General features: G+C 42.9%; 4 protein-coding genes, 2 long non-coding RNA genes and 9 other non-coding genes across 16 annotated transcripts; 9 read left to right on the top strand and 6 right to left on the bottom strand.

Moving 5' to 3' along the window:
- The first annotated feature begins 955 nt into the window (after positions 1-955).
- Positions 956-1,655, top strand: LOC138242390 (uncharacterized). The gene is made up of 2 exons (XR_011191544.1): positions 956-990; positions 1,436-1,655. It is a non-coding gene; the product is annotated as an uncharacterized lncRNA (long non-coding RNA).
- A 30,666-nt stretch (positions 1,656-32,321) lies between these two features.
- LOC138242389 (uncharacterized) lies at positions 32,322-33,108 on the top strand. The gene is made up of 3 exons (XR_011191543.1): positions 32,322-32,354; positions 32,484-32,522; positions 33,027-33,108. It is a non-coding gene; the product is annotated as an uncharacterized lncRNA (long non-coding RNA).
- A 16,411-nt stretch (positions 33,109-49,519) lies between these two features.
- Positions 49,520-60,426, top strand: LOC138242553 (uncharacterized). The gene is made up of 3 exons (XM_069198088.1): positions 49,520-50,165; positions 59,853-60,306; positions 60,420-60,426. The coding sequence occupies exons 1-3, from the start codon at positions 49,586-49,588 to the stop codon at positions 60,424-60,426; spliced, it is 1,041 nt and encodes a 346-aa protein (XP_069054189.1). The 5' UTR covers positions 49,520-49,585.
- On the top strand, positions 60,353-63,298 carry LOC138242344 (zinc finger protein 271-like). Its single transcript, XM_069197839.1, has one exon. It carries the CDS (start codon positions 60,497-60,499, stop codon positions 61,931-61,933), a length of 1,437 nt encoding a protein of 478 aa, XP_069053940.1. The 5' UTR covers positions 60,353-60,496; the 3' UTR covers positions 61,934-63,298.
- Positions 63,299-88,058: 24,760 nt separating this feature from the next.
- Positions 88,059-88,221, top strand: LOC138243519 (U1 spliceosomal RNA). Its single transcript, XR_011192174.1, has one exon. It is a non-coding gene; the product is annotated as a U1 spliceosomal RNA (small nuclear RNA).
- A 625-nt stretch (positions 88,222-88,846) lies between these two features.
- LOC138216680 (5S ribosomal RNA) lies at positions 88,847-88,965 on the bottom strand. The gene has a single exon (XR_011180392.1). It is a non-coding gene; the product is annotated as a 5S ribosomal RNA (ribosomal RNA).
- Positions 88,966-108,988: 20,023 nt separating this feature from the next.
- trnar-ucu (transfer RNA arginine (anticodon UCU)) lies at positions 108,989-109,081 on the top strand. The gene is made up of 2 exons: positions 108,989-109,025; positions 109,046-109,081. It is a non-coding gene; the product is annotated as a tRNA-Arg (tRNA).
- Positions 109,082-116,489: 7,408 nt separating this feature from the next.
- On the top strand, positions 116,490-117,556 carry LOC138242554 (uncharacterized). The gene is made up of 3 exons (XM_069198089.1): positions 116,490-117,098; positions 117,200-117,315; positions 117,391-117,556. The coding sequence occupies exons 1-3, from the start codon at positions 116,541-116,543 to the stop codon at positions 117,554-117,556; spliced, it is 840 nt and encodes a 279-aa protein (XP_069054190.1). The 5' UTR covers positions 116,490-116,540.
- On the top strand, positions 117,502-119,053 carry LOC138242352 (zona pellucida sperm-binding protein 3-like). 2 transcript variants are annotated; one of them, XM_069197848.1, is made up of 6 exons: positions 117,502-117,749; positions 117,827-117,944; positions 118,143-118,243; positions 118,324-118,397; positions 118,565-118,747; positions 118,823-119,053. In XM_069197848.1, exons 1-6 carry the CDS (start codon positions 117,556-117,558, stop codon positions 118,828-118,830), a joined length of 678 nt encoding a protein of 225 aa, XP_069053949.1. In that variant the 5' UTR covers positions 117,502-117,555; the 3' UTR covers positions 118,831-119,053. The 2 variants fall into 2 exon arrangements, with proteins under 2 accessions (XP_069053949.1, XP_069053948.1); XM_069197847.1 differs by having other exon boundaries at positions 118,565-119,053.
- Positions 119,054-121,477: 2,424 nt separating this feature from the next.
- trnav-aac (transfer RNA valine (anticodon AAC)) lies at positions 121,478-121,550 on the bottom strand. The gene has a single exon. It is a non-coding gene; the product is annotated as a tRNA-Val (tRNA).
- A 109-nt stretch (positions 121,551-121,659) lies between these two features.
- Positions 121,660-121,732, bottom strand: trnaf-gaa (transfer RNA phenylalanine (anticodon GAA)). The gene has a single exon. It is a non-coding gene; the product is annotated as a tRNA-Phe (tRNA).
- A 16,788-nt stretch (positions 121,733-138,520) lies between these two features.
- LOC138244677 (5S ribosomal RNA) lies at positions 138,521-138,639 on the bottom strand. The gene has a single exon (XR_011193292.1). It is a non-coding gene; the product is annotated as a 5S ribosomal RNA (ribosomal RNA).
- A 537-nt stretch (positions 138,640-139,176) lies between these two features.
- On the bottom strand, positions 139,177-139,295 carry LOC138217519 (5S ribosomal RNA). The gene has a single exon (XR_011181231.1). It is a non-coding gene; the product is annotated as a 5S ribosomal RNA (ribosomal RNA).
- A 3,415-nt stretch (positions 139,296-142,710) lies between these two features.
- Positions 142,711-142,875, top strand: LOC138243644 (U1 spliceosomal RNA). The gene has a single exon (XR_011192297.1). It is a non-coding gene; the product is annotated as a U1 spliceosomal RNA (small nuclear RNA).
- Positions 142,876-143,475: 600 nt separating this feature from the next.
- LOC138217704 (5S ribosomal RNA) lies at positions 143,476-143,594 on the bottom strand. Its single transcript, XR_011181416.1, has one exon. It is a non-coding gene; the product is annotated as a 5S ribosomal RNA (ribosomal RNA).
- Positions 143,595-144,179: the final 585 nt, after the last annotated feature.

Below are 144,179 nucleotides of genomic sequence, written 5' to 3' on the forward strand. Positions count from 1 at the left end.
CCCAGCACCGCCTGGAGAAACTCGCTCAAGTCGAGAGAGGAATGGCCGAGCAGAGAGAAGGGTGTCACACCGATACCTGGGGCAGATCCCACAGGAACATGAGTATTGGCTTCAACAACATGGCTAGACAGCTTGTTCCACACCCCCACCCTCCTCTATGTAAAGAAAGGTGTTGATGATGATGATTGTGGACATGATGATTGTCATGATGAAGAAGGATATGGTGATGAAGATGGTGGAGATCATTTATTAGAAATGTGATGAAGATGATGGTGACGAAGATAGTGGAGATTATAATGGTGGAGGTGTTGATGATGGTGACACAGTCATGCCTGTGTGTGAAAGGGAAGGTGGGGTTGGATCAGGTCTGCCGCTGTCATCTGATAGGACTGTCAGAGGAAGAGGGAGCAGACTCCCCCTGCGTCTCACCCCAGGCAGCCGAGAGCTGCAAGTCTGTGAGCCTGATATGTCTGTGACGTCTGTCAAAAGTTTGGTTTCAGCTGCAATGATGGTGACTGTGATTGCTGGGAGACCAGGGGCAGGGCTTGGTCCTCCTGGAGAAGACCCTCTCAGTTTTCTCTCTGTCCTCCTCATGCCCTCTCTGTGCCCCTGTCCCCTCAGGCCAGCCAGCCAATCACCAGGCAGGAGACCGAGACCCAGCTGTGAAACTGCCCTAAGGGCCCGGAGAGGGATCTGCAGAAGGACAGGGCATGGACCTCCTCCTTGGCAGCCCACATACCCCATTGCTCGCCCCCTCACACACCCCCTCACCCACCCCCTGGTACACCCGCTCACCCGGGCCTGACCCCAGCGGCCCTGTGGCGGCTCAGGGAGGGCCTGCAGGTCGAGCTGGAGGGGCTGCTCCAGGAGGAGGAGAGCCTGGTGCGGACCTGGGCTCAGAACATGATATCATCTATCCAGCTGGACTTCCTGGCGCTGTACAATGAAGTCCTGTCTGACTTTGAATCAGAGGGTGCATACGCGGGATTGGTAAATCCCTTAAACCCCTCCCCCTTGCTTGAATCACACTGAGGTATGCAGGGGCTGGGGCGACTCACCTCTCCAAGACACCTGCGTCATCCCACTCCCATTTCACCTCAACATGGTTCCGAGAAAATCTCCCGTCCCCAAGGGGAGAGAGACAGGAGCTGGACTGGGTCTCCAGCCCTCTGTTTATTCAAGATTATTGCCTCAGGAGGTGGGTGAGGTGGAAGACACACTGTCTACAGATCACCACTAGGGACAGCGTAAAGCAGGGGGTGAGACTCTTGATCATGGATAAGGATAACAGTGGGATGACTCCCCCTCTCTTTACTCACTGCCTACTGATGATGTTATGTCACTCCAGCTCCTCCTCATGGTGGTGTCTGCAGTCAGGCAATTTGGAGAATCGTTGAGGGATGATGATGAATATTCACCTTTCTTGTTCTCCCAGGGCACAGGAATCATGAAGCAGGACAGCTATGAGGAGGTGAAAGAGGCGCTGAAATCCTACTTCGAAAATACAATGGTCAGGTGTGACTTATCTGAGGTGGACAAGTGCTTCCGCCAGGCTGCAGCTGAGCTTGACCTTATCCTGCAGAAGTACCTGGGAGATGTTGTGGCCGAGGTCTGTGAATAGCAGGTTTATTTTGATAAAAGACATTTCTCATCCCCTTCTATTGTTGGTGTCTATTTTATGTAAAGGATTTGACTTGAAAATTAAATGTTTAATCGACTTACAGGGAGTCTTCTTTAAGATGTGTATCGGATAGCTCTCCACTGTCACTTTACTGGACTTTTGAAGTAACCAATCTACAATGAAAATATATACTGCACATCTTAAGGAAAATGAAGAGAAATCCGTGTGCTGATTGTCACCAAAAATGTCACAAATTAACCGCCAAACTGTTTAACATGTCCAACCACATCTTCCTATTTTGCAGTGATTATAATTCTTTCAGTTTCTTCTCTTGTATTTTCCTTACTGTTTCACTGTCCCCTTCCCCCATGTGGAGATGGATCCACAGACGAAACCCTGTTTCACCATTTGTTTGTTCAAAGTCTTTGGACTGACTTGCAACTTGCAAAGCCCCAGTGGCACAATCAGTCAGGGTGCACAGCAGAGTTATGGCGATGTTGTGTGTTCATGCTTCACCTGGAGCAATGGCACCTACAGATCCAACCATTCAAAATGTGTGGAATACATGGCGGAAAAACACGGTGGGCATGGCGAATCATACCACATTTGAATTGAAATATGATAATAGTATCTGGAAGCACCTTGTAAAATCACCAGGTGGAGCTAATAAAGCTTAAAATCTCATGTACAGCATTTGAGCTGTCACCAGAAAACGCCTGGTTTCGAATCCCAGTCACAGTTGAGGGACAGTCTTTTTACAATTAAGAATTTAAGTTGCATACTCTTTAGATTTTTAATAACTTTAAACTGTGTATTACAGAATGTCAATCATTAAACATTAAAAAGTAGGTATATTTTATAAAAGAAAGATTGCTCTTGTGGACAAAAGTACACAACCTTCCACCTTCATAATAAATATTTTAATTATGCATAAATATTTTATGCATCAAAGTCTTTAACTTGGTAACTAACATGGGTTCTGGTTTTAACATGCTTGTTCTAACATTATTAAGCTTATATTCTGTAATTCATAAAAAGTTATAAAGTTTTATCCTTTTCTAAGAATACGTAGTAAAAACACCACTTGCTGTTATTGTAAAAAAATACATGTTGTAGTGATTTAACATCACTTGATAGATTTATTAATATGGGATCGTGTAACTAAGCAGCTAAAGTATCACAAGTGGACGTTTTGGAAACATTTTGACATTTGTTTCTTTAAAAAAAAACTTCTATTGTCGCTGTAGTGGTAATGAGCACTGTAATTGTCACGAAAGCTTTCTTTCCGAACCCTATGCAGACGACACAATCCGGGGTTGAGTGAGGAAACACAGGGAAAAAGTCATGCAGGATACAGGAATAAAAACAGGGGGGCGTGTCCATGGAGTGCTGGTGGTCAGGGAAGGTGTAGCGAGGCAAACAATTCGGGGACGAGTCCAAAGAGAAGTCCAAAAACAAGGCAAAAGTCCATGGCCAGGAGATCCATCCAAGACAGGAGATTAAAAACCAGAACCGGTTCGGGACCAGCAAGGGGAACAGGAACAGAAACTTAAAACCATGACGGAGCCAGACACATCCAGGACCCGGGCTCGCATGATACAGGAACCAATGCAGAGCCCAGATTGACGTCTGCGTCTGGCTTATAAGGGGGAACTGAAAAGGGGCTGGAACAAGGGACAGGTGTGGGGAATAAGGCAAACAAGGAAGGGCTGGAGCGCCCTTAAGAGGAGGGGTTTGCGATCATGACAGTAATGTACCTAGGCGCACCTAGGCACGATCAGAGCCGAATACATAAAGATAGTCCACTATTATTATAGTCTACTACTACTATAGTCCACTATAGCTTATTGTGAACATGATGTGTCTTTTTCAGGTTTACACCTGAATTGAGAAAATAATGACCAGATACATTATTATAGTTTCAGTGGTATTTTTAATTTGTTATTCTCGATTCTAATTACAATACATACAACTTCGTTTTAAGGCTTGAGGCGTCTGTTAAACTGCCCAACTGAATAAAGTGTTTTGAATCAAATCGGTTGAACAGTTGACAGTATTCCCGTTTGATAATTCACGTTTTTATTTAATTATTAATATAAATTAACATTGAATATGTTATGATAAATACATATATAAAACATGTTAATATAGTGTCCATTATACTTATTTTTTTTAAGTATTTGTTAGAAGAAAAACTTGTGCCGTAAGCAGGTATTGAACTTGGATTGTCAAGGGCTGCTCAAAAACACAGCTGAGACGAACAGTTTTAAAATGTTTTGAAAGTAATCATGCGCGATTGAGTCAAATTAAAAATAAACCATGTTTGCAAAGAATGTGGAGTACAGTAAATTAATATCATTATTAATTTCTTTAGATAAGCGATTCCATCTTATATTTCCTATTTAGCGGATTCTAAAAAGTATGAGGTTTTTTACTGCGATAACGAGCACAAGTATTCATAGAAAAGGTTAATCAGTTAACTTTGAATGTGTTGTGATATTTAGAAATACCATCAAATTCAATATATTGTCAATAATATTTTACTATTTTAGTTTTTCAAAGAAATGTTTATCTGTTAAAAGAAAACTCATGGCAAGAGCTGGGTTCAATCCCCCAGTTTACAGCATACAAGTCAGATGCCTAAGCCATTATACCAAGACACTGCTTGACAGTTCAAGTTATAACTGAACAGGGCAGGCCAAAAGTTTCCAAGTAATCGCGGGTGAATGAGTCAAATTGATGCAGATGTTTACAAAGAATGTCTACTACTGTGATATTTTGAGCTATATGAATAAAATAATATCATTATTAATTTATTTAGATACACAGTTCCATATTATAATCCCTATTAATCAAATTATAAAAAGTATGCATTTTTTACTGTGATATCGAGCCCAATTAAATATGAATAAATATTAATGAAGTTAGTACTTTTACTTAGTATATACTTTTTATGAAGTTCTGTATATAAACTTAATACAGTCAGAAGTACATAAAACCTTTTCCAAAATAACCACAGTATGTAACCGAATGAAAGACTGATGCTTAAAATGTTTATGAAGAAAGTGGAATACTGGTGTGTATTTTTTATTTAAATTACCAAAACCAGACATATACATTTTACATAATATGTTTATGTTCCTAAATTAATATCATTTATGACCTTCAGACGCATTATACTCCTCTTCTTTTAATGCTCAGCTACTAAAATGTCCCTTTAGTTGTAAAATGTCCATATTAATATTCAATATTAAGCGGATTGAAACATGCACAGTAAAGAGATCAAATAAAGCAATCGTTTCACTAACAACCAATTCATCATGAGTGCTGCCTGTCAGTCATTTTGGCCAGCCAATCACTTACTGCGGTACAACTCGGTGAACTGTAGAAAATTTCCACAGTACGGGGTTGTACTGTGCATTTTCAATGGCTGTAGCTGTATATATAAAAATTATAAAAGCCAACCACTTTTATCATCATATTCTCGCTGAGAGGAAGGAATCAGTGTAAATATATAATTACAAGTGATAATAAGAGCAGCTTTATGATAACCCTAAGAAAATACTACTATATTGGTAGTTGGGGGAATGTATATTACATATATCTAGAATATAAAATTAAGGAAAAGGAAATGTATCACTCAAAAGGAAAAAACGAGAAAATCATTAGTTAATGAACCATTAGAATACTATATATTTAATATTTCTGAGTACATGATTATGTAAAGTTAAAAACTACTTATGTTGAAAGAACTGCAAAAACAAAATAATATGCAAACAATACATGGGATAGTGAAAAAATAAAACTTTTCTGACATTTGGAATAGAAATTATACAACAACTGAAAATTAGACAATTTTATATTGTAAAGTGAAGAGACAGGTGAGTTTATAAAGAGCAACATGAAAGTGAAGCTCCCAGAGTTAAAATTGCAGCAACTTAAACCCTGTGGTGTCTCCGGGGGAAAGTTTATGTAAATGAAAGTAGTACTCACACCACACTTTTCTTTCCGGAGTTTCGTGGCGTTTCTTCCTCCAACTATTTTCCAAACACAGTCCGTAATCCGTTCCCTAATCCTGATCCGAACCGAGTTCCAAAAGTCCGTAATAAAGCCAATCCGCGATGTATCCTTATCCAGTGTCCGTAATCCAAAAACCATAAACCTGTTCTCCTTTCAGTAGTCCATTATTCTTTAGCCCGATCTTTAACATACACCTCTTTCCTCTCTTTTCCTCCAAACCGCATCCACTTATCGGCTTCCGCCCTGTTCACTGCCTCCGGGGCACTTATATTTCGATTCCTGATGCAGCTCAGCTGTGTCTCATTGTTTCTCAGGGTAGACCCTTTCCATTTACCGGTCAGCTGATTCTTTTTGGCAGCCATTTTGCTAAGGTCCATATCTAGTATTTTAAGTAGGTCATTCCGAAATTACCTGTTATGAATGACCCTTCCCCTGGTCATGTTATAACCCTTAATCAAACTAGGAGAAGCCTAGACAAAGAAGAACCAAAACAATGAAATAAGACTTTTGCAATTGTCTAACACAACATAAGAATACATTTAGATGAAATCTTTACTATTTTACAGGAGAACCTAATAGGGAAAGTTATAAAAGCGTGTACAGTATGTGTCAGAAACCTAGAGAGAATTCACGTGCAGTATCATTTTGCTTAAAGTTGAACTGAGTACAAACAATACAGTTGCATTACAGTGTGCAATACACTATTTCAAGTTTAAACTATAGTACAACTCACTCTGCTGTGACTCCTTGCATCTCTAGGCTATAACTTCCATCGAAGAGAGATTTTATCAGCAGCATGCAATTGATTCTTCCGACATTTTGTTTAATACTGTAATGTGGATGTAAGAACTCATGAAGTATTACCAGGATCTACATTTAGCACTGCTGATATTGATGGAGTTGAAATGCATGATGTATTTATTGACAGCTATATCTGAGCCGATAATGATTAAAATACCTCCTGTAAAGTGTTAGGATTCATAGCAAGGCATATTTCTCCCCCCTAAACGTTGCTATTGCTTGTGTAAACGTTGCTATTGCTAATGTAAACGTTGTACATTATATGAGCCTCACCAGTTTCAGTAGCTCCTGGTGTGTGTGGTTTTTAAAAACCTAAAGTAATAAGAAAATTACTTGTACACAGCAGTGTGTCTGTGGAGATTACCTAGGAAACGCTGAAGCTCTCTGCACACAAGCAATCCACCTTAAATGAAAATTGCCTGCAGTCTGCCACTTATGCGTTTCCTTTACTACAGAGTAAATTCATAGGAATGAAGAGAAATGGAAAGAAAAAATATCACATTAAAGTTTCCAGTTACTTGGCACAAATGAATCAGCTATTTCTATATCCAGTCACACAGGAGACGGGTTGATTCGCCGATGGGGATGTGTTGTTTCTCTACCTTCTTACTAGACTGTCGTTCAATTCTGTCTTCTTTGAAAGCTTTTTACATCTTTTAAGCGCTCTCGCTTAAACCACACATAGAAAACCATCACTGCTGATGATTTTCATGGGCCGATGCACACTTGTTCTGTAGAACTCTAGTGATAAAGCCCTGCCTGTGAATATTGTACGAGAATTATAAAGGGCGAAACAACAGCACCAACCAGAGGAATGGTAACAGGAAGAATTGTGTTCTTATTTAATATGTCCTTTTGAGACATGCCTTGTAAATGCACACAGGTGTTAGAACATTGACAAATAATTTATAATGGAGCTGTGAAAACAAAGATTTTCCTATACCACCCAATAGTAAAAAGGTACTGTATATGTGAAATTGATTTTTATAATAAAAATGTAAAGTTAAATTGTTTCCTGATTACTTGTTGCTGAAATTTGCATTACATTAGGTATATATTATGTTATACTTTTTATGTTCATCCACCAAAATTTCCCTTAAGTTGTAAATTCCACATTAATATTCCATATGAAGTGGATTTAAACATGCACAGTAGAGATACAAATTAAATGATGAAATCGTTTCACTAACATCTAATGCAGCACAAGTGCCACTTATTGATCATCTTTGGCCAGCGAAATGCATACTGCAACACACCACACGACCTTTACTGTATTAGGAAGAAATACTGCACATTTTGAGTGCCTGCATCTGGAGTCAGGGGTCTTTTGTCTGTGATTTGAAAGTCTGTTTTTTGTGATGGCTTGTCTTGGACTCTTAAAAAGGACAAAGTGAGTCCTGCAGTTTGGTGTTTGTATTAAAGATCCCATTTTATTGTATTTTTCTTCTTAAAAGAGGGAGCTTGCCTGTGTTTTTGGATGCTTTTGTTGTAAAAGACTTAAGGACAAAATCTTGGCTTTTCTCCAGAAGTACAGCCTTGAGATTCCAGTTGGTTGTGACCAGACAACCTCTGAAAATGTCACACTGAACACCAGTGAATCTCAGCTGCAGGAGATTCAGGAGGGACTTACTGTATCCAGACTGATACAGATACAGACTTACTGTATCTCAGAGGTGTTGACAAGAAAGTGGGTTTCCATCACAGCACAGGATTACTACTTTACACAAACAGTGGTGGGAGTGTGAAACAGGTTCCACAACATTTTAGAGTAACATGAGATGAGATAGTTAGATTAATTAGTTTCTAATAATAATCAGACACACAGGGTGCTGTCAATGTCACACAGAGATCAGGGGTTTGTTAAAACAGCTGGATGGGCCAGCTGGCCTCCTCTTGTCTGTCCCCATCATGGTCTGATCTTCTCATGCTGTGTGAGTGAGTTAGTATTTTATTGTTTTAATTATTGGGAACACAAACCACTGGATTGACTTCACATTAATCTCTGTACATGAGCAGCTACTGACATCTTAAAAAATCATAAAAAAACTTCTCTCTGTCAGCATGAGTCCAAAATGACACCAAAAGTCACCTCCCCTACAACACCACCTCCTTCTTTTAAACAACAACCACCAAAGAAATCACAGCTGTTTCTAAACCACTCCCCCTAATAATCGTAATCACACCCCTAACAACGACACCCCCTAGCACTCACAGCCCCGCAGCTCTGTGCAGATCCAGGAAGTGAAACTCAGAGATCAGTTTAGTTTCTTTTGAAACAACCTCACTGCAGCTCTGTCTCTTACTGCTCCTCTCTGTGCAGTTTTTACTTGTCAGAAAAATGGCAGAAGGCAATATTTCAGTTTCTCAGGACCAGTTCAGTTGCTCAGTGTGTCTGGATTTGCTGAAGGATCCAGTGACTCTGCTCTGTGGACACAGTTACTGTATGGGCTGTATTAAGAACTGCTGGGATCAGGATGATCAAACTGGGATCTACAGCTGCCCCCAGTGCAGACAGACTTTCACCCCAAGACCTGATCTTCACAGAAACACCACCTGGCTGAGGTGGTGGAGAAACTGAAGGAGAAAGAACTCAGTGGTCCTCCTCCTGCTCACAGTCCTGCTGGCCCTGGAGATGTGCTGTGTGATGTCTGCATCTGAATCTTACTGAATCTCTAGGCTCTCTGTGTTGCCTGTTTTTACCTGGAGGAACTTCAGCTCGTTCATTGGCTGAAAGTTCCATGGGCATCAGAGTCCCACGTGGGTTACTCGGCCCTACCAGTCCCTGATTGGTTGATCAAGGTGAGATATGAGTCACTTACTCCTGACTCTTAGGAGCTACAGAAACTGGTAAGGCTCATATAAGTGCAATGCAATAGCAACGTTTAGGGGGGAGAAATATGCCTTGCTATGAATCCTAACACTCTACAGGAGGTATTTTAATCATCATCGGCTCAGATATAGCTGTCAATAAATACATCATGCATTTCAACTCCATCAATACCAGCAGTGCTAAATGTAGATCCTGGTAATACTTCATGAGTTCCACATTACAGTATTAAACAAAATGTCGGAAGAATCAATTGCACGCTGCCGATAAAATCTCTCTTTGATGGAAGTTATAGCGTAGAGATGCAAGTAGTCACAGCAGAGTGAGTTGTCCTATACTTTAGACTTGAAATAGTGTATTGCACATACAGTGCCTTGCGAAAGTATTCGGCCCCCTTGAACTTTTCAACCTTTTGCCACATTTCAGGCTTCAAAAGACCTAAAACTGGGACGGAGATTTATCTTCCAACAAGACAATGATCCCAAACATACAGCAAAATCTACAAAGGAATGGTTCACAAATAAACGTATCCAGGTGTTTGAATGGCCAAGTCAAAGTCCAGACCTGAATCCAATCGAGAATCTGTGGAAAGAGCTGAAAACTGCTGTTCACAAACGCTCTCCATCCAACCTCACTGAGCTCGAGCTGTTTTGCAAGGAAGAATGGGCAAGAATTTCAGTCTCTCGATGTGCAAAACTGATAGAGACATACCCCAAGCGACTTGCAGCTGTAATCGCAGCAAAAGGTGGCTCTACAAAGTATTAACGCAAGGGGGCCGAATAATTTTGCACGCCCCACTTTTCATTTTTTTATTAGTTAAAAAAGTTTCAAAAATCCAATAGATTTCGTTCCACTTCACAATTGTGTCCCACTTGTTGGTGATTCTTCACATAAAATAAAAAATTTATATCTTTATGTTTGAAGCCTGAAATATGGCAAAAGGTTGAAAAGTTCAAGGGGGCCGAATACTTTCGCAAGGCACTGTACAAGTATACAATGCAACTGTATTGTTTGTACTCAGTTCAACTTTAAGCAAAATGATACTGCATGTGAATTCTCTCTAGGTTTCTGACACATACACACTTTTATAACTTTCCCTATTAGGTTCTCCTGTAAAATAGTAAAGATTTCATCTAAATGTATTCTTATGTTGTGTTAGACCATTGCAAAAGTCTTATTTAATTGTTTTGGTTCTTCTTTGTTTAGGCTTCTCGTAGTTTGATTAAGGGTTTAAGTTGCTGCAATTTTAACTCTGGGAGCTTAACTTTCATGTTGCTCTTTATAAACTCACCTGTCTCTTCACTTTACAATATAAAATTGTTGTCTAATTTTCAGTTGTTGTATTCTAGATATATGTAATATACATTCCCCCAACTACCAATATAGTAGTATTTTCTTAGGGTTATCATAAAGCTGCTCTTATTATCACTTGTAATTATATATTTACACTGATTCCTTCCTCTCAGCGAGAATATGATGATAAAAGTGGTTGGCTTTTATAATTTTTATATATACAGCTACAGCCATTGAAAATGCACAGTACAACCCCGTACTGTGGAAATTTTCTACAGTTCACCGAGTTGTACCGCAGTAAGTGATTGGCTGGCCAAAATGACTGACAGGCAGCACTCATGATGAATTGGTTGTTAGTGAAACGATTGCTTTATTTGATCTCTTTACTGTGCATGTTTCAATCCGCTTAATATTGAATATTAATATGGACATTTTACAACTAAAGGGACATTTTAGTAGCTGAGCATTAAAAGAAGAGGAGTATAATGCGTCTGAAGGTCATAAATGATATTAATTTAGGAACATAAACATATTATGTAAAATGTATATGTCTGGTTTTGGTAATTTAAATAAAAAATACACACCAGTATTCCACTTTCTTCATAAACATTTTAAGCATCAGTCTTTCATTCGGTTACATACTGTGGTTATTTTGGAAAAGGTTTTATGTACTTCTGACTGTATTAAGTTTATATACAGAACTTCATAAAAAGTATATACTAAGTAAAAGTACTAACTTCATTAATATTTATTCATATTTAATTGGGCTCGATATCACAGTAAAAAATGCATACTTTTTATAATTTGATTAATAGGGATTATAATATGGAACTGTGTATCTAAATAAATTAATAATGATATTATTTTATTCATATAGCTCAAAATATCACAGTAGTAGACATTCTTTGTAAACATCTGCATCAATTTGACTCATTCACCCGCGATTACTTGGAAACTTTTGGCCTGCCCTGTTCAGTTATAACTTGAACTGTCAAGCAGTGTCTTGGTATAATGGCTTAGGCATCTGACTTGTATGCTGTAAACTGGGGGATTGAACCCAGCTCTTGCCATGAGTTTTCTTTTAACAGATAAACATTTCTTTGAAAAACTAAAATAGTAAAATATTATTGACAATATATTGAATTTGATGGTATTTCTAAATATCACAACACATTCAAAGTTAACTGATTAACCTTTTCTATGAATACTTGTGCTCGTTATCGCAGTAAAAAACCTCATACTTTTTAGAATCCGCTAAATAGGAAATATAAGATGGAATCGCTTATCTAAAGAAATTAATAATGATATTAATTTACTGTACTCCACATTCTTTGCAAACATGGTTTATTTTTAATTTGACTCAATCGCGCATGATTACTTTCAAAACATTTTAAAACTGTTCGTCTCAGCTGTGTTTTTGAGCAGCCCTTGACAATCCAAGTTCAATACCTGCTTACGGCACAAGTTTTTCTTCTAACAAATACTTAAAAAAAATAAGTATAATGGACACTATATTAACATGTTTTATATATGTATTTATCATAACATATTCAATGTTAATTTATATTAATAATTAAATAAAAACGTGAATTATCAAACGGGAATACTGTCAACTGTTCAACCGATTTGATTCAAAACACTTTATTCAGTTGGGCAGTTTAACAGACGCCTCAAGCCTTAAAACGAAGTTGTATGTATTGTAATTAGAATCGAGAATAACAAATTAAAAATACCACTGAAACTATAATAATGTATCTGGTCATTATTTTCTCAATTCAGGTGTAAACCTGAAAAAGACACATCATGTTCACAATAAGCTATAGTGGACTATAGTAGTAGTAGACTATAATAATAGTGGACTATCTTTATGTATTCGGCTCTGATCGTGCCTAGGTGCGCCTAGGTACATTACTGTCATGATCGCAAACCCCTCCTCTTAAGGGCGCTCCAGCCCTTCCTTGTTTGCCTTATTCCCCACACCTGTCCCTTGTTCCAGCCCCTTTTCAGTTCCCCCTTATAAGCCAGACGCAGACGTCAATCTGGGCTCTGCATTGGTTCCTGTATCATGCGAGCCCGGGTCCTGGATGTGTCTGGCTCCGTCATGGTTTTAAGTTTCTGTTCCTGTTCCCCTTGCTGGTCCCGAACCGGTTCTGGTTTTTAATCTCCTGTCTTGGATGGATCTCCTGGCCATGGACTTTTGCCTTGTTTTTGGACTTCTCTTTGGACTCGTCCCCGAATTGTTTGCCTCGCTACACCTTCCCTGACCACCAGCACTCCATGGACACGCCCCCCTGTTTTTATTCCTGTATCCTGCATGACTTTTTCCCTGTGTTTCCTCACTCAACCCCGGATTGTGTCGTCTGCATAGGGTTCGGAAAGAAAGCTTTCGTGACAATTACAGTGCTCATTACCACTACAGCGACAATAGAAGTTTTTTTTTAAAGAAACAAATGTCAAAATGTTTCCAAAACGTCCACTTGTGATACTTTAGCTGCTTAGTTACACGATCCCATATTAATAAATCTATCAAGTGATGTTAAATCACTACAACATGTATTTTTTTACAATAACAGCAAGTGGTGTTTTTACTACGTATTCTTAGAAAAGGATAAAACTTTATAACTTTTTATGAATTACAGAATATAAGCTTAATGTTAGAACAAGCATGTTAAAACCAGAACCCATGTTAGTTACCAAGTTAAAGACTTTGATGCATAAAATATTTATGCATAATTAAAATATTTATTATGAAGGTGGAAGGTTGTGTACTTTTGTCCACAAGAGCAATCTTTCTTTTATAAAATGTACCTATTTTTTAATGTTTAATGATTGACATTCTGTAATACAGTTTCAAATTATTAAAAGAGTATGCAATTTAAATTCTTAATTGTGAAAAGACTGTCCCTCAGCAGTGACTGGGATTCGAAACCAGGCGTTTTCTGGTGACAGCTCAAATGCTGTACATGAGATTTTAAGCTTTATTAGCTCCACCTGGTGATTTTACAAGGTGCTTCCAGATACTATTATCATATTTCAATTCAAATGTGGTATGATTCGCCATGCCCACCGCGTTTTTCCGCCATGTACTCCACACATTTTGAATGGCTGGATCTCTAGGTGCCATTGCTCCAGGTGAAGCATGAACACACAACATCGCCATAACTCTGCTGTGCACCCTGACTGATTGTGCCACTGGGGCTTCGCAAGTTGCAAGTCAGTCCAAAGACTTTGAACAAACAAATGGTGAAACAGGGTTTCGTCTGTGGATCCATCTCCACATGGGGGAAGGGGACAGTGAAACAGTAAGGAAAATACAAGAGAAGAAACTGAAAGAATTATAATCACTGCAAAATAGGAAGAGGTGGCTGGACATGTTAAACAATTTGGCGGTTAATTTGTGACATTTTTGGTGACAATCAGCACACGGATTTCTCTTCATTTTCCTTAAGATGTGCAGTATATATTTTCATTGTAGATTGGTTACTTCAAAAGTCCAGTAAAGTGACAGTGGAGAGCTATCCGATACACATCTTAAAGAAGACTCCCTGTAAGTCGATTAAACATTTAATTTTCAAGTCAAATCCTTTACATAAAATAGACACCAACAATAGAAGGGGATGAGAAATGTCTTTTATCAAAATAAACCTGCTATTCACAGACCTCGGCCACAACATCTCCCAGGTACTTCTGCAGGATAAGGTCAAGCTCGGCTGCAGCCTGGCGGAAGCACTTGTCCACCTCGGATAAGTCACACCTGACCATTGTATTTTCGAAGTAGGATTTCAGCGCCTCTTTCACCTCCTCATAGTTGTCCTGCTTCATGATTCCTGTGCCCTGGGAGAACAAGAAAGGTGAATATTCATCATCATCCCTCAACGATTCTCCAAATTGCCTGACTGCAGACACCACCATGAGGAGGAGCTGGAGTGACATAACATCATCAGTAGGCAGTGATTCAAGAGAGGGGGAGTCATCCCACTGTTATCCTTATCCATGATCAAGAGTCTCACCTCCTGCTTTACGCTGTCCCTAGTGGTGATCTGTAGACAGTGTGTCTTCCACCTCACCCACCTCCTGAGGCAATAATCTTGAATAAACAGAGGGCTGGAGGCCCAGCCTGGCTCCTGTCTCTCTCCCCTTGGGGACGGGAGATTTTCTCAGAACCATCTTGAGGTGAAATGGGAGTGGGATGACGCAGGTGTCTTGGAGAGGTGAGTCGCCCCAGCCCCTGCATACCTCAGTGTGATTCAAGCAAGGGGGAGGGGTTTAAGGGACTTACCAATCCCTCTGATTCAAAGTCAGGCAGGACTTCATTGTACAGCGCCAGGCAGTCCAGCTGGATCGATGATATCATGTTCTGAGCCCAGGTCCGCACCCGTATCTCCTCCTCCTGGAGCAGCCCCTCCAGCTCGACCTGCAGACCCTCCCTGAGCCGCCACAGGGCCGCTGGGGTCAGGCCCGGGTGAGCGGGTGTACCAGGGGGTGTGTGAGGGGGCGAGCAATGGGGTATGTGGGCTGCCAAGGAGGAGGTCCATGCCCTGTCCTTCTGCAGATCCCTCTCCGGGCCCTTAGGGTAGTTCCACAGCTGGGTCTCGGTCTCCTGCCTGGTGATTGGCTGGCTGGCCTGAGGGGACAGGGGCACAGAGAGGGCATGAGGAGGACAGAGAGAAAACTGAGACGGTCTCCAGGAGGACCAAGCCCTGCCCCTGGACTCCCAGCAATCACAGTCACCATCATTGCAGCTGAAACCAAACTTTCGACAGACGTCACAGACATATCGGGCTCACAGACTTGCAGCTCTCGGCTGCCCGGGGTGAGACGCAGGGGGAGTCTGCTCCCTCTTCCTCTGACAGTCTTATCAGATGACAGCGGCAGACCTGATCCAACCCCACCTTCCCTTTCACACACAGCCACACATAGGCATGACTGTGTCACCTTCATCAACACCTCCACCATTATAATCTCCACTATCTTCGTCACCATCATCTTCATCACATTTCTAATAAATGATCTCCACCAACTTCATCACCGTATCCTTCTTCATCATGACAATCATCATGTCCACCATCATCATCATCAACACCTTTCCATCAACATCATGATAATAACCACCTTCATTATCTACACTACCATCTGCATCACCATCATCATCCTGAGCAGAACACATTGGTTGTCTTACACTGGATGAATCTTTGCTCAGAGCCTCAGTATCGGTTGCCCCTCTCCGGCCTTTCAGGGTCACGTCCACCTCTGTCAAGACCTGTCAGCAAGTTGACTGCTTTAGTCTCACCAGCAGAAGCTAACCAAGTTTGTGTCTCAGTACAGGTTTATTCTTAGTCTAACAGTATTAATACAGTATTCTTTACAGAGAAGGGTGGGGGTGTGGAACAAGCTATCCAACCATGTTGTTGAAGCCACTACTCACATTCTTGTGGGATCTGCCCCAGGTCTCGGTGTGACACCCTTGTCTCTGCTCGGCCATTCCTCTCTCGACTTGAGCGAGTTTCTCCAGGCAGTGCTGGGGAGGAGAAAATAGAGTTACCAGCCAGTCACACAAACACACATCATCATCATGGGCCAAGATGACCCCACATGACAGTGGCCTGTCGTCCTCGATCCAGAAGCAGTGTCCAGCCCTCAGCTATCCAGCTTCATGATCCCCAACATCCCTATCGAGACCTGTTGAGGGGCCAGTTCTGCTAGACCAGGGGTCTCAAGCCCAATCACAATCCCTGGAGAGCCAGGTGCATCTCCAGGTTTTCTTTCCAAACGGGGCTAGCCAATTAAACAATTAATCTAATTATTTTCATAAGAAGATGTGGAAATAATGTGATTAATAATATATTTTGATGTCTCTCACTGTTGAAGACTCAAAATATTCAAGGCACAGTTGGATATTTAAGGTCTGGATAAAGGTACAGTATTAGAATATTTTTTGTTTAATTAAAAAATTAGATCAACTTTGTAACCAAGACCTCTGGGCAGGAAACCAGATGATGCACCAGACCCTCTAGGAATGGAGTTTGAGACATGCTCACCCTCTCTCACACACAACGTCACACACATTCACTACAAATACTACTACTACTACTACTAATAATTATAATGCAGACTCGCTGTTCTTGGAGTCTTGGGTCTGGCTCCACAACCTGTGTTGGCTGAGTCTCCTGTTACCTCCTTCCTGATCTGGGGATGTCAGACACAGTTGTGTTACAGACATAGGCTGGACTAGACTCACAAGCACACACACCCACAGACACATACTCCCACACACTAACACACACGCAGATGCACACACTGTCAGGTAGAGTCTTTCTCTTCTTCAAGAGAGGACAATAGAGCACAGCTACTGTGATGAGCTTTAATTTCAGGAGGAGGAAGAAGAGGAAGAATTACAATATGAAGAAGATCAGCAGTGGACTCACAGCTCTCTGGTGGGTTTGGACATCTTCTCTGTTCACCTCTGTTGACATCTGTGGACAGGACAGTTCAGTTAGACAAACAAGTTCGACCAGACTTCACTCTCACAGTCAATCAATCAATCAATCAATTTTTTCTTATATTTTGCCTTTTAATCCAGAACATCAAAGCACTTTACAAAACATACCTGAAAAATAGAGTATAAATGTGTAATACTGTAGTTCCTGGAGTAACTGCTTGGATAATCCAACTACCACTGTTGTTACTTCTGCTGCTACTACTATGACCATGACTACAAATTCTAATACTAATTCTGATATTAATACTACTACTGCTGTCATTACTAGTTATAGTGATAAAAACAGAGCACTCACAGCTCTCTGGACGTTGGTCTGGAATCTAGAAAGTGGTTCCATTCTCAGGCGACTCTGGACCTCAACACCTGTTGATGGGTCACTTCTGTCAGACATACGAGTGGAGCCCAAGCCCACCTACACACACACTCACACACACTGACAGATATACACCCACACAATCACACACATTATCACACACTGACAGACACCCACCCACACATATTCACACACTCACAGACACACATTCACACACTGACAGACACACACACATACACTACACACACTCACAGACACACATTCACAGACACACACATAGACTACAAATACTTATAGACACACACCAACACACACACACAGACAAAAAAACACACACTCAGAACTACAAATACAGTATAACTAACACTAACACAAATGCCACTAACATTAAAACAGTAACTCTATCGCTAAGAATTACACTATCATTATCACTGACACAAACTACTACTGAACTACTAATACTAATAATAACAGTAATGCTATCACTAAAACATGACTACTAGTGTAAATACTCTAACAGTAACTCTATAATTATAACTAATATTAACATGAATACTGGCATCAAAACTATCAGAAGCGCAATCACCATTAATACTGACATGAACACTAGCATTATTAAAGCTACCGATTGTACTCTCATTAATATTAAATGTGAATACACTCGCATTAGTATTAGTCCGTGACGTCAAACCACTCTTTGTGACGAAGGCGAGACACCTAGCTGGGCACAGTGATGTGGCACGTGTCGCCGTGGTTACCATACTTATAATTTGTAAACAGTGGAAAAATGCATTTAAACTGTTACCTACACAAATTTATCAACTTGGAATATAATTTTCAAGCTCTAGAATACAATTTCTAAACAATAATTTGAATAATCATTCTTTAATTTGGGATTGAACATTATGAACACTGAACACACTATGGTAAGTGATCAATATCTCTTCTCAGTGCGCTCCGCGCTCCTCCTGCGGTCTCGCTCTCTGATCCCTGCGCTCTGGCTGGTGTCTGTGACGTCACAGCGCTCTTTCTGACAGAGCAGAGCGCGTCTCCGCTGGAGGAGACTCCTGTCCAGAGACCGGGGGGCTTTTCTTACAGATATACTGTAACATCTCCAAAAGGAAAAACACCAGGCTGTGAAGAGAGGCGATTCATAACAGCTGGAGAAGGAGACCGACAAACCGAGGAATACAATTTATTAAACAAAAAAAAAGTTTACTTCACAGACTAATGCGTTGTAAAGCATACTCCGTTAGAGAAGAAGAGAAAGGGCACAAGTCCCTGTAATGAGCGCTTTTAAGGTTGAAGAGCATCTCCTGGTTTTATTTCCACTCGAGCTCTCAGTTCCTCAACCAGTTTGGTGATTTAATTAACTGTATAACTGTTATCAGACTCTGTTTAACTGTATATAAGACTCCGTGAGAGAGTGGCAATACTGCTGTTCATTAAATCAGTAAAAATAATAATAAGAGATAAACACATATTGCTCAATTTTCAGTAAACCACTTCTGACAGAGGGATGGAGGGTGACTTACAGTACAGACAATGAATCAGGGCAGTAATACTGAAGGGCTGGAGATCCTGGAAAGGGTTAATAGAAGCTTCTTGCTTCTGACCTGGAACAGAGCCCACAGCTGCCAGATGAGTGACCCCTGAGCCCTGTTCATGGAGAGGAGAACCAGGAGCTCTGCTCTGTCTCTAAGAGGCTGTGAGGAAGGAGAAAAGGGGGAGATGTGACTTGAGTCCAGGCTGTTCTGTCTGATATTGTTCATGTAGCAGCACTGATTGTCTCAATGTGCTCTGGTTCTGGATTGTCAGGATAAAGAGAAGGATGGAGATGAGCTTCTGTGTGTTCAGTACGGAGGAGTTTGGTTAAAGTACTGAAGGACCCAGAGCTCTGTGTTTGAGTCTGAGCTGTGAATCTGACTGAGAGGAGATAAAGATTTTTTTATTATTCTGCCTCTGAGAAGTCTTTTCCTTTGCCGATCAATGTTACATCCCCTTCAGATACTCTGCACAGACTGTCAGAGTGAGAGAAGAGGAGAGAGAGATGGACAGATAAGAGCACACACAGCGAGAGAGACAGGAAGGGAGAGAGAGAGGAGAAGGAGCAGGAAGACAGTGCAGGTGTTCAACCACACTGTGAGCACAGGACACAGGAGGCTTTTCTCAGCTGCTGAGGAGCTCAGTGCTCATGGCCACTCAGGGTGAGAGGCTCTGGCAGCAGTCAGGTCTGGGAGCTTCTCCTCATACTGACACTGGAGCTCTGAGAGTCAGCCTCCATTCTGACAGGAACAGCCCCTCCTGTTCAGCCCTGAGAGACACACTGAGAGAGCTGTGTGGGGAGAGGACCTGTCACCCTGTAGAGCTCTGAACACTGGACTCTCCTGTGTCTCCCTGTGCAGCACTAGAGCTCTGAACACTGGGCTCCCCTGTGTCTCCCTGTGCAGCACTGGAGCTCTGAACACTGGACTCCCTGTGTGTCTCTCTGTACAGCTCAGCTCTCAGCTGCCTCATCACACTGACACCCACAGCCTCACAGTACAGCCTGGCTTCCTGTGCTGGAAGAGCTCGGAGGAGCACAAACCACAGTCTCACTGCAGAGCCTTACCTGTAGCTCCAGTACAGCTCTGCCTTAAATCACCACTGTATTAACAAGGACTGAACTTTTTTTATTTCATAATTTTGTTGCTTTTTCAAATTTGAAACTGACTCTGTGGCTCCTGCTGCTGCAGCTATTATGGTGAAGCTGTAACACAAGAACTCTGCTATATTGAACAGGAGAGTTTAAATACAGCATAACTGCTAATACTACTACTGCTACCACAACTGCTGCTGCCACTGATACTACTGCTGCTACTAATATTTTACTGCTGCTCCTACTGCTGCTCCTACTACCTATAATAATAAGGAAGAGGATGTGAGCTGTGCCCTCACACTGTTCAGCCTGGTGGTGCATCAGTCTATCAGTATCAGTTCAGCTCCACTGTGCTGTTAGAGAGTCTCAGTCACACAGTCGGCTCCACACAGAGAGACACTGGGGCCACAGCTGGAGGGGTTGGAACATCTGTGTGGACTGGAGCTGCGCAGAGATAGACTGAGGGTCTGAGGGAGTCAACTGGAAGAGCTGCTGTCCAACAGGCTCAGTACATAAGGGACAATCACTGCTGGGCTTTCTTTCTTTTTCATTTAAATTATTGATCACAGTCACAGGACAGCCAGTTCTTATTCAGTCCACCTTGTCTCCGTATTCCTGTGCTGACCTGAGTGACCTCACTGCCACCTTGAGCACAGGCTCTCCTCACACTGCCCTTGACCATGACCAGAAGACATTACTGTCTGGAGACACAACAACTCTGTGAGTCACTGCAGGACACCAGTCATTGGACACTGCCTGACACAGACAGCAAGACAGGACCATATTCAGGACACCAGTCACTGGACACTGCCTTACACAGACAGAAAGACAGGAACAAGTTCTAGACACTTCCTGATACAGACAACAAGAATTACAGGACCATATATACATAATTGATTATCTTGATACTGATTTTCAATTATAATACTTGTCTAGAACTGCAAAGATTTTTTTTGTTTAATATCTGATCTCTTCCTGCCCCTGTAGCACCTGCAGCCCTGCTGTCTGTATCTGTATCTGTGTTTCCTCCAGTGAGACACAGAGCTGCTCCTGTCTCTCCTCTCCTCCGCGCTGCTGGGAGTGTCTTCAGGGAGAGGAAACAGTGATGTGTCTCTGATATATATGGAGAAGACTGAAAGGTCCCTGTCTGATTGGCCATTCCGCCTGTGTGAGAGGTTCCTGCTGTCAGTCTGAAAAGGCAGTGCTGTGTGTGATTGGCGGGGCGGGGGGCTGTGTTGTTACTGGGGGTCTGGGGTGCGGAGCAGCAGCTCAGTTGCCCTGTGGGCTCAGGGGTGAAGACAGGGGTCTCAGCTGCGCTCTGTCCTGATGACAATGGAGAGCTGCCTGTCCATCTTATCTCTCGCTGTCCTGGTGCTGCACAGCTCAGCCAGTAAGTGACCAGTCTTCTCCTGTCCAGACAGACAGACAACAACTGGAATTAAATTAAGTAAAGCTTTGATGGAAATGGAGCAATAAGTGGGTTGAACAATTTTTAAATGTTTAATTTACATTCAGCTTTGTGGGTATTCATCAAAAATATTTTAACTGTATTTTATCTTGGTCTGTAAGTAAGGAAATATAATTAGCTGTGTCTAAATATAATTAGTTGCTTTTAATTTTTATTGGATTTTTTAAAAATATTCTTAAGATTTCTAAACATTATATAATAAAAATGTTATAGATGGATACAGCAGAAGCTGGCCATTATCACCCTCTATTGATAATTTGTGAAAACATGGAGTGTATACAATCTTTAAAAAGTTATTTAACTTACTTGTTACTGTAATAATCAACTTTATATATAAGTGATAATTTGAGTGATATGCTGTGACATGTGAAAAAGTCTTCATTTACTCAAAAACAAAAAAAGTGTGAGCAATAAAAAATGTTTCTAGAATAATATCATATTATACAGGATGATTCAGAAATACCCTGGGTTGTTTATTGTTTTATTGTGTTCAATTCTGACTCCTCTGTATTGTCTTATTACAGACTGGTGCATTAATAGAGATTCACGTGTTTTTAAATAGTGAATTATTATTGAGACTGATATTAAATTATTACAGACTGATGTATTAATAGATATACAGTAAATGTGTTATTACCACCTAAAGTGTTTATGCTAGAGAATTAAGACAGGAGTTTTAATGCTGTCATTATACTGTATCTTTGGTGTATTCAGACAGTCCAGGTTTCTATCGTTAGGCTATGCGATATTCAGTTGCTGTGAAAACAAGTAGTACCTCTAGGTGTTATAAGAATATGTGTTCCAATATGATAGGAAGTTATGAATGTGAATTCTTCATTTTAAAGACATACAATTACATTTTCAAAATGTAAAACCTTTTCAGTCATAGGACAATTAGCTCTTGTATTTTTATATTTATGTGAAAATAAAATTTGTATACTGTATGTATAACCTCGTTCATAAAGACCAGGTCTGCTTGTTTTCACATTGAAAAGTACAGGCTGATAAAAGTTACATTCATTATTGGTTTATAAGCTATAAAATGAAAAATATTAACAAAATTGTGGAAATTCTTAGTATTGTAGGTGTATTATTATTAACTGGGGTCTCATCAGAAACTGAGGTGTAACATTAATAATTTAACAACTACAAGACATTGTGGCATTACAGGAGGAATTAAAAAATGGTGTTAAGGGTTCGGTAATAGGGACCGAACCAGTGAGTGAACCCACTTGCAGGAGCGAACAAAGCCAAGTCGTAGTCCGAAAGCAAACCGTAGTAGTAGGAACGAGCCGAGAGTCCAGGGGAAGCAAGATATCCGAAAGGGAACGAGTACCGAAGCCGAAGCGTGATCCGAAGTCGTAGTCCGTAGAGCAATCCGAGAATCCAGAGGTAGCCAGTTATCCAAGACAGAGCGAAAGTACCAATCCAAGCCGAGATCCGAAAAGCCGAAGTACAAAGGGAAAAACCGTAAGCCGAAATCCAAGACAAACACAGAGTAGAAGAAGCGCAACCAGGAAGCTCAATAGGGAAAACCAATACTGAGCAACGAGGTAGGGAAGGACAGGTGTTTAAGTAGGATGAGACGGGGGTGTGGTGGTGAATGGGAAAACTGATAGGTGAACTGATGGATAGGGGCTACACCTACTTCTGCCTCCTCCGTTGCCGAGAGGCAGGGATTGTAACAAATGGTAGTTGTGTTTTGTGTTTATACAGGATTTGTCTATTATTTAACAGCTAAATAATTTAATTTGTGTTTTTAGGTTAGTTATCTAATGACAGGGTTTTTTTGTAAATTGTGAAGTTTTAATACGAATGCTTTATTGTTTTTGACTACATTCGAAATCTGAAATTATTATCAAATGCAATTATATAAGTATGATTAATACAAATTAAATATTTAATTACATGTTATCATACAAATGCAATATTTAAAAATTAATTCGTAATCACAGGACTCAAGTTTAGATTTTTGAGCAGTTGCTCAGGACAACATCATAATAAATGTATCTGTGCCTATATGTTAAACCTGTCTGGTATTTTTGAAAAAATTTTGTTCTTTAATATAATTTAATCTGATGATCATGTGTTAAGTTTAGATGTAAGCAGGTAAAGGCTAGAAAATCATTGTCAACAATTCACATACAGACAATGATATACACCTCACACACATTTCAGCACAACATGTGAAGCACCTGTCAGCCTCTGACCACTGTTGTGACCACAGGTCCCACTAACACAGAAACACTGGTCCCAGGACTTGGAAGCCACAGAGTTAGTACAGTCACTGTCCAGTATAGTGACCACAGTCTCCTGGAACCCAGGACCAGCCATCTGAGGTTCTACAGTCATTACAGCCACTGCCCGCCGTAGTGACCACAGTTTGCAGAAGCGCTTTTCTGTTTAATTTAAAACTCAGCTTTATGGATATTCCTTAAAATTATAATTGATTTTATTCTGGTGCTATAAATAAGGAAAAATAATAAACAATTTGCAGTATTAACAAGAATTTCACCTCTACAATTAATCATAATATTAATTCAGCTTATATGTTTTTTAAACTATTTTCTATTAATGCTGTATTAATAGTTTTATATGCAGTTATACACTATTACACACAACACAGACTAAGGATAATGTTTTTTAAGTACTAACATATAATTATTATAACTATTAATATAGTAGATATTTATCAACTTTATCAAACATGTTGTACAACTTGACAATCCCTTATCTATTACCATAATAATAAAAACAAAATATTGGTTGTAATTTGGGTCATGTGCTAACATTTGTGGAAATTTTCCCATTTGCAAAAAAAAAAGGAATACAAATGTTTTAACAATAATACAACGTCTTCAAAATATTTACCAGGGGTTGTTTATTTCATTGTGCTCAATTCTGCCCTCTCTAACAGGTATAATAACAGACTAGTGTATTAACGGAGATCAGTTGTTTTTAAACATTGTTGTATTGATCGGACTGATATTTTATTTTACACACTGATGAATTAATATGTTTTATTAAAGTAATTAACTGATGTGTTATTAAACACAATATTTTAGACTAATATTTTAACTGAGATAAGTGTGTTATTAAATACTAGAGTATTATTGAGACTCCAGTATTATTACTATTGATACATTTTATATTTACTGTATTATTCAAGTAACATTAATAATAATAACATTATAACATTATGGAAATGTTATTAAAAATAGAGTATTTTGAGAGAAGGTGACAATTTTAGTGCAAAGAACTATTACAGACAGGTGATCAGAGATAAAAGTATATTTAAGGCACGTTTCCGATTAACAAATAATATTAGTAACTCGGGCCCTATTGCAGGTGAATGTGCTAATACAAATAGGAGTACTGAAGGTAAATGTATTAAAATATTTTTGATCCATGGTTATTTTTGAGAATGATTACAATAGTTTTAGATACTATGGTAATTATATTGCAGAAGGATCTAACATTGTAACATGATTGAGGACAAGACATATAGTTGTGTTTATTTGTTATAACAGTCACGTTCAGGTGGTAGGTATTTGTATTGCAGTGTGTTGTAGTTTTTTGACCTGAATCCATACTGGGTGCTTTTAGACAACAGTGTCCAGTTTCAGTAACAACACAGGAGTCCTGAGGCAAATCTTGTATCAAATCTTTAAACAAAAGTTTGGGATCTGTTCAGACTGGAGTCTATTATGTTGGAAGAAATGTGTATTTGACCCGGAAGTCCTTCATTTTGAAAAGATAAAGGTTTAATTCTTGTTCCATGTTTATTCTGCATTTGTCTGATACTTCACAGCTAAATGAATTGTTGTTTGTAAGTCTTAGGTAACTAATGATAGGGATCATTTTTCTTACATCATGGAATTTTAAAAAAGAATGATTAATAAAAATAACCTGTGCACTGTGCTTTTAGAATATATTATTAAATGCAACTATAATTCAATCTGTGAATAATGGATTAAGATCTTGAGAGGTAAAAGCTAAAACACATTGTTCACATATATATCATGTTATCATAGTAAAAATCATATATGAATAAAAAGTAGTATTACAATGAATTGTAGTATATGATAGAAAAAAAATATTTCACACTCCAAACTGAAGGTGATTGAATATTTAATCAAAAAGAACAAATCTAGTTAATGTAAATGTGCGCTGGACAGTAAGTATACACACTTCACGTACAGTCTGGGCTGGGACTGACTTGCGTCAACAGCAACATTCCCTCGAGCTTTCACCCTGTCATTCAGAATGGACATTCATTCAGACATTCACCCTGTCATTCAGACTGGGTCAGGACGTCTTTCAATTAAACTTTCAGTCTTTCATTCAGGCTCCCAGTCACACTAATCACCTCTTTATTTGAAACTGTTCAGAACACCGAATCTCAATCATTAGAGCTAAACCTTGTGAAACTAGCGATCGCATTCCTCTCATAGTCAAGTTTTTACTTGGATATTTTCATATCTCACTGCTCCTGCTCTTCAATCCTGAAATATTTTCTCTGTTTTAATTTTTTCCCTTTTCTGCGCCGACTCTCCAGCCTCTCTTTTCTTTATTTCAGCTAGGAGATGGGCGTCCCTCTTTATGTTTTCTTTCTGCTCGCCTTTTTAATTCAGCCCAACCTATTATCAGCAGCCTGCATTTGATCTGTTACTCCCTGATCAATAAATCTCTGAAAGTCCTGCACCTGGGTTTCAATTATATCTCCTGCTGCAGAACTGCTTTTCCATCTTTCTGCAGCATTACACTTCACATATTTCAGCACAACTTGTGAAGCACCCATCTATTAAAAATATTTTTATTGATTCTGTTTTGGATTTTATAACTTATTTTCAAAGTAGAATGTTGAAGAGACTCATCAGTGTTTAAATCTCTTACCTGATACAGACATGTGGTCAGTGTCCACTTTTAAGTACATGTGGGGCCTGAGACCCAGATACACCAGATACACCAAACCTGGTTTCAGTGATTCAGCCTTCTGACACCACAGCCACTGTCCACTGTACTGACCACAGCTTCCAGAAACACAGGAACACAGTCATTACAGCCACTGTCCACTGTACTGACCACAGCTTCTAGAAACACAGGAACATGATCATTACAGCCACTGACCACTATACTGACCACAGCTTCCAGAAACACAGGAACATGATCATTACAGCCACTGACCACTATACTGACCACAGCTTCCAGAAACACAGGAACATGATCATTACAGCCACTGTCCACTGTACTGACCACAGCTTCCAGAAACACAGGAAAAAAGTAATTAGAGCCACTGTCCACTGTAGTAACCATAGCAGAACAGCCCTCTGCAGTCACACAGTGATATGGACAGAGAGATATATAACAGGATCTGGACACAGGTGTGTGGAGGGAGAGGTAAGATGGCTGCTGGTGGACTTCCTGTCACTCCACTGTCTCTTGTTCCCCATGGGAGAGACTAGCAATCCAATCAAACAGGTAAAACAAAATAAAAATTCCAGGTGTATTTCTAAAACTTCTTAATATAAAAATATCCTGTAGACATGGTGATAGGGATTGTTTCTCTCTCTCTCTGCAGGCAGTGCTGATGTGAGGCTGGTGAATGGTGCCAGTCCCTGTGAGGGCACAGTGGAGGTGTATCATGGTGGAGAGTGGGGGACAGTAATTCACTATGGTTGGGATCTCAATGATGCTACAGTGGTGTGCAGACAGCTGGGCTGTGGATCTGCTGTTTCAGCACCAGGAAGAGCTTACTTCGGACCAGGGTCTGGATCAGTCCTGCTGAGTGGGGTTTCCTGCACGGGGTCAGAGGCTGTGCTGAGGGACTGTGGAAAACAAGAAGTGAAGCAGTATAGCTACTCTCATGCCTATGATGCTGGAGTGAGGTGTTCAGGTAAGAGACAGAGACTCTCTCCAGTCTCCAGCTTGAGGACAATGAAAACTCCTCCACTGATCTAGAGTCCATCATCATGATCAATTAAATTAAAATTTAATTAATTAAAATCTAGTATTGATAATATGATGATAATAATAATTCAAAGCAATATACGTTATAAACATAATATAGTTAATTTGATTGGTGTGTCTTGTTTCTGTGTTTCCTCTGTGTTTATGCAGTCTCACTGAGCCTGTAGCTCATCCTCTCTCTCCAGGCACTTCAGTGTTGTTCAGTTTAAACAGGCAGGCTGTGCTAAGTGAGTCTGTATCTACTTCACTTTGTCTTTACTGTTTTAGCACTGGTGAAGTGACAATCTGCTGTGGTTCCACTGTGCTGTTGGGTGAAATGCCTTTTCATTTTCAGGTGTTTTAATGGTATTTTGGTGTCAGTGTCAGTGGATCTGGTCAGTTTCAGGTGTGTTTAAATGGTATTTTGGTGTCAGTGTCAGTGGATCTGGTCAGTCTCAGGTGTGTTTAAATGGTATTTTGGTGTCAGTGTCAGTGGATCTGGTCAGTCTCAGGTGTGTTTTAATGGTATGTTGGTGTCAGTGTCAGTGGATCTGGTCAGTTTCAGGTGTGTTTTAATGGTATGTTGGTGTCAGTGTCAGTGGATCTGGTCAGTCTCAGGTGTGTTTAAATGGTATGTTGGTGTCAGTGTCAGTGGATCTGGACAGTCTCAGGTGTGTTTTAATGGTATGTTGGTGTCAGTGTCAGTGGATCTGGTCAGTCTCAGGTGTGTTTTAATGGTACATTGGTGTCAGTGTCAGTGGATCTGGTCAGTTTCAGGTGTGTTTTAATGGTATGTTGGTGTCAGTGTCAGTGGATCTGGTCAGTTTCAGGTGTTTTAATGGTATGTTGGTGTCAGTGGATCTGGTCAGTCTCAGGTGTGTTTTAATGGTATGTTGGTGTCAGTGTCAGTGGATCTGGTCAGTTTCAGGTGTGTTTAAATGGTATGTTGGTGTCAGTGTCAGTGGATCTGATCAGTCTCAGGTGTCTTATAATGGTCTTGTGGGGCTCAGTGCTGTAGTGGAGTTCAGCTGCACTACCAGCTGTCCAAGGGGCTGATCCTTGGTGGTAGAGTGACTCTCGGTCTGATTCTGATGAGCCCAGAATTTAATAATTTAATGTCAGATAAGCTCCTAATGCAGCTTTGGATATAAATAGAAAAGAAAAAGAACAGTTCTGTTGGTTCATTCATGTAATTCAATTATTTCACATTTGCTATTTCAGACTGGACCTCTAACGTCTTAACTGCTCTGCCATATTTTGACTTCTTTAAGGCACTGATGGTCATGTATTTTCTTGTGATGCACTGTAGCCAGGAGCTGACTCTAGACCCAGGTGTGTGTAATTAGTGCTGAACTCCATGAGAGTGTGTCATTCTCTGAGATCTGCTTTCATGTGGAGAAGCACAACCCTGGATGTGTCCAGAGTGTCTGTCAGTGCCCAGGTCAGACAGTCCTAATCCAGCAGTGCAAGGCTGTGACAGTCCTGGTCTTGTCCAGAGTGTGTGTCAGTGTCCAGGTCAGACAGTCCTGCTCCAGCAGTGCAAGGCTGTGACAGTCCTGGTCTTGTCCAGAGTGTCTGTCAGTGCCCAGGTCAGACAGTCCTGCTCTAGTAATGCCAGGCTGTGACAGTGCTGGTCTTGTCCAGAGTGTGTGTCAGTGTTCAGGTCAGACAGTCCTGTTTCAGCAGCACCAGGCTATAGGGAATCTTTTCTTTGAGTCTAGGACATGTCGTTCTGCTTCTGTGAATTTGGTGATAAGGATCAGTTTTTCCTTCTGTATTTATTAATTCTACAGTCCTAGATACACTTGGAACCATGAATTGGAAGAAGCAGTTAGAAAATGGATGGATGGATTTGTGATCAGTTTCTATTTTTACTTATTCTACAGTTGAATGTGTTCCACAGGTGGCATCTTCAGCACTGTGATTATTGGTATGAACATGTGGAACAGCTGGAATGATGCTGATAGTTTGATTTGTAATATTCCACAAACTGATAAATTTAGTGTCTCTGATTTTTGTATCTTGCATTTGCCCCAGTGTACAGATAATAATGCACTGAACACCTTCTTTAGAGGCAAATGCTAGAGCACAGAGGTGGAGATTGATGATTTAGAGTCTTAACATTCATCTACAATTATTAGATGTACATGTATCTACATTATTTCCAGAGGAAAGGAATCAATTTTACAATCTGTAAAAAAGTTCAGCCCCAAAATATTTTATGGTTAAACTTTTTGAAGTTGACCTTTCAGATTTTTTTCCGACTCTCCTCTCTTTCATTTAATTTTTGTTTATGTCCTATTATCTACTGTTTTTATCTATATCTATCCTATTATCTATATTCTTATTGAAAGCACTCTGTATTATTGTACAATTGATTGTAATAGTGTATGTATTTCTAAAATGTAATTTTCTATGCCTAATTATAGGTGTAAATATATTTATGAATGAAACAATAGGAAGTCAAGATTTAAATTGAGAATCTATGATATCTGTTTTTCACATTAAGTTAATTTATTTTCATAGGGTACTAAGTTAAATTTTCACAGAAGCCAGGTTCAGCGACAGTGAGCAATGAGCTGCACTGTGAGAGATTACCTGCTCAGACTGACAGCCTGTAGTTCTCTATTGCAGGTTTTGTGAGGCTGGTGAATGGACACAGTCTTTGCTCCGGGAGAGTGGAGGTGAATCTCAAGAACACCTGGACCTCAGTGTGCGACTCTGACTTTGACTGGCAGGATGCAGAGGTTGTCTGTCGGGAGCTGGACTGTGGGGCTCCTTCAGTGATACACAGAGGGGCTCATTTCGGACAGGGCCAGGGTCCAGTTGGGTCAGAGCAGTTCCAGTGTAGAGGACAAGAGTCCAAGCTACAGCACTGCCCCACTGCAGCCAGGCCAGAGCAGAGTTGCTCCCAGAACAGAGCTGTGGGTCTGACTTGTACAGGTAAGATTGTCACACTGTTTTCACTCATGGAAACAATCGTTATAGAGTCATAAATGATACATATTTTGATTGGGTGATCTCTGTTGTAGACTGAGTGATCTCCTGAGGAGAGTGGGTGATCTCCTGAGGAGTGTCGAGTGGGGCAGCATGCAATCGGCAGGTTCTAGGCAGGGTCCCAAGCACACACCCCACACACCAGACTTAATTTAAAACATGATTTGTTAGCTGGAACTTACAGTATATGACCTGGACCTGGCACAGTAGACATAGGAGCTTGTTGTTTTTGAGGATGTCGGTTGGCTGTGTTGGTGTTCCGATCGGCACCCGGTGTGGAACTGCTAGGGGAAGACAATAACACAGGTGGTTCAGTGTAAGAACTGAGGGGATGGTGCTTTCTGCCTGGGCTGTCTTGTGAAACGTGTATCTACAGCCTGTGCAATGGCGAAAACTGCCCTTCAGCCTTGAGGCTGGGAAAACGAATCAGCCTAGGCTGTGCCAAAGCCTGTTTTAATAGCAGCAGCCTACAATTCAGCCCACTCAGACTGTGTGGGAAAAAAGTACAGTTAGCAGGTAGTAGGTAGATTTTTCAATTGTAACAAAGCTCCTCACCAATGAAGCTAGGAAAAGTAAGGTAAACAGCCAGTGTGATGGCAAGGACTGTTACAGAAATATCAACGCTATTCTTCAGGCCTAAGACTGGAATTGTAGAGATAAAAATATAAGTGAAAACCTTCATCTTGGGGACGGTTTATTAATACTTTATTTCAATATGTGCCAGGCTGAGGCAATTATTGGGGAATTTTTCTGTCTTCTCAAAGTCCATCCTGGTTTTATGTGGCCTAGAGCAGGGTGCTAATTGTCTCCTATGAGCTGCACATCGTTATCTTACATATGGGGAAAACTTGGAAAAATTAGTCCCCAGGGAAAGTAGCACCCTTTGAGGAAACAATCCCTTATGGCATCACAATATCTGTCCTTATTCTATGCCTGCTATTGGTTTCTCACTCACTATGTGCTGGATCTTATAGTTTTTTTCACTGTATTGGTACTTTAATTTGTTGTATTTCTTGTGGCCTGCTGTGGTGTCATGCTGGTGAAGTTCTCTCCTATCTGCAGGATACACAGGGTTCAGGCTGGCGAACGGCTCTGACTCCTGCTCTGGCCGAGTGGAGTTACAGTGGCTCTTCAGGGACTGGGGGACAGTGTGTGACCTGTACTGGGATCTGAGAGATGCCAGGGCTCTCTGCCAGCAGCTGGGCTGTGGAGAGGCTGTAGCAGCACCAGGACAGGCCTGGTTTGGACAGGGCAGTGGACCAGTAACGGCTGATGTGTTTGAGTGCAAGGGCAATGAGAGCCGTCTCTCACACTGTGCTGTCTCTACATGGGGGAGAGCAGGGTGCTCTCATGGACAGGAAGCAGGAGTCATCTGCTCTGGTGAGAATCGTGTATTTAAAACACAGTGACACTCCCTCTGCTTACACACAGAAGCACACTGTTTTCATTATTGAATATCTGCTCTGTTACACACTCCCAGTTATGTAAGAGATGCAAAGATGAAAACACATATTCCTTAAAATGTGAGTGTGTTTTAAACATGTCATATCTATCTCAAATATTCCCTAAGGTGTTATTAGGTTGTTATTTTCTTTCTGATGGATAGATGCACAAATACACTGAGGACTAAAGCTCAGTTTTATATTTATGTTGATATCAATGCTCTAAAAGATTAAAGAAAGTTCTGTACCTCAGTATCCTGTAATTAACATCTGACCTGCTTAATTAGTTTAATTAATAGAGCCCAATTAAACAGGAGCCTGAAAAGAAAGTGAGTCTCAGAAAGTCAAAGTTTACAGATGTTATGTGCAGTTGAGCCCCACACACAGCTGACATTCCACTGGTGAAACATCACTCCTGTGGACCGAAATGAGCTCCTTTCTTCTCTTTTACAGACTCAAATATGACCAGAGATTCACCTGGAGCAGGTAAAGAGAGAATGAGGACTGTCTTAATCACATCAGTGCTGTTTTATTTGTAGTTTCATTTCTGGTGTTAAATTGCTCCTCTCACACAAGGTTAACAGTCTGATTTCTCTCTCTCTGTTTGTTTCACAGACTTCCTTTCTTCAGCTCTTCCCTCTTCCAAAACACCAGGTATGAATAAGCCCCTGTTCTGTATCTCCAGGGCTCTCAGTGTGTGCTGATGTCTCTGTTGCTCAGTGGAATCCCAGATCAGTCAGTGAGGCAACAGCTGTGTGTGTGCAGTTTTTTCAGTGTGTCACAAACACACTCGGGTCTTTGGGATCTACAGGAAACACATCTATCTGAATAATGCAATTTGACACTGGTGGAGCTATTGTCTCTATGCCCAACAGTGGGTCAGAAAAAATAACTTATCTGGTATACTGTTTATGAACAATGTGGAATATGTTAAACTTACTGTATATATTAAATATATATATATATAATATGATATATATATACTGCTTATGAACAATTTGTTACAGTAAGTGTATATATTAAATTAATCAAAAGTCAAGAAACACTGTACTTGAACTGTATCTGCTGTGCCTAGTGGGCCAACTTGTAACAGGAGGTCATGGTGATCTCTTAGAACTCCTGATCTCTGACCCCTGACCTCTAATTTTCTGGTCCTAGATCAGCTATCCCTTAGGCTGGTTGGGAGAGGAGATGATTGTGCTGGGAGGCTGGAGGTTTATCACAATGGCTCCTGGGGGACAGTCTGCGATGACTCCTGGGACCTGGCAGACTCTCAGGTGGTGTGCAGGCAGCTCCAGTGTGGGACGGCCCTCAGTGCCCCAGTGCCAGCCTCCTTCAGCCAGGGAACTGGACCCATCTGGCTGGACGAGGTGGGCTGTCTGGGGAATGAGTCGTCCCTGGGGGAGTGTCCCTCAGCATGGTGGGGACAGCACGACTGTGGACACAAGGAGGATGTGAGAATCCTGTGTTCAGGTAAGGGGAGATAATTAAAATTACAATGATTCAGATAATTGAATCCCACATTGTGGATATGGCTTGCATCTAGAGTGCCTAGATATGTTTGACTTGTGAGGATGTGAGAATCTTGTGTTCAGTAAGTTAGTTAAGTAAAATAATCCATATTCTTAAATTCCACGTTGTGGATATGGTTTGCATCTGGAGTGCTTGAATACATCTTGTTGAGGAAAAGACTGAGCTGGATGCAGAATTAATTTTAAAATAAATATTTATATTTATGATACAGTTGTGAATGCACATATTCACATCCCAGCAAAAATAAATAAAGAGAGAAAGAAACTCAAGATAAATTCTACTTTCATGCCTCAGTCTCTTAGTTGTGCTGCTGCTGAATAGCCAAGCTGATCAGAATTACATTTTGGGTCAGAACCTGCTCATGTAATGGGATTTTAAAGCTCTGTGTGATGCACTGTCCAGGTTCTGAATGAACAGAACCACACAGTCACATTCATGTCAACTGTGTTATTGTACAGCTGTCCTTGTTTCATTACGTGAGTCAGTTATAACTGGATTAGTACGGGAAATGAGACTGGTTGCTGTTCACATTGTTTGCTTGTTGTTTCTTTCCAGTTCAGAACTAAACGTTGGGCTGTCTTGTCAGGGTTTGTTTCCTTTGACTTTCCCTGCTGTCTTGACAGATCACACTCTCCTGAGACTGTCTGCAGGCTGTTCAGGACAGGCAGAGGTTTACTACAATGGCACCTGGGGCAGTGTGTGTCAGAACGGCATGACTGACTCCACAGCCGCAGTGATCTGTAAACAGCTGGGCTGTGGAGACAAGGGCACCATCAGTGAGATAAACTCCAGGCTGAGCCCTGATCCCAGATGGCTGGACTTTGTCTCCTGTCGCAAACACGACTCCACCCTGTGGCAGTGTCCCTCCTCCCCCTGGGGTCAGAATGACTGCACAGACCGAGAAGTGGCTAACATCACCTGCTCAGGTACAGAGGGAAGAGTAATGCTCTGTAAATTAGTGTTTTGCCATATTTAGAACAGACAAAAGCTTTAAACTGAATTCTTATTAATTTATCTCCAAACATGTATAAAATGAAATAATTATTATTAATCTTTGAAGGTCCTAGAAAAGAAGCTGACAGAAGCACTCCAGCCCCTCAGGAAGAGCAGCCACAGCAGCACTGCCCAGGTGAGTTCAGTGTGGAAAACAGACAGGGACACCGCAGCCCTGAGCTGAGGAACAGTAACCATACAGCTCTCTTCTAGAGCCACTCAATACCTCACTAACCTCTACTACAGTCACTGAGCTGAAGACACTCAGTTATCTCTCTGCTCTTGTCTACAGTCACAGATCTAATGACACTCGTTAACCTTTCTGTTGACTTTCAGTCCCACTGGCTCTGCGCCTGGTTGGAGGCACTAACTGCTCTGGCCGGGTGGAGCTGCGGTATGAGGGCTCCTGGGGGACAGTCTGTGACGACTCCTGGGACCTGCAGGATGCCCAGGTGGTCTGCAGACAGCTGGGCTGTGGGGACGCAGTGAGCGCAGCAATAGAGGCCTCATTCGGACCAGGAAATGGCGCCATCTGGCTGGACGAGGTGAACTGCACAGGCAGTGAACTTCACCTGTGGGACTGCTGTCACTCTGGACTAAATCAGAGTGACTGTCGACACAAGGAGGATGCAGGGGTTACCTGTACAGGTGAGGATAGTCGTAGAACTGTAGATAAACAAGGTAGCAGATCAATGGAGAAGTTAGACTGATGTCACCCATACTCTATCACTGCTTAATAACTAACTGAACCAACTAAGATCATCAGTCACAAGATTGGGATGTTTTGTAGCCCTGTGTATGTGAACAACACTAGGCTTTAATTCCGAACAAGACACCATTCATCCAGCAATCCTAGATTTGACCTCAAGGAACAAATGTAAAGATTTTCTTTTTATTAAGACCACTCTGGATTCAACTTGCTTTAAAACCAAAGACAAAATAATGACAGTTCTCCTATCTCTTTTACAGGTTTGTCAGAGACAACAGCCAGTCCAGCAACAGCTACAGGTGAACAGAAATCTTCCTTGTCATTGATAACTCCTGTCTTTCTGTCTCTTCAGATTCCCAGTGTTGTTGTAGTGTCTCCTCTCCTCTCTCAGAGTGAAGATCAGTGTTTTCAGATTTCCAGTGTAGATCTTGTGCTAGTGTCCTCTTTCCTCACTGATTTAGTGACAGTCCTGATGGGTTAGATTGGGAATCCTTAGCTATTCTTCATTGATCTTGGGTTCACCCTGAAGCCATGAGAGCCACATATCGGAACAGGAGGAGAACAGGACATGTGTCGAAGTGTATATGAGCCCAAGAGCACTTCTCCTGATCCCTGTTCATCCATTGTCTCCCCCTCTCTCAGGCAGAACCAGGACAACAACCCAGACACAGCCACTGGGAGGCCTGTCTGCCTCGCCCCTGGTCCTCCTGCTGCTGGGGGCTCTGCTCTTCGTGGTGCTGGCCCTGTTAGTGGGGCAGCTGATCCAGAACAGGAATCTGAGGAAAGGTAGGGAGGGAACTCTCCATCCACATAGTGACCTCTAGTGGTCAGTTCTGTCACTCACATGGAACTTATATTTACATAATTACCTTGAGGAAGAATTCAATTCAATTCAATTCAACTTTATTGTCATTAAACTTACACAGGTGCATAGTATAATGAAAAGTGTTTCTCATTAGTCACTCAGGTGCAGTATATAAATAGGACAGAAGATGAGACAATAGACAGTTACACAATAAGACAGTTACACAATAGCAATAATAGTAACATGTAATAACATAACATAAATAACATGTAATCAAGTAATCGAAAACTGTGCAAAATTCCGCAGAGAAAATTTAACAGGACAAAAACAGTGCAAGGTAATTCTTGGAACAGTGCAAAAAAATAGTGTGGTTAAAAGTAGTGTGGTTAATTAATATTGAATATTATTATGCCTGTTACAATTTTACTGGGCTATCGAGGGGACAGTACAATTTTGGCTTACATGTGTGTGTGGTGGTGTAGGAGTAGAGTGGTTGTGGGTACAGGAGGACGTTAGGAGAGATCATAATATGGTGGGAGGGAGTGGGGGCGTCACCAACTTGACAGCTCTGGGGAAGAAGCTATTTTGGAGTCTAGTTGTGTGCAACTGGAGTGACCGGAACCTTCTGCCAGATGGTAGGGGAACAAACAAGTTATGACTGGGGTGAGTGGGGTCAGACATAATTTTGGTGGCTTTTTTCAGACTCCTGGTGTTGTATATTTCCTGGATGGATGGTAAGGCACTGCCGATGATGTGTTGGGCAGTTTTGACCACCCGCTGTAGTGCCTTACGGTCGGATGCGGTGCAGTTGCCGTACCAGACTGTGATGCAGGTGGTCAGTATGCTCTCCACCATACATCTGTAGAAGTTGGTGAGGATCAGTGGGTGTAGGTGTATTTTCTTCAGCCTTCTCAGGAAGTACAGCCGCTGTTGTGCCTTCTTGATGAGACTGGAGGTGTTCAGTGTCCATGTAAGGTCCTTAGAGATGTGAACGCCTAGGAATTTGAAGTTATTCACCATCTCCACCGCAGACCCTTCTATGTAGATGGGGGAGTGAACTTTTACTTGTCTTCTGAAGTCAACAATCAGCTCTTTGGTTTTGCTGATGTTGAGACATAGGTTGTTGGTTCGGCACCAGTCTGCAAGTTGTTTTATCTCCTCCCTGTAGGCAGTCTCATCATTGTCAGTGATCAGGCCCACGACTATGGTATCGTCGGCACACTTGATGATGGTGTTTGTGCTGAACTTAGCAGTACAGTCGTGGATGAACAGGGAGTAAACCAGTGGGCTGAGCACACAGCCTTGAGGGGCACCGGCTGTGCCCTGGTAGAGACCTGGTAGAGGAAACCATTTAAAGTTTAAAAAAGATTATCAACAATTACAGATGGAGATATCAGGAAATTTGCAAATCAAGAAGCATAACATTTATGTGCTGTAATGTCCAAAGAAGGTTTAGTAGTCAATGTTTGATCTTGTACTCCTCTCCCTGCATGTTAACCCTGAGTGGCTGTTTTCTCACACAGCCCTATCTAAGGGAGCACTCGCCCCCTATCATGATGCCGTTTACGAGGAAATAGAGTACAAACTGGCCAGGGAGGGAACCTACAGCGCCCCCAGGAGAGGTGAGTGAAGAGAGTCTTCAGGAGTGATTAGTCTCCATCTTCTGAGGAAGATCTGAGGACTTAACACTTGTAGAAAATCTCACCATACTGGTTTTAAATCTGTAGAGTTTTCTTTCTCAACTGCTGTCAAAGTAAGTGAAGAAAAGCATCATAAACTCTGTGTTTCTGTTGACAACCTGGCTTCTCTCCCAGTAAGAGACAGTGCTGACTGACTGTAGGATTGTTTTTTCTCAATTGGTGTCAAAGTAACTGACACCACAGTTCACAGTTCCTGATCTGCCTTATACACACAAACTCTGAGATACTGTTCACACCCTGCCTTCTTCCACAGCCAGTGGAAGACAATGAGTCTGCTGTCTGACTGCAGGTAATATTGATCTGTCCTCCTGTTCACAGGGAGATTCCTCTCTGACGAGCTGCCCTCTGGATACGATGATGTGGAGGACAGTGAGGGAGACCCAGTACCAGGTGAGGGGAGATGGAGTCAAGGGGCTCAGTGTGGGAGTGAGGAGGTCTTCAGTCCAGTACTCACTCTCACCTCAAACCAGGCTGACGTTTAGAGAACTTATGTAGAAAATCCTGAATTATATAAATATAACCACACGTGTTTCTTCAGTGTTGCCTCACACTAGCCTTATCTCAGTGTAGTGGTTTGATGGGTTTACTGAGACAATTATTAATTGTAGCAGTAATCACGAGGTTGTTCGTTGGGGCTTTTAGAAAATCAATCGTCAGAACAACTAACAACGCACACACACGGGTTCAATACACGGGATACATTTCTTAATATAAACTGTGCACCAAACATATACTAGTCTGCCTGGATACGAACGGCAGACCTTACTGTGAGGGTTATCAATATACAAGGTATATAATCTCGAAGAGATGCAAACACAAAGAGATACACAACAGAGAATATATGTCAATATATATCGTTCGGTTACCAAATCGCTAATCAGTGTTATTACCCACTGTTACTCTAAACTCGGAAGTAAATACATTACTCATGAATTAAATTGATAACAACTTGTGTTGAGGTACAATTGAATTCTCGAGATGCAATGTAGAACATGGGGTTTACTTATCCACTGTGTATGGATTTGGAATTTCCCGGCACGAGCACCAAACCAGCTGACAGGCTCTGTTGCAGCCTCGGTTCCAGCGGTTGTCCAATGGGCTTTGTGTCGGCGTCCTCTGGCTACCGGCCAACCAGTCAAGGTGCAGCTCGGAGTAGGACGGGCGGAGGAATCTGACTGCGGTGCGCAGGGCAGTCGTTGCTCCGAGGGGATCTACCAGCAGTCCGGCTGGCTAGTAGAAAGTCTCTATGCACAGAGTGTGACTGCGAGTCCTCACAAGTCACTCTTTTGCCTGGGAAGAAGCTGGTTCGTTCCCGGTCCAGCGCTGCTTCTGAATAAGCTATTCAGGTTGTCGACGAGGGTCCAACTGTAGGCTGCCGTTGATCAAGCGGAGCATTCACGTTGGTAGAATTCTGAGTACGTACGGGATCCTTGGCCTCGCGCTTAGAACAAAGTCCAAGTCCTTTTGCAGACAACAGCAGTTGTCACGTGATTGTCTCTGAGGATGCGCGAAAATGGCCAAGGAGAGCTCCGATCTGAGCTTGCGCTCCCTTTTTGATCAAGACCCAGATGTGTGCTGATTGGTTGAGAGTTTGGCGGGCATTGGAGACCCACGTGGTTTTACCACGCCCTGCCAGTCCCTGATTGGTTGGTCAAGGTGAGATATAAGTCACTTACTCTTGACACTTAGGAATGCAGTCCAGATGTCCATTCGGCACTCCCTAGACTGATAGGCGCCAATGGTTGACCATTGATCATGATAGCCAGGCTTAGCTAATTGCATCCCCGTCTGGGAGCTTGTTTCTTATCAAAAGAAAACATCTTAAATCAGCCTGCATGAATTCTTTCTCTGTGGCTGCACCACAGAGATGGAGGGTGAGATGGAGCCTACTTTAGGAGCATACCAACGCTTAATTCTGTCTTATTAACAAGCATTGCTGCTACATCAGCAAATCATAGATGCCGAGCAAAACTAGACCTGGTCAATACTAGGGTGCTCTCATTGGTTTTGATAGAAAAGGAGACTGCGGAACAGCATGCTGTAAAAACGGCCTTTCAGATCAGATTAATCAGCGACCCTAGAGTTTTGGCTTAACTATACACCACAAAACATTTAAAATCACACTTTCCAATTACTTTGCAGCTCTATGGTCAAAGTAAGTCTGAGTCCTGAAGTGTAAATTCTCTGTCTCTCTGTGTGGTTCAGGAGACTCGATAACCTCTCTGAAAGAAGAGATCCCAGAGTACTATGATGATGCTGTAACTGTACCTCAGAGTCCAGATGCCTTGTCAGGTGGGTTATTTCAGTCCAATCACATGGGGAAACTCTGCACCAATACACACAACATAAACATACAGCACGCAATTACAAATTTGCTAACAAGGTGTTTTAGACACCTACATCCTAAACCTACATCCCAGAAAATCCTCAAACTGCTACCAAGTATTCAGCTTTTACAGAACACCTACATAAAAGAAAGAGATAAACCAAACCTTCTAAACCAAAGACATTACAACCTACAGTTAAATCTCTCTCTTTGTGAACCCAATTGCTACAAAATAAATGGGAACCTATCTCCCTGTTCTAAAGATGCTCCCACTAGCCAGGAGAGGCACTTTTTAACTAAGGGATTCTCTAAAAAAGAAATAAAAGTTTCTAAAAACAACAGAAAGGCAAGCTCTCTTTATGAGGTTCAAAGACTAAACTCCAGTCTGGACTCCCACAGAGTCTGAATCTCTCTACTCTTTCTTGGATCTCAGCCTCTGAATACGGAGTCTGTACTATTCTGTACCAGTTACATGAAGTCTCTGAGTCTGAGTCTCTCTCTGTGATCTCAGCCCTGCACACTCAATCTGGGTCACTGCTGACAGTGTCCGGCTCCTCTTCAGTATCTCATAGGGTTCACATCACCACCCTCTCTGTCCAAATACAGCCAAACTTTCTCTGCCCTGTTTTCCTTCAACATCTTATTTGAAAATCTAGGAATTGTTTTACATTTATTACAGTTGTGAATAGGACTGGAAATCAGGTTCCCCCTGATCTCCTGTACTTAGAGCCTGGAGTTTTAGATCCTGTGTGATGTTCAGTTAATCAGTGTGTTCTGATGAGCTCCAGCAGTCCTGTGCTCTAGATAACTCAGTGTGCTGATGTGTGACAGTGAAGCTGTGCTCTGTGTGCTTTAGGAAAGCTGATGTCCTCTGTGAAAGAAGAGGCCCCTGAGTACTATGATGATGCCATCACTGTGCCCCAGAGTCCAGACACTGTGTCAGGTGAGTTATTATAAATAAGACTAAGGAGTACCCCCTGTACCAGCCCACAGTAGCCTTTGTCATTAGAAATTAGTCTCAACCTAATTTCATATCTTCAAATAAACACTACCTAGAAGAGAAGAGGTCTCTGACAGGCCAGTCTATGTCAGAATGACAGAGCCATTACTGACCTGCTCTTCTGTTCACAGGGAGACTCCTCTCTGATGAGACACCCTCTGGGTACAGTGATGTGTTCAGCAGTGAGGAAGACCCCACTTCAGGTAAAAGTACAGCCAGGGGGCTCAGTGTGGGTTAGGTATTTCAGGGATGGGAAAGATAATCCATCTCTGTTGCACTGTCATCCAAGACAGGGGGGAATCAGGCATTTTGCAGTAGCGGTAGCTTCACTCTATCATGTCCTACAAGGATCAATAACAGCCAATAAAGACTGAGTGACCTGAATTGTACAAAGTTAGATCACAAAGATCACAGTGTCACTGAAACCCACCTACTGACACACCTAGCCAATCAGATTTAAATTAATTTAAATTGATCAGCAGCTTTAGATTCCCCAAGACCAGGAATTCTGTTCTCTGACTGCAGAGAGAATTACTAGGCTCAGAAATAGGCACAGTCTTCCTCACTGTGGTTTTAGAGCATTGATACTTCATAAGTATAAGTTAATTCTACACTGAATCATCAATTCTTCCAAAAAGATACAATTTAATTAAAAAAACCTATTAAACGCTTTTGAGTACAATATTGTAACATCTATTCTGTATACTATAACTGTTAGCCCACTAATAGCCATTGATATCAAAGCAGAGTACTTCTCAGATACAGTATGTTCTATTATGCTTATTGTTTGTTATGCAAATTATGATTATATCAATAAATTGTATATTGTCTGGTTAGAATACATGAGTGAGACTATAGATTATTATGTTTGATTAGTTCCTAAAAGTCTACAAGTACTCTCAAAATATACTGCTATAATTTCTTATTGTTACAGAAAATTAAAATCCCCATTCACTACACTATTGTGACTATGTAAGTGTTTTAAAAAATCTAGGTACACCTGGGTGATGTCATCAATTCCAATTCCAATTACAGTACATGGCTAGGGGCTGCAAAGCAAGGAGATGTTTGCTGAGATGCTGAGGTGTGAGATTCAGAGATCAAAGCAACCATAAAGTTCTGGGTAAATGATTGTCAATCAACTGTCCAGGAATGATAGAAGGCAAGAGCTACTTCTTGCTTCTACTACTTGTCCAGATCAACTGGAAAGACCAGACTGGAGTTTAGTCTTTGAACCTCATAAAGAGAGCTTGCCTTTCTGTTGTTTTTAGAAACTTTTATTTCTTTTTTAGAGAATCCCTTAGTTAAAAAGTGCCTATCCTGGCTAGTGGGAGCATCTTTAGAACAGGGAGATAGGTTCCCATTCATTTTGTAGCAATTGGGTTCACAAAGAAAGAGATTTAACTGTAGGTTGTAATGTCTTTGGTTTAGAAGGTTTGGTTTATCTCTTTCTTTTATGTAGGTGTTCTGTAAAAGGTGAATACTTAGTAGCAGTTTGAGGATTTTCGGGGTGTTTAGGATGTAGGTGTCTAAAACACCTTGTTAGCAAATTTGTAATTGCGTGTTGTATGTTTATGTTGTGTGTAGTGTTGTTAACAAATATTTAACTAATTGTCTCAACTATTACTTTTTTTCAATAAAGCTGTTCCAAAGAACAAATCTCTTATGTGCCTTTAACTATACCAAATGCTTGGGTATATTCTTGGCAAAATCTTTAAAAGTTGGGGGTTATGATTAATTTATTTTTTAATTTATCTACTCAGTCATTTTTGATATTCACAATTTTCATAATCCTAATAAGTAACAATATTATTTCAATAACTGGCTCATTTGACAAATCATGAGTCTGTCTCTCTGTCAGGTGTCCTCCAGCCTGGCCCTGGAGTGGACAGGGTCCTGCCCACACTGCCCTCTGAAGAAGGAGCCCCTGCCCCTGACAGGACTGACTACGATGATGTTGGGGATGAGTCTCAGGGAGAGGATGGGCGCTGTGAGACTGACAGAGCTGTCTGGGAGAACCTCCTCCAGCAGGTCTAGACACAGAAGAGCTTCACCAACAGAGTCACACAGTCTTACAACAGTTCTGAGCACTGAGACTGTCTGTGACCTGAGTCCACTACACTCCACTGCTTCCACACTGACACTCTCTGTCACCTGAGAGCTCTGACCAGTAAGTCACTGTCCTCATTGACTTTGTCTACAGGACCTGCAGTTTGTGTTTTAAAACAGGGAGACCTTAAAGTTCCCTATTCCACTCAGTCTTTTTTCTTGTACAATATGATATGTTTCTGAAATAAAACTATTAATTGATATAGAATTCTGAATGTAACATTTCTGATGTGCAGAAATGTATATACATTTTCTTAACATTTCCTTTTTAAAAATAAACTTTTTAAAACCATTTTGTCATTCATTTGTAATTTCTTAATTTTGTACAATTAAAGACTTTTAATTAAATATATAAGGAACCTTTGGCCACTCACAATGATAAAATCAACCCCAGAAGGAGAGAATGCCTAAATGTTTGTGATCAATTCATAAGTATGATTTAATCCACACAAGGAACAAAAGGCACTGTCGACAGAGCCAGATACAACACAACCAAAGAGACAACCTGGCTGTTATTTACATTCCCTTCAAATCAAAAGGTTAAGGTAGATAGAAACTTTATTGATCCCATGAGAAGAAATTGCATCTATCTATCTAAGACTCCTTGTCCTGCCTTCAGGAGCTGCTCAATTTAAAACGCAGCATCCCACAGCACTAGAGACACCCCAATATTCACTTTATACTGCACCTCAAATCATAGGTATTTTATAGCACCCAGATTGACCAGTACAGAGCACTAGATACAGTAAAACATCTTCATATTTGAAAGAAATGTGAGTGTTTTGCACATTTCAAGCTACACCAAGTAAACATTTGAGTACCTAAGTCAATATCACCTGGAATGATCAATAATGACCAACATCGGCAACTTCCAAGAAAATCATTTTCACTCATTGAATTTGATCTTCATACTCACCTTGCATTCTCAGCTATAATACTTCAAAATTACACTGCAGATTTGGTGGAAAACTTCACAAATCTGTACAATTGTATTTTAATATCTTGGTATATGTACCTTCATTTTAATATACATGTAAGCATAAATGCTGCTCAGTATATTGTACTTTTGTTGTACTTTTTAAAACATTTTACCTGAGGACGCAAGGGGACTGTTATATCTTGTGATAGATGCAAGACATCTGTAAAAGAAGGTGAAATTTTAATAAAATTGGTAATTAAAAGAAAACCACAACTTGTATGATATTATCCCTCGATATCGAAGATCAGTTGAAGGATATGAAGAAACTATCAAAGAAACAACAGCGATACCAGATGATTTGGGTTTTGAACCAATGATTACACCTCAATAATCAATTTGTCCTCAAAAAATGAAGAGACAGGCATGTTTTGAGCCTCATAATGATCCTCTTCTGGATCCACAAGAAACGTGTTTTGGATGTACTTATAACTTCCATCGAAGAGAGATCTCATCAGTTGCATGCAATTGAAACTTGACTTTTTGGATGGTATTGAAAATATTTTTAAAAAATAAAATAAACAATTTTCCAACGAAGATCTCATGAAGTATTGCCAGGATCTATTCTTAGCGTTTGGTAGTGATAACACTGCTGATGTTGATGGAGTAGAAACGTACGATGCATTGACAGGATTTCTGAAGCGAGAAGTCCTAGAATGCCGCCTATAAATGAGCTAGGATTCATACCAAGAAATACTTTTTGTTTTCCACCCAGAAGGCTGCTATTGCATTACACAGCTTGTGAACATTAGCAGTTTAGGTAGCTTCTGGGCGCGATTTTCTGAAACCGAAACTAATAACAAAATTATTTAAGATGCACCATGTCCAAAAATTGTAAATCGAGACTAGTATTACTACAGAAGAAAATATTTAGCTGAAATATTAATAAGACTATGTAAGTATAAAAAGTAGAACAATTCAATTTATATAACTTATTTTTTATTCTTATTAGAAATGGGATCACACACCGGAAGACACTAACGTTTATCTTCGTTAGAGTGTGTGAATAACAGTTTAACCCAAAATGTTTGTAATTGTGATTTTGTTGAAATGCAATAAATCGCCTATCAGCAGTAACAAATTATTAAGAAAGTAAGAAAGTTTTTCACAAACTGTAAGACGTGAAGAGAGTTTACAGTTCGTATCCTTCGCTTTGTCTTAATTTAAGCGTTCAGGATCCAAGCCCGTGTGTGGATGGTTGTGTTTCTTGAATCTCTTGTAATCATCAAAAGTCGTTGTTTAGTCCTTCAGTACTTTCTCGAGTTGTACCATGGATATTTTATACGATTAATACTATTCATGCTCTTTTGCCTTTTCCTTCACATACGGAAAAAGTTCAAAGTGTCCTTATGGCTGTGCTCCACATCTACACGAAAGCACCTGTAACAGTACAGGACACGCAGTGAGGAGTTCGCGCAGCTTTCAGTTTAGTGCGGAGCCCAGAGGGAGGACTCGCTCGCTGAATGATTTCTCAAGAAATCCCAGGTGAGATTTAAAAGGTGATTTCTTCAACAGCCACGACAAGTGTGGAGACGTTCTCTGGATTTCCTGAATATGACGTTAAAATAGTTCAAATCATTTGTTGAAGTTAACAGAACTAAATGCTTTGGAGGTACATCTAAAACAGCAGAGCAACACTGTAGCACTTCGTGTGTGACTGAACTTAATTGTGTAAACCTGTCTCTCTATGAACACCAACAAAGAGTTCTCACTCAACAGAAGATTGTGATGTGAGCACAATAATAAAAAGCACGTGGAGATGCCAAGGATTGAACCCGGGACCTCATAAACGCGACGCATGCGCTCTACCACCGAGCTACATCCCCAGTGGTGGGTGCTCATGGAGAATGCCTGCAATTTCCCACTTTCGTGTTTCCTCTACTACAGAGTAAATTCATGGGAATGAAGAAATAAGGAAGGAAAAATAATCACATTGAAGCTTCCAGAGACTGGGCAAAAATGAATCAGTTATTTTTATATCCAGTCACACGGGCGACGGTGGTTAATTCCTCGACGGGGGAGTGCTTTTTTACCTCCTTACACTACTGTCTTTCAATTCTGTTTTCTTTGAAAGCGTTTTGCATCTTTTAAGTGCTCTCGGTTAAACTACGCATAGAACAACAGCAGTACTGATGATTTTCATGGACCGATGCACACTTCTTCTGTACAACTCCAGTGATAAAGCCCTGTCTGTAAATATTGTAGAAGAACGAAAAAGGGTGAAACAACGCTCCAACCACAGGAATGGTAACCGGAAGGATCGTGTTCTTATTTAATATGTCATTTTGAGATGCCTTGTCAACGCAGACAGGCGTTAGAGCTGAACAAATAATTTAAAGTGGTGGTTGTAAACATGGAACATGTTATTTCTATACCAGGAAGAAAGGAGCAGACTCTTAAACTCTTTAACTCTTAAGTTAAAAGAGACAAAAACGACACCTAATCACAGCTAACATTAATTAAAATGACATCACAACAGCGGAGCCTTGAGTGAATCAAATTCGTTTTCATTGAATGTCTGTGTCTTCATCACTTTGACCGGGGTAAAGTAAGCTTGATGTTCAAAAACGATTTTGGCACGCCTGTAGCGTTTTTATGAAACAATTGTATATATACAATTGCTCTGTGTATAAAGTACATTGTGAATGTTCTCACAGCCTTCAGTTTGTCTTTTTATTCCACGCACGAATATTCTTGTGTCCATATCACATATCATATAACACAGAACGCCTTCAAACCAAATGCATTTTAAAGACCACGACTCACAACCCCTCCATAAACATATCAGTGAGCTAATTATCCTTTTCTGACAGTCGGGGTTTTGATTGATGCGCAATTACGCACCATCTGGAACACTGGGGGACCGCTGTATACTATGTTCACAACGCAGAAATACTGCTCAATAGAGTTTCATGCGAAAAACCCATATATGACCATAGGAAGCAGAACAGCAGTTTCCAATTACCCAGACTGTCAGCACGGGAATAAAGCTTTGTTTTATTTCTGAAACCCTTTCTTTATTTCCTGTTTTCATTCTGCAGGAAAATTCCTATTCTTTACTCAACAGCTTTTTAAAACAGCACCCATGATGTTCAAATCATGATGTCCATGATTGTTTACACAGAAGACTGGCAGAGCTTTGGGTTGTGAATCTCTTTTTCTCATGGTTTTATTGAATGTGGCACTGTGCACTAGGATAGGGGGATGCTGTTCACAAGCCAATAGCATTTAAACCACAGCACCCACAATGCTGCAAGTAAGTGTTTTACACACTAAGCAGGTCCTCTGACCTTTCCCAGCCTTGCTTTGGGTTGTGAAACCTCTTTCAGTTTTTTTATGATTTTTTCAATACGGCACCGATTAGACATGCAATACACTGGGATAGGGAGGTCCTCTTCATGACTCAATAGCATTTGAAGCACAACATTCACAATGCTACAACCAAGTGTTTTACACACCAGACAGCCCCCCTCACCTTATACAACCTTGTGTTGGATTGTGAAAGTGTTCTTTCTTTTTTATGATTTTTTTAATATGGGGGTCTTCTTAATACATGGGGTACATGCGGATAGAGCCTTAAAAGGTGGCTTCTCAAAGCTCTTTACAGAATGACAACAACAATAAATAAAAATACACAAGATAAAACACAATTACAATATATAGAGGAGATCGTGGATGGTGGTACTAAGAAAAGCAGAGGGGTGAAGAATGGAACCAGTTCAGTAAAGGCTTTTCTAAAGAAGAGGGTTTTGAGTCTGGATTTGAAGGAGTTTAGAGAAGGTGACTCTGTGATATCCTTGGGGAGAGAGTTCCAGAGCTTGGGGGCAAAACAGGAGAAGGCCCTGTCACCCACAGAATGTAGATGGGCTTGGGGAACAGTTAGGAGAGCAGAATTAGAAGAGAGAAGGTTGCAAGGTTGGGAGTAGGGCGATAATAGTTCAGACAGGTACTGAGGTGCCAAGCCATGCAGAGCCTTATAGGTGAGCATGAGAAATTTCATGTTGTGATTTTTTCCCATCTGTAACAAGAAACGTGTGCACTCTGAATTGAGTGGGTGTCAAATTTGTAAACCTGAAATTATTTTTTGTTCATATAGTCATTAAGATCCAAAAGACTTGGACAGAGGTTCAACGAGCCCAGGCATAGAGACTGAGTGTCGAGCGAGCAGGAGCGGTGAGGAAGGAGACTGCGAGAGCATAGATATAGATACTTTACACAAAGTACAGACAGTGCATCAAGACAATATACTGTACAAACAGTAGACAACGTACAAGTAAACAATGCAGACATGTAAACAGTGACTGCAGATGTGCGGAATAAATAAGAAATTAAGGTAGATGTTTCTATTAAATTAACGGTATTCGAAATGTTGCAAAAAGAAAAGCGATTTGTTTTGTAAAAAAATTAGAGATGATTTTTACTTTATACAGGAAAGGCATGTGCGTCAAGTTGATCTTTTTGGATTGCACCATTTGAAAATATAAATTGGAAGTTAGTTTGGACAACTCCTGTTGGATATTGTATTACAAATAAAGTTAAAGATATCATTTAAAATTGTTCATAGGTTTTATCCAGTTAAATAATTACTCTCTAAAGTACTTATTTAAGCATGAGCAGGATGATTTGTGCATTTTTTGTCGGGCTGAAAGGGAACCTTTGGTACATTTAGGTGTGTGTTTGTGAAGTTGTTTTGGACGGACTTGCAGAATTTTGTTTGTAGGCATTTAAAGGTGTTTTTTAGGTTTAAGGACTTTGATATTGTACGGTGTAAGATAACTTTTAAAAAAAACATTTATTTATAGCAAATTTATTACTCATTCTTAGTACATTTCACATTCATAAAATCAAAATGGTCCAATAATACTCCCCTTTTTAGTACTTTTCAGATGGAGTTGAAATATTATTTAAATTATATAAAAATCAATCAAAAGGAAAACATTTGATATATGTAAAAAATATAATTTACTTCGTTACCTCTGGCAGTTAATTTTTTTCTGTTCGTGTTTTTTTTCTTGTATCCATTTCTGCTCCTGTAGTTGTATTTGTAAATTATTCAGGTGGGTAGCTGCGTCAGCATGCGTAGGCTGCAAAGGAACAAGTAATAGGTTTATTCCATGCTGAAAAAAAGAAGAAAGAGAACACAACGTTTCGGCCGTGGAGCCTTCTTCAGGTGTCAATAATGAAGAATAATGAAGAATTGACACCTGAAGAAGGCTCCACGGCCGAAACGTTGTGTTCTCTTTCTTCTTTTTTTCAGCATGGAATAAACCTATTACTTGTTCCTTTGTAAATTATTTACACATTTAATAAAAATAAAATAAAAAATGTCGGTCGTATACGCTACACTATAATATAACGCAAACATCTATTCTGGACTATTTTTTTAAGATTATTATTATTCGACTAATATTTTTGTGGTTCATAGCAACGGTCACTAAGGAAGTTCATCTGATAACCCGGAAGTCCTCTGTTTGACCACGTTTCGCTTTCTCTGTTCAAACCCACGTGTTTACAGCCACCGCAGCTGCAGGAATTGTTTGTGTTTTTCAGATCGACTCTGAAAAAAATGGAGAATCTGTTGCTTAATCTGGAAACTGAGGCGCACTCTTTCATGGAGATTGTGCTTAAATCGATCGTGCACGAAGTTTCGGAAGTTTTCCGAAACCTGACAGATGATTCCGAGAAGTCGATTGAAGAAAAACTCCGCCGGATCTCCCAGGTTCTGGCGAGACGGGTCTTGATTAAAATCATGTCAGTCGACAATGTTTTCGGGGCCGAAATCGCGCAAATGAAGCAGGAAAACGATCTTCACTGTTTCATGGAGGTTTTGCTCAAATCGTTCGTGTCTGAAGTTTCAGAAGTTTTCCGAAACAGGATGTCTGACTCCCAGGACTCGTTTCGAGACAAACTCCGCAGCGTCTCCCAGATCCTGGTGAGTCGGGCCGTGATTAATATCACACAGTGTGTCAGGGACAGTTTCGGGACAGAAATAACGCGAATGAAGGAAAACGAGACCTTTAAAGTGCGACTGCAGCTGTGGGAGAAGGAGTCGGGAGCAGGAGGAGATCAGGGAGGGACAGATCATGTTGGACTCATGCCTCCCTGTGAAATCACTGCAGAAACACATGAAGAAACGGAGCCGTCGGGTAAGTGCAGTGACTTTTAATTAGTAACGTTTGTGTTTAAAAACGGTGTTTTTAACTTCCTCACTGTTGAAACTGTAGAGGAGAGATGCAGAACGAAGTAGGAAAGGTTTGTGATGTTTCCGAGGGATTCTTTTCTGCGAACTAAACTAGTTGTGGTCTGGTTATATTCTCATTAATGTTATTGCTGTTCTTTAAATGTGGACAGAAATATGTCGTCAATTGATACACTTTCTCCATGTGAAAGCCAATTTAGGAGACTTTGGAGTCTTGGAAATATGTTTGTGGGCAGATTATTTATCGATGTGGCGGTAACTATCTCTTCTGTGCAGTGTTAATGTACCTTATTGTACATTAAAGCAGTGTCCAGTCAGCCAGTGTGTCTGTATGAACCCCTCTCTCTCTCAGTGCAGTGTTAATGTACTGGAGTGTCCAGTCAGTGTGTGTCTGTATGAACCCCTCTCTCTCTCAGTGCAGTGTTAATGTACTGGAGTGTCCAGTCAGTGTGTGTCTGTATGAACCCCTCTCTCTCAGTGCAGTGTTAATGTACTGGAGTGTCCAGTCAGTCAGTGTGTCTGTATGAACCCCTCTCTCTCAGTGCAGTGTTACTGTACTGGAGTGTCCAGTCAGTCAGTGTGTCTGTATTAACTCCCCTCCAGTGCAGTGTTAAATACTGGCAATTTAGACAGAACAAATGTTTTCGTGAAATTACATCCCCGACTGTCCTCCGCTGCTCTTTTCAATCTTCTGGAGAGCACAAAAGAGTCTTAAGAAAATGATTACAACTTTGTTCGATCAGCTTCTCCTCCTAGACCCTGTTAATTGCTACGGTGAGTTATTGCTTTGTGCTCTGTTTTGCCGTCTTCTAAATATAGTCTGAGGAATACCCAGCAAAGAAGTGATGTAGCTGGTGTAGTAAAGCAGGCTTTATTATTATTGAACCACTAATGTCAAGACAGCGCTTGCTTTCCCCCCACAATTGGAAAGTAAAATATTAATTTTACGGTTTTAAAACTAGCATATTTTATGTAAAACAAAATTACATAAATTCGACTACCTTCGGTTCGGGAACAAGTAAAGGTTTATTCCCTGCCGGAAAGAGAAGATACAACATTTCAGCTGTGGAAGAAGGTTTTGACGCCCGAAGAAGGCTCCACAGCCGAAATGTTGTTTCTTTTCTTCTCTTTTCAGCACAGGAATATACCTCTACTTGTTCCTTTGCAGCCTACGCATACTGATGCAGCTCCCTACGTGAACTACTTTAGGTATTCATGCTGTATGTATTATTTACATCTGTAGATTATGTATTACTTTCAGATTCATCCTGTTTGTGTTCTAGGTACAATGTTTTGACGTACAGATTTGATTTCGCCACCCCATTTTGGTGAATATAATATTGGTTAACCTGCAGTATATTTTGTAGATGGAATATTTAATAGCAGACATATTCAATAGTACAAAGCTTTGAGGTTCAGCCTAGTTTGCATTGAAAGAAAGCGAATGAATGATTTTCCTCCTACTGTCATTTGTGTACTGGGATAGTCAAGTTGAAATGTCTTTAGTAACACAAAGCCGCGGATAAACAGGGCGGTATCACCAAGTTTTCCCTTCTTTACTTTGCCTGTTTGGAGTCGAGTCTGCTCAACACGAATGAACACAACGCGTCACTCCGTTTTGGTTCAGGGATAGACGTGGTGAGATTCAAGTTCATCAGCCTGCGAATGGAGAAAGGATAAAAAACATATTTAAGAAATTCTGTCCACATGCACTCAATCACTGCAAAAGCAGCAGCAACCACAGGAAGCGTTTTGACCCACGTAACAAACCGGTGACGTCACTTGGGGGGGTGTCCCATGCCCCCCTTTTTGTAACGGTGCCTCTCAAATCCTCATGTACTTGAAGTCCACACTTCTTATGCTGTGTTATGGAGGTGTGGACCTGGAGGAAGGGCTTAGGGTACAGTTTGAAAACTGGGACATGGTCTTATAATGTTAGTGAATAGGGAGGACAAGTTATGCCATGGATAAAAAAATGTGTGTTGAATGTCTTTTAAACCCTCTAACACTGACACAAGAGCAGGATTTGTGGCTTCTGCGGTTCGGAGCCTCGCTTTGTCAAATGTGCTCATCTGTGTGACAGTGAACCCTTTTTTCGGTCTGTCTGGGGGGTGGGGCTCAAGCTACTGTTCCTCAATTTAACATTGATTCATCCTCACTACCAGATAGGGCTTAAGAGCTCATGAATTTAAAGTGAATATTTAACAGGTTGTGATATGTACAGTGGTGTGAAAAAGTATTTGCCCCCTTCCTGATTTCTTATTTTTTTGCATGTTTGTCACACTGAAATGTTTCAGATCATCAAACAAATTGAAAAATTAGACAAAGATAACACAAGTAAACATAAAATGCAGTTTTTAAATGAAGGTTTTTATTATTAAGGGAAGAAAAATCCAAACCTACATGGCCCTGTGTGAAAAAGTGATTGCATTATACATTTGTATAAAAAATTTCAGATTAAAACAAAGATTTTGCATATTCTTTGTTGTATGTATGTATAGTTCAGCCACAGAACCAGGAGAATATGTCTCCTTCTTATAATAATTATTGTGGTTTTGTTTTTGTTACTGAGAGATCTTGCTACATAGTGTATATATGTAAAACCATTTTCTTTTGCAATTCAAGGTTCTGGATCGTACAAAAAATACTTTTCCTTGCTGAAAGTCTAACACACAAGAGAGAATGGTGATATACATAGAAAAATAGGTACCAGGTGATAATTTGTAGCGGCTTCTTGAATATTTATCTCGCAAGAGAGACTTTTTTTGTGGAAACTATCAGGTTTTGATTTACTTTCATGTGAACTCTTGCTCTTAAGATGGTAAGAGATTGCATCTGGTATTGTATGTAATTAAATGGTAATTCTTTTATTTGCTCTGTTTCCTATATTGGGAAAATAAAGTATATACTCAGTAGAGGGGCAGAGTTTTGAGTAGTGTCGTGGGAATTTTCTCTAAACACTTAAACAAACAAACAAGCAGATAGAGATTCTTCATGCGAATAGTAAGCTCTGTGAATTTGCCATCCCCACAGACAGCACAAACAATGAAACTCACCTCATTCGTTAGTGCTGGGATTGTGCCGGTTTGTGCCGTTGAAAGTAGCGTTTGTGCTGCTTTCATTCCCGAGATATAGCGCCTTGTTTTTCCGGTGATCACGTGACCATGCACAGTGACTTTGACCTCCAGTAACCCCATCTGCCAAGTTCAAGCACTCTGTTACCGGCGCGAGAGTAACAATTCTGCAACTCTGTTCCTCTGTTTGCCCAGGTAGGGGGCAGCGGTGGATTTTGCATTTAATATCATTATCTTCTATGTGTTTGTGTGAATAGGAAAATTACATTTGTCTCTAATATCATACCCGTATCAGAAGAGTTTCAAGTGTAACCTTAAAAAGCGACATTAAAAAACAATTGTATGTTCTTGCAAAGAGGCTTTAACGAGTCTTAATACCTCATAACATTGTCCTTTTTTAAAAATCTGAAGAAGTAATCAGTTTCATATTGTCTCCTTCTTATATAAACATAGGCATCAAGGGACGTGTGAAGATTTTTATTTGTGTTTCTGGTCAGACCTTGGTATAGAATACAGCGTGAGGGCACACCTTGACCACTGAAGACACAGATTTGATTGTCTTTGTTAGATCATCAGATTTATCCCAGATGAAGTCGTGTCTTTTGCAGTATGCAATGTAATGACCCAGGACAGGTGGGCAGAACGCAGTGACACCTCTTAATTTGAAGGTCTTCCCATTTAATTCCAGGTTATGTGGAAAATCTGAAAGTTGACTCTCAAAGATATTTTGAGACTGGACAGTGTTTTCTTCATGACTCAGCCAATCTCCCATGTCACCAATTTGAGAGAGACATTTGGATTGGCTTAATTTAATTTGTTTCTGTACAGCCTCCTATAGCCCTGTTACTCCTCTTGCTCTCAGCGTATTCAAATCTACAGAAACAAATGGGATATTGCGTGACTCCACAATGGAGGGGACAACTTGGCGATGAGCGCCGACTCAGTGCTACCACACTAGGCACTGTTAAGAACACTTTTGCTATGATTTCTGAAATGTTACATTCAGCCCTCACTTGTTGTAGCCCTGACTATTTTCGTTGCACCAAAAATGTCCCTCAAAATTTTAGCTCTTAGAACATAAACATCTTTGTGCACACCTTTCTGTGCCAAATGTTTCACCAGTTGTAGATGCTATCTACAGCCTGATTAACATAGCTGCTAGAAGTCCTGCTGTCACAATAGGCACTGCATAGGCACTGACATCAAAGGCACAAGTGTTCAGTACATTCACAGTGTCTCCACTCACCTTTACTGGGGGCAGGTCTCTGCTGCTTCAGTTCCTCATCAGAGCCACTACATCTTTTTTCACAGGAACAGAATAATCTATGTGTAACCACTCAGAATGAGGCATAAGATAAAAAGATGGTTTCCGTTTTTTAGGTGGTGCAGCAAGCCCTCTCCAATTTTCCAAACAACTCAGATTTTATGGATACACCAGTTCTTTGTCCTTTTTGAGCTCTGTTTGTTTTTCAGAACTTATAACAAGTGTTCCGCTCTGCTGTTCTAGAGAGCTGGATGTGGTAGCACTGATAATGGCCCTCTCACACTGCTGGTAAACACCATAAACACCCATTGATATTCTCATACCTTCTATGGGTGCTAGGTGCTTCATAAGGAACCTGTCAACTCATGCTTCAGCACTGATTGTTTTAGGATTTTGAAACCCATCTCCACACTGGCTGAGCTTGCAGTGATGTTCACACTTTTGAAAAGTGGAACCATTAAGCCAGTCCAGAGTGGGAGATATCAAGCAAGCCTGGTGAGATGAGGAACAGTCTCCGGTAGGAAATGCAGGTTATATCTATCACCACTGTCCACAACAAGCAACCTGCATTCTTCACAGATTTTTGTTACCCAGTCTTCCAATGCTGTCGGGCATGCATCAAGGGTACAGCTTGGCTCTTGGTCCCTTGCTTCACCTATTTCTTCTAGAACTTCATCAGAAGGAAAAGCATCGTATCCTTCTGCTATTTTTTGGTTCTAAGTGTGAGGTTTTAAGTGTGATTTTATAGTTTGCAGTTACTCTGTTATGCATGTATACATTGATTCTTTGTTACCTTTGCAGCCCTGCAGCACTTGAGTATATTCTTTTGTCGGGTTGTCTGGCAGCACAGCCTGAATGTTAGTACTGTTAAGTTCCTACCCTCCTAACAGTGCCTGTAGGTGATGAATCCTGGAATGAAGGGCAAATATGTAGAATGAGTACTATGGTGCAACAACATACATTGTTTAAAATACAAAAAAACAAATCCTGTCCTCACAGCGACTTTCATAACCAAACAATGTGTAAAATGTTTAACAATGTCAGAATAACAATGAACAATGCAGAGCTTTAATCCAGTACATTTCCTTGGTCTCTTAAGTGTGGTAACAGTGTAACACACCAAATGATGCAATTTTATACCAACTCTGTACTTCCTTAATATACTCTGTTGTGTGAGGGGATAACTTAATAAAGCTCACAAAACTCATTTTATCCTGTTCTATGCTCTGTGAAGGCAGACCTTAATCTATTGTCAAATGGTTAACTCTGCTACATTTACTACAATAGTGGAATCACCAGTTTCATGCCTGCTGCTTCTGGGACATGATCAATCAATGTAAACCGTGCAAACATTCCCAAAGATGCTCAGAACTTCACAGAGGCAGGTACTTCAACGTACATTATAAACCCCTCTCCCTCTCTACAGGTAATGGAGCAATAGAAAGGCAACAGCTCCTTAATAAGCTATTGCATGCAGTAGGTCTGATATCTACTTTCATACACAATTAAGAATTAACAACCAAAAATCACAAATATGTAGTGCAGTACGTGGAATGGGACCGCTCAAGGTTTAAAAAAAATCAAGCAATTGATGAGTAGTTTAAATCCCCAGAAAGAAATAAGGATGAATGCAAAACACTGTATATTGCTTAGAACTGAAGTCTCAAACAACAAATCGTGGTGAGCTTTACACTTCTCATTTGTTAGCTCTATGATGTCACCCTTTAATCTTAGTGTTCATTTGATGGCCGAATCCCCAGCTAGACCCATGGCCCGGGTTTTATGGGAAATGTTTAATGCAAAGTGTGGAGAAGTCTGATTAACACTCAAAAATGTAACAAAAATGAATTTCACCAAACCTGGGTTAAACTGTGCTTCTTCCCAATTTTTACGTGATTTATAATAATATCCTTTCAGCTACATAGTGCTTCTCTGGAAACCCCAGTGAAAGCGCTCTACAGGTAATGGGGACTTTCCTCCACTGCGTAAATGAAAATAACTAAGTTTTTTACATTGTAATGGATTACAGTTTAAGTGCACATCAAAAAGTCTCTGTATATGTAGATAGAAATCGATAAATTAATATTTTTTAGACCTGCCTACTCACGTTAACTCCAATACCAAGGCCCATCACCACTTCTTTCGTTTATGATATGTTTTTAAAGCATTGCATTCACCACTTAATCATTTCAGCTTTCACATCAGCAATTTGTAACATGTCGGAGATTTTTTGGGGTTCAGTTCTCCTTGTAACACTTACAGAAACAAAACATTATAATTTAAATTCAGAAGTGTGACAAATCCTTTCAAGTTTCACTTGCATGTGTAGAAATATGATAACGACAAATGCAGCTTACTAATTTTTGTAGTATTCCCCGCGATATGAAACAAGTTTCTCAAATATCTTTACTTTAAAATAAATTCATGGGAACGTCAACGTAGCATCATAATTACAGTATAGCATTTCTAGTTTGTAAAGTAACTTACGATTTGGAAGAAGAGGTCTTCGCCAGAGATGCAGATAATAAATCAAACATCAACTCCAAAGGCTGGGGTCAGCTGATCAAGAGATCACAATTGAAAGATCTGGTGATCGTGAACTTGCGGTTTTGTATGGAGCTGATGGCACAGAGTGACGTCACGACCAGAAAAAGAAGGCGCTATATTAAAATGTAAAACATCCACCCCCACCCGACCAGACAGAGTCGGAAAACAAATTGCATTCATTGTTTTCATCACATCCAGTAATTTAAGTACTGAGTGTGTTGGTACCTGTAAGCGTCCTTGTAGTCATATCTGTGTATTCAGAGGTCAAGGTGTGCCCTCATGCTGTATTCTACACCAAGGACTGACCAGAAACGCAGATAAAAAAACTGTGAGCTAACTGTGAGCGTTTCATGTTTGCGCATAAGACCCCTGTAAATACAAACACGTGGATAATGCCAGTTTTTCAGAGAACCTAGATATATGTTCAGTTCTGTTCTGTGAAAATAAAAATATTTCCCAATATTGCCACGGTGTTCATGTGTGAGATGGTAAGACTCTTGTTTCTCGGATGTGTTATGAACTTGTGTAAACTTTGTACATAGTGCCCCTTAAAAATAAAAGTCCTGAAGTCGTAGTTCCTTTTCACTTTGGCTTTTCATATAAAAGAGCAACAGTGGTTCAGAATGTTGCAAATTCAAGTCTTTTTAAATACGTGACTCGACAGACAGGTCGAATCTTCACACGTCCCTTGATGCCTGTTTATTTAAGAAGGAGACAATGCGAAACTGATTACTTCTTCATATTTTTAAAAAGGGACAATGCCATGAGGTATTAAGACTTGTTTGTTAAAGCCTCTTTGTAAGAGTATACAATTTTGCTAATGTTCGCTTTTTAAGTCTACACCCGCAACTCCTCTGATTCGGGTATGATATTGGAGACAAATGTAATTTTCCTGTTCACACAAACACATAGAAGATAATGATATTAAATGCAAAATCCACCGCTGCCCCCTACCTGGGCAAACAGAGGAACAAAGTTGCAGAATTGTTACTCTCGCGCTGGTAACAGAGTGCTTGAACTCGGCAGATGGGGTTACTGGAGGTCCAAGTCACCGTGCATGATCACGTGATCACCAGAAAAACAAGGCACTATATCTCGGGAATGAAAGCAGCAAAAATGCTATTTTTAACAGCACAAACCGACACAAACATAGCACTAACGAATGAGGTAAGTTTCATTGTTTGTGCTGTCTGTAGGGGGGCAACTTTACGGAGCTAATTAACCCCCTTCTCAGTGTAGTGTTAATGTACTGCAGCATCCAGTCGGTGTGTCTGTATTAACCCCTCTCTCTCAGTGCAGTGTTAATGTACTGCAGCATCCAGTCGGTGTGTCTGTATTAACCCCTCTCTCTCAGTGCAGTGTTAATGTACTGGAGTGTCCAGTCAGTGTGTCTCTATGAACCCCTCTCTTTCATTACATTGTTAATGCACTGTAGTTTCCAGTCAGTCTGTCTGTATTTACCCCCCTCTCTCAGTGCAGTCTTAATATGCTGTAATTTCCAGTTTGTCCTTGTCAGTATAAATCCCTCACTCTCAGTGTAGTGTAAATGTACTGTAGTGTGCAGTCAGTGTGTCTGCATGAACCCCTCTTTCTCAGTGCAGTGTTAATGTAAATGTAATGTATTATTATTATTTCTGTAGTCTTATTTTTTACATGGTAAAATTGATTGCGAGTATACTAGACGTGTGTTTGTGTAGCTTAAAGCTTACAGCTTTAGCTTGAAGCTTTTAAGATCTCATAGCCTCAGCTATCATTACTATGCTAATGTTACTCATATATACATACATACCAAACCTTATGCTGATGTGACTGTCTCTATTCTAATTGCAGCTCTGACATAAGAACTTGGATGACTCAAAATGTCCTTCATGTTAACTGTGACAAGACTGAAACCATGCTTATTGGCACCACCCATCAACTTTATAAAACCTGTAAGAAACCCTATCTGTAGATGGTCTTGTACTTGAGCTTCAGTCTAAATTGAAAAACTTGGGGATGATATTTGACGTTCGACCCACATGCGCAGAATGTTGTCAAAACATCTTTCATTCACTTCAGAAATATTCCTCGACTACGCCCTATGTTATCACTAACTGTGGCTGAAAAGTGTTGTCTAATCTTGAATCGACTTCTGTAACGCTCTACTCTCTGGGGTTTCTAAATCCCCATTGAACAAACTCCAGTATGTCCACAATTCGGCAGCCAGAATCCTGACCAGGTCTAGTGCAAGTGTTCACATTACTCCTATCCTGGAGTCCTTGCACTGGCTTCCTGTCAAGTTTCATATTGACTTAACAATCCTCCTGCGCACCTATAAGACTCTCCATGGCTCCGTACCTGTCTGAGTTATCACCCTACTCCCCACCTCACAACCTTCGCTCTTCTAATTCTGCTCTCCTTACTGTCCCTCAAGCCCGTCTACATTGTATAGGTGACAGGGCCTTCACCTGTTATCCCCCCAAGCTCTGGAACTCTCTCCCTAAGGATATCGGAGAGTGGCCTTCTCTAAACTCCTTCAAATCCAGACTCAAAACCTTCTTCAGAAGAGCCTTTATTTAACTGTTCTTTACCCCTCTTACCACCATCTACTGTCTCCTCTAACTGTGTATTCTCATTGTGCTAATTTTGTGTATTTTTTGTTGTAGGTCATTCTATAAAACGCTTTGAGAAGCCACCTTTAAAGGTGCTACATAAAATAGTTTTTTTATTATTATTATAAAGGTCTTGTTTTCTTGTCCTGTGTTTACAGGCTCAGAGGCCAGTACTCTCTCTGAACCTGGGGAAAGGGCTCCTCTTGAACAGCAGCACAGTGAGGAGGAGTGGGGCTCCAGTCTGATGCAGGAGACAGTGCTCACTGCCGCACAAGAGAAAGAGAAACTCAGGGAGCAGCACACAGAGAGCAGACAGAGTGTCAGGTACCTGGACTCTGTGCCCACGATGAAGACAGACCCTGAGAGTGAGACACCTGGGCTCTTTGTATGTGATGATTTTATAGAGAAGATGAATAATCTGGACTCGAACAATATTACACAAGGTTGTAATGAATTGGGCTGTGTCTCTGTACAAGAGCACAGTGAAGAACTGGATGTCTTTAATCTTACAGAGCAGGACATGGAGCCCCAGTTGATTGACTGTGCAGAGCAGCAGACTGATGTACCTGGTGAAGAGAACAGTGTTGAGATACAGCACCGAGAGGAGAGTCAGTACAGGGAGGAGCAACAGCAGCTCCTACAGGGCTTGATAATAATTAGGCCTTGTTCTGTTCAAGTGGAGAGACTGTCATTGCACAGTCTCAAACAATCATGTAATCCCTTAGCATCTGATGACTTAACACACAGGTTTAATAATCTGGTTACTGAGAAAATCGTTGAAAGTTTTAATGAACTGGAGAGTATGTCTGTTCTTGGGCAAAGAGAGGAACAACTGAATGAACTGGATGGTTTAAGTCTCAGAGAGCTGGAGATGGAGCCCCAGATGATTCACACTGCTGAGCAGCACACTGAAGGTCACGGTGGAGAAAACAAATCTCACTTTCAGCACACAGAGCAAGACCATTCCATGGAGCATTTGCAGAATAAGAGACCCCAGCACGATCAGGGGATGAGGAAGAATCACTCAAGGCCTTGCTCAGATGGAGTGGACAAACTGATATTATGGCACAGGGAGGAGCAGCGTTTCTGTCAGTCTAGCATTTCAAAACCCTACCAGCACCTTCACACAGGAGAGAGACCTTTCAGGTGCAGTCAGTGTGGGAAGAGTTTTAGTCAGTCAAGTAACTTAATTATCCACCAGCGCATTCACACAGGAGAGAGACCGTTCAGCTGTAGTCAGGGTGGGAAGAGTTTTAGTAAGTCAAGTAACTTAATTATCCACCAGCACATTCACACAGGAGAGAGACCGTTCAGCTGCAGTCAGTGTGGGAAGAGCTTTAGTCGGAAAAACCACTTACAATCACACCAGCGCAGTCACAATGGAGAGAGACCATTCAGCTGCAGTCAGTGTGGAAAGAGTTTTAGTAAGTCAAATCACTTAAGAAGGCACAAGCGCATTCACACAGGAGAAAGACCGTTCAGCTGCAGTCAGTGTGGGAAGAGTTTTAGTCAGTCAAATAGCTTAATAGCCCACCAGCGCATTCACACAGGAGAGAGACCGTTCAGCTGCAGTCAGTGTGGGAAGAGCTTTAGTTGGAAAAACCACTTACAATCACACCAGCGCAGTCACAATGGAGAGAGACCATTCAGCTGCAGTCAGTGTGGAAAGAGTTTTAGTCAGTCAAATCACTTAAAAAGGCACAAGCGCATTCACACAGGAGAGAGACCGTTCAGCTGCAGTCAGTGTGGGAAAAGTTTTAGTAACTCAAGTAGCTTAATAATCCACCAGCGCATTCACACAGGAGAGAGGCCGTTCATCTGCAGTCAGTGTGGGAAGAGTTTTAGTCGGTCAGGTCACTTAAAAACCCACCAGCATATTCACACAGGAGAGAGACCATTCAGTTGCAGTCAGTGTGGGAAGAGTTTTAGTCGGTCAAGTACCTTAATAACCCACCAGCGCATACACACAGGAGAGAGACCGTTCAGCTGCAGTCAGTGTGGGAAGAGTTTTAGTCAGTCCAGTACCTTAATAACCCACCAGCGCATTCACACAGGAGAGAGACCGTTCAGCTGCAGTCAGTGTGGGAAGAGCTTTAGTTGGAAAAACCACTTACAATCACACCAGCGCATTCACACAGGAGAGAGGCCGTTCATCTGCAGTCAGTGTGGGAAGAGTTTTAGTCAGTCAAGTGACTTAAAAACCCACCAGCGCATTCACACAGGAGAGAGACCATTGTAGCGGCAAGGTTTATTAAAATACAGGAATTAAGTTTGCTGCTCCCTTGCCAGTCTCTCTCTCCTTCATCTCAAGTGGTGCTTGATACAGAGAGGCCTTTCCATTTGGTTCACATTTAAGGTGTTTTTCTAGCTGATAGAGTGTTCTGATAAGGAACAACTCCCAAAGCTGAGACACATGAATGGTCATCTCTGGTGCCTCACTGTCTGGGAGATTCCAAGGGAGAGTCTCATCCCAAGTGGTTTACAACCCCAAGGTCAGAGTTCATGGTTACTCATCCTCACACGGGGCACCAGTAAATGTAGGCATCCTCTCACGAGGCACCAGTAACTGTAGGGGTTTGTGCATTTACTGGGACAATTGTTAATTGTTGCAGTAAGTCACAAAATGATTCTCGAATGCCCATGGAACTTTCAACCAATGAGCGACCGTAGTTCCTCCAGGTACAACTCCAGCTCCTCCTGGACATCTTCAGACTCGGCTCAGACAGTCACGTAACGGCCAGTGTGTCCCAGTGCCAGGACTTGTTCTAAGAGTCGAGAACGGAGGTTGCCAGCATGTAACCAAAGGATCCTACCGAGGTTAGCCCAGCAGCAAGCCTCGTGAACCCACCGCAAACGCTCACCTGATCGACGAGTGAACTACGGTTGGAACTGTGGACAGCTGAATATCAGTATTCAGGACTCGCGCTACATCGGGAACGAACCGGCCTTCTTCCTGTCTAAAGATTGTGACTTATCTGCGTGCAAACTCTACTAGTTTCAGCCAACACTAACTAGCCGGTCTTCAGAGAGCATCAGCAGCGCACCGCAGCAGAAACCAGCACTGCCTTGCACCGGGCCAGAGAGCGCCGATTGGACACGGTAACAGCCTGCCACTGCTTCTTTGCGTCCGCGGGAGATCTGAATCCCCATAAAGCGGATGAGTATTCAACATTCTGCATTACAGCTCGAGAATTCAATTGTTACCTCAACCTGAGTTGATAGCAATTTAATTCCTATGAGTCATGTACTTGCTTTTGAGTATCTAATGTACAAGTTGTAACAAAGTTCATTTACAAAACAGTCTAAATGAATGATATTACAGAATGTATGTCCGTCTTGGTTTGTAACTCTTCGTTATTGAATATATACCTTTTGTATACTGCTAACCCCCTCTATAAGATCTGTTATGTTTATGCACATTTTATGTATTAATAAATGTATTGTCGTGTATTAGTATCCAAGTGTGTGCGTTGTTTGAGTTATCCTGCAAGGTTGTTTCTAATAGCCATCAGAAGAATAATTTTTGTGACTTGCTGCTACAATTAATAATTGTCCCAGTTAAGCGCAAAACCCCTACATTTACTGGTGCCTCGTGAGAGGATGCCTATAGAGTGAAGAACAGGAACATGTAAGATGATTAATATACATTAATATACCCATCCACTCTAATCAGGGTTGTGGTGGAACTGGAACAATCCTGGCAAGCAGTGGATGCAAAGCAGAGTATCGCCCATAATGTGACACCAGTCCACCTGCAGCACCCAGGGGTGGTAAAGAACATGACAGTAAGAATACTTTCAAACAACAAAAAGAGTAAATTACATATATATGATATTTTTACAGTTTGGTGTATTCATTTTTATTTTCTCACTATTACAGGTCGAGGAATGGATGCAAAGAAAGAGTTGTGTCAACACGTGGGCACAAAAATGGTAATAATTGCTTTAAAAGAGCACAAAACCTCAAACAGCAGCTAACTTCCTTTGCATTGAGTGAAGAAGAGGAACATGTAAGTTGATGGCTACATTAATATACCCATCCACTCGATTCAGGGTTGTGGTGGAACTGGAACAATCCTGGCAAGCAGTGGGTGCAAAGCACTATCGCAGATAATGTGACACCAGTCCATCACAGGACTCACTCACACCATGGCCAATTTTCATAGAAGCCCATTAAAATCCATGTCAATACAGAACAACAGACCTCCACCTCCATAGTTTCCATGTTGTACAGTATTTTGAGAAAATCTGGAATGTACCTTTCTTGCATTTTATTTGTGTTTTATCAGATGTTTAATCTTAAACTAAGCTGCAGTCTGTGGGATCTGTAGGATTCCGGTCACGCATAAGGATCCTCCAATTCTACCTATAGGTTCCCTGACACAGACGAAGGCAGTCCGGGTGTCCGTGTGGCGGCGCAGAAAAAGTTACAGAAATTTAAACGCCCTACTAAAATGGATTAGTAGGGTGATGTCCCATTTTATTAGAAAGAGATTTGATCTCCTGACTGTTACTCTCACTAATATAATACTGTCTGTGTTGTTATCAGTTACAGTTACTCCGACATCGGGACTCATTACAGCTCGTGACATTAATTACAATTAATTAACTCTTTATCCTGAGTGTCTTCAGTCGTGAACAGAGGTCCGTCCAATTTCTTTGCGCTGTATCCAGTACAGGGTCGTGTCTTTCACACTAATGAAATGTAAAGAATGAAAACACATTGAAACAAGCAGTAAAACGGGGGAATTTATTAAAATGAGACTGTATTAAATACGAGTGACCCAGTGGGCAAAAGACGTATAATATACGTCTATTAAACGCATACCTTAGACGTCTAAATGTGGTCTGCAATTCGTCTGGAATGAAATTCTTATATACGTCTATTGTTATACGTCAATTATACATCTATGATTATATGTTCATTATACATAAATGGTTGAAGTTCTATTATACAGATAAATTTAGAGGACTATTATACATATATGGTTGGAGTTTTGGATAACTTTAGAGGACTATTATACATATATGGTTAGAAGACTATTATACGTATATGGTTAGAGGTCTATTATACGGATAACTTTAAAGGTCTATTATACATCAAAGACAGGTTTTACAGGTGTAGAAACTAGTAAACCAAGAAATGATTTGGTTTCAAAATTTATTCTGAAAATACACATTCACATCTGAAAAACATGTATTTCAAATTATACATTGTATACAATCAATCAACAATCAACATATGGGCAATAATCATAAAACAAACACAACTAGTCTTAAACCTCAGCTACAAATTCTGTATACAGTATAGTAATGACAAACAAACTACATTAACACATTATCTAACTCAAAACCACATTTTCATTCAAATATAAATTTTAAAATGTACAACTTCTATATTTCCAAGAAAAAAAAATATTACAGTGGAAGTTAAGACTATTTTTGTCTACCATTTGCAAACCCTTTCTAATTGTCCTAACAGTTAGAACCAGAAACTTATTATTTTCAGTGTACAGATCTCCTGGCCCCTTGCCTTGCATATGCATTCTTCAAGTTATGCATTGCGTGCTCCTTTATTTCTTTTTCTGTCGATGTAGGGTAGGACTTCAGCACCGCAGCTAGGAGAAAATTATATAATATTACTACTCAAATAAATGAACCATTAAGGTTTACTTAACTCAAAGCTGAAATAAACAAATAAAATTTGGCTTGCATCATAGCGATTGAGCAATAAAGTCTGAAAACCAAATTCAGACATTTATTTTAGACATTTTTTCCACTCAACATTTATTTACTCAAATATATAGGATCAAATATAGTACTGTAATCCTTATATTTTAAAAGACAATTTTGCAGTTTTACACCTTGCACATTCAGTGGTTAACACATAGGTATCTATAAGCTCAATTCTGTGGATATGTTAACTTGATCAAAGTAAAAATGTAATGTAAAAACATTTTTAAAAATCAACAAGCAATACCTTGACAAGACTGAACACACTCTCTCTGACATCACTGCCACCTACTCATCGAAGTTGGTTTATTTGGAAATAATATTATATTCGAAATAATATCAGAAGCTACTAGATCTTCATTAATCAACTAATCAGACATACCCATTACACATGACCATTCAATGAAACGAACACATTTTCACGTATTAACTGCACTTTTTTGCAGTATTTTCTGTGTATAAATACAGTGAAAAAAAAATTGTAGTAGCGTTTTAGAACATGAAAACACTTTATTTTGCCATTAAAGGATAAGCAAGATTATACATTATAAACTAAAAATATGAACGTATGCCAGAGATGGATCATATTAATCAGATGTAGGCTATAAAATTATGACCTATCTGAAACCTAGAATATTAGTAGTGAATATTTTCGACACCACAGTGAGAATACAATATCATACCAGCAGGTTTTGATTGTCCATGCTGTCAAGTGCTTGCTCGTATGCACAGAACTCTTCCATTGTGGTCAGCCTCCTGATGTGGAATTGGGAGTCCACCGGTTCTGTGGACCTACTCAAACGCCTCAATTCATCCCTCTTCTCTTTTAGGAGGCCCAATACCTGCTTCTGAAACTCTGAAATTATTTACATTTTATATCAGCATTTAAAAGGAATTAGGTTAGGATTTTCTTAGACTATTGTCACATTAGCATAACTGTAGTGTTGCTAATGTGCTACATGCAATTTATAATCTTAAAAAGTAAAAATTCCCACATCTGTAGTTCATTTTAACTGTACTTCCTTCTGAAAGAGGATATCTCTCTCTCTTCTGTTCTGGTCTGGACGTGGTCTGCTGCCTGGGAGACTCTGAAAAGAATTCAGTTATGGAAAACATTTACTTTATCACACAACTTAATATTTCAATTTAGTCATTTAGTCTGTCATTGAACTAGGATTCTATCAACAATGTCAATTAAACTCCATTGGTGTATTTATTAAAAACATAGCTTCAATTTTGAATATGTTTGTGTCGTTTGTAGCATTGTGGTAAAAGACAATTTATTTTTATATTGTATACGAGCCTACACATAATTAAAATACATTCTGTGTAAAACTATAATATGCGTAGTTTTATTTATTACTTTATCCAATAAAAAAGACATACTTTTTGACAGTCTTCCAGGATCATTTCTGCCATCTGGCCAATCCTGGTTTGATACTAGAAATTAAAAAGTTAACAATAATCTCATACTTAACAAATCTATCATTTGCAGAGGGATGATAAACTATTCTTAAATTTAATAATTTAATTAATATGATACAAGTAATGTACTAAGTACTGAGGAGGCATGGTGACTCTGGGGTTCAGTTGAAGACTTTGGTCTTATAACTTGCTTAGGACTTCGAACTTTGCGTGGTGAGGTCACAATTTGGACTACCTGGGCTGTTAATATAATATTGCAGATTAACTTAATATTTAAGTATGGACGTAAAATTTTCACCAGTCCAATAATCTTTTAATATAATTCGCTTATGGTAGACAGTTCTCCAGACTTAGGAAAGTATAGTGACATAACCTCAGACGTAATAAAAAAAATTAACTTGAGAATTTCATAGAGTAATTAGATGTAGGCAAGAAATGTAGTAATAACTTCAGGAATGTTGAAGCCAGAACTTAGCACCGTTTTTTTTCCTTGGGGAGGTTCTCACCTTTGATTGTTGGGCTTCCATAACATAAAGAATAGTGTTAACTTGTCTTTAGATATGATTGATGATGGTTATCTTCTAAGGACATTAAGAAAACATTTTAACTTTGATTGCAATAACCTACCTTTAAGCATACTTGAACAGCTGAGTGAGGTCTGGGAGACTCTCTTCCTAGGAGAGAACCTCAGTTTTGGGGGTGGCACTGGCAGCTTCAGTGGCTTCTTCTTTTCTAAACAGAAAAAATATGGCAGTAAAATATTTACAAGTTCGGTAGATAGATTTGGCCTTGCTGGGTCAGTCTGTGCCTCATCTACAAGGTCAGTAGATTCAGGACTGGGGTCATTTACATCAGATTCATCAGAGTCAGAAATTTCAACCTCGTTCAAGATTTCTTCTTCAGAAGTAATAACTTCTTCAGTGTACCCATAGTCATTTGAATCCTGGTGTGTAATGTCATCACTGACACAAGCACCCATATCACCAGACGACTGTTCCACATTCTCATCCTTGGTGTCATCTATGTGAAAACTGTCATCTTCATCATCTTGATCATCACTGCTGGATTCTGCAAGTGCATTTAGCTCTGCACGTCGCTTCCTCCATCGGGATAAATAGTCCTTTGACATAAAGTCTGATTTGGTGTGCCCCCTGTGTGCTGATGTGCACCTACAGATAGTTGTAACACATGCAGTTAGTAAATAAACAGCGACTGCTGTATGTAAGGTACAATAAGGACTATGGAATATAAAAGGAAATGGTATCAACTTTTCTTAAGAAAATAGAAATATTGTCATTCAAAGAAATCAACATTTAATTACATTTTTTCAGGCAGGTGGCAAGACCCCCTCGTGAAACTCCTGTATGCAAAGCTGTGTAAATAACTTACAGCACTGTTGCACGTTTTAGACCGTACCGTACGCTCTGTAATTTTCGTCAATTCCCATCAGCAGTTTCATTTTTGGGATTTTAACAAAGATTTTCCAATGTTTACATGTATATAATCTAATTTACATATAATTATATAAGGGTACATATAATTTACATTTATATAAGGGTTAAGAACAAAATGACTGAGATGAAAATGTTGTTAAATTTAAAAGGGTGAGTAAAAAAGGTCACACTACGCAGGTATTTCCCGTATATCATTGTCTAGTTAAATCTAGAAAAAAAACATTATTTCAGAAATCACACAGAAAGGAGTATAACACGTGATTATTTTTTTCCATAAAAAACATATCGTTATTCCTTAAAGTTGTCTTGCTGAGGCAATTCCAATTTCTAAGAATATCCATATATTTTTAGGAGAATCAGAGAAAATTATCATCACATACTTTACAAATCCATGGGGTACTATAAAATTAAGGGTTGGTTAGCATTGACATTGTTAATGGTACATGTTACATACTTCTTTTCAATGACCCGTTGAACATGTGCTGTTTTTTCTGATTCTCAAATTAGAGAAACGGCAAAATGATTTTGTGTAATCTTCCCCTTCACACTATTTTTATGTGCCATTTTTTGCTTATTAATGTAATATTTTAATCCAAATAATATTAAGTAATACTATCTGTATGTATTCAGATAGTATTATTATTTATACTTACTCGTCAAAAGAGGATTGCTGAGATTTCTGCGGATTTCTTCTACGATTGAAAAACGTGGCCAAAATGGCGACCAACGAATACTAGCAATGCAATGTGGTATATAACCGGAAAATATGCTGGGTTAGATATTTTCTCAACATATGCGTTTATTAATGTTGTCGATATTATGGTTTTAATTTAACATTGATAATACATTGCGGCTATGTGCCCCCTGCTATGTGCTGATGTGCAATTTTAACGCATGCAGTTGGTAAGGATCGGTCACTGTTGTATGGTATTATATATAATGACATTATGGAATAGGATGGGGACAGGCCTGGCATCACGTGGGGAGGGGGGAATATCGCCCCTTCAGTTTTGGGCAAAAAGATTTACTTAACTTAACTTGCGCCCTAAAAAAATAGTTGTACTTTGTCAATGGTCAGACAACACTAATTGACACTAACAGTCACTCGGACTGTTTGATGTGCAGGAGTTAATTTATTTACTATATTTATTACTATAATTACTATATTTGTTATACACGTGTAAATAAATTAATTATTGCGAAAAGAATTTACTTCGTACACTGCAGATTGCTGTATACTCCTAGTTGCGGCACACACGATATATACGGTAAAAAGCCTCAGACACTGTGTTAGATGTGTTTTCGACGTCATATGTGCATTTATTAATGTCGTTGATTTTACGGTTGCAATTCAACGTTGATTATACATTGTGGCGATATATATATACGTATAGACGTATTTTCCCCATGGTATATATGTATATTCGACGAATCACTGCCCACTGGGTCAGTGTCTGGTCTGCTATGTAAAAGAGGCAATTTACTCTGAGAGCAGGCTCAGTGCTTACTGAACGCAGATGTCTCAGAGTGGTGTGTCCAAGTGGCTGTAAAAGGCGAGCATTCTTGGTTATCAGTGCAGAAGAAATATTGCCTGCTGGCAAAAAAAGCTATTTTTTTAACCTGAAACTTGTGATTCGAGAAAAGTACCCACCCGCCAGTCCCTGTGGCACAATTGGTAAGCGCGTTTGGCTGTTAACCGATAGGTTGGTGGTTCGACCCACCCAGGGACGGATTTATTCTGTGATTTAAACATTGTCTCCGCAAAGGTCGATTGGATTTCTCAGCAAAACCTTAACCATTTTAATATTTGCAGGAAATGCAAGTGTTTAACATGTGTCAGAATCACCAGGAAATGTCCAATAATAGTTCAGGTGGGTAGCTGCGTCAGCATGCGTAGGCTGAAAAGGAACAAGTAATAAGTTTATTCCATGCTGAAAAAAAGAAGAAAGAGAACACAACGTTTCGGCCGTGGAGCCTTCTTCGGGTGTGAGTTGTCCAATTGTGAATGTCCAATAATGCCTAACAACACAACTTCCCAGAAAACCATATTCACCCAAGAAAAATGATAGTCGAATCGGCATTTATACTCCCATTGCATCTTCTGCTGAAATATTTTAAAAATACAATGCAGATTTGTTTGAGAACTTGACAAGCATTGATACGTTAGCACTCTGCAGTTGGATTTTGATATTTTGACATATTTACCTTAATTTTAAACACGAATACTGTATAATCTATTGTAATTTTGTTGAAATATTAAAATATGTTAGCTAAGGATGCAAAAGGGTGAAAGGGAAAGGTCAGAGGGTATAGTAACAACAAGGTTAGGATTGGTGGAGGTGGTAGGGGTGTTGATGGTTTTTCTCTGTAGAGGATGATAGAGTTTTTTATCCTTCTCTGAAGTGAGAAGCTGGAGTTGGGAGTTGAGGGATCTGATGAGGTTAGTTATAAAAGGAAGTTGATGTGGAGCTTTTAGCCATAAGGATTCCTTTATATCTTTGATTTTATCATCAAAGATAAACTGGAGTCAGCAAAGATAAAAAGATAATTATCTTTGCTTACTGCCCTGTCTTTCTCACACCTGAAGAAGGCTCCACAGCCAAAACGTTGTGTTTCCTTTCTTCTCTTTTCAGCATGGAACAACCCTTTACTTGTTCCTTTGCAGCCTACACATGCAGGCACAGCTACCCACTTGATACTGTATATAACATTCCTATAATCACAACTATGAATGTCCACTGCAGGCATTTTTTCCATGATTAATTATTCTGGCATTGAAGCGTATTTTATGTCATAATCACTGAAAAAAGACGTTTTGTACATCCAGATTTTCTATATACTTTAACACACCATGTTCAGAATGTCACAATTCAGAAATGCAACAGTGAAGTGTCGTAATTACAAATGTCCATGATGAGTGATTCTGTCTCTCTTACCTTAGTGTTGGAATTTTAATATGTTTTGGTAATGAGGAAGGAAGGACATGCCATGTTTACAGGGTCATATTTTAAAAATGGTACAGTAAAATTTCCTGAAGTTCAGGATTTTGATAGTTTGTTCCATTGTCTCTCACACCTCAGTGTCTGAATTTTGAGCTGTTTTTATAACCTGGAGATAGTTTCATAGCAATAATCACCCTTTGCTCACCCTCGGTTAACCATATATTCTCATATGCCATGTTCTAAATGTCCCAAATTAAAACTGCTATATTAAAAGTTCTTGCAAAATGCAAGATTTTAAGATTTTTAATGATCAGAAGGCAAGGTCGCGGTAAATATGCAGAAAGTGCCAATGAATTCACATTTTGTCTTTGTCTTATTTACTCGATTTTCATCAGCCCAAAATCAATGTACTCTCCAATCGCTGTTGCTTCTTCAAATCCTTTAACTGAACGTTGATATTGAGGGATTATATTGCACATATTGTGGTTTTCTTTTTAAAGCAAATTTGAAAATCTGAGCCTCTATTACAGTTGTCTTGGATGTTTCGCAAGGTATAACAGACCCCTTGCACCCTCAGTTAAACTATTTAAAAATATAACAAACTTAATTGATATAGAACAGCATTTAAGGTTACATGTATACTTAAATTAAGGTAAATATACAAAGGTATTAAAATGCAAATGTACAGTCCTAACATAATTATGCTGTCCAACTGTCTTTTTTGCTTGTCAAGTTCTCCAACAAATCGGTGTTGTAATTTTAAATATTCTAACTAAGGGTGCAGCGAGAGAATAAATGAATTCTCCTGCCAGCCATTCAAAGATCAAAGTGCATGGCTGAATACAATGTCCTTGAATGTTGGTCATTATTGGCCACTCCCAGTGATAATGACTTACGTACTCAATTGTCTAAACAGCGCCCAGAGAATCAGGTGTGTCCCTTTTCTCCATTTGTAAGCTTTTGGTTAAGAAAAAAGAAAAAAATGCTTTTTTTCTTGCCAGCCTGCAATATTTCTTTTGCACTAATAAGCAAGATTTGTATTTCATCTTTCACAAGCTGTATGTATTTCATGAAAAGCAAGTTGTTCCAGAAAGGAAAATCAAGCAACATGTGATCATGCATTCTATAAGACAAGACAGGAAGAAAGGCACTGTTTTCACTGCTATAAGAGCACAATAAATATTTCCTGTTAGAGAAATGTTGTAAGAATAACAGGAAGTAATCAGCCACCCTGACACAATATCAACAACACAAATAATTATTATTTGACATTATCAAAAAATATAAACATATCACAAAACTATAAACTGAACCCACATAAGGAAATCAGTAAGATCACCATTAAGCAGAAACAGAACAGTTATTGGGTCCAGTTCCTTTCATCAAGCCCGTCACTGGTTATTCTCACACAGAGAGCACACTGCTGAGCAACACACTGAGGGACAGAATGGAGTAAACACAGTTCAGTTTCAGCACACAGAGCAAGAATATTACTGGGAATATTTACTGGGTGAGAAATCACAGCAAGGCCAGATGTTCAGGAAGAATCATTCAAGCCCTTGCTCAGAGGAAGGGGACAAACTGTCATTACAGGATGGACAAGAGTAATGCTGGGCGATAATTCGATAACGATAATTATCAGGATATAATTTTCCTCTATATAATTTTAACAAAAGTTCGATAAATGTTTGATATATATGTTTATGCCAAAATACTGCACGAGTGCGCGTGCGTGTTGCAGACCGGGCAGCTAACGTGGTATTGTTTACCCACACGGTGGTGGCTGACAGGATTGTAGTTAGAGTGGAAAAATGAGCGACACTGAAGCTAATGTAGTGCTGCCAACGACCAGCTCGAAGGACGATGACATCGTTGACAGAAAAGGTCATTCAATTTCGGAAATTTGGAGATATTTTGGCAATCAGACATAAAACAGAGCAGCATGCACTGCAAACTGTGCCGCAGATCCGTGCCAGCAAAGACAGGCAACACCACAAACCTATTTCACCATTTAAAACAGCATCACCTGTTAGAACACGCAGAAAGTAAAAATTAACAAGCACAAACTAGTGTTGTTAGTGCAAGGGGACCATCTATAAACACCATGCATATTTTGACACAAAAAAAGACTTGAATACTCTCTACCTCAGATTTGTTTAATGTTTCTGCTGTTTGGCAAGTGTTTGTTGTGTTCTTAAAATAAAGAGTTGTTTAATTTACCAATTAACTGTCTTGTTTCTTCAACTTTCACTCAGGAGAAAAAATCTGCCTTTAAACTTGAAAGAAATAATAATTTGACATTTATCGTGATAATTATCGATATCGACTGATATGAAAATTTTTATCGTGATAGCGTTTTTGGCCATATCGCCCAGCCCTAGACAAGAGCAGTTTTTTTGTCAGTCTAGCACTTCAAAATCCTACCAGAACCTTCACACGGGAGAGAGACTGTTCCCTTGCAGGGAGTGTGGGAAGGGTTTTAAAAACATAAGCCACTTAAAAACTCACTGGCACATTCACACAGGAGAGAAACCAGAGAGTTTTAATCAGTCAAACAACTTGAGAGCCCACCTGTGCTCTTAAGGTACTGCTCTCTGTGTGCTGCTCACTGAGTGTCTCTTTCCCTTCTGCAGCACTGAGCTCTGTTTCCTGCATCAGACTGGAGCCCCACTCCTCCTCACTTTGCTGCTGTTCAAGAGGAGCCCTTTCCCCAGCATCAGGGAGAGCACTAGCCTCTGACCCTGAAAACACAGGACAAGAGAACAAGGCCTTTAACATAAGCTTAGAATACTGTTCAAAAGTAAATAATATCCACACAAAAACAAGCTTAACAACTTAAATTTGAGATAACAAAGAAATATAATCTGGCAACTGTGTTTAAATTAACTTGTTAAAGCTAATTTAAAAACTAGATGTAGACCAAATATCCAAACAGATATACAACAAAGATACAGACACTCTGGACACAACAAGACATTAACACTGCACTGAGAGAGAGGGGTTAATAAAGACACACTGAGTGGACACAACAAGACATTAACACTGCACTGAGAGAAAGGGGTTAATACAGACACACTGGACACTACAGTACACTGCACTGATTTAATACATGTTAATACACACAGACGCTTAAAATACTAATCTGGTGCTTTGGGGAGTTATTTTTCAACAAACATAAATATACATACTGGAACTTGTATTATTTTTATAACTTCTGTATAGTATTATTTATCATACATATGCTCGAAAAGAGTAGGGGTGTGACCCCGGCGTCCTGGCCAAAATTTCCATGGCCTCCTAATAATCCCCATCTATGAACTGGCTTCATTACTCTGCTCTCCTCCCCACTGATAGCTGATGTGTGGTGAGTGTTCAGGCGGACTACGGCTGCTGTCGCATCATCTAGGTGGATGCAGCACATTGGTGGTGGTGGAGGGCAGTCCCCATTACCCCATTAGTGCTTTGAGTGTAGTGTCCAGTGTCCAGTGTAGTGTCCAGAAAAGCGCTATATAAGTGTATAATTAATTATACAAATATTGCACAATAATTTTGGTAATGAGGCTAAATTATAGAAACTGATTCGGTTATACAGCTATTGTGTAAAGGAACAAGTAATAGGTTTATTCCATGTTGTAAAGAGAAGAGAGAGAAAACGTTTCGGCTGTGAAGCCTTCTACGGGTGCCTTCACCTGAAAAAGGCTTCACAGCCGAAAGGTTGTTTTCTCTCTTCTCTTTTCAGCATCAAATAAACTTATTACTTGTTCCTTTGCTGACTATGCATGCTGACGCACCTGAACTATACAATAATTGTTCAGAAGTTGTTGAATTGTTCGACTATTAATGACAACTTTTCCATTCTACAGGATGATCCCTCCATTGGGGGCCTCTTTTCTGACCGCCCCATCATCTCATATCACCGATCACCTAATCTGCGCAACCTTCTTGTTCACAGCTCCCTTGACCGCCCTCAGCAACCATCCACACCAGGTACTTCCCCTTTCAACAGAGCTCGCTGTATCGCCTGCAAGTACACATCCAACACCACACTCATTCAAGACCCCTCAGGACAATTCTGGATCACCCAGATGGCATCTTGTACCTCCAGCAACCTTATTTACTGTATCTCTTGCAGTAAATGCTCAGTTTCTCTCTACATTGGAGAAACAGGAAGGAGACTTGGAGACCGCTTCAGAGGACACGTCAGGGCTGTGAAGATTAAAGATCTCTCCAAGCCCATTGTTTCTCATTTCACCTCTGACGGCCATGACCACTCTAATCTCTCTGTCTGTGTTCTCAAAGATGGTTTTCCAAACTCATACATCAGAAAGACTACCGAAACCAAACTTATCCTGCAGCTAGGATCACACCTTCCCCCTTCTCTTAACGACAGACTACTATTCTACTAAATTTTCTCCATTCATTGGAAGTTTCATTTCACATCTTTCTACACCTATCCTGACTTCACACCTCTTGATTGGCCTCTCTTTCTGTCCCCTGCTCCCTCCCAGCCTTTGTTCTCCCACTACATTACCTTTGCCTACTGCCTTGTCTCTCTCACACCTGAAGAAGGCTCCACGGCCGAAACGTTGTGTTTTGTTTTCTCTTTTCTTTTTTTCAGCATGGAAAAAACCTATTACTTGTTCCTATACAATTATTGTGTCTTCAATCATTTTTACCTTTAGATTAATTACATACCAAAGACCTAAAAGTATTCCAGAATAAAGTTTCACATTATACGTTGGCAATCTGAATTTACAAATGCAAATAAAACAATTTACCGATTTTTTGCTAATCCTAAAAATCCTAAGAGTCTAAAAGTGCTGTTTTCAGCCCTGTTACTGTATTACTGATGTTTTCAGCATCATAACTGGACAACAACAGTTCAGTTTCTATTAAAATAATCCTGCTGCTACACAAGACTTTCCCACTTCACTCTGTATCTCTCCACTATATTCTCACCAGTGAGGAAGTTAAAGACACTGTTTTTAAACACACACACTGACCTCATACAAGTCACCACACTGACCTGACAGCTCCAGTTTCGTGTCCATTTCTTCCTTTATTCCTGCAGTGGCTTCACAGGGAAGCGTGTGTCCAACATGATCTGTCTGTCCCTGATATCCTCCAGCTCCCGACTCCTTCTCCCACAGCTGCAATCTCCGCTTCAGGCTCTCGTTTTCCTTCTTCAGCTGCGCCACTTCACTCCCGAAACTCTCTTCCACACACTGTGTGATTTTAACTGTTCTGTTTCGGAAAACTTCAGAAAATTCATCCACGATCGATTTAAGCAAAACCTCCATGAAAGAGTGAAGCTCGGTCTCCAGCGTGAATAATAAATTAGCCATCTTTCTAAACAGTCGATCCAAAACAAAGCCTGAGTTTACGATTAGATTCAGTGTGCACAAATCTGCATCAAAACAGGGTCGCGCCACCAGGAGTTAAAACGTTTTTTTAATAACTGCCTTTATTATTCTTCTAAAATAGAAAAAGAATAACATTTTTTTAATTATTATTCATCTAAACAGCGGATTCAATCACGGCCACGCAGCCTGATGACGTCATTTTAGCGCTGCAGAGGCTTTAAAACAACCCAGGAGGGAAGCCGACAGGGATTTTCTGTAACGATATGAACTTCACTGCAACCGTCTAGCACCAACTAGTCAGGAGGAGTGAATAGGCACTGAGCTACATGTTCGTGTGTGTGATTTGCATTCAGCTATACATTTCTTTCCTATAAATATAGTAAAATTGTGTACATTATTCTCAAATTCCAAATTGAACATGAACATAGTCTGAACCAGTCAGCAGATATTACATAACGTGCCCACCTTTGACCAGACAAAACTACAGCAAGTTGTAGGGGATTTGTGATTTTACTGAGACAAGTATTAATTGTGGCAGTAATCACGTGGTAGTTCGTTATGGCTTTTAGAAAATCAATCGTCAGAACAACTAACAACGCACACACACGGGTTCAATACACGAGATACATTTATTAAACATAAATTGTGTACCAAACATATACCAGTCTGCCTGAATACAGGCGGCAGACCTTACTTTGAGACTTATCAATATACAAGGTATATAATCTCGGAGAGATGCAAACACAAAGAGATACACAACAGAGAATATACTTCAATATGCCGTTCGGCTATACCAAATCTCTAATCAGTGTTATTACCCACTGTTACTCTAAACTCGAAAGTAAATACATTACTCATGAATTAAATTGATAAAAACTTGTGCTGAGGTAACAATGAAATTCTCAAGATGGAATGTAGAACATGGGGTTACTTATCCACTGTATGGATTCGGTTTTCCCAGTACAAACACCCAACCAGCTGACAGGTTCTGTTGCAACCTCTGTTCCAGCGGTTGTCCAAAAGGTGCCCTTCTAGGCGTCCTCTGGCTACCGGCCAACCAATTGAGGTGCAGCTCGGAGTAGGACTGGCGGAGGAATCTAACTGCAGCGCACAGGGCAGTCGTTGCTCCCAGGGAATCTACCAGCAGTCCGGCTGGGTAGTAGAAAGTCTCTAAGCACAGAGTGTGACTGCGAGTCCTCACAAGTCACTCTTCTGCATGGCAAGAAACTGGTTAGTTCCCGGTCCAGCGGTGCTGCTGAATAAACTATTCAGGTTGTCGGCGAGGGTCCAACTGTAGGCTGCCGTTGATCAAGCGGAGCGTTCACGTTGGTTGTTGCAGAATTCTAGTACGCATGGGATCCTCAGCCTCACGCTTAGAACAAAGTCTAAGTCCCAGTGCAGACAACACCAGTTGCCACGTGATCGTCTCTGAGAGTGCGCGGAAAATGGCCAAGGAGAGCTCCGACCTGAGCTTGTGCTAACTTTTTGGCGGGAATGGGAGACCAACGTGGTGTTACCACGCCCTCCCAGTCCCTGATTGGTTGATCAAGGTGAGAGATGAGTCACTTACTCCTGACACATAGGAATGCAGTTCAGATGTCCAGCTGGCACTCCCTAGACAAATAGGTCCCAGGGATAGACCATTGATCATGATAGCCAATCTTAGCTAAGTGCATCCCCATTTGGGAGCTGCTACTTATCAAAAGAACACACTTTAAATCAGCCTGCATGAATAGCTTCTCTGTGGCTGCACCACAAAGATGAAGAGAGAGATGGGGCCTTATTTAGGAAAGCACAGCAATGCTTAATTCTGTCTTATTAACAAGCATTGCCTCTACAAGTCAAATCATATTAAATAACACAACACATCTATTCATTTAACACCCAGACGTGACAGCACACATGTAAGATTTACACACAGATTTTAATGTGTGACAGTGTGGAAGACCAAGCCAAAAGGTCAAGACTATGCGTGGGAAAGGTTTTCTGTTCGCACCTTAGATCACTGTCTTAGGTGCAAACTAAAGCCTGTGATTTCTCACACCCATTCAACCAGAGAAAATTGAAACAGATTGTAGGATGCCAAATGGCACCCCCCTGTCCTGTTTGTTTGACTTCTGACACTGCCCCTTTTCCCTGTATGTTTCTTTGATATGCTTAAGTCTTGCCTACTTTTAATGTAAATAAAGGAAAGTGTAACTTCAGTCCAGGGAGCATGTTTTGAGTGCTAGGGGAAACCCTTTCTCTGTGATGTGCTCCCCTTCAGCTGATTGAATTAAAGATCTCTGTTTGACAATCTCCCAACCTGAGTGAAGACCGAGTTTTCTTTGACAATAGTGAATTTGCAGGTATCCTGGGGAGGGAAGAGAACTGATATTAATGAAATACATATTTAAAGGGGTGTAAGTCTTAAATGTATTCTGTCACATCTGGGTGTTAACTGAATAGATTTGTAATATTATTTATTCTATTTTGTCTCTATACTTGTGTTTCTCAGGAGTGTAGTGGTTTGATGGGTTTACTGAGACAATTATTAATTGTAGCAGTAATCACGAGGTTGTTTGTTGGGGCTTTTAGAAAATCAATCGTCAGAACAACTAACAACGCACACACACGGGTTCAATACACGGGATACATTTATTAATATAAATTGTGCACCAAACATATACTAGTCTGCCTGGATACAAGCGGCAGACCTTACCGTGAGGGTTATCAATATACAAGGTATATAATCTCGAAGAGATGCAAACACAAAGAGATACACAACAGAGAATATATGTCAATATATATCGTTCGGTTACCAAATCGCTAATCAGTGTCATTACTCACTGTTACTCTAAGCTCGGAAGTAAATGCAATACTCATGAATTAAATTGATAACAACTTGTGTTGAGGTACAATTGAATTCTCGAGACGCAATGTAGAACATTGTGTTTACTTATCCACTGTGTATGGATTTGGAATTTCCCGGCACGAACACCAAACCAGCTGACAGGCTCTGTTGCAGCCTCGGTTCCAGCGGTTGTCCAATGGGCGTTGTGTCGGCGTTCTCTGGCTACCGGCCAACCAGTCGAGGTGCAGCTCGGAGTAGGACGGGCGGAGGAATCTGACTGCAGCGCGCAGGGCAGTCGTTGCTCCGAGGGGATCTACCAGCAGTCCGGCTGGCTAGTAGAAAGTCTCTATGCGCAGAGTGTGACCGTGAGTCCTCACAAGTCACTCTTTTGCCCGGGAAGAAGCTGGTTCGTTCCCGGACCAGCGCTGCTTCTGAATAAGCTATTCAGGTTGTCGACGAGGGTCCAACTGTAGGCTGCCGTTGATCAAGCAGAGCATTCACGTTGGTAGAATTCTGAGTACGTACGGGATTCTCGGCCTCGCGCTTAGAACAAAGTCCAAGTCCCTTTGCAGACAACAGCAGTTGTCACGTGATTGTCTCTGAGGATGCGCGAAAATGGCCAAGGAGAGCCCCGATCTGAGCTTGCGCTCCCTTTTTGACCAAGACACAGATGTGTGCTGATTGGTTGAGAGTTTGGCGGGCATTGGAGACCCACGTGGTTTTACCACGCCGTGCCAGTCCCTGATTGGTTGATCAAGGTGAGATATGAGTCACTTACTCCTGACACTTAGGAATGCAGTCCAGATGTCCATTCAGCACTCCCTAGACAGATAGGCGCCAATGGATGACCATTGATCATGATAGCCAGGCTTAGCTAAATGCATCCCCCTTTGGGAGCTGTCCCTTATCAAAAGAAAACATCTTAAATCAGCCTCCATGAATACTTTCTCTGTGGCTGCACCACAGAGATGGAGGGTGAGATGGGGCCTCATTTAGGAAAGCACACCAACGCTTAATTCTGTCTTATTAACAAGCATTGCCGCTACACGTGTCAACCAGGAAGCCTGTGTCATTATGTCTTGTAAAAGAATTTAAAGCCTACAATCAGGATCAAACAACATCACAAACTGATAAACTAATGCATATACATTTTTTTAGATAGATACTTTATGGATCCCATAAGGGAAATTGCAGTGCAACAGCAGCTTAACACAGACAACACAGCCACAGTGTAACGAATGATACAATAAAAATAGTACAATACATACAGATGCAGCCATTCAAAGTGCGCAGCACAGACACGTACCGGAATTTATTGGCTACGGCCTCGCGCATCGCGAAGCGCGATGATGCAAAATACCGCGGTACGTGATTGGTTGACCGACAGGGGCACTCGTGGTGCGTTGGTAGGTTGTAGAAAGATTTAAATGTCTTTACTGTGCCCGTTTTAGTGTTGAATATTTATACGGCTGGTCTCGTTACTTTAATGAAAACATACACACCAGTATTCCATTTCTCCCTAAACATTTTAAGCATCGAAGTCTTTAACTAACGTGATACCGGAGTCAACAAGCATACTTTTAGAATTTGATTAAAAGGGAATATAATATAGAATCACGTATCTAAAGAAATTAATAACGATATAATTATATTCATGTATCGCAACACAAGCCGGAATCCAGCCGGAGCCATGACTTTATTTTTTAACAAACATTTCTTTGAAAAAATAAAACGTTTCCCTGGGTCAGATATTAAAAAAAACTTCACTCGCACCAAACAAATTTATATTTCTAAATATCACAACATGATCGAATTAAGCTATTTTAATAACAATGAATAGTCACCTATGCGTTACAATATAAACATTTATATTGATTTAAATCTCGTTTTGATTTAAATCGCAAACGCAGGTTTAAATATATGTGTTTTTTGATTCACAATCAGACAAATGCAACATAAATTGATATCTTTGTCTTAATAAATAAGTCTAAATAAGTATCTTAATAAACTCAGCATAGCTTTCTCCCCGTTTAGATTTATTTTTCTTGGGATCTTGGGATCAAACGTGGAAAGATTAGATTGTAATCGTTTTTATTTTTTAAATACATTTTATAAAAGTGTAATCTATACTGAAAAGCTGTACACCACCTGCTATAAAGATACATATTGTAATACTTTCGGGCTAAGATAGGACGGACACAAGAACTCAGACTTGCGGAGTTAAAGCAAGTTAAAGCCTTGATTTTATATATCACCTTTAAAAGTGGCATCTCAAAGCAATACAGATTACAAAGTAAATACCCAACACTGATTGTACCCATCTGTCATGCGAATAAAGCACCTTGAATTGAATTGAATTGGGAGAGAGAGGGGGGGAGAGAGAGGGGGGGAGCACAGTCAGGACAGACAGGCAAATAAGATACACTCCACAGACATTCACAACAGCGACATATCATAAAACATTTGTACATATTGTTAAATTATTACTTGTTTTTCAGGAAGTTAAAAAAAACACTTGAATTACTTATCCAGTCTCTCGAAATAAAAATATTTTTCAAGCCATGCAACTAATGTCGGGCAATGTGTTTTTTTTAATCCAACATTGACAGGCACATCTTAAATCTTGTCAGTCAGCTCTTTTTTCTCTATTTGAATTGTGGCGATTCAAACAACCTGGGATAACAAGTGGTTCCAAAGTCACCGAGCTCACAGAGCTTCAGCAACAGATGACAACTTCCTTAGTCCTTCCTTAGTCTTCCTGAAATTGTCAGATTATGAGTGAATAAAAGCATTTTATTAAAAACACGTTTGTGTTTGTTTGGGAGCTATATTATGTATTTTTCATATGTAAGATATAATGATGTGTTCCTGCTTACACATTGCACGACTTTAAAAGCTAGAAAAACAGGTTTCGATTCACATTATCTGGCGAGCCTTATTTTGTCAAAGGAAAATTCTATTCTACTCTGAGAATGTAGGGGGAGGAAGAATGCCCCTGGTCTTTTCACTTACTCCAATACACCAACGCATTAGCATGTTAAAGCGATTTCATTGAGGAGCCTAGCTTAAGTTAACTAGTAAGTACTGTACTTACTGGGTTTTGAAGTGGGGGAGGTGTCTTTTGCTGGAAATCTCGCCCCCTTCTACTTTGAAAATACCTGTGAAACCGGTTTAATTCATCACAGCCAGCACTCCCGCAGAGAGGGGGGTTGTACTTGCAGTGCATCGGTATAGATGGGAAAGCCAGAGCCGAGTCAAGTCTAGCCATGTGTGAGTCTAGTCTCACAGAGCTTCAACAGCAGATGACAACTTGTGAGTTTGATTAAGAATGAATAAAAGTATTTCATTAATAACGCGTTTGCGTTTGTCTGGGTGCTGAGAAAGTAAAAAACAATTACTGTTTGACAATGAAGAACTGTGTGTGTGTCTCTCTCTCTGCTGGCGTTTGTAATTGTTTTTTATTTTTAAATACATTTTAGCAAAGTAATGTACCATAAAAGTATTGTGAGACATATTTGGGTTAACATGTTCAGTGTTCAGTGTGTGGTAATTTGTTGGGTGCGAGTTAAGTTTTATTTAAAATCTGACCCAGGAAAAAGGGAGGTGTGGACGGCTGAGGAAAGAATGCAGGCTCGCGCTGTGTCAGTTATTCTTTTTGTCTTTTTGAGCCAGTGAAAGCTCTGTTGTCCTTCACATGAATGCCTGAATCATTGTACCGAACCCAGGATTTTACAGTATTTTTTCTTTAAAATACCAATAACAGCAACAATAACAGTTTACATAATATGTTGATGTTCCAAAATGAATATAGTTTATGACCTTTATGACCTTCGTTATGCTCTTCGTTAATGTCTAAGCCGGAACACATCATTATATCTCAGTATTGTTGTTATTGTTTTTATCCTGTAAAGCGCTTTGAGGAGCCACCTTTAAAGGCGCCATATACAATAAAGTTCATTATTATTACTATTGTTAATTTGCTGGACAGAGAGGTGAGCATTATTACGCAGAAGACAAAGATAGTGATTTACGTTGCATTGTGCATTGTGCTGCTATAATACAGTTTTAAATAATTAAAAGTCTAAACAGTATCAGCTTTATTTATGGGTTTTAAATAAAGGCGATTTAAACGCGATTTAAATCAATATAAATGTTTATATTGCAACCCATAGGTGACTATTCATTGTTATTAAAATGACTTAAATCCGATCATGTTGTGATATTTAGAAATATAAATTTGTTTGGTGCGAGTGAAGTTTTATTTAATCTCTGACCCAGGGAAATGTTTTATTTTTTCAAAGAAAAGTTTGTTAAAAAAAAAGTCACGGCTTCGAACATACCATGTGATATAGGAGTAAAGAACCTAACCCACAGCACCACCAGCAAGGTTGCATGAGGAGTGTTGAAAAAGCCCTACAAACATTATCAACAGACATCGTACAGCGTGTACTATTCATGTGTTGCGGTACATGAATATAATTATATCGTTATTAATTTCTTTAGATACGCGATTCCATATAATATTCCCTTTTAATCAAATTCTAAAAGTATGCTTGTTGACTCCGGTATCACGTTAGCTAAAGACTTCGATGCTTAAAATGTTTAGGGAAAAATGGAATACTGGTGTGTATGTTTTCTTTAAAGTACCGAGACCAACCATTTACTGTATGTTTTTGTTCCAAAATTAATATCGTTTATGGCTTTCACACACGTTACAGTATGCTCCTATTCTTTTTATGCTCAGCTACTAAGATTTCCCTTCAGTGGTAAAATTCCATCTAAATGTTCAATACTAAAACGGGCACAGTAAAGACATTTAAATCTTTCTACGACCGACCAACGCACCACGAGTGCCCCTGTCGGTCAACCAATCACGTACCGCGGTATTTTGCGTTATGATGCGCGAGGCCGTAGCCAATTACCCGCGGTATGTGTCTGTGCCGCGTACTTTGAGTGGCTGCATCTGTATACGTATAGCCGTATTTTCGCCGTGATATATACGTATATTCAATGAATCACTGCCCACTGGGTGTGCGGACCTTTTCTTATTTACCTTGTGCAATCGTTTTTCATAAAATGTACTTGTATTATAGCATGAACCCCTGGCGATTTTCGTGATACGTTATATGTGCTCTTGTTTGTATTGTATGTATTTTTGTTGTTAAAATAAAAAGTAAAAAGGACAATTTTCCGAATGCAGTTGCTGTAAAAAAAAAATGAGATCAAGGGTGCTGTACGCAGACGTCTGAAGCCTGCTCCACAGAAAAACTTTATCCAGAAACTTTATGTTAAAGAAGTCGAGATCTCACCATGAGAGGGGAAGCATCTCAGAAAAAGCAGGTGCAGTCGGTTCCACAGTCATAACGCCACTAAGTTGGATGACAAGGGCAAGAGCCACCCGGCTTCCTCCAGGCAAGTAATGAGACAAAGAGACAAGGCACAGCGGGTAGTGTGGCTGAGCAGTCTAAGGTGCTGGCTTAAGGCTCCAGGTTCTTTGGGGGCATGGGTTCAACATTTGTCTTTCATCTTCCGCAAGCTGTATAGATTTCTTTAAAAACAAGTTGTTTCAGAAAGGAAACGAACACTTGCATTCACGTAAATTAAAAAGCATGGGATTTGCCTATAACGATAAACTCTGTACAGTAAGACATGAAGAAAGGCACTGCTGGGAATCGGACGCAGGGTCTCCTGTTTACTAGCCAGCTAAGCCAATTAAGCGAAATCTGTTCCACAGATGTACAATGTGCCTTTCCTCTTGTCGTATTCAAGAGAACTGACTGCGTGAGCTCCTCACAATGTGTCCTGTACTCTACTGTGATTTCATTTAGATCATCTACGTGGAGTACAGTGACAAGATCGCCTTGAATATTTTCACTTTGAGTAAGTCATTGAAGAAAACAGAAGATGTCAGAGTGGCCTCATCAACAATCCACTCAGGCAGCACTCCTCTGTAAAGTGCTGTTTGTTCACATCGATTGGCTTTTTTTTTGCCTTCATTCATGCAAGTATTACAGGCAGACGCCCCTATTCTGCCGTGACCCAGATTCGAACCGAGGTTGTTGCGACCACAATGCAAAGTACTGACCACTATACAATCATGGCAAGTTACCAACACACACTGGGGGTGGAAAAGGCTGTGCTCTCTCGTGTGACAGGAGTCACCTGCTCCTGCTTTCCAAAAGATCAGCACCATGTACGAAAGAGACGCATTAAAACCCCTCAAACATGTGCAAAACGTGCGAGAAGAGGGGGCTCTTGTTTCCACCGGAAGACTTCTCGCACGTGAGACGAACTGATCATTGCTGCAGCTCGGAAACCTGCAGGAGGTGGGAGGGGTACTCTCGTAGACAGTGCTGACCTTCGGCAAGAGGATTTATACTCTCCAAGATGATATTTGCACTTTCTGGAGAGGAGATTTTCTCCATTTCAGTCGCCCAATTTCATCGATTGCGTGGAGAGGGCTGTAGAATGTGGCACTGCCTTTCCTGCTCTGTCCATGACAGGCGTGCTGGTCTCTGGAGAATGAGCAAGGTCCATCAGCGCACTCCAATAAAGGCACTGGAAGCTGCTGAATCGCATTGGCGAAGCTCGGCACTGGACCACTGGGAACAACTTCCCACCATTTCCGTAGTGTTGTGGTTATCACGTTAGCCTCACACGCGAAAGGTCCCTGGTTGAAAACCAGGCGGAAACAGACCGGCTTCTTTTGTCGTCACGCACACTGTTTGGGGATTTGCCTAGCGCTGTGATTGAACAGACCCACTCACCCCTTAGTGTGGCGGGATCTGCACAGTGCATGTCACAGCGCATCCTGCTTTCACTTCAATGTGCTTCCTGATGTACCCCAGTCTCCTGCGTCACAGGTGGGGATACTAACCACTATACTAACGAGGAAGACATCGCTCTCTCCGACCCCCGGCATCGTGTCCCGACCCACCATGCTGGAAGCCGACGCGTGCTGTGATTCCTTTATGGAGCAGAAATGAAAACCGAGGAGCCGAGAGATCATTTCAGCATTTCGCATGTGAATGGAAAACACAAATGACCAACTCTGAATGACTTGCTTTTGACGCTTTTCAAAGCATTCTTTGTGCATCGAACAGACCCACTCTCCTCTTAATGTGGAGGGATCTGCACAGTGCATGTTTCCTGCTTTCACTTCAATGCACGTCCTGATGTTAAGTCGTGTGCCTTGCAGAGGCTCTGAAAGTGAGAGCAATGAAAAGGTGCATGGCGCTGTGAAAGAAACGGAGGTAAAGATGTCTCTATACATGGATGACATAACCCTGCTCCTCTCTGACAATGCCTCAATTAGCAGAGCTCTGCAGTGCTGTGATTGGTTCTCTTTGGCTTCCTCTGCAAAAATTAACAAATCTAAGAGTGAGATTTTTTATCAGAACTGGAGGGAGCCAAAAGAAGGACATGATCTCAGGGTGCAAGAGAAGAGAATTAAGGTCCTGGGGGTGTATTTTGGAGAAGAGATGGGACCTCGGTTTTACGCCTCCCTCGAAGGACGGCGCCTGTTTGTGCAGCAGAGTGTCGCCATCAGGATGCTGGGGCATAAGAAAGCCAAACAGACCGCAGGGTGAGCGCTCCCTACTGGCCCAGTCACACCTCTTGCAGGAGCAGCAGCAACCTGAGCTTTTCTGGGGGGAATCTCCCATCTGGGTGCTGGCTAGGCTCACACCTGCTGAGCTGCCATGGGTGAGCCCAGTCATGAGTGGCAGGGTGAGATCTAGTAACCGGGGAGAAATGATACAAGCGAAGGATTACTCGGCTCCCAGCACTTGAAAAGACCGACAAATGACTCGTTTCCGCCGGAGCTGAATGTACCTGCATGTGTCGTGTCGTCTTCTTCCCCCGCCCCGCTGTGTTTGCTGTATTGTCTTTGAAGCCAGCCCCCGAGATGAGACGGGCTGTTCCTGTGCCCCAATTAACACTTTACAGGTGCCATTCCCCAGCCTTGTGGCCATTGTCGGTGGTCACACGCGATAAGATAAGGTGGAGGAGAGCGGGGCATGCCCAGCGCCAGACAAGGAGGGGGCTGTGCGAGGTGAGGTGAGGTGCGACACGCCGGAGCCCCGACGCTGCTAATGCGGAGCACTTGTTGAACTGGCATTGAAAGGACGTGTGCGCACGGAGCGAGCCTTCCCTGCGGCGGAGTGTGGAAACTTTCTCCCCGCGCTGCAGGAGTTGTGTGCGCTGCAGCGGTGCCGAGAGAACAGCACAGAAGAGAGCGGGTAAGAGACGGAGTCTTGTGGGCAGGCGAGCAGGCCCGTTTTTTGGAAATTGCTGAAAAGGCTCTGGTGTTTGTTCGGTGTGTGGCAGGCGCGCACGACACGAGCTTGCGTAGCGATCTGCCGGTCTGGTGTTATGCAAATGAGGCCGAATTGCGTCCCGGGACATGCTGCGAATGCGCATTGGCGACTGCAGATGTGTAGGAAACACCGCGCTCGTTTTCTCGTTTTGCCCACCCTTTTGAGTATTAGTGTGGCGTGTGAGTGTGCGAAAGAGTGGGCCCAGCAGGAAGCGGTGGTGTGCGGGGCGAGGAGCTGGCCAAGGCTGCGCGATTTGTGCTTCTGGGTACGAGCCGCTTGCAGGGGCTTGTACAGCTCATACTTACCTGGCAGGGGAGATACCTTGATCAAGATGGAGGTTCACCCAGAGCGAGGCTCGGCCATTGCACTCCGGCTGTGCTGACCCTGCGAATTCCCCAAATGTGGGAATCTTGACTGCATAATTTCTGGTAGTGGGGGACTGCGTTCGCGCTCTCCCCTGATGTGCTTGGTCCAATATCAGATACGGAAAAGTTACGACACCACGAGCTGCGATAGGATCCCAGTTCAAAAGGAGTCGATGCCACTGCTGGTTCCCGGTTTCTTTTAGTTAGAGGTCCGGAGAAGCATTTCAAGCTGGTTACACTACTCCTTCCGGACATTAATTCCCTTTTCAAAGTCAGTCATTTTGCTGTAGTCTGCATTATTTAGGCTGATTATCGAGGTTAGCCTTTATTTGGTCATGGGGACCTCGGTACTGTATGCTAATTCTCAAGACAGTTTCACCCGTTTTCTGATTGCTAGGTTCTGTACCAGTGCAGACATGTCAAACAGTGAATGGCTGTACCTCTATTGTATCCGTGCTCAATGAGTGAAATCAGTAATAAATGAATATATGTATAGTTATACGAAAAACAAGTGGTTTATCGACTCATCTTCATTTGCAGATTTAGAGGCAGCTTCGATATTCGTTTTACAAACGGGTTTTTTTTTTTATATGGGTCACACACATGCCATAGCAACAAAACATCTCTAGAGATGAGGCTATAGATCACCTTTCCATCCTCCAGGTTTTCCTCCCAAAGCCTATGGTACCAATGGAGACCCCTGCTGGCCGAGATAGCAAAAGCTTGCAGCACCTGGTATTCCCAGGCAGTCTCCTATCCAAGTACTAACCAGGCCCAACCCTGCTTAGCTTCCGAGATCAGACAAGATCAGGAACATTCAGGGTGGTGTGGCCGCAAGCGAAAGCCATGGCGCCTGACTCGCTACTTGAAGCTGTGTGTGGCTGGGGCTCCGTGCCCCCCGAGCATGACTGAAGGATCATTCGTGTGCAACTCTTTGGAAAGGAGCTGCTTTCCAAATCGCATTGCGTACCTGGATGTTGGCGAATGTGCTCCCTTGTGTTGGCTTGTCCCGCACTGGAGGAGAACAAACAAACTGCACAGAGGAGCACAAGGCAAGTCTTCACAAGACAAAAACCTCCAGTGCACAGCACTCAAAACATTTCTGGGCTTTTGCGTGTTTATTTCAGCACATAAAGCGCACCAGTCCAACACGTCGGCCGGGCGTGCAGCGCCTCCGCCCTCTTGTGGCCTTGCGGCGTCAGAGCAAGAGGCTCCTTCTCGCTGCCTTTCCGCTGTGTTGCAGAGCCCCGAGAGGGAACCTGGAGCGCACACTTTGTGGGGGGCGGGGGATCGCGTTCGCGCTCTGCCCCCGGTCTCTTGCGACAAGTACAATATCGCGGGACAGGGGGGCCTCGTCATTGATTGTTACATATGAGACGGGGATTAGGAGGAGACCCCGACTGATTGGTAAAGGGGAACACTAACACCAGAGTGACACCCCCGGCGTCTCTTTTTGAGAGACGCCCTGGGATTTCTTAATGGCCAAGGAGGGTCGGGACCTCGGTTTTACGCCTCCCCCGAAGGACGGCGCCTGTTTGTGCAGCAGAGTGTCGCCATCAGTGGGACACCTGGCATCGTCCTGCACTGTGAAATGCTGCAAGACCTGTGGCAAACAGGGACATTTAGCCTCTGACTGTTCAATGCTGCCAAAGTGCAATTTATGTGGCTCGGAAGGACACGTTTTTAAGAACTGCCCTCACGCCTACGCCAATAAACTCAAAATGAGAAAGGATGAGGCAGTGCTTGTTTCAGCCAAACCGGCCCGAAAATCCAAAGCAAATAACAAGTCAAACAAAGAACCCTTGTTGGACAAAGACTCTCTGCCTCCAGCCAGGATCAGTCCTGCTGTGGCTCCGGGGCCGGTGGAGGAGAAATCCACTACGCCCCCACAACTGCAGACTGCACCAGACAAGCACGAGGGTTTGAAAACCCCCAAGAACAGCGGGGACCCCTCCCCCACTCCTGCTCCTCAGAACGAGGGCCAGTGTGGGGCCCCCCGGTGGAGCGGGTCCAGCGAGGATACCCAGGATTCAGCGGAGCTGCTTTTCTCAGACTCTGCAAGTGCTACAGATGTCCTCCTCTCCTCCATCCAGTCCATCACGGAGGATCTGCAGCAGCTGGTGGGTGAGGGGGAAGAGGAGACTGGTGCATCGGCTGCACCCCTTTCCCCTCAGTGCTCCCAGGAGCTGGACTTGAGGAAAAGGAAAAATGACTCTGTTTTCTCCCCGAGCGAGGAGGAAGGAGAGCATGGCGATGGGGACAGCTGGAACCCCTCCACCCCTCCCTCTACCCCCTTCCTTGAAATGGACTCAGTGAACTCTTTTACTGCTGCCACCCTGATGAAGGCTCATTCAGAGGATGGCTGGCAGGAAATTGGTAAGAAGAAAAAGAAAAAGAAGAAGGTAACAGGTGAGACAGAAGAGAAATGTGTTTTGTAAAGACTGGTTCCACTTTCTTATGTAATATGGTTCTAAACATAATTTCTCTTAACACCAGAGGTATCAATGACAGAGTTAAATGCCAGTCTGTCTTTGATTACCTCCAGCAGAGAGAGGGAGATGTGTTGATGTTGCAGGAGTGTGCTTTAGCCTATCAAGAGAGGTATAAAAGCTTTGAAGATAGGTGGGATAAAGGGCCTTCTGTTTGGTCAGGGGACAATAACAACAGAGCCTCTGGCGTGGCCATTCTTTTCAAAGGATGGGCATTCACATTGAAAAGTATTCAGAGGGTCATAGATGGCAGTTTGCTGTGTGTGGATGTGGAATGGGGGACCGTTAACCTGCGGCTAATCAATGTGTATTGCCCTACTGACGTGGGAGGAAGGGTGGAGCTACTCAAGGCACTCTCCCCCCTATTGTTATGTAGCACAGACGTGATAGTGGGAGGGGATTTTAATTGTATCTTAGAGCACACAGACAGGCAGTCTAGCTCTCCGATAAAATTGGATTCCAGCTCACTGGCCCTGCAAAACTTAGTTCAAGACTTTAAACTCTCAGACACATATAGATGTATATATCCCACAACAGCAGGATATACATGGTCAGGGAGGAATAGCAGTTCCAGAATTGACTATTGCTTTGTCTCAGAGAGAGTGAAAGTTGTTGGGGTCACTCTTCAGCCTGTCTTCTTCTCAGATCATCAGGCTTTAGGGTGTAGAGTGGAACTCCAGGGCGGGACTGTCTTTGGCCCAGGCCTCTGGAAACTCAACACAAAGCTGCTAGAGAACGAGGGGGTAGTATCCCGCTACAAGGAGAAACTATCACAGTGGCTGTCCTTGCAGTGTCTGTACGGGTCAGTAGGAGAGTGGTGGGAGGAGGTGAAGGTGAGGACAAAGGCCTTTTTCATGGCTGAGGGAAGGAAGGCTGCTGCCAGACAGAGAGGAGTGCTAGCCAGGAAACAGAGGCAGCTGCAGCGTCTCTACACGAGACAGTGGCTTCGATGTGCTCGAGGATATCACCCTTTTAAAAAAGGATGTCCGGAGCATAGCGGAAGAAAGTAGTCGAGGAGTGCTGTTAAGAAGCTGAGTGCAGTTCTTGGAAGAAAATGAGAAGTGTACTCGCTTCTTTTTCAGTAAAGTGGTAGGCTCCAAGTCTGTCATGGAAAGTGTAGTTGATGAGGAGGGAAGAGAGAGTACAGAGCTGAGTGCTATCCTCTCCTGCATCGAGGCCTTCTTGTCACGGACGTCCAAGGGGACTAACCGTGAGGAGCAGGAGGGCGGAAAAAGGCCCATGTGCGTAGCGGCGAGACGGGAAAAAGGCCCGGGCTCATTAGTGCAAATAGTTCAGGAATGCCGTATAGAAACCTGTGCCCTCAGGGAGCGGACATGGGGCCCCCTGGTGCTCGGCGGGTCTCAGGACATCCGAACGTCAGTGCTGAGCGAGGACAGAGTGCAAGACCCTGAAATATTTAGCCCAAGGGAAAGAAAGGGACAGGAAGGACAGCAGACCAGAAACTAGGGACAGGACAGAGAAGGACCGCCCTCTGGCTGCAGAGGGCGTGACACTTCTACTCAAGACTGTACAGCTCTACAGAGGTAAAGGATGAAGAAATTCATTTTTTTACCTCAAAGCTAGAAAACGTTTTGAGTGAAGAAGATAGGGAAGTACTTGAGGGGGATTTGACAGTAGAAGAGCTGAGAGGCTATGGAGAGCTTACAGAAGGGGAAAACTCCTGGTGCTGACAGGGTCCCTAAAGGGGTGTCTGCTTTTACTACTTGCACGAATGAAGGCAAAATAAAGCCAATCGATGTGAACGAACAGCACTTTACAGAAGAGTACTGCCTGACTGGATCATTGATGAACGACAGAGGCCACTCCGACCTCTTCTCGGGTTTCTTCAATGACTTACTAAGGATCTTCTTCACATTCGCCCATGCAGGGGAAGCCAGTTACACCAAAGCAAACGCAGGAAAGTGCATTTCAAGCAGAGACCAGAAGGGACTTGTTTACACCGAGATTGGGCGGAGAATGGAACAATGTGCCCAGCCCTGTTGCTGGAGCCGATTCTTGATGAGATCTTGGGCTCACTAAGAGGCCCCCGCTGGATGCTAATCTTTCTGTTGTTCTTGCAGGTCCTGCGCTGCTTTTGAGCCGACAGAGCTCGTGCTGGTCTGTCGGCACAGCCTAATTGCAAATGATCGGCTCCGCGTACAGAAGGAACGTGCGTTTGGTACAAGAGTGCACGAAGGCACCGGAAATACATTGGGAACAAATGACCGGTCGCTCAAGACCTCTGTGAAGTACAGGAGCGTGCAAAACGAGGCTGTTTCCACCCGGTCTCGACCCGGGGACTTTTCGCGTGTTAGGCGAACGTGATAGCCGCTACACTACGGAAACGGTGAGGATATGGACCAGCGGCAGTGAGTATTCAACTTTATTGCATTACTGCTCCCAACCAGTTGATATCAATTTAATTCCTAAGGGTTATGTACTTGTTTTGAGTATCTAATGTAGAAGTTGTAAACAAGTTCAATTACGAAACGGTCTAAATGAATGATATACCGAACTTATGTCCTCTTGACATGTGTAACTCTTTGTAACTGAATGAATTTATATCTTTTGTATTCTGATAACCCTTACGATAAGATCTGTTAGGTTTGCATGCATATTCTATATATTAACAAATGTATCCTCGTGTATTAGTACCTGTGTGTGCGTTGTTTGAGTTATATCGCATGGTTGGATTCTAAGACCATTAAAAGAATCAATTTCTTGATTTACTGCCATAAAAATAATTGTCCCAGTAAATGCCCAAACCCCTACAGAACTGGTGCCTCGTGGGAGCACACTACAATAGTGTGTGATCTCCTGTCCCAGCCTGAGGAGCAGACAGCAAGCCTGTCTCTCAATAATACTAATAATACAGTGCGTGATCTCCTGTCCTAGCCTGAGGAACAGTGAGCCTGACTCTCAATATTAATAATACAGTATGATCTACTGTCTCAGCCTGAGGAACATACAGTGAGCCTGTCTCTCAATAATAATAATAATAATACAGCGTGTGATCTCCTGTCCCAGCCTGAGGAACAGTGAGCCTGACTCTCAATATTAATAATACAGTATGATCTCCTGTCCCAGCCTGAGGAACATACAGTGAGCCTGTCTCTCAATAATAATAATAATAATACAGCGTGTGATCTCCTGTCCCAGCCTGAGGAACAGTGAGCCTGACTCTCAATATTAATAATACAGTGTGTGATCTCCTGTCTTAGCCTGAGGAACAGACAGTGAACCTGTCTCTCAATAATAATAACCTAGTGTGGAATGTCCTGTCCCAGTCTGAAGAACAAACAGTGAGCATGTCTCTCAATAATAATTGAACAGTGTGTGATCTCCAGTCCCAGCAAGAGGAACAGACAGTGAGTCTGTATCTCAATACAAATAATACAGTGTGTGATCTCCTGTCCCAGCCTGGGGAACACTGAGGCTGTCTCTCAATACTAATAATACAGTGTGTGATATCCTGCCCTAGCCTGAGGAACAGACAGTGAGCCTGTCTCTCAATAATAATAATACAGTGTGTGATTTCCTCTCCCAGCCTGGGGAACAGTGAGCCAGATACTCAATAATAATAATACAGTGTGTGATCTCGTGTCCCAGCCTGGGAAACAGTGAGTCAGACTCTCAATAATGATAATACAGTGTGATCTACTGTCCCAGCCTGAGGAACAGACAGTGAGCCAGTATCTCAATAAGAATAATACAGTGCGTGATCTCCTGTACTAGCCTGAGGAACAGACAGTGAGCCTGTCTCTCAATAATAATAATACAGTGTGATCTACTGACCCAACCTGAGGAACAGTGAGTTTATCTGTCAATAATAATAATACAGTGTGATCTCCTGTCCCAGCCTGCGGAACAGTGAGCTTGTCTCTCAAGAATAATAATATAGTGTGTTCTCCTGTTCAAGCCTGAGGAACAGACAGTGAGCCTGTCTCTCAATAATAATACTACAGTTTGTGATTTCCTGTCCCAGCCTGGGGAACAGTGAGCCAGACTCTCAATAATAATAATACAGTGTGATCTACTGTCCCAGCCTGAGGAACAGACAGTGAGCCTGTATCTCAATAATAATAATACAGTGCGTGATCTCCTGTACTAGCCTGAGGAACAGACAGCGAGCCTGTCTCTCAATAATAATAATAACACAGTGTGTGATCTCCTGTCCCAGCCTGAGGAACAGACAGTGAGCCTGTCTCTCAATAATAATAATACAGTGTGTCATCTCCTGTCCCAGCCTGAGGAACAGTGAGCTTGTCTCTCAATAATAATTCAGTGTGATCTCCTGTCGCAGCCTGAGGAACAGTGAGCCAGTCTCTCAATAATAATAACCTAGTGCGGAATGTCCTGTCCCAGTCTGAGTAACAAACCGTGAGCATGTCTCTCAATAATAATAGAACAGTGTGTGATCTCCTGTCCCAGCCTGAGGAACAGACAGTGAGCTTGTAACTCAGTAATAATAATACGGTGTGTCATTTCCTGCCCCTGTCAGAAAAACAGACAGTGAGCATGTCTCTCAACAATAATATGAATAAACTGTGTGATCTCCTGTCCCAGCCGGAGGAACAGACAGTGAACCTGTCTCTCAATAATAATAATACAGTGTGTGACTTCCTGTTGCAGCCTGAGAAACAGACAGTGAGCCTGTCTCTCAATAATAATAATACAGTGTGTGACCTCCTGTCCCAACCTGAGGAACAGACAGTGAGCCTGTCTCTCAATTATAATAATACAATGTGACTGCCTGTCCCAGCCTAAGGAAAAGACAGTAAGACTGTCTCTCAATAATAATAATACAGTGTGTGACCTCCTGTCCCAGCCTGGGGAACAGTGAGCCTGTCTCTCAATAATAATAATACAGTGTGTCATCTCCTGTCCCAGCCTGAGGAACAGTGAGCTTGTCTCTCAAGAATAATAATACAGTGTGATCTCCTGTCCAATCCTGAGGAACAGAGGGCCTGTCTCTCAATAATAATAATACAGTGTGTGATCTCCTGTCCCAGCCTGAGGAACAGACAGTGAGTCTGTATATCAATAATAATAAAGCAGATTATGATCTGCTGTCTCAGCCTATGGAACAGTCAGGAAAGAGCAGGTCTCTCTATAATAATAATAAAGTTTGTGAACTCCTGTCCCAGCCTGAGGAACAGACAGTGAGCCTGTCTCTCAATAATAATAATACAATGTGACTGCCTGTCCCAGCCTCAGGAAAAGACAGTAAGACTGTCTCTCAATAATAATAATAATAATACAGTGTGTGACCTCCTGTCCCAGCCTGGGGAACAGTGAGCCAGACTCTCAATAATAATAATACAGTTTGAACTCCTGTCCCAGCCTGAGGAACAGTGAGCCTGTCTCTCAATAATAAAAATACAGTTTGAACTCCTGTCCCAGCCTGAGGAACAGTGAGCCTGTCTCTCAATAATAAAAATACAGAGTGTGATCTCCTGTCCAAGCCTGGGGAGCACTGAGGCTGTCTCTCAATACTAATAATACAGTGTGTGATATCCTACCCTAGCCTGAGGAACAGACAGTGAGCCTGTCTCTCAATAATAATAATAGAGTGTGTGAGATCCTGTCCCAACCTGAGGAACAGACTGTGAGCCTGTCACTCAATAATAATAATAATAATAATACACTGTGTGACCTCCTGTCCCAGCCTGAAGAAGAGACAGTGAGCCTCTTTCTCAATAGTAATTATACAGTGTGTGATCTCCTGTCCCAGTCTGATGAACAGACAGTGAGCTTGTCTCTCAATAATAATAATACAGTGTGATCTACTGTCCCAGACTGAGGAACAGTGAGCCTGTCTCTCAATAATAATAATACAGAGTGTCATCTCCTGTCCCAGCCTGAGGAACAGTGAGCTTGTCTCTCAATAATAATAATACAGAGTGTGATCTCCTGTCTCAGCCCAAAAGAAGAGACAGTGAGCCTATCTCTCAATAATAATAATAGTGTATGATTTCCTGTCCCAGCCTGAGGAACAGACAGTGAGCCTGTCTCTCAATAATAATAATACAGTGTGTGATCTCCTGTCCCAGCCTGAGGAACAGTGAGCCTGTCTCTTAATAATAAAAGTACAGTGTGCGATCTCTTGTCCCAGCCTGAGGAACAGACAGTGAGCCTGTCTCTCAATAATAATAATACAGAGTGTGACCTCCCGTCCCAGCCTGGGGAACAGTGAGCCAGACTCTCACTAATAATAAAACAGTGTGATCTACTTTCCCAGCCTGAGGAACAGACAGTGAGCCTGTCTCTCAATAATAATAATATAATGTGACTGTCTGTCCCAGCCTCAGGAAAAGACAGTAAGACTGTCTCTCAATAATAATAATAATACAGTGTGTGACCTCCTGTCCCAGCCTGGGGAACAGTGAGCCAGACTCTCAATAATAATAATAATAATAATGCAGTGTGATCTACTGTCCCAGCCTCAGGAACAGTGAGCCTATCTCTCAATAATAATAATACAGTTTGAACTCCTGTCCCAGCCTGAGGAACAGTGAGCCTGTCTCTCAATAATAAAAATACAGAGTGTGATCTCCTGTCCAAGCCTGGGGAGCACTGAGGCTGTCTCTCAATACTAATAATACAGTGTGTGATATCCTACCCTAGCCTGAGGAACAGACAGTGAGCCTGTCTCTCAATAATAATAATACAGTGTGTGAGATCCTGTCCCAACCTGAGGAACAGACTGTGAGCCTGTCACTCAATAATAATAATAATAATACAGTGTGTGACCTCCTGTCCCAGCCTGAAGAAGAGACAGTGAGCCTCTTTCTCAATAATAATTATACAGTGTGTGATCTCCTGTCCCAGTCTGATGAACAGACAGTGAGCTTGTCTCTCAATAATAATAATAATACAGTGTGATCTTCTCTCCCAGGCTGGGGAAATGACCGTGAGCCTGTCTCACAATAAAAATAATACAGTGTGTGATCTCTTGTCCCAGCCTGAGGAACAGACAGTGAGCCTGTCTCTCAATAATAATAATACAGTGTCTGATCTCTTGTCCCAGCATTAAGAACAGACAGTGAGCCTCTCTCTCAGTAATAATAATACAGTGTGTGATCTCCTGTCCCAGCCCAAACGACGACACAGTGTGCCTATCTGTCAATAATAATAATACAGAGTGCGATCTCCTGTCCCAGCCTGAGGAACAGTGTGCCTGTCAATCAATAATAATAATACAGTATGTGATCTCCTGCTCCAGCCTGAGGAACAGACAGTGAGACTGTCTCTCAATAATAATAATACAGTGTGATCTCCTGTCCCAGCCTGGGGAACATACAGTGAGCCTGTCTCTCTATAATAATAATATATTGTATGTCCTCCTGTCCCAGCCTGAGGAACAGAGAGTGAGCCTGTCTCTCAATAATAATACCGTGTGTGATCTCCTGCTCCAGCCTGAGGAACATACAGTGAGCCTGTCTCTCTATAATAATAATCCAGTGTGTGATCTCCTGTTCAAGCCCAATCGAAGACACAGTGAGCCTATCTGTCAATAATAGTAATACAGTGTGTGATCTCCTGTCCTAGTCTGAGGAACAGAGAGTGAGCCTGTCTCTCAATAATAATCCAGTGTGTGATCCTCTGTCCCAGCCTGAGGAACAGACAGTGAGCCTGTCTCTCAATAAAAATAATGCAGTGTGTGATCCCCTGTCCCAGCCAGAGGAACAGACAGTGAGCCTGTCTCTCAATAATAATAATACAGTGTGTTATCTCCTGTCCCAGCCTGAGGAACAGTGAGGAACAGTGAGTCTCTATATAATAATAATACACTGTGTGATCCTTTGTCCCAGCCTGAGGAACAGACAGTGAGACTGTTTCTCAATAATAATAATACACTGTGTGATCCCCTGTCCCAGCCAGAGGAACAGACAGTGAGCCTGTCTCTCAATAATAATAATAATACAGTGTGATCTTCTCTCCCAGGCTGGGGAAATGACCGTGAGCCTGTCTCACAATAAAAATAATACAGTGTGTGATCTCTTGTCCCAGCCTGAGGAACAGACAGTGAGCCTGTCTCTCAATAATAATAATACAGTGTCTGATCTCTTGTCCCAGCATTAAGAACAGACAGTGAGCCTCTCTCTCAGTAATAATAATACAGTGTGTGATCTCCTGTCCCAGCCCAAACGACGACACAGTGTGCCTATCTGTCAATAATAATAATACAGAGTGCGATCTCCTGTCCCAGCCTGAGGAACAGTGTGCCTGTCAATCAATAATAATAATACAGTATGTGATCTCCTGCTCCAGCCTGAGGAACAGACAGTGAGACTGTCTCTCAATAATAATAATACAGTGTGATCTCCTGTCCCAGCCTGGGGAACATACAGTGAGCCTGTCTCTCTATAATAATAATATATTGTATGTCCTCCTGTCCCAGCCTGAGGAACAGAGAGTGAGCCTGTCTCTCAATAATAATACCGTGTGTGATCTCCTGCTCCAGCCTGAGGAACATACAGTGAGCCTGTCTCTCTATAATAATAATCCAGTGTGTGATCTCCTGTTCAAGCCCAATCGAAGACACAGTGAGCCTATCTGTCAATAATAGTAATACAGTGTGTGATCTCCTGTCCTAGTCTGAGGAACAGAGAGTGAGCCTGTCTCTCAATAATAATCCAGTGTGTGATCCTCTGTCCCAGCCTGAGGAACAGACAGTGAGCCTGTCTCTCAATAAAAATAATGCAGTGTGTGATCCCCTGTCCCAGCCAGAGGAACAGACAGTGAGCCTGTCTCTCAATAATAATAATACAGTGTGTTATCTCCTGTCCCAGCCTGAGGAACAGTGAGGAACAGTGAGTCTCTATATAATAATAATACACTGTGTGATCCTTTGTCCCAGCCTGAGGAACAGACAGTGAGACTGTTTGTCAATAATAATAATACACTGTGTGATCCCCTGTCCCAGCCAGAGGAACAGACAGTGAGCCTGTCTCTCAATAATAACAATACAATGTGTGATCTCCTGTCCCAGCCTGAGGAACAATGAGCCTGTCAATCAATAATAATATATTATGTGATGTCCTGTCCCAGCCAGAGGAACAGACAGTGAGCCTGTCTCTCAATAATAATAATTCAGTGTGGGATCTCCTGTCCCAGTCTGATGAACAGACAGTGAGCCTCTCTCTCAATAATAATAATACAGCGTGTGATCTCCTGTCCCAGCCTTAGGAACAAACAGTGAGCCTGTCTCAAAATAATAATAATACAGTGTGATCTACTGTCCAAGCCTGAGGAATAGACAGTGAGCCTGTCTCTCAATAATAATACAGTGTTATCTCCTGTCCCAGCCTGGGGAACAGACAGTGAGCCTGTCTCTCAATAATAATAATACTGTGTGAGCTCCTGACCCAGCCTGGGGAACATACAGTGAGCCTGTCTCTCTATAATAATAATTCAGTGTGGGATCTCCTGTCCAACTCTGAGGAACAGACAGTGAGCCTGTCTCTAAATAATAATAATACAGTGTGTGATCCTCTGTCCCAGCCTGAGGAACAGACAGTGAGCCTGTCTCTCAATAATAATAATACACTGTGTGATCCCATGTCCCAGCCAGAGGAACAGACAATGAGCCCGTCTCTCAATAATATTAATACCGTGTGTGATCTCCTGTCCCAGCCTGAGGAACAGTGAGGCTGTCAATCAGTAATAATACAGTATGTGATGTCCTGTCTCAGCTTGAGGACCAGAGAGGAAGCCTGTCTCTCAATAATAATAATTCAGTGTGGGATCTCCTGTCCCAGCCTGAGGAACAAATAGTGAGCCTGTCTCGAAATAATAATAATACAATGTGGGATCTATCCATTGATCTATCCAGTTGTGGTTTATCGGGGGACTGGGAACAGGAACCATTGTTATTGTAACACTACTGCCGGGTAGCTGGATCATGACTGGATGGACTCTGAATGCTGTACTCTCACATCAAGATGTACTCTGGGTAGCATGAATGAGTCAAAGGTAGCATGTCAAAAGAAAAGAAGTGACTTCTCCCCAAATATCTACTACAGAGGTATCAGATATTGACAGTGAACTTCCTGATGTGTAATTCCTAGACTGAAGATTATGTCTCCTACCGTGTTTATACATACTCCAGATGTTATTCATCCTGTTTGTTCCCAATGCTGGTTCCGGTATGAATTCTCGAGGAGTAATGTGGACATTTAAGGTTAATGTTCTAATGACAAGGGACATCACTTAACTTTGTTTTGTTTTGAAGGCAACAACGCCTCAGGACCTCGTGACCTTCAAAAAGGGGGGATATGTAGTGGCAATGCTTGTTAATAAGACAGAATTAAGTGTTGATGTGCTTTCCCAAATGAGGCCTCATCTCTCTGTTCATCTCTGTGGTGCAGCCACAGAGAAGCTTTTCATGCAGGCTGATTTAAAGATGTTTTCTTTTGATAAGGGACAGCTCCCAAAGGAGGATGCACTTAGCTAAGCCTGGCTATCATGATCAATGGTCATCCATTGACGCCTATCTGTCTAGGGAGTGCCAGATGGACATCTGGACTGCATTCCTAAGTGTCAGGAGTAAGTGACTCATATCTCACCTTGATCAACCAATCAGGGACTGGTAGGGCCGAGTAACCCACGTGGGACTCTGATGCCCATGGAACTTTCAGCCAATGAACGAGCTGAAGTTCCTCCAGGTAGAAACAGGCAACACAGAGTTCCAGTGGAATTCTTTGGACTTTTCTAAAGGGAATTCAAAGGAGAATTCCAGGGCAGGGTGGCCCAGGAGCAGAAGGCTCCCAAGGGCATGACATTCTCGCAGCGCGCCTCCTGACCATCCTGAGACTCAGCCATGACAACCATGGAATGGCCAGTGTGTCCGAGTGCCAGAACTTTCCTTTGTTCTAAGAGTCTAGAGCTGAGGTTGCAAGAGAGTAACCAGAGGATCCACCCGAGGTTAGCACCAGCAGCAATCCTCGTGAACAGGTTGGAACTGTGGACAGCTGAATCACTATTCAGAACTAGCTCTTCATCAGAAACGAACCGGTCCTCTTTCTGACTTGCTGGGACCCACAGTCATCTTTTCTCCTGTGCACAAACTCTTGCTAGTTTCAGCCAACACTAACTAGCCGGTCAGTGAGCATCAGCAGTGCACCGTCGCAAGCCGCACAGCACAGCTTGGCACCGAGCCAGAGAGTGCGGATTGGACAGCAACAGCCTGAAACTGTGTCTTTGTGCCCGCAGAAGATCTGAATCCCCAGAGATTGGATGAGTATTCAACTTCACTGCATTACTGCTCGAGAATTCAATTGTTATCCCAACCAGTTGATATCAATTTAATTCCTAAGAGTTAATTTTCAACATAAAGCATTACACAAAATCAATACCTCAACACTCTATACTCAACAACGATAATTCACAAACAACCAGAACATGTAACTCCACATTCCCAAATAGACCTCATTTCCATAGCCCTGCCCCTTATGCAAAACCAACATCCCTCCCCTGTTCTCTCTCTCCGCTGGCGTTTGTAATCGTTTTTATTTTTAAATAAATTTTAGCAAAGTCATGTATTTTTAAAATCTTAAGATTTCTATATTTATGTCTTTATTTAGTGGTTTCATTAGTGACAAAGGCTAAACTTTCTTGGAAAATGTATTTTATGTAAACCATGTTTGCTATTTATTCAGTTAGGGCTAGAATATGTTCATTGTCTTCCAATGAAAGAATGGTTCCTTTTGCCGTAGTCGGGTTGACATTAGAAGCTTGCCACGCCCGGACTGTTACACCAACGCATTAGCATGTTAAAGCGATTTCATTGAGGAGCCTAGCTTTCTTAACTAGTAAGTAATGTACTTTTGGAGGGGGGAGGTGTCTTTCGCTGGAAAGCTTGCCCCCTTCTACTTTGAAAATACCTGTGAAACCGGTTTAATTCATCGCCCGCAGAGAGGGGGGTTGTACTTGATAATGTCTTAGCCGGAACAAATCATTATATCTCATTTTGTATTTCTATAAAAAAATCGTTTGCCCAGCCTAACACTATTGTTGTTATTGTTTTTATCCTGTAAAGCGCTTTTAGCAGCACAGCTTTCTCACCAGTTAGATTACTTTTTGATACCATCCTTACACAAAGCAGAAACTTATTGTATTTTCCAATGACATACAAGTGGAAAGATTACAGATTTTAATCATCTTTTTTCTGAACCAGGGAAAATCTGATCATGTTTCTCTATAACAATAATAAAAAACTTTATTTTACATATCACCTTTAAAAGTGGCATCTCAAAGCAATAAAGTAGATGGAAACCACAGATTACATAGTAAATACCCAGACAAACGCAAACGCGTTTTTAATAAAATGCTTTTATTCATTCAGCAGAGAGAGCGTAAAACCTGGGCATAACAGCTGTTCCTTTTTCTGATCACCCGCTCTCTGGATACACGTCTCACCTGTCCTGTTCTTTGTTTTCCTAATTTGCTGATTATGCCTTCTGCGATCCACTCCTGCCCTCACACCTAAAGAAGACTATTTTAAATTGATTTGCGCGGTCCATTGTGCAATTAACACTTGTATGTGCTGTCCTTAAGGTGATATCACATAAAGGTGATATGTAAAATAATGTTTTTTTTATTGTTAGAGAGAAACATGATCAGATTTTCCCCGTATCAGAAAAAAAGATCATGCTAATAAAGAAAAAAAGATAGTTTGTCACTAGTATACTTTTAATACAGTCTTTGCTGTGCTCTTGAGGATCCTTGTAATATTTCGAGCTCTGGTTGAATGATAAGTGTAGCAGTTTAAATAATTTTCTTAGTTAGAAATTATGAAACGCTCTGTTAAAAGCAAGGGAGTTTTTATGTCCGTTACAGTAAAAGAAAATGCCTGACAAATCAGGGCTTGGACAGATTCCAAGTGCATTTTTGCAATTTACGTTGCATTGTGCTGCTGTAATACAGTTTAAAATAATTAAAAGTCTAAACAGTATCAGCTTTATTTATGGGTTGCAATTAAAAAAAAGTCAAAAACCGCACTCAAAATGCAATTTACAGCTTTCTGGCAAGAGGAGACACCCAAATTAATAATGTAACATGCCACTGCATGAACAAGGTTATACTGCTATTTCCTTAGATACGCGATTAAAAAAATAATTTGTATTAAATTTTTAATAAAATGCTTTTGTTCACTCATAATCTGACAATTTCAGGAAGACTAAGGAAGGACTAAGGGAATTGTCATCTGTTGTGAAAGGTCTGTGAGCTCGGTGACTTTGAGACCACTTGCTATCCCAGGTTGTTGGAATCGCCACAATTCAAATAGAGAAAAAAGAGCTGACTGACAAGATTTAAGATGTGGCTCTCAATGTTGGATTAAAAAAAACACATTGCCTGACGTTAGTTGCATTGCTTGAAAAATAATTTTATTTCGAGAGACTGGATAAGTAATTCAAGTGTTTTTTTTAACTTCCTGAAAAACGAATAATAATTTAACTATATGTGCAAATGTTTTATGATATGTCGCTGTTGTGAATGTCTATGGAGTGTATCTTATTTGCCTGTCTGTCCTGGCTGTGCTCTCTCGCTTGCTCGCCCTCCCCTTCTCTCTCTCTCTCAATTCAATTCAAGGTACTTTATTAGCATGACAGATGGGTACAATCAGTGTTGGGTATTTACTTTGCTTTGAGATGCCACTTTTAAAGGTGATATATAAAATCAAGGCTTTAACTTGCTTTAACTCCGCAAGTCTGAGTTCTTGTGTCTGTCCTATCCGAACCCAAAAGTATTACAATATATATCTTTATAGCAGGTGGTGTACAACTTTTTAGTATAGATTACACTTTTCTAAAATGTATTTAAAAAATAAAAACGATTACAATCTAATCTTTCCATGTTTGATCCCAAGATCCCAAGAAAAATACATCTAAACGGGGAGAAAGCTATGCTGAAAGTTTATTAAGATACTTAGAAGACAAAGATATCAATTTATGTTGCATTTGTCTATTTGTGAATCAAAAAACACATATATTTAAACCCGCGTTTGCGATTTAAATCAAAACGCGATTTAAATCAATATAAATGTTTATATTGTAATGCATAGGTGCCTATTCATTGTTATTAAAATGACTTAAATTCGAAATATAAATATAATAGAAATATAAATTTGTTTGGTGCGAGTGAGGTTTTATTTAATCTCTGACCCAGGGAAATGTTTTATTTTTTCAAAGAAATGTTTGTTGAAAAAAAAGTCATGACTCCAGCAGGATTCAAACACACAGCATGTGAGGTAGGAGTCAGGAGCCTAACCCACAGTGCCACCGGCAAGGTCACATGGAGAGTGCTGAAAAAGCACTACAGAAACATTATCAATAGACAATGTACAGCGTGTACTATTCTTGTGTTGCGGTACATGAATATAATTATATCGTTATTAATTTCTTTAGATACGCGATTCCATATTATATTCCCTTTTAATCAAATTCTAAAAGTATGCTTGTTGACTCCAGTATCACATTAGTTAAAGACTTCGAAGCTTAAAATGTTTAAGGAGAAATGGAATACTGGTGTGTATTTTATATTTAAAGTATAGAGACCAGCCATATACTGTATGTTTATGTTCCAAAATTAATATCGTTTATGGCCTTCACACGCGTTACAGTATGCTCCTATTCTTTTTATGCTCAGGTACTAAGATTTCCCTTCAGTGGTAAAATTCCATATGAATATTCAATGCTAAAATGGGCACAGTAAAGACATTTACTGTAAATCTTTCTACGACCGACCAACGGACTACGAGTGCCCCTGTCGGTCAACCAATCACGTACCGCGGTATTTTGCGTCATCGCGCGTCACAATGCGCGACGCCGTAGCCAATTACCTCCGGTATGTGTCTTTACTGCGCACTTTGAATGGCTGCATCTGTACCTTCCAATCACTGATGTCGCTCTCCCTAAACCTTAACGTGATGTTTTGCAGATGTGCAGTGTGCCTTTACTCCTGTATTAAAAACGACCTCTGTTGTCGGGCGGAGTTGAAGGAGAACTAACTGCACAGAAAAAGTATGTAACGATAAAATGTTTCTACACTTCAGAATGTCCCTTTAAATCCCTGCTCACACACGTCAGTGTGGGGAGCGGGCAGGTAGAGAGCTTTTCCAGAAACTCATGATGTTTCTCATGGGGTGTTACCTGCAGTAGTATCTCTCTCCACGCCTTTGGAAAGAAAAGAGTGGCTCCAGTGCAGGGTAAGGTCAGAACAGCTGGTCTGATTGTCTTAGAAAACAAGAAATTAAAATCAACAGGGAAATTGAACAATACAGAAATCAGAGCAGTATACAATAGGAAGCAAGCAAACAAAATGCTCAGCAAAATCGTAGTTGAGTAAATTGGTGTAAAAAAAATATTTGTAAGCAAAGGAGAGCCTGTGCTGCGTGTGAAACACATCAATAGTTCAGCATTTCTGAAACGTTTAATTGAATTGACAAAGAAATCCTCTCCTTAAACTTCAAAAAAGGATTATCTGTGGAGCCAGCAGGCGAAACACTGCAGTTGCCCGTTTCTCACAGGTGTTTGAAGTTGTGGATAACATTTAGTTAAACCTAATAACTGGTTGGGCCACCCTTAGAAGCAACAACTGCAATCAAGCGTTTACGATAACTGGCAATGAGTCTTTTACAATGCTGTGGAGGAATTTTGGCCCACTCATCTTTGCAGAATTGTTGTAATTCAGCCACATTGGAGGGTTTTCGAGCCTTAACCGCTTTTTTAAGGTCATGCCACAACATCTCAATCAGATTCAGGTCAGGACTTTGACTAGGCCACTCCAAAGTCTTCATTTTGTTTTTCTTAAGCCATTCAGAGGTGGACTTGCCGGTGTGTTTTGAACTTGAACTTGAACTTTATTGCCATATGTAACCGGTACTGGTACAATGGAATTCTTACTTACAGAAAGTCTCTCGATTGTAAAACAAGTGTAAAAAACAAGACAAAGTGCAAACAGTGCATCAAGACAATGTACAAACAAACAATAGACAATGTGCAAGTAAACATGTAGACAGTTTGAATGTAAACAATACAGACGTGTAAACAATGACTGGAGATGTGCAATAGATAAGAAATCATAAAGAGGTAGATGGTGATGGTGTAGGTGTGGTCCGAGGGGGATGGCTAAATTTGTTCGCCAGTCTCACTGCTTGTGGATAGAAGCTATTGAAGAATCTAGTGTTAAGTGTCCGTATGCTCTTATATCTCTTGCCTGAGGGCAGTGGGGTGAAGAGCTCATGCCCGGGGTGGTGACTGTCCTCTGTGATGGCCAGAATTCTACCACGGCAGCAGTCCTCATAGAGCTGTTTAATCTCGTTGAGACCGCAGCCGATGATCTTCTGGGCCATATTGACCATTCTCTGTAGTGCCTTTCTTTCTCGCGAAGAGGTGTTACCATACAACACAGTGATCCCGTTGGTGAGGATGCTCTCGATGGTGCAGCAGTAGAAGTTCACCAACACATGTATTGGCATCCCCCATCAATTGAGGCACCTCAAGAAATAAAGGCGCTGCTGAGCCTTCTTCATGATAGAGTCAGTGTTCACAGTCCAGGTTAGATCTTTAGAGATGTGAATTCCCAAAAACCTAAAGCTGGTGACTGTTTCCACTTCCGTTCCATCAATACTGAGTGGGCTGTGAGTGTATGGCCTGTGTCTCCGAAAGTCCACTATTAGCTCTTTCGTTTTCTTTATGTTCAAGTCCAGGTTATTGCTATGACACCACCTAAGCAGCTGTACAACTTCATCCCTGTAAGTGGACTTGTCATCATCACTGATCAGTCCTATTATAGTGGTGTCATCGGCAAACTTAATGATGCGGTTGTTGCTGTGTCTTGCTGTGCAGTCGTGAGTAAATAGGGAGTACAACCTTGGACTCAGACAGCAGCCTTGTGGGGTTCCAGTGCTCAGGGTGAGTGGTGTTGATGTTTTATTGCCTATCCGCACCACCTGTGGTCTCTCGATAAGAAAGTCCAGCAGCCAGTTGCAGACAGAGTTGCACAGACCTAATCCCCTGAGCTTTGTCACCAGTTGACTGGGTATGATGGAATTGAATGCTGAACCGTAGTCCACAAACAGCATTCTCACATACGAGTTCTTAGTGTCCAGGTGTTCCAAGGTTGTACGCAGAGCCAGGGAGACAGCATCATCCACTGATCTGTTGTTCTGGTAGGCGAACTGCAAGGGGTCCAGGGACTCTGTGATGGAGGAGTTGATGTGTGACAACACCAGCTTCTCCAGGCATTTCATCACCACAGATGTTAATGCTACTGGGCAGTAATCATTCAGGCATGTCACTTTTGTCTTTTTGGGGGTTGGAACAATAGTGTTATTTTTAAAGCAGGTGGGGACCATGGACTGTGACAGGGAGGAGTTAAAGATGTCCGTAAACACTGTGGTCAGCTGGGCTGCACATGTCCTCAGGACGTGAGGTGGTATCCCATCAGGCCCTGCAGCCTTATGGATTTTCACCCTGCTCAGAGTCTTCTGCACGTCCTGCTCTGAGAGTTTCAGAACAAACTCGCCCTGCACACTTGGGGTCTTCTCAGCATTGCCCGTGTTCAGAGCATCAAAGTGGGCATAGAAGTTTGCCCGCTTTGGATCATTGTCCTGCTGCAGAACCCAAGTGCGCTTCAGCTTGAGGTCACGAACAGATGGCCAGACATTCTCCTTCACGATTTTTTGTTGACAGCAGAATTCATGGTTCCATTTACCACAGCAAGTCTTCCAGGTCCTGAAGCAGCAAAACAGCCCCAGACCATCACACTACCACCACCATATTTTACTGTTGGTATGATGTTCCTTTTCTGAAATGCTGTGTTACTTTTACGCCAGATGTAATGGGACACACACCTTCCAAAAAGTTCAACTTTTTTCTCGTCAGTCCACAGAGTATTTTCCCAAAAGTCTTGGGGGTCATCAAGATGTTTTCTGGCTCATCAGTGGTTTTCGTCTTGGAATTCTGACATGCAGGCCATTTTTGCCCAGTCTCTTTCTTATGGTGGAGTCATGAACACTGACCTTAACTGAGGCAAGTGAAGCCTGCAGTTCTTTGGATGTTGTTGTGGGGTTTTTTGTGACCTCTTGGATGAGTCTTCGCTGTGCTCTTGGGGTAATTTTGGTCTTTAGAAATGGCTTTATAAACTTTTCCAGACTGATAAATCTCAATCACTTTTTCACACAGGGCCATGTAGGTTTAATTTTTCCCTTAATAATAAAAACCTTCATTTAAAAACTGCATTTTGTGTTTACTTGTGTTATCTTTGTCTAATATTTCAATTTGTTTGATGATCTAAAACTTTCAGTGTGACAAACATGCAAAAAAATAAGAAATCAGGAAGGGGGCAAACACTTTTTCATACAGCTGGCTCTGTGGCGCAATGGAAAGCGCGTTGGACTTCTAGGCCTTGATAGAATTAAGTCATTCAAAGGTTGTGGGTTCGAGTCCCACCAGAGTCATGTATCACTTTTATTGAACCTTTCGAAATCCTCTGGGGATTGGTGTTGATCAAGTCAAATACAGGACTTCTTAAGAGTCCACAGTTGAAAATGAACCAGCAGCCACAAGAAAGAAATTGGCACTGGACTGTGATCACATCACTCCTGTCCTGGAGTCCTTGCACTGGCTTCCTGTCAACTTCAAAATCCTCAAGCTCAGCTATAAGGCTCTCCATGGCTTGGCACCTCAGTACCTGTCTGGGTTATCGCCTTACTCCCCACCTCACAACCTTCGCTCTTCTAATTGTGTTTTCCTATCTGTCCCCCAGTCCATCTGGACTACACTCTATGGGTGACAGGGCCTTCTCCTGTTTTGCCCCAAAGCTCTGGATCTTTATCCCCAAGGATATCAGTCACCTTCTCTAAACTCCTTCAAATCCAGACTCAAAACCCTCTTCTTTAGAAGAGCTTTTAATGCACTATTCTTTACCCCTCTGTTCCTACTGTATTTAATACCACCATCTATTGTCTCCTCTAACTGTGTATTCTCATCCTGCTTATCTTGTGTATTTTTTTAACTTTATTGTTGTCATTCTGTAAAGTGCTTTGAAAAGCCACCTTTAAAAGTGCTATATGATGTAAAGATTATTATTATTATTAATAATGAACAGTGCATTTAACACTGAGCACATGCGGTCCTTCTTTGCAAAGGATTGCAAAGGTTGGGAATTAGCTTTTCACTCGTGTTGTTGAAGACCATATCCTGGCTGTGTTGCAGGAAATGTCTGGATGCCATCACCGGATCAAGGAGAGGATCAGGGTTTTGGGAAGTCTTTTTGATGCCTGACACTGTGTGTTTCCTGGTTGTAACGGGTGTCATTCTGGACCTAAACAACAGAGAACACCATTGAAATCGCTGAACTGCCTAGCGGACACTTTGTCGCCTTCTTCTGACCTGTAATTAATGTGATTCTCTGAAAACGTGGCACGTTGTATCTGTGCTACCTTTATGGAGGGTGACCACACTCATAAGGATCATAGATTCGATCACAAGCATCTAAAAATGAGAATGAGAAAATGACATCACGCTATAAGGCTGAATGGCACGATTCTCCTGTTCCTTCTGCAGCAAATGTGAGTTTTTTTGCTTCTTAACACTGAGATAGTTGGAGATATTTGGCAGCTGTGGGATTCCAACTCAACCCTCAAAGAGACTGGAGCTTAAATCCAGCTCTAAACTAAAAACTGGGTGACTTGTAAGGGCTGGTAGGAGAGGAAAAGAATAAATGCTTTTGTAATATGTAAAATATTTCCGAGCACTTTTTTTGTTGCTGAAAATTAATCTTGTGCATTTGAATGAATTCCGATATTGTCACCTAATTCTATACATTGTTTCATCAGACTAGAACTTTTATAGGAGCTCAATTGCATTTATGAATTGCATAGTGATAGTATTTCTTTCCGTTTAAATACTTCAGTCAAAAATGTAGAGAAGGTGCTCCTGTTTTCACCATTATAAGAACTGTGATGCACCAGTAATATTTACTCTCACAAAAGTATTGTAATTGTATTGTTCTGTTCTGTAACAATCTTGAGTGACACAAACCTTCTGTTTTACTGCACTACACTTCTCCAGAGGCCAGTTCAGCACACAAGGATCCTCAGTCAAACAAACACTGCAATCGCTTGATAAAAGCCATTCCTCATCCTTTCTCTTAGTATTGGTGCAACTTTTGTATCCAAAGAAGGCGATTTGACAATGAAAGGTGCAATCATCTTAAAGAGAGTCTTCATGAAGGCATGCACAGCTTAAGGCACATGAAGCTGAATCCGTGAGCTGATTGACACAAAACAATGTCACTTCACATTATCCGCAAAGCTGTTTTGCTTGTCTGACCACCTCTTCGTACTTTACAGTGAGCGCATATATTTCAGTTTCTTCTTTTGTATTTTCCTTACTATTTTACTGTCTCTTTCCCCCATGTGGAGATGTATCCACTGCCAAAACTGCTGTCTGATTATTTAAATTATCTGTAAAACTGTTACATGACTTCATCTAATTGTAAATTTATAAGACAGTCTGTGAGACATTTGTGAGAGTAGCTGAATCCCAGGGCTGGTGTGGAATCACACACAGACAGGTCTTCTGTGTGATCTGAGTCCCACTGCCCAGAGCTACAGACTGGTCAAATGGTCACTATTGTAGACACGACCATCGGACCATCGGCTACAAATAATCAATATACTGATCGTATTGTCACTACTGGTGTTTATTACATAAATACTATATATAAATAATAAGATAATTCCACACTCATGTGTGTTATAAAACATTTATAAACATTTTGGGAGGCTGACATACAGTAAAGAAAGTAATACTGAAGGGCTGGAAGTCCTGGAAAGCGTTAATAGAACCTTCTTGCTTTCGACCTGGAACAGAGCCCACAACTGCCAGATCAGTGACCCCTGAGCCCAGTTCACAGAGAGGAGAACCAGGAGCTCTTCTATGTCTCTAAGAGGGCTGGGAGGAAGGATAAAAGGGGGAAATGTGACATGAGTCCAGGCTGTTCTGTCTGATATTGTTCATGTAGCAGCACTGATTGTCTGAATATCTTCTGGTTCTGGATTGTGAGGATAGAGAGCAGTACGGAGTTGAGATCCTGTCTGAGTGTGAGTCTGAGCTGTGAATCTGACTGAGAAAAGAATAATGATTTTTTATTCTGCCTGAGAATTTTCCTGAGAATTTTTCTTCTTTTCCAAGTGGTGTTACATCCCCTTCAGATACTCTACACAGACTGCCAGAGAGAAGAGGAGAGAGATATGGACAGATAAGAGCACACACAGCAAGAGACACATACGTCTTGATTTACTTTGAAGCAAGTGTTCATTTCTTTTCAGGAACAAGTTGTTTTTGAACTTCAAGAAATTCATACAACTTCTGAAAGATAAAATACAAATCTTGCTTCTCAGGACAGAAGAAATGCTGCAAAAAAATGCCAGTGATTTGTGAAAAGCAACGGGAATGTGTCCCTCTGCAGCTGTTAAACAAAGGGCTGGTGGGTCAAACGCACTCAGGGACGTGCTTCAGATTGTGATGATGTAAACATAATCTCCGCTAAAAATTGAAGGGATTTCTTTGCAAACCCTCTTGAATGTTGCAGGAAATCTTCGTGTTTTACTCGTGTGCAACTAAAACAAGTAAACAATTCAGTACCTAAGTCAATGTCCAAGAAAACCATCCTCACGTGTGGAATTTTTCTTTAACTGGCTGTTGGGAGAATTCATTTATTTATTTTAAAATTAGAACACAGATTTGTTGGAGAACTTGACAATCCTTGACAATCATTATTAAATGAGCATTATAGAAATGTGTGTTGATATTTTTAATATGTACCTTAATTGTAATATATATATATATGCTTTGATATGGATGTTCATTTGAAGGAATTGAGGAAACTATGAAGGATCGCAGAACAACCAAAGATACATTTGGGCATCTGCTATTGGTAAAGATTAACGAATACAGTAAGTGTGAAGCTTGCACACACACGAGAGAAAAAAATCAGTTTAAATTCACTTCATTAGACTGACGGTGTGTATAGCAGAGGATGGTTTCGATCCATCGACCTCTGGGTTATGGGCCCAGCACGCTTCCGCTGCGCCACTCTGCTGACAGCTGTCATAGTGTGATTCAACACAACTGCTCTATCTTTGCTTTCTAAAAGTGTGCCCGAGATGAAAAGTCTAAACGGTAAACGCAGACGTCACTTTGAGCACTTGGTCTTTTATAGTACAAATATCACACGCTGCACTACATGGGCGTGTCTTCAAGATCGTTGAGAACCAAACCTTCTGCTTTCCCAAGCAACTGATTTTTCCTCCTTAATTCACAAATCTTCAATGAGAATCAGTGAAACGAAAACCAAACACATGTGCACACTCGCGTCCTAGTGTGAAAGAAAAATGATGGAAGCATTTGAGAAATAAGAAGAGTAGTCTGAACAGCTCCAGTCTATCAACTGCTCTACAAAGTGATCGCTACTTCCACACCCAGTTTATAACACTGAAAATGATTCAGGAAGCACAGCAAAGTTCTAAAAGCAGTGGTTGAAAAGCGTCTAGATACATAAAATGACAATTTCTCAAAAGTAAAATCTTCAGCTTTTAAATATTGTCATCCACATATTTTCGTTTTTCTCTTTTTTACATAACACGCTTTCGAGAAATAGACTGTCTTGTAATGAAGGCTGCATTAGAAAACGTGTATCTAAATTAAAATCGGGTTTATGACTTCTGCGTTTTTCAGCTTTCTTAGCGCTTGGGTCTCGATTCAGATATTGCAATGAAAGCAACAGGGGAGTAAGTTTTCCTTTTCTAAATCAAAGGTGATCTGCTCACAAGGAAGTATAAAAACTTCAGCGTTTACTTTTTGAAGACCGCAAATTGTCGAAACACTATTGCTTCATAAGCTAATAAGTAACGTTTCTGAGCACGCATTGTATTACTAATGCTGTTATTAATTAAAAAAAAGCTGAAATTCACATAATGGAATTTGGACGGCTCAAAGTAGTCTATTCCTTGTACAACTAACTTGCCCGCTGAGTAGAGTTTTAAGCAACGGCAGCAGATATAGCAGTAATAGCAACAGCGTAGAGTGTCACAATACTCTATGAAAGAATTGCGGCTTCAGATCGTTTTGTTCTGTTGAAGCTACCTACAGGCTCTAAATTGTTGACATTGGCTGTGATCTTCTTTTTTCAGGTTTCATGAAATTCTTCACATATTTGAAATATTTCATTCGGGTTCGCCCAATACATGGTGCAAACCGTACCTGCAGCAGAATGCTGTGGCACATGAAGCCCTTTTGTTTGCCGGTTGTAAGGATTGAGGTGCGTACTACAAATCGAGCAAGCGAAAAGAAAATTAAACAGGAGTCTTTTATTGGATTGCTAATCCACTGTGCTCTGCTCGTCTAGGTTCAAATCCCATCCTTGTCATAGTTAAGGCCTGAGACGTGTGTGTTTTTTCTAAACGGTGTTTGCATTTGTTTCTTTTTTTACTCCTGTACTAGAGCAGTAATATTTCTAGCGGTGGAAGAACATGGTATCACATGCTGACAGCAGGAACACGTGGCCACAAGCTGCAGTACATTGGTTTTGGAACAGCAATAAATTTCCTGTGGAGACAGGTGTGCCGGTATTAATACAGCGCTTTCGAGCGGAAAGAGTTACAAGAACTGACTTAAACTTACCAGTTATGTTCAATAGCTAAAAACACAAAACCAACCTCTTCAGTGGTTGAATCTAAATAACAGAAGCCAATGCTGCCATCAAGGGAAAAAAAATCCTGAGTTATGTAGTTTTGAGACTACATATCTGACTTTCAGTTTGAAGCGGTATAATGGATTCTAGGTCACATTCGTTCTTGATTCAGGATATATATGAGTGTGGTAATGGTTAGAACTGTGTTTACATGAGGTACAAACGGTAACATTTTCATTGCGAGAAGAAAGTCAGTCCGTGCGCATTTCTCAGCATGCACATTGTCAGGAAAACTAAACCCACAGTGCCAGCAAACCTTTCGATAGCCTGTAGGTACTGCCATTGCAAATGTAACAGGTTGTTCATATACACAAATGACATCGTTGCTATATCGTAATTAGGAGATAATTTGGTATTTATTAATTAAGATTTTTTTCCTGGGTGGCAACAATGCGCTTCCGCAATAAATCATAGACTCTGCTTTCAAAATAGCTGCACCAGGCACTTGGACACAGATAAACACAAGGATTTAAAATTCAGGAATATGAATGGTCAATTGCTTACAGTTGGGTTTTTACGTTTTCTTATTTAGCGATTTGTGTATCAATCTTTTAACAATTCATTAAAATGCTAACAACATGTAAAATAAAAACAACAGCAACGTTAAATGAAGGGGAGACAGGTAGTTTTTTTTTTTTACAATCAGATTCCAATCTCCAATGCTGTGTGTGAGAGCTTAGGTAACTTTCCTTTTCTCACATTTTCTGACGACTATTCCAAAGGGGCACCCTGTCAACTCCTAATACTTTGTATGTTTGATTATTGTCGTTTTATTTAGAAAAAGTTCAATATTGATCATAACTAAAGAAAATTAGGATCACGAATAAAAAAAGGGCTGAAGATGCGAGTCACTCTTGAATCAGAGCTGGGCGACACGGGCTTCTGTTCTAATATGATTGTACGAGAAGCAGGAGGAATCGCTTCTCTCCTATGGAGCATGAGCTGAATCAGGAGGGAGACATTTTGTATGCTTGTGCATATGTTAACGCATGACCTACATCGTAAAACTAAATTAAAAACTAACATTAAGTTGTCAAAGACATTCATTTATATACAAACAAGAGACAGACATAGCAATGGTTCTACATTAACTTGTCCTACACTGATCAGACTAATTGAAATGTATGAAAGCCCGTTTCTGCCAGGGAGTTAAAAAAACGCGCTATGGTATCGCAGAATTCCAACTAAGTAACTCAAAATTGCGACTTGGTAACTCAGAACTCCGACTTTATATCTAAAATGTTCTTTAGCTCAGCTAGCAAGGCCTGGATTCAAGCCAATACAGTGAGGCACGAAGTAGGGTGGGAGCGGCGAGGGCACAAGCCCTAGAACCCGAATCCGTTACAATAAGAAAAGGACAGACAATGAAATAGGGGCTATTTCGAAGTCGCAAATGTGAGATATAAAGTCAAAATTCTGAGTTTTTAGGTCGCAATTCTGAGATTCTAAGTCACAATTCTGAGATACCATAGTGCGTTTTTTTTTTACTCCCTGGCGGAAACGGGCTTCCATTGGTTCTCAGTGCTGCGAAGCAAAAGCAATCTCTGAGAAATCAGACAAATTATTATCAGAACATGTCAAAACCTGATCAGTATTTATTTACTGGGAAGCAAATAAATGCTTGTATTACACATTTTAATATAACATGCAATTACACATGAAAATTAGTAAAATTATTATTGTAAAATTACGTGTTGATAGAACAGCCCCCTCGATAAAAGAAAGTGTGGACGGACGTGTCGCATGTTCCGTACTCTGTCTGACAGCGAGTTTAACACACTGTCCTTGGAAATTAGAAACGAATTGAACAATAAATTAATCTGAGCAAATTTTACACGTGTGGATGATTTCATTCTGTCGAAATTACGTGGAACTCCTCCGCTGGGGTCAGATACACACGGGAAAGTGTTCAGGCGGCTTCACGGAGTCCCGCCTCAGACTGGAAGCAGGTTCTAATTAGACGCTGAGAACAATTCGGGTCTCTTTGTGTAATTGATTGTGTTGATTGAGCGGCAGTGCGACCATGTGTGTGGTAGCATAGTCCTGCTAGTATAAAAACCTAGTCACCGCGTTCACACTTTATGCTCTCTTGCTTCAACACAGTTTGGTGGTTTAAGTGTCTTACTTCTGTAGCAGTTTAGCGGGACGTCAATTTGGCGATGCGCTCGTTTCTCTTTGTGCTGTGCCTGTGCGCAGGGGCCGGGCTCCCCGCACTGATCTCCGCGGGACCGGCTGGCTGGGACTCTCGGGAATTAGCGCTCCAGGCCGACCTCCCGGCTCCTGAAGACGCAGCCCAGTCGGAGGATTTGAACCTGGCAGATGCGCCCTCCGAAGACCTGTCTGCAAGCGAGAACGACTCGCAGTCCTTGGCTCCCGACTTTCGCCGCCTTCCCGTGTCCAGAGACGCGTACTCGCCCTACTTCGACAAGGAGAAGATGAACCCCGAAGCCGGCAGCCGCCCCTTACCCGCCTACATCAAGAGCGTCCTGTTTCCTCCCCAGCGAGGGCGGCTGCCGGCTCGCCCGGCCATCGGGGGCACCCGAGGAGTGGCTGTGTGGTGCGACTCCAGCAGGATGTACGTGAGGGTCAGTCGGCTCCTGTTCGGCTTCAGCTGTCGGCCATCGGAGGTGACCTTGGGCAACTGCAGCGTCAGCCGAACCACACGCAGTTACTTCTACTTCATCTACGGGCTTCACGAGTGCGGCACCGAGCGATCGGTAAGCGGGTCTTCATCTACAGGCAGTGTATCGATGTGAGCTGTAGGGCCGGTATCGGGGTTGCCTTTCCTGGGAATATCCCTTCCTCTGTGACCTTGCAGGTTGTCCAGGGCCGCCTGGTGTACTCCAACACTCTCCGCTATGCCCCGCCCTCCTCCAGTGCGCCTGTGCATCGCTTCATTCCCTTCTCTGTGCCTGTCAAGTGCTCCTACAACAGGTAGGCAGGGCTCTGCTGCTGCGGAGAAGCCGCTGGGAAAGTGTCCAGAAGCCCCTCATCCCCTCTGTCCTGCAGGTTCCACTACTCCTACAAGGTTGGCTATGTCCCCACGTGGGCCAGGAGAAGGACCTTCTTCAAGGACCTGAAGAACAAGCACAGCTTTGTCCAGCTCACCACCAACTGTAAGCTCCTTGAGCGAGTGGCTCCACCTGCCTGCAGGGGGTGCTGTGTGCAGGTGTAATGCTGCCTCTCTCTCCAGCCCACTGGGTCCGGCTCTCTCCCAAGGATGAGTACTTCCTGGGTCAGCCCATGTACTTCCAGGCCACTGCCTACTTTGCCACAGCGGAGCAGAGGCTGTACATCCACTCGTGTTACGTAACGGAGAAACCAGACCAGCACTCCCAGCCCCGTTTCCCCGTGATCGACAACTTGGGGTACGGCCCCTTCTGGGAGGGGAGGTGGGCAGGAGCCCTGAGAGCCTGCAGGGGTTCATCCTTGTCCTTGTCCCCAGGTGCATGGTGGACAGCAAGGCAGATGGCTGCCTGTCCAGGTTTGTCCCCTCCAAGCAGAAGGATGTGCTCCGCTTCACAATTGATGCCTTCCTCTTCCAGAAGAAGCTGTCCAGGAAGGTACTGCTCTCAAAGGCTGCTCAGCCTTCCTGCTCTACTGATCCATTGTCTGCTTTTTCATCCATGATCTAGATGTGAACCAGACTGTGGCAGCTCTAGTGCCTAGAGCTGCCAGCTTGCCTTCACTGATGGCAGAAGGTCCTTCTCTGTCCCTCTATTGGCCTTGATCCCTTAATGCTGTGACTTTCCCTCTTGCAGCATGAAGTGACTGAGCTGTACATGCACTGTGTCATGGCTGTGGCTCCTGCTAAAGCAACACCAGGGACCAAGTCCTGCACCTACAACAGGGAGGCGAAGAGGTACTTCTGCAAGGAGCCTGCTGAGGGTTCTCTGGGACATGCCAGGTTTAGGCCTCACCTGTCCTCCTCCTCTCCTCCAGGTGGGAGGAGCTGTATGGTGACCATGAGGTCTGTGCCTGCTGTGAGTCCAGGTGTGCTGGCAGTTGGAATGAAGGTGGGTCTGGTTCTCTATCCCTTGTGGATGCATCTCTGCCCAAGAGACAACCATGCTTGGACAACTGAGGAATGATCCCGTGCTGGACAAAGGGACTGTTTAGATGAGTAGACTGTGGGTTTCTGGGTATAGCAGATCCCTCACTCCTGGGTGCTGCTTGTCCACAGGTACCAGGAGCCTGGTGACCAGTAGTCGGGTGTCTGTGGCACCAGTAGAAGCTCCTCTGGATGTGGGAGCTGACTGGACTGAGGATGAGGAAGGAGACCCTCAGAGCTCCAGTGAAGATGCTGAGAGCACCAGTGAGGATGTGGAGGGAGCAGAGGACTTTGGAGATGTTGGCCAGTGGACAGGTAGGGTCTGGCAGGAGGAGCTCCTGTAGGGGTGGTGTCCTGCAGTGTAGCTGGATTGTTCTCCTTCCTCCCCAGGTGCCTGAATGAAGGCTCCAGCCTGGCCCTTGTGACTCTCCTGCCTCCACTTGCCTTGTAATGGCAACATCTCAATAAAGCTGTGTGCCTGCCCTTGTTTCTTTATGGTTTATAGGTTTGAATGGGGTGGAGGAATTCAAGGGAAGTATTTGTGGGGGTTCCCCTTTCAAGAATGCTTCCCATATTGCTGCCAATGAGGACTGAAAATGGCTGGAGTAATAAAGCGTTGTACTGGGGGAAGATGGCCGCACTCTTCCTTGGGCAGGTCATTGTGACTTTTTTACTGGGGGAGAGACAGAGGTGTTCAATATACTGGCAGTCCTCCTGTTTCCGAGAGGGGTAGTGCTTATGGAGTGTCAGTTGCTACTGTAGTGCCCAGTAAGAGTGAGATCTGATGTCCTATTCTAGGCTGCACAAACTGACTAAAAGAAACACAAGGAAGGGATTGTCAACAGGGGCTTGGTGTAAAGTAGGCCTTCCCTTCCTTAGCAGAGGAACAATTCTGGTGCCCAAACATCAGTGAATAAAGGTACAGTTAGAATCTTGGAGGTCTTGTCTTATGGGTGTTGGTTTCACAGTATTGGACAGTCACGGGAACTATTAGGATTGAAATTGGAGATCCCAGCACTTAACTGGGAAGACAAGTGTTCACAACCACCTCTACCAGCAGCACAGACTGTGTAGATTGAGACTGAACGCTTACTACACAAAGCCTCTCCCCTGTTTCAGTGTCCCATGTCATGAATTTCAAGTGAATCCTGGTCTCCCGTTGTGACTACCTATAATTTGCACAAATCCTGCTGGCCCACTAACACTGTTAATTTTTAGCCCTACTGCAATGCCCTATTAAAGTTTCAAGGATTTAGGCTAAACTATTTTATATAATGGTTCCAAAGGTGGCTTCGCAAAGCACTTGAAATAATTACAGTAAGAACACACAGGATAAAACAATTCCAATAGACAGAGGAGACCATGGATGGTGGTACTAAGGAAAGTAGAAGCAGAGGGGTAAAGATTGGAACCAGTTCAGTAAAGGCTCTTCTACAGAACAAGGCGTTGAGTCTGAATTTGAAGGAGTTTAGGGAAGGTGACTCTGGTATCCTTGGGGAGAGAGTTCCAGAGCTTGGGGGCATAACAGGAGAAGGCCTTGTCACTCATACAGTGTAGATGGGCTTGGGGGACAGTTAGGAGACCAGAATAAGAGGAGCGAAGGTTCTGAGGTGGGGAGTAGGGTGATAATAGATCAAACTGCTACTGAGGTGCAACTGAAATGTGACGGCATGTTCTACAATTTATGCAAGAAAGGGTAATGTTAGGCTTTTATGGACCGTTGGTACAACAGCAGTGCTCAAGGATTCATTTCTAATATTGAGGACAATGGGTTATATACCCATCGTTCTTACCAAAGGATCAGAGACCTTTTGCTATATAAGAAGACTCCTTTCCACCACTAATTTATACAGGTTTGGTTCATTTGGGTTTTATCAGTTAAACATTTAAGTGAAGTCATTGTCCTGCACGCGGCCGAGCCCGACACACGGTACCGTCTGGTTTCTGTCGCTGGGCGCTCACCCTGCGGTCCATATGGGTCCTAATGCCCCAGTATATGGTAGTGGCAATTTCCCTAAGGAAACAAGTACTCCACATTAGTCTGAATGCAACATTCTTCATTGGTCCCATTACATCACAGAAAAACAAAACTACTCACTCTTTAATCTCGTCTAATCCAAGACGCACCGAATATCACAGTCTTCTTTTAACACGCGTGCTGTGATTCCTCTATGTAGCAGAAATGACAACCGAGGAGCCGAGAGATTATTTCAGCATTTCGCGTCTGAACGGAAAACACAAACGACTAACTTGGAATGACTTGCTTTTGACGCTTTTCAAAGCGTTCTTTGTGCACGACGACTGCACCACCAAGCAAACTACATAAATATGAGAAAACACGCAAGAAAGTTGTCACTCAGTGTCGAAGGGTCGATGTATACTGGGGCTCAGTTGAAATGCAACGCCAGGACTTTTCCGAATTATGTCACACGAAGAGAGCACAGCCCTTTCCGCCCTGCCGCGTGTGTCTCGGTAACTCGCTGTGATCGTAAAGTGGTCAGTACTTTGCGCTGTGGTCGCAACAACCCCGGTGAACGAACGGTGCTTTACAGAGGAGTACTGCCTGACTGGATCGTTGATGAACGACAGAGGCCACTCCGACCTCTTCTCGGTTTTCTTCAATGACTTACTAAGGATCTTCTTCACATTCGCCCATGCAGGGGAAGCCAGTTACACCAAAGCAAACGCAGGAAAGTGCATTTCAAGCAGAGACCAGGAGGGACTTGTTTACACCGAGAGTGGGCGGAGAATGGAACAATGCGCCCAGCCCTGTTGCTGGAGCCGATTCTTGATGAGCTCTTGGGCTCACTGAGAGGCCCCCGCTGGATGCTAATCTTTCTGTTGTTCTTGCAGGTCCTGCGCTGCTTTTGAGCCGACAGAGCTCGTCCTGCTCTGTCGGCACAGCCCAATTGCAAATGATCGGCTCCGCGTACAGAAGGAACGTGCGTTTGGTACAAGAGTGCACGAAGGCACCGGAAATACATTGGGAACAAATGACCGGTTGCTCAAGACCTCTGTGAAGTACAGGAGCGTGCAAAACGAGGCTGTTTCCGCCCGGTCTCGAACCGGGGACCTTTCGCGTGTTAGGCGAACGTGATAGCCGCTACACTACGGAAACCTGCAGGGACTGCTGCTGGTGTCTCGCTTGCGTTTCGGGCTGAGAAAGGGACGCGTCACTTTAGGAAGTGGGCGCTGGAGAGAGGAACAAAGGGCGCGATGAAACAAAATGCCGAAACCCGGGATCGAACCAGGGACCTTTAGATCTTCAGTCTAACACTCTCCCAACTGAGCTATTTCGGCGGTGCGCAAAGCCTACAGCCACCTGCTCCAGCCTTCCTGTGTTGTGGCATGAGCGCACCAAGAGTAGCGGGAGAGTGTTGCAGGAACGTCACTCAGAAGGAAAGGAACATGTGACCAGTCGCTCAAGAAGCTTATTGCATTACTGCTCCCAACCAGTTGATATCAATTTAATTCCTAAGGCTTATGTACTTGTTTTGAGTATCTCATGTAGAAGTTGTAAACAAGTTCAATTACGAAACGGTCTAAATGAATGATATACCGAACTTATGTCCTCTTGATATGTGTAACTCTTTGTAACTGAATGAATTCTGATAACCCTTACGATAAGATCTGTTAGGTTTGCATGCATATTCTATATATTAACAAATGTATCCTCGTGTATTAGTACCTGTGTGTGCGTTGTTTGAGTTATGTCGCATGGTTGGATTCTAAGACCATTAAAATAATCAATTTTGTGATTTACTGCCACAAAAATAATTGTCCCAGTAAATGCCCAAACCCCTACAGAACTGGTGCTTCGTGAGAGAACACTACAACAGTGTGTGATATCCTGTCCCAGCCTGAGGAGCAGACAGCGAGCCTGTCTCTTAATAATACTAATAATACAGTATGTGATTCCCTGCCCCAGCCAGAGGAACAGACAGTGAGCCTGTCTCTCAATAATAATACACTGTGTGATCTCCTGTCCCAGCCTGGGAAACAGTGAGTCAGCCTCTCAATAATTATAATACAGTGTGATCTACTGTCCCAGCCAGAGGAACACACAGTGAGCCTGTATCTAAATAATAATAATACAGTGCGTGATCTCCTGTACTAGCCTGAGGAACAGACAGCGAGCCTGTCTCTCAATAATGATAACCTAGTGTGGAATGTCCTGTCCCAGTCTGAAGGACAAACAGTGAGCATGTCCCTCAGTAATAATAGAACAGTGTGTGATCTCCAGTCCCAGCAGGAGGAACAGACAGTGAGTCTGTATCTCAATACTAATAATACAGTGTGTGATCTCCTGTCCAAGCCTGGGGAACACTGAGGCTGTCTCTCAATACTAATTATACAGTGTGTCATTTCCTGCCCCAGTCAGAGGAACAGACAGTGAGCCCGTCTCTCAATAATAATAATACAGTGTGTGATCTCCTTTCCCAACCTGAGGAACAGACAGGAGTGAGCCAGTCTCTCAATAATAATAAAGCAGATTATGATCTGCTGTCCCAGCCTAAGGAACAGTCAGGAAAGAGCAGGTCTCTCTATAATAATAATAATACAGTTTGTGATCTCCTGTCCCAGCCTGAGGAACAGACAGTGAGCCTGTCTCTCAATAATAATAATACAGTGTGTCATTTCCTGTCCCAGCCTGAGGAACAGTGAGCTTGTCTCTCAATAATAATTATAATACAGTTTGAACTCCTGTCCCAGCCTGAGGAAGGGTGAGCCTGTCTCTCAATAATAAAAATACAATGTGTTATCTCCTTTCCCGGCCTGGGGAACACTGAGGCTTTCTCTCAATACTAATAATACAGTGTGTGATATCCTACCCTAGCCTGAGGAACAGACAGTGAGCCTGTCTCTCAATAATAATAATAGAGTGTGTGATTTCCTGTCCCAGCCTGAGGAACAGACTGTGAGCCTGTCTCTCAATAATAATAATCCAGTGTGTGATCTCCTGTTCAAGCCCAAGCGAAGACACAGTGAGCCTATCTGTCAATAATAGTAATACAGTGTGTGATCTCCTGTCCCATTCTGAGGAACAGACAGTCAGCCTATCTGTCAATAATAATAATACAGTGTGTGATCTCCTGTCCCAGCCTGAGAAACAGACAGTGAGCCTGTCTCTCAATAATAATAATACAGCGTGTGATCTCCTGTCCCAGCCTGAGGAACAGACAGTGAGCCTGTCTCTCAATAATAATAATACAGCGTGTGATCTCCTGTCCCAGCCTGAGGAACAGACAGTGAGCCTGTCTCTCAATAATAATAATAGAGTGTCTGATCTCCTGTCCCAGCCTGAGGAACAATGAGCCTGTCAATCAATAATAATACAGTATGTGATGTCCTGTCTTCGCCTGAGGAACAGAGAGTAAGCCTGTCTCTCAATAATAATAATTCAGTGTGGGATCTCCTGTCCCAGTCTGATGAACAGACAGTGAGCCTCTCTCTCTAAATAATAATAATACAGTGTGTGATCTCCTGTCCCAGCCTGAGGAACAAACAGTGAGCCTGTCTCAAAATAATAATAATACAGTGTGGGATCTCCTGTCCCAGCCTGGGGAACAGTGTGCCAGACTCTCAATAATAATAATACAGTGTGATCTACTGTCCCAGCCTGAGGAACAGACAGTGAGTTTGTCTCTCAATAATAATAATACAGTGTGTGATCTCCTGTCCCAGCCTGGGGAACAGTGAGCCAGACTCTCAATAATAATAATACAGTGTTATCTCCTGTCCCAGCCTGGGGAACAGACAGTGAGCCTGTCTCTCAATAATAATAATACAGTGTGTGATCTCCTGTCCCAGACTGAGGAACAGACAGTGAGCCTGTCTCTCAATAATAATAATACAGTGTGTGATCTCCTGTCCCAGACTGAGGAACAGACAGTGAGACTGTCTCTCAATAATTATAAAAATACTATGTGAGCTCCTGACCCAGCCTGGGGAACATACAGTGAGCCTGTCTCTCTATAATAATAATTCAGTGTGGGATCTCCTGTCCAACTCTGAGGAACAGACAGTGAGCTTGTCTCTCAATAATAATAATACAGTGTGTGATCTCCTGTCCCAGCCTGAGGAACAGTGAGCCTGTCAATCAATAATAATACAGTATGTGATGTCCTGTCTCAGCTTGAGGAACAGAGAGTAAGCCTGTCTCTCAATAATAATAATACTGTGTGGGATCTCCTGTCCCAGCCTGGGGAACAGTGAGCCAGACTCTCAATAATATTAATAATAATAATAATACAGTGTGATCTACTGTCCTAGCCTGAGGTACAGTGAGCCTGTCTCTCAATAATAATATAGTGTGTGACCACCTTCTGTGGTCTGTTTCAAATCCACCCGCGATGAGACACCGAGGAGAAATGAAGAGCCCCAGTCGCGCTAGAAAATCACCCGGGAAAGAGACTTTCAATGTAGGAAAAAAAAGTCGTCAGTAACAGACATAATATGTTTGTTTTGTTTTTTTAATCGCTGCGATGTGTGACTAAGCTCATACGACTAAGAGTTGCCCCCTTTGTCTAGATCTGGTAACCTGCTCGTCGCTGGTGGGCCAGATCGTGTCCCCCGTCACTACACTGGGGCATTAAGACCCACACAGACCGCAGGGTGAGTGCCCCCTGCTGGCCCCACTGAGAGGTCGTATCCCACCTCCTCCGCTCTCTGCGAAAAGCAGTATCTTCAGGCCCTGACATCCCACCCCTGCCACTCTCTGCGTAAATAAGTATCGTCAGGCCCTGACATCCCACCCCTGCCACTCCCTGCGTAAATAAGTGTCGTATGGCCCTGACATCACACCCCTACCACTCTCTGCGGAAAGCACTGTCGTATAGCCCTGACACCCAACCCTCCACTCTCTGCATTAAGCACTGTCGTATAGCCCTGACACCCACCCCTCCACTCTTTGAATAAAACAGTGTCGTCAGGCCCTGACATCCCACCCCCGCCACTGTCTACGTAAAGTAGTATCGTCAGGGCCTGACATCCCACTCCCGCCACTCTCTGTGTAAAGTAGTGTCATATGGCCCTGACACCAATCCCTCCACTCTCTGCATAAAGCAGTGTCTTATGGCCCTGAAACCCTCCCCTCCACTCTCTACATAAAGCAGTGTTGTCAAGCCCTGACATCCCTCCCCTGCCACTCTCTGTGTAAAGCACTGTCGTATGGCCCTGACATCCCACCCCTCCACTCTCTGCGTAAAGCAGTGTCATCAAGCCCTGACATCCCACCCCCACCACTCTCTGTGTAAAGCAGTCTCATATGGCCCTGACATCCTAGCCCCGCCACTCTCTGTGTAAAGCAGTGTCATATGGCCCTGACATCCCACCCCCACCACTCTCTGTGTAAAGCACTGTTGTATGGCCCTGACATCACACCCCCACCACTCTCTGCGGTAAGCACTGTCGTATAGCCTTGACACCCACCTCTCCACTCTCTGAATAAAGAAGTGTCGTATGGCCCTGACACCCACCCCTCCATTCTCTGCATAAAGCAGTGTCGTCAGGCCCTGACATCCCACCCCTCCACTCTCTGCGTAATGCGGTATCGTCGGGCCTTGACATCCAACCCCCGCCACTCTCTGCGTAAAGCAGAGATGTTACAGACATTTACAACAAAGACATATTATAAAATATTGACATATACTGTAGGCGGCTGGAGCATTATTGGGAGACAGACTCACTGTTCCTCAGGCTGTGACAGGAGATCACATACTGGGCTGCCAGATCAACTGAGTTCCCTCCTCCCTCTCCCAGTAGGATTGGGACCCGTTGTGATTCTGGCAGGTGTGGGAACTCTGGGATTAGATTTCTGAATTTCGGGAAGAATGTTTCTCTAATCCCAGAGTATCTGTCACAGTGCAGTAGGAAGTGCACCTCTGTCTCTATTTCTCCCCGCTGGCAGTGGGAGCACAGCCTGTCCTCTCTGGGCAGCCAGGTCTGCCTGTGTCGCCCAGTTTCTATGGCCAGGTTGTGGTCACTGAGCCTGTACTTCGTCAGGGTCTGTTTCTGTTTGTTATTTTTTATTTTGGTCAAATATTCAGCTAGTGTGTATTGTCTGTTTAAGGTTCTGTAGCATTCCAGTTTATGTTGTGTTTGTGTGTGTGTATCCCAGTGTGTGAGATATTGCTGTTTGATCTGTGCTGTGATGTGGTTGAGTCTGGGTTGTGGTGCTCTAGCAGTGCTGTCCTGAGGCTGGTTAGTGTCGGTGTCACTCACTGCGAGTGTGATCTCAGCAGAGTCTCTGTACTCTTGGGACACTTGACTCACCTGTCTCTCTCTTTCTCTCCCTGTGCTGTCCCTCTCCTACCCCCTCTCTCCCTCCTCGGACTCCAGCTGGAGGAGGTCCAATCACCACCTCCTGTGAGACAGAAGAAAAATAAGGTGGGTAATGCTCTGATCCTCTCTTTACTCCTGTCCAGTGTCCAGTGTCCAGTCAGTGTCCAGTCAGTGTGTCTGTATGAACCCCTCTCTCTCTCAGTGCAGTGTTCATGTACTGGAGTGTCCAGTCAGTGTGTCTGTATGAACCCCTCTCTCTCTCAGTGCAGTGTTCATGTACTGGAGTGTCCAGTCAGTGTGTCTGTATGAACCCCTCTCTCTCTCAGTGCAGTGTTCATGTCCTGGAGTGTCCAGTCCGACTCTTAACGTGACTCTCCTGTCTCTGCTTCAGAAGCGCCGATGCATCTTTTTGAAGTCCCTGAGCTGCGTGTCAGTGGAGACAGAAGATCAGGACGAGCCAATGGAGGCGGCGGAGACCGTAGCTCAGGAGAGGAAGAGCGAGGGAGAGGAGGAGCAGGCTGCCGGGAAGGACAAGAAGAGGAAGAGGAGGTGCAGGTGAGCAGACAGGGGGGCGCCGCCCGGTCGTGTCTGTGATTCAAGGAGGAGTCTCCTCTTGCTGTTTGATGTCATGGTGACGTCTGTGTCTGTGTCCCTCACACCTGCAATAACAATATTCTTTCCAGGTTCCTTTCCTGGTTCTGTGCCAGCTAAGATCTGGACTGGACTGGACTGGAGCTGAGGGACGCCAGACTGGACTGCACTGAAGCTGAGGGGCCCCAGACTGGACTGGACAGGAGCTGAGGGACACCAGACTGGACTGGACTGGAGCCTAGGGACACCAGACTGGACTGGACCGGAGCTGAGAGACACCAGACTGGACTGCACTGGAGCTAAGAGACACCAGACTGGACTGGACTGGAGCTGAGGGGCCCCAGACTGGACTGGACAGGAGCTAAGAGACACCAGACTGGACTGGACTGGAGCTGAGGGACCCCAGACTGTGCTGGACTGAAGCTGAGGGACCCCAGTCTGGACCGAAGCTGAGGGACCCCAGTCTGTGCTGGACCGAAGCTGAGGGACCCCAGTCTGGACTGCACTGGAGCTGAGGGACACCAGGTTGGACTGGAGCTGAGGGGTCCCAGACTGGACTGGACTAAAGCTGAGGGGCCCCATTCTGGACTGGACTGAAGCTGAGGGGCCCCAAACTGGACTGGACTGAAGCTGAGGGGCCCCAGACTGGACTGGACTGAAGCTGAGGGGCCCCAAACTGGACTGGACTGAAGCTGAGGGACCCCAGACCCCAGTCTGGACTGAAGCTTGTAATTTTTGTTCTTTTGTTAAGCATCAATAAAAAATTAAAAAAAAATCTGTTTAGCTTTTGGTTTCCCCCCCCCAAAGTTGCTGCTGGGAGAGGTGTGAGTGGGGCCAGCAGGGGGCGCTCTCACCCTGCGGTCTGTGTGGGTCCTGATGCCCCAGTATAGTGATGGGGGACAGTGGACTGTAAACAGGCGCCGTCCTTCGGATGAGACGTCAAACCAAGGTCCTGACTCTCTGTGCTCATTAACAATCCCGGGGTGTTTCTGGAGAAGAGTAGGGGTGTTACCCCAGTGTCCTGGCCTGATTCCCCCCCTGGTCTTGACCCATCATGGCCTCCTAATCACCCCCCTCTCTGAACTGGCTCCATCCCTCTGCTCTCCTCCCCACTGGATCCCCCTGACCTGGGAAGAGCTCTGAGTGGAGAGTCCAGACGAATTAATTATTATTATTCGTGCTGCACTGGGCTTCAGTTCTGGCAGTGAGAGAGGGACTCTGTGATCAGTACAGATACTTATGACTGTATAATAATACACGATAGAAATGGAAAACAGGGTAGCGCTGTAGTCTCTTCGAAACGTTTTGAACTGCCAGAAGAAGTTTTCACAACCCGGACTCGTGAAGGTACAGGTCTTCTCCCATCGTCCGGAGCAATGTGTATGGTGTCCTGGTGATTTCTCCCATTTTGAACGGAGTTTAATGTCGCGTTTCTACTTTATTAGAGAGAGGCACTGAACATCCTGTGATGGACTGGTGTCCTGTCCAGGGTGTGTGAGTGTGTGTGTGTCCTGTGATGGACTGCTGTCCTGTCCAGGGTGTGTGAGTGTGTGTGTGTCCTGTGATGGACTGCTGTCCTGTCCAGGGTGTGTGTGTGTACTGTGATGGACTGGTATCCTGTGAAGGACTGGTGTCCTGTCCAGGGTGTGTGTGTGTCCTGTGATGGACTGGTGGATCACAATATTAATTCTCCTCCTTGATTCCCTCCTTCATCGCCAGAGTGAAAGCGGGACACGGCAGTAAAAGCTCAGCCCTGCGGGTGGTGGTCCTCTCGGCCACACGGGGGCACTGTGGCTCCACGGGGGGGGGGTTATGTTCAAGTCCCGCTGGGAATCGCACCGACGCGGCGGAGTTCGTGAACGTCCCAGACACCAAGAAAACGAGAGAGAGAAAAAAGGTCGTTTTCGGGGTTCAAGAAGCAACCCCGAGATTCAGGGAGTTTCCCCGCTGAGCTTACTCTGCCGAAAACACGCAGGTTTTATTTTTTTCCCGTGCCCCCCCTCACACAGGCCGTTTCTGTAGCGTGAAGTTGTGTTTTTTTGCGCGGCGGTCGGTGAGGGGTGAAATTTTTTTTTTCCCACGGTCTGAAACAGAAACGGCCGGGTGGTGTTGTAGAGAGGTTGACGTGCCTGGTTTTCCTCGTCTCCGAAGCCCGTTTTTTTTGGGGGGGTCGTGAGGTCCCACGCAGCGCTCGGAAAAGAAAATGCCGTCTCTTTTCCCCGCAGGACGGAGGGGGGAACCCGTGTTTTTTGGACGTGGCGTGGCCCGAAATTTCCGCCCTTGGCCGCTAGAGGGGGGTGGAGGTTGGTCTTTCTTTGACTTGGGGGTAGGGGGGGTGCTAATTTCACTGAACCATACCTAACGGAAACCCGTGTTGGACGTGGGGGTGCTGAATGCGCCCTCGACGTGATTTTGTTTTTAAATTCAAGTGCAGCTTTTGTAACCATTGGGCCGGAAACACCTGGACCCGTTTCCCCTGCCTGTCCGAGGTGGCGACTACCGGGGTCGTACAGGGACACCCGGCTGGCCGCTGAGAGTTGGAAAAATAAAATGTCCACCTAAAAAAAAAACAACCGCGAAAAATGTCGGCCATTTTTGTTTCGCGGCCGAGCCGTGAGCGCGTCGGGGGCGACATAACGGGGGCGTCACAATGAGCCGCCTGATGTCACAGAGCGGCGGAATCTAGCGGGGGGCGGCGCTGGAGCCCCGTGAGCTCAGAGGAGTGAAGAGAGAGGAGGAGGAAAGGACTATATAGCGCTTTCTAAACACGTGTTTCTTCCAAAAAAGATTCGTGGGTTACTTCGACTTCAATCAAATAATAGTTCCAGCTTCAGATTCACTCTGAAGTATCCCCGTGAAATCGGCAAGTCAGTTAAAAATGCCGCTGTCGAGAAATAACAAAATAAGTTGAGAAATAAGTTGTTTTTTTTTTCCCGTTACTCCAGTCTTATGGGTGTGATTGTGCTGTAAAAAGATATTGAGAGGAGGTGCACCTCTACACAGAGAGTGGTGGGGGTGGGGAACAAGCTGCCCAGCCCTGTGGTTGAAGCCGATACCCTGGCTTCTCTCCAGACACAGCTGGGTGAGCTCCTCCAGTCAGGACAGGAGGCTCTACTATACACAGAGGGGGGCGGGGGTGGGGAACAAGCCGCCCAGCTGTGTGGCTCCGCCCCCTCCCCTCCCCTCTGTGACTCTGCTTGTCTCGGCAGGGCGATGGACCGACAGAGATGCCGCACGGCCGTGCGCGGTCGCAGCAGGACGAGGGCCTGGCGAGGCGTCGTAAGTCCACCCCTCCCGCCCGCCGTCCAGCGTCCAGCGTCCAGCCCTCCTCCGACTGGCCTCTCCGCCCCCAGCAGCGCTCGCTGTATTATAATAATAATAATAAACTTCACTGATAGAGCACCTTTCACACACATAGCAGCGCAAAGCGCTTGACAGAACAGGTCTCAAGGTAACACCTCCAGACGAGGAGAGACACTTCCAGTGGTGATTTGACTGAGGACACGCCTCGGCTCAAGAGACAGGGTCGCGGGTCCGAGGAAAACCAAGCTGCAAGTCCATTATGGCCTTCTGAGAGCACAGATTGCCTCTGGACGTCCTACACTCTTCCTGGACACACTGTAGAGACTCACCTGTCTGGACTCTCACTGGACACACTGTACACACTCACCTGTCCAGACTCTCACTGGACACACTGTACACACTCACCTGTCCAGACTCTTACTGGACACACTGTACACACTCACCTGTCCAGACTCTTACTGGACACACTGTACACAACCACCTGTCCAGACTCTCACTGGACACACTGTCCACACTCACCTGTCTGGGCTCTTATTGGACACACTGTCCACACTCACCTGTCCAGACTCTTACTGGACACACTGTACACACTCACCTGTCCACACTCTCACTGGACACACTGGACACACTCACCTGTCCAGACTCTTACTGGACACACTGTACACACTCACCTGTCCAGACTCTTACTGGACACACTGTACACACTCACCTGTCCAGGCGTAGTCTCTGCTCCTCATCCCCCCTGCGTTGTGTCTCCCCCTCTCCCTGCTGGACAGAATCCCGTGGTGTCTTCGTGTTTCCCCGAGCTCGTCTAGAAGCTTGAGAGGGCGGCCGAGCTGCAGCTGGAGCTCCCGGCCCCGCCAGGCCCCGCCTGGGGCTCCCCAGTGCAGAGGGCAAGGAGAGAGGCTGAGATGTCTGACGAGGCAAGTGGGGCAGAGTCTGTCCGTCTGTCCGTCTGTCTGTCCATCTGTCCTTCTGTCCATCTATCCTTCAGTCCATCTGTCCCTCTGTCCATCTGTCCCTCTGTCATTCTGTTCTTTTCTCTGTCCATCTGTCCATCTGTCTTTCTGTCCTTTTCTCTGCCTTTCTGTCCATCAGTCCATCTGTCCTTTTCTCTGTCTTTTTGTCCGTCTGTACTTCTCTCTTTTTGTCTTTCTGTCCTTCTGTCTGAGTCTCTCCATGTCTCCCTGCTCCCTGTCCCAGCTGGGCCTGTCTCCCTGTGTCTCTCCGTGTGTCTCCCTGCTCTCTGTCTGTCCTGCATTGTCCCAGCTGGGCCTGTCTCCCTGTGTCTCTCCGTGTGTCTCCCTGCTCTCTGTCTGTCCTGCGTTGTCCCAGCTGGGTCTCTCTCCCTGTGTCTCTCCGTATGTCTCCCTGCCTGTCTCTCTGTCTGTCCTGCGTTGTCCCAGCTGTGTCTCCCTCCCTCCTCTCTCTCTCCATGTGTCTCCCTGCTCTCTGTCTGTCCTGCGTTATCCCAAATGGGTCTCTCTCCCTGTGTCTCTCCTTGTGTCTCCCTGCTCTCTGTCTGTCCTGCGTTGTCCCAGCTGGGCCTGTCTCCCTGTGTCTCTCCGTGTGTCTCCCTGCTCTCTGTCTGTCCTGCGTTGTCCCAGCTGGGCCTGTCTCCTCTGCTCTCTGCCTTCAGCTCTGTTCGCCGATGTCCCGCCAGCCCGTCACTCTCCCAGCCTGTCTCTTGACTTGCAGGAGGATGAGGAGGTGGAGACAGCTCTACCGGCAGGAGAGAGGAAGGAGATCAGTGCTGGTCCCACCCTGCCCCCTGTCCTGTCTGTGGTGGAGTTTTGCCGTCTTGTCTGTCCCTGGGTCCCTCTCTCTCTTTCAGCCCTGTCTGTCAGTGTCTCTCTCGGCCTGCTGTCTGCCTGTCCCTGCCTCTCTGTCTCTCTCTCTTTCAGCCCTGTCTGTCAGTGTCTCTCTCCTCCTCCTCTCTGTCCTCAGTGTGTCTCTCTCCTCCTCTCTGTCCTGTGGTGTCCAGGCAGTGTGTCTCTCTCCTCCTCCTCCTCTCTGTCCTGTGGTGTCCAGTGGGTCAGTATTAGTGGGCTACACCCAGGCTTACTCACTGCGAGTGTGATCTCAGCAGAGTCTCTGTGCTCTTGGGACACTTGACTCACCTGTCTCTCTCTTTCTCTCCCTGTGCTGTCCCTCTCCTGCCCCCTCTCTCCCTCCACGGACTCCAGCTGGAGGAGGTCCAATCACCACCTCCTGTGAGACAGAAGAAAAAGAAGGTGGGTAATGCTCTGATCCTCTCTTTACTCCTGTCCAGTGTCCAGTCAGTGTGTCTGTATGAACCCCTCTCTCTCTCAGTGCAGTGTTCATGTACTGGAGTGTCCAGTCAGTGTGTCTGTATGAACCCCTCTCTCTCTCAGTGCAGTGTTCATGTCCTGGAGTGTCCAGTCAGTGTGTCTGTATGAACCCCTCTCTCTCTCAGTGCAGTGTTCATGTCCTGGAGTGTCCAGTCAGTGTGTCTGTATCAACCCCTCTCTCTCTCAGTGCAGTGTTCATGTACTGGAGTGTCCAGTCCAACTCTTAACGTGACTCTCCTGTCTCTGCTTCAGAAGCGCCGATGCATCTTTTTGAAGTCCCTGAGCTGCGTGTCAGTGGAGACAGAAGATCAGGACGAGCCGATGGAGGCGGCGGAGACCGTAGCTCAGGAGAGGAAGAGCGAGGGAGAGGAGGAGCAGGCTGCCGGGAAGGACAAGAAGAGGAAGAGGAGGTGCAGGTGAGCAGACAGGGGGGCGCCGCCCGGTCGTGTCTGTGATTCAAGGACGAGTCTCCTCTTGCTGTTTGATGTCATGGTGACGTCTGTGTCTGTGTCCCTCACACCTGCAATAACAATATTCTTTCCAGGTTCCTTTCCTGGTTCTATGCCTGCTAAGATCTGGACTGGACTGGACTGGACTGAATTGGACTGGACTGCAGCCTAGGGACACCAGACTGGACTGGACCGGAGCTGAGAGACACCAGACTGGACCGAAGCTGAGGGACCCCAGACTGTGCTGGACCGAAGCTGAGGGACCCCAGACTGGACTGGACAGGAGCTGAGGGACACCAGACTGTGCTGGACCGAAGCTGAGGGACCCCAGTCTGGACTGAAGCTGAGGGACATCAGACTGTGCTGGACCGAAGCTGAGGGACCCCAGTCTATGCTGGACCGAAGCTGAGGGACCCCAGTCTGTGCTGGGCCGAAGCTGAGGGACCCCAGACTGTGCTGGTCTGAAGCTGAGGGACACCAGACTGGACTGGACTGGAGCTGAGGGGCCCCAGACTAGACTAGACTGGAGCTGAGAGGCCCCAGACTGGACTGGACCAAAGCTGAGGGACCCCAGTCTGTGCTGGACCGAAGCTGAGGGACCCCAGACTGTGCTGGACCGATGCTGAGGGACCCCAGTCTGGACTGAAGCTGAGGGACCCCAGACTGCACTGGACTGAAGCTGAGGGGCCCCAGACTGGACTGAAGCTGAGGGGCCCCAGACTGGTCTGGACTGAAGCTGAGGGGCCCCAGACTGGACTGATGACCGTTTGTTAAGCATCAATAAATTTTTAAAAAAAAAAATCTGTTTAGCTTTTGTTTTTTTCCCTCCCCCCCCCCCCAAGGTTGCTGCTGGGAGAGGTGTGAGTGGGGCCAGCAGGGGGCACTCTCACCCTGCGGTCTGTGTGGGTCCTGATGCCCCAGTATAGTGACGGGGGACACTGAACTGTAAACAGGCGCCGTCCTTCGGATGAGACGTAAAACCGAGGTCCTGACTCTCTGTGCTCGTTAACAATCCCGGGGTGTTTCTGGAGAAGAGTAGGGGTGTTACCCCAGTGTCCTGGCCTGATTCCCCCCCTGGTCTTGACCCATCATGGCCTCCTTATCACCCCCCTCTCTGAACTGGCTCCATCCCTCTGCTCTCCTCCCCACTGAGAGCTGCTGTGTGCTGAGCGGACTGGAGCATCATCCAGGTAGGGGCTGCATACTGGGGGGGCTGGAGGGGATCCCCCTGACCTGGGAGGAGCTCTGAGTGGAGAGTCCAGACTTATTAATTATTATTATTATTCGTGCTGCACTGGGTTTCAGTCCTGGCAGTGAGAGGGGGACTCTGTGATCAGTACAGATACTTATGACTGTCTAATAATACACGATACAAATGGAAAACAGGGTAGCGCTGTAGTCCCTTCGAAACGTTTTGAACTGCCAGAAGAAGTTTTCACAACCCGGACTCGTGAAGGTACAGGTCTTCTCCCTTCGTCCGGAGTAAGGTGAGAGGTCACCCCCTCGGGGTGCAGTATCCCCGATGCACCCCCCCACCACCACCCAAAACGACACACACTTCTGTGACGATTGGGAGACCCCGGTTCGACCAGCCCCTGCGGTGGAGGAAACGACCCGCTGGTGAGAACACGCAGACTCCACACAGAAGGGTCACCTCGGCATTTATTCCAACAGCAAAACAACACCAGAGAGAAACGGTCTCCGAAAGATAAGCGCACACCGGGAAAAACACGACAGGGTCATTACAAATGGGAATAGGAGTTCTTTTTTTCTTTTCCGGACGTCAGTTGTATCGTGTCCTGGTGATTTCTCCCGTTTCGAACGGAGTTTAATGTCGCGTTTCTACTTTATTAGAGAGAGGCACTGAACTTTGGGGAACGTGACATCCACCCAGTATTACTAGTAGGTTGATAAATATAAATGTTCTTTTTCCCCCCGTATGATACCTCGCGAAATATAACGATGGCCAACTCCTTAAGTCAAAATTTAAACCCTTCTCACGCTACAAGACAGTCTGTCAACATCGCCGCGGCCCGAAGCGCGACCTTCGGTATGACGTTGGCGGAAAAGGGGGTAGGGTAAGTACGTCACAGCCGGGGGAAGCCCCTATCACGTGAGAGGGGTGCGGCGGGCGACGAGCCCCCGGGGGCGAAGAGAAGTTGATTTGCGTGGGGTGTGGAAACACTACACGACCGGGCAAGCGAGCCGTTTTTTTTTGTTTTGTTTTTTCCAGAACATCAGAACAACCGCAGAGATGACCATCGATCCACCTCCAGACGTTTCCTTTTTTGTCCTCTTTGGCCTCCAAAATAAAAAAAAAACTGGGATCCATCGCCAAATTAAAACGTCAACCACTTTTCGGGCTTTCGTGCTGTCCATGATGAAACCGTCATGGTTGTGTAAGCATACGTTACATCACAGACCGGAGGCGCTCGGACGTGAGGAGTGTCGTTACGTTTTTGAAATGGCACGTCAGACAAGATCTCTGACAAGATCTCCGAAAAACCCAAACCTGTAAGATTCAATTTCAATTCAGTTTTTTTATATAGCGCCTTTCACAACAAGAATGCCCCAAGGCCCCGAACAAAGGAGTTGTTCCACACCCCCACCCCCTTCTGTGTACAGAAGAGCTTCCTGTCCTGACTCCAGTAGGAAATGTCACCTGGAGGCAACACACCAGCTTCTTTTAACAGATCACCTCGGGAATCGGGAACAACGGAGCTGTGTGCGGCCGTCTGTACGGAGGGGTTCAGCGCGGGGGGGCTCCGGGCTCGGGTCTGGACCCGGGGGGGGACTGTCTGTGTGGAGTCTGCATGTTCTCCCTGTGTTCTCCGGGTCCAAAGACAGGCTTTTGGGCTAATTGGCTTCTGGGAAAACTGGCCCTGGTGTGTGTGTGTCCTGTGATGGAGTGCTGTCCTGTCCAGGGTGTGTGAGTGAGTGTGTGTTTGTCATGTGATGGACTGGTTCCTGTCCAGGGTGTGTGAGTGTGTGTGTCTGTGTGTCCTGTGATGGACAGATGGTACCAAGCCTGGACACCCATGAGACACTGGCTTCCTCAGAAGACTCTCACGGAGGGCACACTGTCCCTAACCCGGGTCCAGAAGAAACTACAGTGATCTATAATTCCTGCGCCTCGGAAGGGTTTATGACGTCTATGTCCGGCGCCCGCGCCCGTGGACTGGCGGTTTGGCGTCGCGCTCCGCAGCTCGAGCTTCGGTGCGAGGCAGGGCGGGAGGGAGTCGATGTGGCCTTGGCGCCATCTTTGCTGGTGAGTCAATTGTGACCGTTGCGGTACAATAAACCATAAATAAACCTTTTCCCACCCCGTCCAGTATTTCTGTCGCGGCCCACGTCCCTTACAATCGACAAACTATAAAAAAACAGTAGCCCTTCGCAACATTACACGCCATTTTTTTATTTCAAACGTCCGCTAGATACGCAGGTGGCTCGATACCTGTCTTATCCTCGCCGGAGTCTTTATACCGGCAAGTGAATTTTATTTGGGGTCCCTAAGAATTGTGACAGAAATGTCAGTGAACCACAATAAAAAACGAAACTTTTTTTTTAAAGGCGGTGAATGGATTTTCTGAGTAACCGTGTAGCGACTAACGTAAGGGAAAAAAAGTTGTCTTTCCCTACGAAGACGTTTTGGTACAGGACTTTCTTTAAATATCAGTTGTGCATAGCGTTTTACAAAAAGTTGATGATCTTGGAGATAATTGCAAAGGAAAATTGAGATAACTACCAAAACATTACGTGTGAAACGACAGGACAGAACTTTGAACCCACAAAGAAACAAAGGTATGAAATATTGCCTCGTCATGGGGGGTTGATAATTGTAGTAAGTGTTCCTAATTTTCGTAAAGAAATGTATATTATGTGACTCACACGTGAGATTTAGTGTATATACGTTTCATATTGTGCATATATACGGGGTTAAAAAGTGGAATGAGTATGATTATAAACTCAGGTGTCCTATAATCAGATAATTTTTGAACAAGCTTTGATTAGACAGGTGAAAAACAACATCAGATCCTTTTTTTAAATATATTCTCACGTCTGAATATCAGCTTCTCCCCTCTGGCCAACATTTCAGGGCTCCCAAGTGTAGATCCCAAATTGAAACAAATATTAATTTGTTACCCAGTTAAACAGTTAATAGAAGTGAGTGACCAGGGTAAATAAAGCTGGGTCAGTGTAAACTGTTTATTCTGGACCAGACTTCGTCATGTGTGATATGTCATGACTTCTTATATTAAGTTTTATCTTTATATTTAGTTCTACATGTGTAATAGATGCGATGTGTGTCCATAAAAAGGTTTCTCCAGGGGAAAATCAAGTTGGTTTTAAAACCGTGTTTCCTTTTTAGGGTACGTTTGCATTCCAAGTGTGGGGTTTTTGCCTTTTTATCATATTTTGGATGTGAATCCGTGGTATTTTTGCTGAGACAAGTTGCCTTTCTAATACGCGGAGGGATCTGCTCGTGGGATGTCCGCTTGGGCCATTTCTGAGCTCAGTATAAGGTGTAGAAAGCATGACTGTCATCATAACCCGCCTCTCACCCAGGTGTGGAATAATGTTGTGACTATTGCTTCAGCAATAACATGCTGATTGCATGTTTCTAGATGGGTATAACAGAGTTCTTATTGAGAGGACAGCTCCGTCACCTCTTTTACGACGCTGCTTTTTTTCCCTTGCGTTTTTCTCTTCTTCCCACGTTCTCTCTCTTCACTGCCTTCGTCCCCGCTCTATTTCACTTCAGCCTTTCACTCTTGCTTCCTTCCAATGAGGACGGAGCTGCGGGAGAAAGGGCGCTATAGAGGATCGCTGTGGAGAGCTGCTGCTGTGCTTTGACATCTGAGCTCTGTGGAAAACGATCTCAATACAATTCTGAAAAACGCGACTCTCCGAACGCCAGCCGAACAAGTCTCCACAGCCGAAGCGCTGTGTCTCTTTTCAGCTGGCGATAAACCTTTCCTCGATCCTTTGCGGACTTGTAAAACTGTTCATGACCAGAATAAAAAACGCTCACGCTAATACACAAGCACCCGTGTCTCGCCAAAGCTGACAAATAAACAGACGGACAAGCCGCACTGCACGTGTGAACAGGGGAATGAGCGAGCGGGGATAGGGCGCCTCCTGCGCTTAAAAGCTTACAGCACCTGGTATTCCCAGGCGGTCTCCCATCCAAGTACTAACCAGGCCCATCCCTGTTTAGCTTCCGAGATCAGACGAGATCAGGCGTGCTCAAGGGGGTGTGGCCGTAAGCGAGAGCAAAGCTCGCTGGCACCCTTCTTATTGAGAGGACAGCTCCGTCACCTCTTTTACGACGCTGCTTTTTTTCCCTTGCGTTTTTCTCTTCTTCCCACGTTCTCTCTCTTCACTGCCTTCGTCCCCGCTCTATTTCACTTCAGCCTTTCACTCTTGCTTCCTTCCAATGACGACGGAGCTGCGGGAGAAAGGGCGCTATAGAGGATCGCTGTGGAGAGCTGCTGCTGTGCTTTGACATCTGAGCTCTGTGGAAAACGATCTCAATACAATTCTGAAAAACGCGACTCTCCGAACGCCAGCCGAACAAGTCTCCACAGCCGAAGCGCTGTGTCTCTTTTCAGCTGGCGATAAACCTTTCCTCGATCCTTTGCGGACTTGTAAAACTGTTCCTGATCAGAATAAAAAACGCTCACGCTAATACACAAGCACCCGTGTCTCGCCAAAGCTGACAAATAAACAGACGGACAAGCCGCACTGCACGTGTGAACAGGGGAATGAGCGAGCGAGCGCGGATAGGGCGCCTCCTGCGCTTAAAAGCTTACAGCACCTGGTATTCCCAGGCGGTCTCCCATCCAAGTACTAACCAGGCCCATCTCTGTTTAGCTTCCGAGATCAGACGAGATCAGGCGTGCTCAAGGGGGTGTGGCCGCAAGCAAGAGCAAGGCTCGCTGGCACCCTTCTTATTGAGAGGACAGCTCCGTCACCTCTTTTACGACGCTGCTTTTTTTCCCTTGCGTTTTTCTCTTCTTCCCACGTTCTCTCTCTTCACTGCCTTCGTCCCCGCTCTATTTCACTTCAGCCTTTCACTCTTGCTTCCTTCCAATGAGGACGGAGCTGCGGGAGAAAGGGCGCTATAGAGGATCGCTGTGGAGAGCTGCTGCTGTGCTTTGACATCTGAGCTCTGTGGAAAACGATCTCAATACAATTCTGAAAAACGCGACTCTCCGAACGCCAGCCGAACAAGTCTTTAAGTGGAAAGCTAATAAGTAAATTGATTCTTAAAATGTAGAGAGCTTTGCAAAGAAATATATTGGGGCTTTTAGATAATATATTTAAAGGATGTAATTGCTGTGCTACAGTACGTGCAGAATTTTAGAAAACAGTGCGTCAACAAAGTACACTGTTTAGGTTACTTTAGAAGACAATGTACCAAAACAATATATGCTGTCTGGGTCGTTAGAATTAGCTGAAAGTAACTGAAAAGCTTTGAATTACACATCTAGTGCTTCTTCTTTCGCTTTTTGATGTAATCTGTTTTCTCTTAGGGAAAGTGGAAGTTTTAGAAGGGACAAAGCGCTGAGCTTTTTTACAGCGCAACGTCTTATGAAAACCCTGTACTGCTTGTAACAAATTGAGTCTCTGGTTGCTCCCAATATTGAAATAAAGACCTTACTCAGGTGAGAACTCTCTCTTATGGCTTCCTTGATAGTTATATTTCCATGACACCGGTTTTAATGTCTGTAGATTGTATCTTATTTTTATTTTTTGTTTTGTTTCATGTTCATATTATGTGTTTTCACCCAGTTGACTCCAGTTAATAACAGTTCACCCAGTTAATAGCCACTTTTTATGCGCGAAAAACGGTTGATCTTTCTATCTCGTGATCAGCTTAGTATCTTTCTGTAAGTTTTTTTCTTCTTAATTAAACGTTTAAAATACATGAATTTCATAAAGACAACACACGTTTCGAACAGAAAAAAATCATATTCTGTTCTCTTCCTGGTATGTATAACAGATCAGCAGGTCTTATTTTCCTAATTGCTTTTATCCACTGTATTTATCATATTGGCTAGCCAATGTCCTCTCTTAGCTAGGTAATGTTACTTGTGGATGTGCTTCTGCGTTGCGTAGAAGCACATGTATCCATAGAAAGTGTATTATACTACTATTTGAGCTACAGTACATAAAAATAATTATATCGTTATTAATTTCTTTAGGTACGTGATTCCATATTATATTCCCTATTAATCAAATTCTAAAAGTATGCTTTTGTTTACTCCGATAACGAGCACATTCACAGAAAATGTTAATATCTTATGACTTTTCACAAAGTATATAAACTTAAGATGGTCAGAAGGAGCATGTAAAAACGTTTCCAAAACGTGGTAAAATCTTACTACATGTAAGACTTTGATGCTTAAAATGTTTAGGAAGAAAGTGGAATACTGGTGTGTATTTTTTCTTTAAACTACCAATACCAGCCATATACAGTTTACACTATATGTTTATGTTCCTAAATTAATATAGTTTATGGTGGTGTATCGTGGTTGTAGAGGTTTGATGGGTTTACTGAGACAATTATTAATTGTAGCAGTGATCACGAGGTTGTTCGTTGTGGCTTTTAGAAAATCAATCGTCAGAACAACTAACAACGCACACACACGGGTTCAATACACGAGATACATTTATTCATATAAATTGTGCACCAAACATATACTAGTCTGCCTGGATACGAGCAGCAGACCTTACTGTGAGGGTTATCAATATACAAGGTATATAATCTCGAAGAGATGCCAACACAAAGAGATACACAACAGAGAATATATGTCAATATATATCGTTCGGTTACCAAATCGCTAATCAGTGTTATTACCCACTGTTACTCTAAACTCGGAAGTAAATACATTACTCATGAATTAAATTGATAACAACTTGTGTTGAGGTACAATTGAATTCTCGAGACACAATGTAGAACATGGGGTTTACTTATCCACTGTGTATGGATTTGGAATCTCCCGGCACGAACACCAAACCAACTGACAGGCTCTGTTGCAGCCTCTGTTCCAGCGGTTGTCCAATGGGCATTGTCCCGGCGTCTTCTGGCTACCGGCCAACCAGTTGAGGTACAGCGCGGAGTAGGACGGGCGGAGGAATCTGACTGCGGCGCGCAGGGAAGTCGTTGCTCCGAGGAGATCTACCAGCAGTCCAGCTGGCTAGTACAAAGTCTCTATGCACAGAGTGTGACCGCGAGTCCTCACAAGTCACTCTTTTGCCTGGGAAGAAGCTGGTTCGTTCCCGGTCCAGCGCTGCTTCTGAATAAGCTATTCAGGTTGTCGACGAGGTTCCAACTGTAGGCTGCCGTTGATCAAGCGGAGCATTCACGTTGGTAGAATTCTGAGTACGTACTGGATTCTCGGCCTTGCGCTTAGAACAAAGTCCAAGTCTCTTTGCAGACAACAGCAGTTGTCACGTGATTGTCTCTGAGGATGCGCGAAAATGGCCAAGGAGAGCCCCGATCTGAGCTTGCGCTCCCTTTTTGACCAAGACACAGATGTGTGCTGATTGGTTGAGAGTTTGGCGGGCATTGGAGACCCACGTGGTATTACCACGCCCTGCCAGTCCCTGATTGGTTGATCAAGGTGAGATATGAGTCACTTACTCTTGACACTTAGGAATGCAGTCCAGATGTCCATTTGGCACTCCCTAGACAGATAGGCGCCAATGGATGACCATTGATCATGATAGCCAGGCTTAGCTAAGTGCATCCCCATCTGGGAGCTGTCCCTTATCAAAAGAAAACATCTTAAATCAGCCTGCATGAATACTTTCTCTGTGGCTGCACCACAAAGATGGAGGGTGAGATGGGGCCTCATTTAGGACAGAATACCACTGCCTAATTCTGTCTTATTAACAAACATTGCCGCTACAACAGCATCTCTCCTGTCAAACTTCCTCCTGACGTGTTTGACAGGATCTGGGCCGTGGTGAACAGTGGGAAAGACGCCCTGTGGAGAGTGAGGAACATGGGGCTGTTCAAAGGCATCGAGGTCCCAGTCAAGGCAGCAGGTAGCCTGGCCCTGTTCATCACCCGAGAGAACTATTACCTCAGAGATCTGTGGAGAGAAAGGAGGGAGGAAGCAGAAAATCTGTGGGAAATAGAGAGCATAGGTCAATATCTCAAGAAACTGTGAAAAACATTATCATGTTTAAGTAAAGAATGTGATTTACACCAGAAAAAAAGAAATTGTTGCTATGTAACTGGTACCGTGTCAAAATGTAATGAGATATGATCATATATACTGTTTTAAGTATGTATATTAATGTAAAGCTTTCTAATTTGTGATGTCCTGTATTTTTTTGTGAAAAGAAAATAAAGTTCTTAAAAAATCGATTCACCCAGGGCGAGGCTCGGCCATTGCACTCCGGTTATGCTGACCCCTGCGAATTCCCCAAATGTGGGAATCTCGACTGCATAATTTCTGGTAGTGGGGGACTGCGTTCGCGCTCTCCCCTGATGTGCTTGGTCCAATATCAGATACGGAAGAGTTATGACACCACGTGCTGCGATAGGATCCCAGTTCAAAAGTCACTGCTGGTTCCCGGTTTCTTTTAGTTAGAGGTCCGGAGAAGCATTTCAAGCTGGTTACACTACTCCTTCCGGACATTCATTCCCTTTTCAAAGTCAGTCGTTTTGCTGTAGTCTGCATTATTAAGGCCAATTTATTTGGTCATGGGGGCCTCGGTACTGTATGCTAATTCTCAAGACAGTTTCACCCGTTTTCTGATTGCTAGGTTCTGTACCAGTGCAGACATGTCAAACAGTGAATGGCTGTACCTCAATTGTATCTGTGCTCAATGAATGAAATCAGTAATAAATGAATATATGTATAAATATACGATAAACAAGTGGTTTATCGACTTATCTTCATTTGCAGATTTAGAGGCAGCTTCGATATTCGTTTTACAAACGGGTTTTTTTTTTATATGGGTCACACACATGCCATAGCAACAAAACATCTCTAGAGATGAGGCTATAGATCACCTTTCCATCCTCCAGGTTTTCCTCCCAAAGCCTTCGGCACCAACAGCGACCCCTGCTGGCCGAGAGAGCAAAAGCTTGCAGCACCTGCTAATCCCAGGAAGTCCCCCATCCAAGTACTAACCAGGCCCAACCCTGCTTAGCTTCCAAGATCAGACAAGATTGGGCACATTCAGGGTGGTGTGGCCGCAAGCGAAAGCTTTGGCGCCTAACTCGCTACTTGAAGCTGTGTGTGGCAGGGGCTCTGTGCCCCCCAAGCGGGACTGAAGGATCGTTCGTGTGCAACTCTTTGGAAAGGAGCCTCTTTCCAAATCGCATTGCGTACCTGGATGTTGGCGAATGTGCTCCCTTGTGTTGGCTTGTCCCGCACTGGAGGAGAACAAACAAACTGCACGGAGGAGCACAAGGCAAGTCTTCACAAGACAAAAACCTCCAGTGCACAGCACTCTGAAAACATTTCTGGGCTGTCGCGTGTTTATTTCAGCACATAAAGCGCACCAGTCCAACACGTCGGCCGGGCGCACGGCGCCTCCGCCCTCTTGTGGCCTTGCGGCGTCAGAGCAAGAGGCTTCTTCTCGCTGCCTTTCCGCTGTGTTGCAGAGCCCCGAGAGGGAACCTGGAGCGCACACTTTGTGGGGGGCGGGGAACCGCGATCGCGCTCTGCCCCCGGTCTCTTGCGCGAGTACTAAATCTCACGGCGCCAGCCAGCGGCCAGGAGACAAATACAATATCGCGGGACAGGGGGGCCTCGTCATTGATTGTTACATATGAGACGGGGA

This window comes from Lepisosteus oculatus, chromosome 14, assembly GCF_040954835.1.
Source record: "Lepisosteus oculatus isolate fLepOcu1 chromosome 14, fLepOcu1.hap2, whole genome shotgun sequence".
Classification (NCBI taxonomy): Eukaryota; Metazoa; Chordata; class Actinopteri; order Semionotiformes; family Lepisosteidae; genus Lepisosteus; species Lepisosteus oculatus.

What these genes read in the sequence shown, in the direction of transcription:
- LOC138242553 (XM_069198088.1), top strand. Translation starts at nt 49,586, where the DNA reads ATGGAGAATCTGTTGCTTAATCTGGAAACTGAGGCGCACTCTTTCATG. An exon ending in TGAAGAAACGGAGCCGTCGG is followed by an intron (nt 50,166 to 59,852) that starts GTAAGTGCAGTG and finishes CTGTGTTTACAG; the next exon opens with GCTCAGAGGCCAGTACTCTC.
- LOC138242352 (XM_069197847.1), top strand. Translation starts at nt 117,556, where the DNA reads ATGCTGCCTCTCTCTCCAGCCCACTGGGTCCGGCTCTCTCCCAAGGAT. An exon ending in CCCGTGATCGACAACTTGGG is followed by an intron (nt 117,750 to 117,826) that starts GTACGGCCCCTT and finishes CCTTGTCCCCAG; the next exon opens with GTGCATGGTGGACAGCAAGG. An exon ending in TGCTGGCAGTTGGAATGAAG is followed by an intron (nt 118,398 to 118,564) that starts GTGGGTCTGGTT and finishes GCTTGTCCACAG; the next exon opens with GTACCAGGAGCCTGGTGACC.
- LOC138242344 (XM_069197839.1), top strand. Translation starts at nt 60,497, where the DNA reads ATGTCTGTTCTTGGGCAAAGAGAGGAACAACTGAATGAACTGGATGGT.
- LOC138242554 (XM_069198089.1), top strand. Translation starts at nt 116,541, where the DNA reads ATGCGCTCGTTTCTCTTTGTGCTGTGCCTGTGCGCAGGGGCCGGGCTC. An exon ending in AGTGCGGCACCGAGCGATCG is followed by an intron (nt 117,099 to 117,199) that starts GTAAGCGGGTCT and finishes GTGACCTTGCAG; the next exon opens with GTTGTCCAGGGCCGCCTGGT. An exon ending in GTCAAGTGCTCCTACAACAG is followed by an intron (nt 117,316 to 117,390) that starts GTAGGCAGGGCT and finishes TCTGTCCTGCAG; the next exon opens with GTTCCACTACTCCTACAAGG.